Here is a 144,179-nt window from a genome sequence, read left to right as displayed (position 1 = left end):
ATGGCATCACTGCAAGTGATAAACTTCAAATTCCTTACGTAAGTAACTTTCTTACCCATGTTGATTCTGTTTTCATTTTTTCCTTCTCTAAATCCACATACTTATGCTTTTGTTTTTGTTTGATTTTCTTTTGTTCTGCTGTGCCACGTGGTATTTAATGCTTTAATTGATGATCTTAACACCACGTGGCTTTTTTTTTAAGGACTCTCCTTAAAAAAAGGACCCCTTGTCCAAAGGGGTGATTTAGCATATATGAAGCTGATTTGTAGCAATCAACATAATAGAGTGTAATAATGTATGCATCTTATCCAGGAACTGGATTCAGGATATCACAGAGATTGTTAGAGTGCTTGTTTTATGCCTGTATGCTGGTGAATACGGCAGGGGATGCTGGAAGACTGGCTGAGACTCCAGCATATCATCTCTGCAGATACTAACACTGTTTTATGCATGAAAGAGTAGTAAGCGAAGCTGGACAGCTGTGTCATGGTTTCTTGACTCTTGTCAAATGCACAGTATGGATTGCTTAGAAAAACTAGATTGTAAATGATTGCTGAATACTTAGAAAAGTTCTCATATGAGATGAAGAGGAAGACAGTTGCTGAAGAGTTTTAGGGGGACATGTTGATATATCTTGTTGAGAAATAGGAAGTGCTGTCCAGGTTCCAGGAATGAGGAAGTACCTGGAAAAGGGAGCTATGCATGTGGATTGCACTGATATGTTTTTACCAATCGATTTCCTCTCGTATGCTTTTTCTTTTAAATAACTCCAGTTTAAAAGTCAGTTTGCTTTCCTGAATGCCATTGTCATGGCAGCTAAAACCACAGATGCTGAAGGTAAGTTAGGCTGCTTAGGCTGTCTGACGTAAAGAGAAAGGAGCGCACACTTTGCCTCCAGATCAAGGGAACAGACATAGGATCACAGAATCATGTACCATAGAATCATAGAATGGCTTGGGGTGAAAGGAACCTTAAAGATCATCTAGTTCCAACCACCCTGCTGTGTGCACGCAGATAAGTTGTGCACGCCACATTCCAGGAGACATTCAAGGTGAGGTTCGATGTGGCCAACCACTCAAAGCCACATCGAACTTCACCTTGAATGTCTCCTGGAATGTGGCGTGCACAACTTATCTGTGCAACTTGTGCCAGTGCCTCACCACCCTCTGAGTAAAGAATTTCCTCCTTTTGCTTTAAAATCATTCCCCTTTCTCCTATCACTATCTGCTGGTGTAAGAAGTTGGTCTCCCTCCTGTTTATCAGCTCCTTTTAAGTACTGGAAGGCTGCACTGAGGTTTACCCAGAGTTTTCTCCAGGCTGAACGAGCGCAGCTCCCTTAACCTTTCTTCGCCGGAAAAATGCTCCAGTCTTCTGATCATCCAAGGACCTGGACAGGCTTGACAGGTGGGCCCGTGCCAACCTCATGAAGTTCAACAAGGCCAAGCACAAGGTCCTGCACTTGGTCAGTGCAGTCCCAAGCACAGATAAAGGGTGGGCAGAGAATGGCTTGAGAGAAGCTCTGAGGAGGATTTGGGGGTGTTGGTTGATGAAAGATTCAGCACGAGCCAGCAGTGTGCGCTTGCAGCTCAGAAGGCCAATCGTGTCCCAGACTGCATCAAGAGAAGTGTGACCAGCAGATTGAGGCAGGTGATTCTGCCCCTCTACTCTGCTCTTGTGAGACCCCACCTAGAGAACTGTGTCCAGTTCTCCCCAGCATTGTTTGCACACTCTGCCAGCTTCCCTCATACAGCTCATAACGCAGCACGCAATCCTCCTCATCCTTCGCAGCCATGAGCCTGGCACCATGGCTGTGCTGTAGCCCTAATGCAAGGCAGGAACACTCAGGCCTTGACAGCACCCTGGGGATGACAGGCTCATCCCATGACACAGTAATGAGGCCAGCAGGTCTCCATCAGTGCACTTTGTGCCTCCTCGTAGTGGATGATCTAACAGTGAATTTTTTAACCTCAAAGTTTATCAAACATTCAGTAAGCTTAAAGGTTTTACCACAATAAAACCCTCAGATCATCAAGATCAAGCTGATACAAGCTAGTGATCTGTCACGTATGAATCAACAAAACAATTTCGTTGGTAACCCAGCATTTTGTGTTTCACTGGCTGGAAGCAAGTCCCCCTTGATTGAGAGGCACAAGACAGTGAAGCTGTATATGTCAGTCAATCATCCAACAAAATCCTCTGCAAAATATGAGTTCTGATGGCCTGTTACATGCAGTTTCCATCTTCCAACGCATCAGTGCTATGAGTGGTCACGAGAAGCCTCCCACAATGAAGACAGCCTGGCTCAGAGCAATGCGTCAACAATACCTCAGCCCATGGAAATTTAAGAGAGAAAGAGTGATTTTAAAAGTACACATTTCGAGATTTTTTTTTCCCTTGCACAAAGGTTCTGATATATTTTAATCAGACAGGCATGAACCCTTTTCTCTACAAAAAACTTTGAGAGATGTGGTAAGGCTGTAGGCAATTTTATTTCTAGATATGTGCAACTAATGATAAGGAACTCATTTGTAAACAGCATGCAGTCCACTTTGACTGCAACATGAGAGAACATAGTATCTGCTATCTTCCAAGTCCACATCATGTGGTCCAGTTCTAGAGAGTCAGTTACTTTTTGGTATCTCCTATGGTATGCTCCCAGCAAATTAAATTCTTATAACTCAAATGTGATAATATCAGACCTAAAAAAGGCATCAACCTAAACCAACGACAATTGGAGTCAATGGCTGCTTTCCCAAATATTGCTCTTTTCTTTTTTTATCAGCAGTTTATGTTCATCATAGTGACATGGCATAAAAATCTTTTTGGGGGGAAGTTAAATGATAAATCATTTAGTAGTGAGTTGTGCAGACGCCAGTGATGAATATAATTAAAAAAGTCAGTAACTGATCATATCCATTTAGTGTTAGTATTGCACTGCATCCACTACGTTCCAGTTCCAGAAATTCTGTCTGTTTCTTTTAGTTTGGACAATTGGATTTTGCAGGACATTTTCCATTTTATTACTATCTATTTACATCAAGCAACACCATGCTCTCTCCCTGCGATACAATTGATATAGTGCCATATATGTTTCTCTAATTTCAATTTCATATATCTCTAAAGATGTCAATCTCACTTCAATGCTTGGTAAAATTATGGAGAAAATTATGCTGGGAGTTACTGAAAAACACAAATGGACAATGGGGTCATTGGTCATAACCAACACAGGGCCATGAGGGGAAGGTGCTGTTTGACTAAGTTAATCTCTTTCTATGACAAGGTCACCCATCTACTCAAACAAGGGAAGCCACGTGAAAATATTGGATTTCAGTAAAGCTTTTGATACTGTTTCTTACAGTGTATTTCTGGACAAAATGTCCAGCACACAGCTAGACAAAAACATGTGATGGATGAGCGATTGGCTGATGGGTCGAGCCCAAAAAGTTATAGTGAATGGGATTACATCAGGCTGGCAGTCAGTCACTAGTGGGTTTCCCCAGAGCTCTATTTTAGGGCCAGTCCTCTTTAAAGTTTTCATAAATAGCTTGGATGTAGGACTAGAAGGTGCATTCAGCAAGATTGCTGACGACACTAAATTGGGAGGAGCTGTTGACTCCATCAGTGGTGGAGAGGCTTTGCAAACAGATCTAGACAAATCAGCTCTTCTGGGCTGCATCAAGCACAGCACTGCCAGCTGGTCGAGGGAAATGATTGTCCCAGTCTACACTGCCCTGGTGCAGCCTCACGTTGAGTACTGTGTGCAGTTCTGGGTGCCACAGTACAAAAAGGACATAGAACTATTAGATAGTGTCCAAAAGAGGGCTACAAACATGGTGAAATGTCTAGCAGGAAAGGCTTTTTGAGAAGCAGCTGATGTCCCTTGCTTTGCTCAATCCGGAGAAGAGGAGACTGAGGGGAGGCCTCATGGTGGCCTACAGGCCTCATGAGTTGAGCAGAAGGGCAGGCGCTGATCTGCCCTCTTTGGCAACCAGTAATAGAATCTGAGGGAATGGCATGGAGCTGTGACAGAGGAAGTTCAGGCCAGATATCAGGAAAAGTTTCTTTATCGGAGGGAGACTGGATAATGGAACAGGCTTCTCAGGGAAATGGGAACAGCAGTGACCTTGCTGAAGTTCAAGAAGTGTCTGGACAATGCTTTCAGTCAGATGTTCTGATTTTTGGGTGGTCCTGTGTGGAGCCAGGAGCAGGACTTGATGATCCTTATGGGTCCCTTCCAGCTCAGTATATTCTTTGATTCTATGATGCTAAGGTTGCTGATCTCATTCAAGCGCAGTAACATCCCTGATGCGAAATATCATTGAAAGAATCTTTTCCATCTGTGAGGCATTCGTATAGACGAGCTGTTGCAACCAATTAAAACATTAAGGAACCTAGAGATGAATAAATAACAGTGAAAATGTAAGAACTGAATGGTAGTTTTCAACCAGTTTTGCAGAAAGTCAATACGTATTCCAGAGGTTCGATTACAGGAAATGGTTTTGCAGTATGAAGTAAAACTATAAGAAATAAAGAAGTAAATGAGAATGTTATACACACCTAGCATGCTTTTGGACCTGGCATAAAGAATTAATTAGGGAGAATCAGCATAAAGTAATAAAGATGAAATTCTGCCACGAGTTGTACCTCCTTATAATATCTGGCATAATTTCTAAGACTTCACAGAAATCACACTGGGTATAAAAGCAAGAAGCACAGAGGACTCTCACCCTTAGAAGCCAAAATTTATCATCTCTGTTGGTCTAAGTTTCTCCTCACCTACCCTATTTAGTGCAGGTCAGGGTCCAGTTCAGAAGCCAATGCCCCAAATTCACAGGCAGCAGCCAGAGAAAGAGCAGCATTTTATTCCCATTCAGTGTTTGAGCAATGAGCCAGCTTCTTTCTTTAGCTGCATTTCAAAGAGTAAGAAAGAGGCCTGCTGTTCCTAAACTCTCCTAAATTCATTTTGGGCCATATCATCTCCCTGGTTTATACTTCTGCACTTTCCCCTGTTTACTTGCAACGTGCCAGGAAGCTCTGCCTGTAACATGCATGGGACTGCAGTGTCACCCCGCTCCTCCACCCACTGCTTCCCTTACCAGCACCTGTAAGCACTGTTTACTGTTTAGTTTGTGCTGAGTTGCACACCTCCGGTGCTGCTGAGTGTGCTTGGTAAAACCTACAGAACCATTAATTTAAATACTTGTTAAATAGGAAACTGCTGGTGGAAAGTTGAGCATTGTTTCCTATTTTAAAAGCTAGAAGGAACAGGCACGAATGTCATTTTGTGACGTAGTGGAAAATCTGAAAGACTTGCATATCCCACAGGTATCCCCTTGAAAACAAACCTGAAGGGATGTTAAGGACCCTGTAAGCTGATGAGGCTTTTGCATCGGTAACAGCAGTGAGAGGGTTAAGGCAAGCAGTTTTTTCACTGCAGATGTAGGCGTTGAAAAAGCAGTGAATGCAATGGGGCAGGAGCGGTGTTTCCCTTGTGATTGAAAGCAAGTAGTTAAGGTCAGCCATGCTTATTTTTGGCCAATGTGGAGCCCCTTTCAGCCTGAACACTCCTAAGGAGTGTACTTAAGGTCAAGAAAGTTGCATATTTTGCGAGTGAACTAAACAAGGGAAGCACTGTTGGTGTCTCAAGTACCTCCTTTATACTGGCTGCAAAGTGCTAAGGCTGAAGGTTTTGATTTACCCTCTGCCTCCCGCAGAGCTGGTCACTGCCACCACAAGGGCTGCCAGCAAGGGCAGCCACAGCTGCAGCATCTCCGGGTGTGAGGCACCAGCGGGATGCCAGGCCCAGGGCTGTGGGAGGTTCACAGGCAGCTGGAGGGCTGGTGGGTGGCAGAAACCACTGAAGCAACTGCTGCAGCAGCTCTCCTTAAATGGGGTGAGAGAAAGCAGAACAGCTGTGTAGCTTGCCACACTGCTAGCAAAGGGGTAAGTGGTAATGCTGGCATCAGAGAGCTGAACGTCTTTGCAATGCGTGGTGCTGCCTTTAGTAGCACTCCTGCAGCTATCCCAGAGCACAGTGCACATGGGCAAAATAGGCACAGTAGGTTAGCAGCTGATGGCGTCAGCCAAACTTCACGTGGGCAGGAAGCTCTCCTCAGGATGCATCTGGAGATGTGCACTAGGCTGTCATGGAGACAACCTGAGTGAAAGTGGGAGAGAGCTTTGTGTTTTCCCCAAGTGACCAGCATGTGTAGCAGCTCCAGCCATCTTCCCAGATAGTCCCGGATATTTTTTATCTCTCTTCACGCTCCATTCTATGTAATCTCCCTATTTGCCCCTCTAGCATCACACTGGCAATTGCTATATAAATTGTCTTACTATTAAGAGAAAATAATGTATGTCTTTGTATTTTTATATTGTATGCGTTATATAGTTTATACATTATACAATCTACGTGTTTTGCATTTAAACTTCTATTTAGAATTTAAGCTCAAAGAAAACACTTTTGTTTCTTACCAGTTCTAATCGTCCCATGACTTTTTCAAATCATTTTCTTTCTATGCTCAGGCATGCATTGGCATTACAATATTTTGGAAATATGTTCTTTTTCTTCAGTCTTAAAAGTATCCATCTGACATTTAATGTATTCCTTCTTGTCTGCTGGCATATATTTCTGAGTTATTTCCTCTGTCGGTGCTTTAGAGCACAAGAAATATTTTTCCAATCTTGAATATCTGACTGGAGAAGGGTGCAAAATGACTCCCCATGGAGTGGGTCAGATGTTGCAGAAGCCCACTGGTGGCCAGGTAGCTTCTGCAGCTGCTGGTGGCATTTTTCCACCTGGCAGCCAGAGCCGGTGCTTCTCCCCTCCCTTCCTCCCATGGAGCCCACCCTGATTCCATGGCAGTCAGGTAAGGGAAGGCAGCTGCACTTCATGACTGTGACCTGCAAGCGTTGTTTGGTTTGGGGTTTTTTTGTTGTTGTTGTTTTTTTTAAAAAGGTTTTGCCAAAACACAAAGTCAGAACTAGTGCATACAAAACACATCTAAACAATGGAACACATAAAAATTAGGGTACCCACCCACAATGCTTAATACATAACCAGTGAGTCATGCCCCTGAGCCCAGTGTGAGAAATCTGTGTAGGTGGGTTTTATTTAGTTTTCTTTTTTTATTGCAGTTATGTTTCTCTCCAGCTAATAATTATTGCACTCTGAACTAATAAACATAAGGATCTGAGCTTTCCAGCATGTTCAAGTGGTAAATATTTCATTTGTGAGACTTAAGATCTGGCCCAAATGGAAATGCAAATAAATTATCTTAGGACCCTAGACAGACAAAATAAAGTTGCACCGACATAAGATCTCCTCACACCATGCATATCCACCTGGATGCATATCCTTGCTGAGCATCTGAGTTCAGGGATTAGAAGTGAGATGCTAAACCAGGAGGATGAACTCAGTTCAAGGCAGACTGAAACACCTGCTGTTAGTAGTTTTTCAGTAACCCATGTAAAATGTGAACTGAAATAAATGGCGATGGTCTCCTATGTATGAAAGTACCATTAAAAACATCACCAGCCACACTGCCTTCCTTCTCATTAGATCCAGCAAAGATGCCAAAGGTTTCAGAGGTGTGGAGCCTGCACTGCCTTCCCACGCCCAGCAATGGTCCCTGCAGGTCAGGGCTGGGGCTGGCAGGGCAGTGGGAAGCATCTCAAGGCCTCTCCCTCCTCTCATCAGCCTCTGGTAAACAGGGAGAGGCCTGGTCTGCAGAGACACACGTTTGGCTGTGAACAGAAACTGGAATAATGAAAGAACACATAGAAACCTGAACTGTTTGCAAGTCTGATTTGACTTTGTAGCTGTTTCATTTGAATTATTCTGAAAAAAACAAATTTTTCTAAGCTCTGCAGTAATGTAATTTTTTTTTCTTTTTTTTCTTTTTTTTTTTTTTTCATTATTTAAAACAAGCGAGTCTTCTCACCAGGCTCTGATGGCCTCAAAAATTCCCTGTGCTGCAATTGCCACGGCGTGTCCTAAAGCCACAGATACATTACATTTTCCAGAACATCTAAGTGGACTCTCAGTATAATTTAGTAGCCACAAGTATTGCTTGACATCATTGTTCCAGGAGAAGTTGTAAGAAAGCAATGTAATTCTGAGATGAGAAGTTTTTAAAGTGCTCATTGCTAGCCTAACTCTGCCATCTTTCCTTATTCTTGTTGCCAGCATGAATGGGAAAGTAATTACAATTTGGGGGACAGTGAGACACTTGAAAATCTTGTCCTTAATTTACTCTGCTTCTGCAGTGCTTCTACTTTTTCTTTCCCTTTCTTCTTTACTTCTGATGTTTTCATATCCATTCACTCCATCTCTGCTCTGAGATCTTCCTTGCCTTTAATATTGCAGTCTTTTAGTGTCTCTGGTCCTGTTCTCCCAGGACTATTCTCCTGTTGCATTTGTTATTGTCGATAGACATTAATGTGACTAATTGTGACCCAGCATCACACTGTGATAAGCCACAAAACCAAATACTTCCCCCCTCACTTTGAGTCTCCTTCTCTTCATGTTTTTACGTAAGCATACATTTCTAATCTTACTTAATTGTTCATGTATCTATTACCACAGTCAGAAAAAAAAATCAATGCATGGCAGATGAATGTTAGAGTAATTTGAAAAGGATAGTTGCTTTCTCAAACAGCACGGATTCCAGGGAACTTCAGTGAATGGACAGACTTGCTCATGTCTACAGCTGCAGCATTCAATATTTAATGAGTTCAGGCTATATTCAGTGTTTTCTGACCTATGGAAATGCTTGTGCAACACACACAGTCAGTCTTTAGGACCCCTGCAGTTCACGTTTAAGGTCTCTGTGAGAACAGCATAGCTTATCTGCTGGTATGGCAAATGCTGAATGGTATGAGTCACTCAGTCCCGGACTGCAAAAATACACATTAGAGGGAAACCTTTATTCACTCTCTTGGATTTGTGTAGCTTTCCTTTATTCCATCCTGAATAGGAACACAGCCAGGGCTGACTAGTGTTTCCGTGCAGAGTCTCCTTAAGTCATGGTCTAGACTCAGTAGTTTTGGAACGGAATGTAAAATATTTTTTACTATCCAGCCCAAAGAAGGCACCACAGAAAGGAACTGGAAGTTTTAATTCCAGTTGAAATTTTGGTATTTCAAAAGGACTAAAATTCTTCCAGAGCAGATGTCTTGCATAGCTCTGTACATCCTCAAAATCTTTTCAGAGCATATATATTCAGTGGAAATAACCCATTGCAAGCCATGGAAGCTCTCTCTTGGTTTACACACCTCTCATGACCAGTCTAAAACACTTCTTTCAATTAACAAATGCTTCCCCCCTTCCATTCTAACCAGTGTATGCTTGTCAGTCTCTTCTTGGAGTAGAAGCATCACTTGAAAGAAGATTAATGCTCAGCAGCTTTCTCTCAGCCCTGCTGTGGGCTCATGCAGCTTATTTACTTGTGACCTGTTGCACTCCATGCGCTCAGACCTCTGTCTGCTGCAAAAGCAGGAAAATAACATCTCTATTGTACTGAAAAAATCTGTTTTTTTAATAATTACTATTTGCTTGGAGAGGAGAATATGCTAGTGCTGCCTGGAAATCAGAAAGGTGTAGAGCAAAAAACTGCACATGCCAGATGTGGTGCAAGTAGCTCCACTATTATTATTGGTTGTCCTCTCAGTAACCTCTCCCTCCTGTGCACCGAGTGCACACAGCACCTGCCTCTCTGAGAACAGCAGGTAATTCAGCCTCCACGGTAGAGTACAGCCACTATGAGGGGACTTACAGTCCTAGAAGTCAGTGGCATCTGGAGTGCAGTCTCCTTAAAATAAGTGTAACATGCTGTGTATTAGACAGTAGAGAAGAAAAAAGCTTTTTCCCACATCAGATGTTTTCCAACTGACCACAGGAGCAAATGCAAGCAACAGGTCCCAATGAGATTATGAAGTGCTACCAAATTGTTCCAATGAAGTGTTTTCCAGATGTGCTGAATGAGACTTTCATTACCACGGGCTGATTATGCAAAGTTCAGCAGGTTGGTAAGGTTCTGATGCTGCAAATACAAAAGTTATTGGCAGTTCTGCTGTTGATATGCAGGAAAACAGAATAGGTCCCATTTTTTCCAAACCACATTTTGCTTTCAATCTGCTCGGCAATATTACTGGGGTCTGGAAGTAGTGCATCACCTGAGTAATTCTCTGTCTGAATCCAGTTAACAGGGATGGAATACCTCCAATTCACATTTAAGAAGAAAAAAGTAGAAGTTCAGAATAGGAACCACAAGGGGAGGGCTAGTGATTGCTACTGCATTGGCAATGTTGTAAGAAGAGGCAGGCAAAGGAGAATGAGCACATGTGTAAATGTGGGTGCCTGTATCATACAACAGCTGATAGCAGGAGTGATGGTAGATAGATGCGGTTCTGGAGCAAGGCACTGCACAATCAGAAAAGAGGAAGGGCTATAAAGGTGTTTGCCAGTGTAACATCACATATGTGAACACTAGTGAGGTACAGAGCCCCGATCTCAGCAGTGCTGAAAAGGATTTTTGCTCTGGGTCTCACTGAAGTGACACTGCTTCTCAAAAAGGCAGCCAACTAAAAGGAAATACATGCACCAAGTACATGTCTGGATTGCTATTATTTGAAAATGAGATGTGCAGAAAAGGAGCCATGGCTTTAGTAATGTCACTAGGCATATGTGGTTTAACCCTCCTCTGTGAACAGCTGCAGTTGGACCATTTATACACAGTTTCAGTCTGTCCTCTCCAAAACCATCCTCTCATCTCTTGCACTCTGCTAGCCTGTCCTGCAGACTGCTCTCCACTCTTGTCCTCTGCTGCTTTAATTTCCCAAATCCTGCATAAAGCCAGTGGTTTTCACTATGAAAGCCACTAGGAGGGAACAACACAGCTCTCACCCTCTCATCACTGATGCCCTTCTGGCTGGCAGGTGTGTCTGTAGACTTTGCTAAGGCTGTGGGACCAGCAAATATTTCCCACACCAGTTCACAGACTACAAAACAAATGCCACTCAAGTGATTCAAGTATTTTAATATTTTGCTAGAGGAAACCCTGTACTCTGCCCCTCTGTTGTGTCGGTTTCTGTGACAGCCTGAAATCGCTTTTATTTATGAGTGTGACATATATTATTTGATAGAGACATAAACAGTCCAGGAACTATGGCCAGCAGGGCGAGGGAGGTGATTGACCCTCTCTACTCTGCCCTTATGAGGTCTTACCTGGAGTATTGCGTCCAGGGCTGCCCAACACAGGAAAGACGCTGGGCTTTTGGAAAGGGTCCAGAGGAGGGCCATGAAGATGATCAGAGGGCTGGAGCACTTCTCCTATGAAGGAAGGCTTAAGGAGCTCAGCTTGTTCACTCTGGAGAAGAGAAAGCTACAGGGAAACCTCATTACAGCCTTCCAGTATTTCAAGGAAGATTATAAGCACGAGGGAAACCAACTTTTTACACGTGTAGATAGTGATAGAATAAGGTTTTAAAACAAAGGAGGGAAGATTTAGACCAGATGTCAGAGGGAAGTTTTTCACTGAGGAGGTGGTGAGGTACTGGAACTTGCTGCCCAGAGAGCTTGTGTATGCCATGTCCCTGGACATGTGGAGGCCAGGTTGGATGGGACCCTGGACAACCTGATCAAGTGCTTGATCTAGTGGTTGACAACCCTGTATGTGGCAGTGGGTTGGAACCTGATAAACCTTGAGGTCTCTTCCAACTCAAGCCATTCTATGACTCTGATTCTACAGTATTACTCTACTGTTTGTCCCTTTTCAACAGTTAGGCCTTTTGGGTAGTGCAGTAAGTAGTAACCAGCCTGGTAGGGTCATTCAGTACCTCTATGAAGCTGCCTTTAGAGGGAACTGAACAAAAGGATCAGCCCTAATCACAGGATTGAGGCTGTCATCTATCCATGTCCATCGTGTTCAAGATCAGCATCTGAGCTGGATGGCTGGCAAAATATCCTGCAAGAAAAAAAATCATAGGTTCCATAAAATATCAATAAATTAAGATGATGCTGGTTGCGATGATCCCTGCTAGGGAAAGGTTGTTATCTCCTTCTGTGTCTTCTCACCATCTTCCAGAAGATATTTTTCAAAAATTACGGAAATCGCTAATATTCTGTCAGTATCAAGAAATGATCTCAATGGCTCAAAAGTTAGAAATTCTGTATGGGATATGGAAAGAGTTGGAATGAGGGACAATCTGATTGTACCTGCACGAATTCTATCCAGGGCCATTGGGACAGCTAGACTTCACAGCAGGGAAGGATTTACACCACACATCTGTAGATCAGGAATGGGAATAGGTAAGGAAAAGACACAAATTTATGTAGGATCACTCAGTGAGAACACATGGTGTCCATGGTTAGTCAAGTGAAAACTGAGAATGTAAAACCATCAACTTTCTTATCCCAAATGCCTTTAGTATTATACCTCAGAGATTTTAGTAAACACAGTATCTTCTAGGTATTCTACAGAAAATACTTTTTTTTTTCTTCTGTTGCAAATGAACTGCACTTCCTACTGTCTCTTCTACCACCTCAGTTAAAATACGAAGCAAGTCACAGACACTTCCTGGAAATTTTAGTTCATATTTTCCTCTGAGTTGTGCTGTATCCTCCACTGGCTACTTCAGTGTCATTTCTACTATACCATGGTGGTGGTGAAACATCTCAGATAAAATGCTAAAAATAATTTAAATAAAAAATATAAAAAATAAAAAATAAAAAAATAATTTCTTTTGAATCCATTTTATTTTACTTCATGGCTGCTGCTCTCCAATTGTTCTAAAATGATGGGGAGAAAACAAAACTTGAGTAACCACTGAGGGCTGCAAACTTCTTTCTTGGACAGAGTTCCTGTTCTTCATGTTCAGAGGAGCTTTGTTTAATCATGAGATACAGGTTCAAGCCTGCAAAGGAATGTGTGCCTATTGCAAATATGGACTCAGCTGTGCAGTTAGGGCAAAGCTCATGTTGGCCTGAGATGAATTCTACATACAGAAAAGCACTACACACCACTGCACTGTATTCACATCCAGCTTGGTCTCCATAAATGTTCAGCAGGCATCAGTGAGTGTCAATGGGTGCCATTTTTTCCCTCATGGAAGAGTTTCATGACACACCTTTGTTTCACCTGCACTCCCATGTCAGATACCATTTTATCAACCTGCCCCTCTGCTTCCATGCTGACATTTAATGGAATATTAGTGGGAAGGTTCAGCCTCTGCTGCCATATCACCAACGCCCTTCTCTGATATCATGGGCCAACGTAATAAAATAAGAGACATTACCTCTGGAACAGCCCTCATAAAATAGCCTTTTTTCCTCCCATTTAATTAAAATTGTCACAGAGGTATTAGTTCTTTTTATCTACCAGTCTCCTCCGTAGAGATCAAATTTCTAAATTTTCTTCCATTGAAATGCTTTTAACTACTCCAGATAGACCTCGAATATTTTACTGATCCTAAAAAAAAAAGTATCTAAAAAATGTTTTGGTTATAAGAACTAAAATTAGATAAAGCAGCACAATACAGAAACAGTTGCTAAATAAAAAAGAATGGGTGGTGCCCTGTTTGGCATCCATGCAGCAAGTGATGTGTGGTTTATTATTAGCAAAGTACAAGAGGAGATCATCCCAAGTAGTCTCTGGCTAAGGGCTTCGTCATGAGTTTTACTTGGTGCTGCTCCCATGCTTTGGAGGAGTGTGCAGCCCAAAGTTCTGGAGGCATTTTTCTTGCACCACGATGAGGTGACAGAAATGCCCCAGGAATGTGGAGCAGAGAGCTTCTTCCTGCCACAGCTCTGCTCAGATTGTTTTTCTCTCAAAAACCAGTAATCAGCAGTTCATGTTAGCATGACTGCAACAAGGAACATGGAAGTGGGCTTTCTGTGCTGTATTATTTCTTTCTGTGCACTCTATAGAAAAATGCAATCCATTCGCACATTAGATAAAGCGAGCTTATTAAAATTAAGCTAACATTCATGGTAAACTTTCTACTCCTTTTATGGGATGTGGATCAAGTATGTGAGGCACAAGGATCTGGAAGTAGCAGAAACATGACCAGACATTTTTTTGTGTGTTCCTGTACATGCACATAGATTTGAGGCAGCAGAGAAGAATTTTAGTGGTAGCGAATTTAGCTCAGTCTTTACTAGCCAATGAAATACAGGATTCCCATGGCAATGAGTGTCACTGAAAGCTCTAAGACAAGGCTAAACTACACTGCTTCCTGTTTTCACTATGAGCTTTAACCTGCCACCAAAAAAACCCAAAACATTTGGGTACATCCTTCGGTGATGGACGCAAAGGAGTGGACAACTGGCAGTTTGTACCAAATAAGATGGTATATTTCCAGTAAAATGATTGATCTTGTTTTCTGCTCACTGCAAAGCAAACTTCCAAATTTGAGGTATCGTCACAGAAGGATGCACTGAACCTCAAAGCTGTCAATAACAGCTTATTTGTCTAGAAAAGTCTTGCTCTGGCTCATCCTTCAATTTTCTGCTCTGATTGGGATTTTCTTTTAATTTTTTTTAACATTTTCACTCATCAGCTTTATTCTGAATCCCTGATCCAGACAGATATTTTGTAGGCCATGAGTCAGAAGTCCTGAAAAATTCTCCCTTAAAGTATTAAAGTACAGGATTGATAATGAGCCTATTAGTAATTTCTTGGGAATCAGTAAATCAGTTAAAGAAGTCTTGGCCATGATTCAGCAATATATCCCTTTCAGCAGAACATTTAACCATCTACTTGAATTATGTGGACTTTAATGATATATAAGTTTATTAACTAAGACGTTTAGATAAGTTTACCCTTCTTTTCATAGCAGGAAGGACTGGCACAGCCTTTTAGCAGTTCAAGATGGAAAAAGCTATATGGTTATCCCCCACATGGGCAGAGATTAAACTGAAAAGTGACACAACACTAGCATCTCGAGAGGCCTCACCTTTATTCCACTGTGCTCCAGGAGCAGGAATGTGAAGCATCCGAAGTCTTCAAGTCACCTCTTCATCACCCAAACACTCCATTTATCAGAAGGCTTCATGTGTCTCCTAAGACCTTGATATAAGCAGAGTTTTATTGTCAAAGCCATTTAAAGTTGGAGAGAAGACATTTCTCACTTTTTCAATAAATAGATGTACTCTTTACGTGAATAAAAGTGAAAACTATTTTCCCTAGGTACTTCTGAAGCTTCCAGAAATAATCCTAATGCTTGGCCAAGGTTTCTGTTGCTTAGCTTCCCCAGGAGAGAAACAGTGCATGATACTGCTGTGTGAAATACTCTCACTGCCAGTTAAACTGGGGAGAAATCACATTTTGGTGGTTTTGTAATAAAACAAAATATTTTGTGGCCTAGCCTCTAATTCTTCCCTTATTTCTAAGAAACAAGAGGCTGTTTCTATCACTACAAAAATAGGGAAGCATTTCTGTAAAAATCACGCTGCAGTCTCAAATTGAGAGATTTCACCATTTCCCATAGTTAAGCAGGGATTTGACCTGTAAATAGAGTACCTTGTTCAGTTTGCAGTGAAGCTTTTTGCTCTTTGAAAGACATACCTTCTTCTTGATCAGCTGAGATGTGCAGGAAGGCAGTTTTCTTGTCAGTTACTGCAGAAGCACACTGTGTCAGAGCCCATTCCTTCAGGCTGTGGAGTGCTGTTGGCTGCCAGCAGTGATAGGGAGAGGTCACACAGAACCCAATCTTTTTCATTTCTTCATTTTATTATTATTCTTTTTATACTTGAACAGATAGATTTTTGAAGTTGCTTCTGCATTTCTGAATAATCCCATAGGGTACCCACATAAATTAAAATCTGTCAGATGGATCATTTATTTTTGACACACCAGTAACTGAGAATACAAGAGCCCCTCTGACAATAAGTAAGGATCAAGGGGGACTAGCAGTAACACCTACTTATTATTTTCTGTAATGGAAAGACAAGCAATCCTTAATGATGAGTATTATAACATGGAAAAATATGAAATAGATCAATATAGTAAAGGAGAAGGAGAGTTGGGGGCACTAGTGTCACTACCATCAATTTCTCTTGAGTGATGTAACTTTTAATAGTAGGTAGTCATTGGTTAAACCACCTGTGTGGGGCTTCATGATGAAATGTCGTAGTGATCCATTCTTAAAGTACAACTTTATGAATACATGCTTGTGTATGAATACATAACTGTTTATTAAACAGGAATCTGTTAAGCAATTAACAGAGTGTTTGGAAATATGTATTTCACGTAATACTAATATGAGTTTCTGTGAATGTGTAAGCAGCACATCAATTTATCAATTGTAGCACTCTCATTAAGTTTCAGAGCTCTGCAAAGAACAGCAGTGATTCCTTTTTATAGAGAATTTATGATTATTTTCTCACAGACATGGTCACATAGGTACAGGGCAGACCAAGATCTGAATACTTCCCGAGTCTTTTCAACATGCAGTCTCAGATGATGAAAACCATCCCCTTCAAAATATCCAAACATCTTATAGGACAACTTCACATTTCAATTCTGTTCCATTACAAATAGTATTTTGTCACAGCTGCATTCTGGTAGCTAGGTGCCACTGCATGCTTTGGTGTGCAACTGCCACTGAGCTGCACTTGTCACCGAAGAAAAGCTAGTTTTAGGGAGTAGAAATCTCCATTATTTCTGTTCATTTCTACCCTGTACAATAACTTGAGAATTGTTTTTAACTCTACTGCTACTTCATATTCATGGCTTTCTTTCAGTAATACGCATCAATGCATTTTCTATTAACACTGTGGATGGTAAAATCCAGTAATGTAGCTGGGGTCACTTACACAATTCACTTACTTCCAGCATACAGATGCTGGAGTGCTCAGCCATTTCTTGTGCCCAAGAGAAAGCTTGGCGTTATTACTGGACTTTACGTTAACTAGCTTAAGTTCTTTGTTTCCACAGGCTAGGTTTGGAACAAGCACTCAGTGCTTGTCTCCTGTGTCCCCTTGACTTGATACAGACATTCTTCACGGAAGCACAGTAATTAGATTTGCTCTTCAGTACTTTGTAAGGTAAAACAAAGGTTTCACTTAGGCAGATATGTCAAGCCTGCAATTACAGTGAGCCCACAGATCAAGTGCTGACTGCAGACTTACTCTGATCTCCTTTGGCTATTGCAGGCTTGTTTATAGAACTCAGAGAAACGAGGCACACCTATACTAAATTCTGCAATTAGATGATAAAAGAGAAAGCCAGTCCATCCCTCAGATCACTGTTCACCAAATTCTCAAGAAAAAAACAATATGACCTTAGCAGCACACCTGGCAGTTCTGTGCAGTGGCCTGCTAAGGCTGGGCAGCTCTTGCAATGTGTGCACTGTGGCAGCTTCTGCTGCCAGTCGAGCTCCAGACGCCTCTGCCAATGGCTTCCTAGCGGTGCTTTGAGGAGAAATCCCAAATCCACAGTTGTAAAGCTGAGCACCCTGAGTCCCAGAGGCAGCCAGCACAGCTTGTAGACTGCTGGCATCACATGCTGCCAGCCTAAAGTCCCATTAATTTGTGACTGTTGCATTACGGGCTCACTTCAGGATCTAAATGATCTCAAGAGCAAAGCATATTGCAGGAGCCTAATCTTGAGGTGACAAGACAGTAAAGAAGCATAGCAAGTTCTGTTTTGCAGGATTTTTTAAATTACTCCTGGCGGGTCATAAATTGCAGGATGGAAATAAAAATATGCACATACCTTTTGATCCTCAGCATGTATAATGGGTGAAACAAGTAGTCTTTAGTTTCTCTACAACCACACAACTTAAATCTGACTGCACATATCTAGTTTCTTCCTTCTTCTCTTTGATCCTGCGTCAAAAGCATTCTCGTTCATCCTCAGGACGGTTCATGAATGCACTGTTTCATCTTTCCTATCTGCAAGATAGACACACAAGATTTTGTTTGTGTTCCATTAGCAGATTGCTACTAATGGTTCAGCCACTTAGAACAGACATTCAGAAAAGGTCTACTCTTAACAGACTTGTGTGTTTCTCACAGCATTAGGTGAACTGTGTGTCAAAATGTGCATCTTTTGTTACACAAAGCTTTTTTGGAAAATAATATTCCACTAATGTTGTTTTTTCTCCCCTATTCACCAAAGGCCACTGACTTTTACAAGATAAGTAGGGGCCTAAATTGGAGAAAGCAATTTGTTGTGTTGCATCAAAATTAATTAAAATCTTGTTCCTACAACGCTGATAGAGGGATGGAAAAATACTTAGCTCTGGGACTAATTAATAAACCAAGGGACCTGAATGCATAGGGTACAACTGAGCTGCAGATTAATATGGCCTACCTTATACAAATGAAGTATGCATACCTTATGTAATGAAGGATATTCAACTCCCTTATAATACAATGCTGCAGGACTCCTACACATTCAGTACGTAGTTGCACCAGTTTCCAGCTGCTCAGACTTGAGCCTTTTGCAGAGATCTTGGCACAAGTGTGGTGCATCAATTTATCTTTGTATTGAATTTTGCCTGTGGTTTTATTTTCCACTACAATAATAAACTTTATGGCCAGAATCTTCTGTCCTTTCTAACGGTGAGCAGTATCTTGCCTCTTTGCTTTCAACAGAGCATTACATACAGATATGATCTCAAGACTGCACTGATGATAGAGTCTAGTCCTTTAAACAGAAACTGCAGTTAACCATAACATAAACGTTTTTAAAAATATCTGCAAAATGCAAAATCATTGCCAGTACTCTTTGCCTTGTCAGAAGTAAGACAGTAGCATAGTAACATGCTTGTTTGCTCTAAAGGCCTGCCTGCAATGGCACCACATCCTATGTAGGTTGAAAGAGCAGGAGAGGCAGGAACAGAAGCAAAAAAGGCAAGAGGTAGTTTTCACAAAAGCAAAAGATGATGCTAAGAGTGAAGAACAGTACTACAAGCTATGCTCTGCAGTATTGTTGTTGCAAGGCCTTACATAAGATCCTCTGATTACGTGTGTAATAATAAACTATGGGCCAAGGCATACTGTGAGGTTCCTTGTGGCACATTTTGACCTGGGCCAAATAACATTCTCCCAAACAATTCACAGACATGTTTTGGATATAAACAAAGACTGGGAACCATTCCCAATAACTGATTTGAAAGTGTCCAGCCTGTTTTGTCTGAAGTCTCTCAGCATCTGTAAGGATACAAGCTAAGCTGTGCCAGTCATGCTAGAGTAAGAAATGGACAGTGGACAAGTTTATTATTACTTTCTCTAAGAAAATTATTGTATGTTATTCAGTTAGTATAGGTGTAGAATAATAAGTGTAAAAATAGCCTCAAACCTCCTTCTGTCTCATTTCATTCATTCTGTGATGAAAGGATAATAATGTTGCCTACCTAATAATGATGATGCAAAAATTTTTACTCCAAACTACGGAGAGGCAAGGGGAGGACACACACAATAGGTAGGTACAACATGAAGTAGAAATTATTACTTTTCATTTAACTCTGGCACTGCTTAGAACAGCAGATTTCCATACCTAATGTCCCACTCTGTTCCCTGGTTTACGTTACCCAGCTGGAAGACAGTGACTACGGCACATTTTATTGACACAGACCAGATGCACCAAAACAATTTATTAGATATATTCTGAGCAAGCTGTTACACGTGAGCTTTGTGTTCTTGCAAACACGTATTCTATGCAAACAACATATTAGAATATGACTAATCAGTATTCCATAGGGGGGAGAGAAGAGGTAAATTAGGGTACGTAGGGGTATATGAGCTTTGTTGTCAGCACAGACATTGCATGATGGGGTCTTCAGGTGGGGGGGGGGAGGGGCAGGGAAGCTTACAAGCTGGAGTGTCTCAGTCTGGCTGAGGGGAGTTCCAAAAGCTGTCCTGATTTATACCGCTTTTACGCATGGTTTGCCATGATAAGCAAGGGTGGGAGAAAGGGAGTAGGGAAGGATATCAAACTGTTACAAGGTATGTAAACTAAGATACTGGAAGAGGTATGGAAAAAAACATGACTTTGCAGAATAGCAGATAAACATGCATTAGTTCCTTAAGGCCTTGTTTTCAGATCCCAAAAATGTGAAGAATTGTTTCTATGCTAATCATCACACATTTGTATGGGCTCTATGCCTTTGCCAAAAGCTACACTTTCTCTTTTCCTTGACAACTTCCAGCCATAGCTCAAATCTTTGATGTGAGAACTAGGCTGCATGTTGTTAGGAATAGATAAGGCTAGGGGAGTGACAGAGACATAGCCATGTCCTTATCTGGCCTGCATGGCTAGGAGCAGCTCTTGTTACTGACAAGAGGGCAGCTACCAGACCGACACTCCATCTCGTTCTCTGGTCACGCATGACCTCTCTCCTTCAGCAGGCTATGCTTGGGCAATGCTCATCCAGCACCCAGTAAATTTTGCTTTTTGATACTATGTCGTAGTAATTGGACAGATCAATACAATGAGAAAGGCGTTAGAACAAAGGTGTGATGACAAAAGAACGGGCACAATAGAAAGATGCTAATGAAAGAAGGAAAAAAGACTGCTCGACTGTATCAGAAGATTCTAAGTTTACAGGGGGAAGCTTCACCAAGGAGTAATCTTCAGGAAGAAACCCTTCCCTAGTGGCAGTCAGCCCTTAAATGAGGTCTAAGAGAGGTGCAGTCAGGCTCCACCCCTTTGGGTTGCACAGGTGAATTGCCTTCACCTGTGCTCTCAGGGCTACCCATGTCCTTTCCCCAGGTGGTCCAGGCCATGACTCAACAGTTCCCATACATATGTGAAGGGGAAAAGCTTTAAAGTTATTAGGCCCTAGTTATTAGGCCCTCTCAATGAGAGGCAATCCATTTAAGAATTAACATTTTCACTCCACTTCACAACTCCTACAGAACTGACTGTCCCAAAGTAAGGATTGGATGTAGTGGATCTGCTTCATAAAGGCTCTACCTAAGATGTAGGCCATTGGTAGAGAGAGATATTTACATACTCCAATACAGAGAAGACCTGCCCATGGAAAGGTTTAGCTAAACAAAATAACAAGTTGGCTATCAGTAGTCCCTGGAGTCTATATTCTCCAGGACCTCATGAAGTCAAGTTGGCAGGATGTGAAAGGTACACTGTTGTTCCCACATGTCTCATGCAAAACTTCAGGAAATTGCATTTATGTTTTTTACACCAACACTCACAAATGAGATTCACTTTTTCAGTGTAAGGACACTCAGAAATATATGTGAAAGGGCTGCCATCCTCATATCCTCTGAAATTTCACATTATGAAGCAGAGTCTTGAACAGTGAAACTAGGATACTGGAAAAACACCAGGAATAAGAGGAAGAGAGGAGAGTAATTTGTCTGCTGAAGATGAGAGAAAAAGAAGAGGAGTGAGGCAAGAGCTCAGGCGCTCCATGGGGACTGTACAGACAACCCCAGGAGAAAAGACCTGACATTAACTTTTGCTAGAGAAGACTAGGACCTCTCCAGGAAAAGGAAGGCAGGAAAAAGAAGGCTCTAATACGTGAACATGTTTTGTGTGGAAGTGGTGGGAGAGCTAAAATAGGAGACAACAACATTCTACAAAAGGCATCTGAATTTCCAGTGTCATAGGAGTGCCTGGATTTGCTGCAGGGTGTTTACAATAGTGTTTGGGATATTTTCCTCTTTACAACATCTTATATCTACATCTACTTGGGCTGGAAGGAAGAGCAAGTTGAACATTTCCCTTTCCCAACCCCCACAGTTATCACAGTGCAAAGAAAAGTCACTTGGGTGGATGAGGTTATGCAGAATAGAAGAGGTATGCAGCCCATTTTGTGTCCCTTCGTGTGGGAATTATTGCTTTCATTAACTCAGTAATTATTGCTTATCTAATCACCTAATGCTGATGCTATCTTACCTATGTTTTAATCTAATCTCTCCAGGTAATTTTAATGGTTCAGTAGGTGAGTCATGCGTACATCACTGGAAAATATATCTGGAAATTATTAATGATATTGTTCAGCTGTGGTGCTCTTTTGTGCTGAAGCAAATACGGAGCCCTCATATTGTCAGTATTGATACTCAGATGAGGAGCAGTAAACATGGAAAACAAGAGGAGAGGTGAACTTAAACTGCACCAGCTCAGTTGGCAGTGCACATACACCATAGGAAAAGGGTTGTCTTTGCCATGTGAAGGCAAGTTACCTTATGGTTAGCATATACCCAATGGAAACCACTGTCCCAGCTCAAGGATTGCTTACGCACAGAAGCTTATGTCTGGAACAGTCTTCCAAAACTGAGGTAGGGACAGCTGGCAAGGAGCACTGGTACTGGTGCATGGAGATCTCTACACGCTAGAAACTGGACATAAAGTCCTGACAATAAATGAATATTCAACTTAAGTTGAATAAACGCAACACAAAGCAGGAGAAATCTGAGATGAGATGATGGTTGTTCCATTTATACTTCAAAGATCTATGAGCTGTAAATTTTTTCAGTTGCTAGAAATGCTCTAGGGGATTGATTTGCCATGCACATGAAGTAACATGCATCTCCCATTGCTGAGAGTACTTAGAGTACTCTTAGTACTTGAGAGTAACATGTATCTCCCATTATGAGTACTCAGCTCAGTCAGTTGCTTATGCCCAATCTCCTTGGCCAGAGCATGGGAGCTGGGACAGTCATGCTCATGGTCTATTTTTTTAGGAATGCTAATTTTAAAAATAAAGATAAAAACCTTACTGATTCAGAGGCTGGGTTTCCAGTGTCAGGCAGGCACCTAGGGAAAAAAAAAACTAACAAAACTGATTTATAGCTGTCATTTGCTGATGGGAAAGCTATGAAACAAAATGATAGTATTGGGTGTTCAGCCAACTGCTAACTACAGCCATGCTAAAGAGAGGCTGAACCACAAGAGTCAGGCCCACTGAAGGTGGCAATAGAGTATGGCCTGAGGGAAAATCAAGAAAACAAAATGCTATGACATGGGTGTCCAACCTTTCGGCTTGTCTGGGCCACTGTGAGTAGAGTTGTCTTGGGCTGCATATACAGAAGTTGCTTTGAAAGTAATACTTCCTATTTATTTCCATGGAAACTACAACAAAGAGCACAGTAACGCTATTTGATAGAGAAAAATTCTCACCTACAGAATACTATTTTTCAACACAGTCACCACCATTAGCTGTGCATTTTCTCCAGCCATGAACAAGAGCTTGCATGCGGTGCTCATAAACATCTGCACCAGTGGTGATGATCTATTGTCACCACTGCTAAAACTCACCACCCACTGCCTCACTGCGCTCACGTCCTATTCTCAAATTCCTTTATCAAAAGGGAAAGCACGGCTGCGTATGCTTCGCTGTTCAGAGCCTGTGTTTAGCCAAAGTATCAAAATGCATACAGCTATTTGCTGTCACTTCAGTTAGCACTGTGCTCCTCTGCCCCATATAGCACTGTGTATTGGAATCAGCTGTCCTATTAGGAGTCTATGCTTTTTCTCCAGTGTTGCAAAGACACTGTGTAATCATCACATAACAATCCATGCTCTGAGCCTTGGTGCTTCTTACTCATAATAGAAACAAAAGGGACCAATCAGGGCTAATTATCTCTGCAAGGAAATAAAAGATTCATGACCAAAGGCCTCTGAATGCATAGCTCAAACATAATTTAAAACAAAAATTTGAAGGAAAAAAACAACCTAGTCCAATAAGCAGAACGATCACATATTTATTCTATACTTTCAGGTAGACAAAATCCTTCCAGAGGATGCTTAAAATAACAACTCTACACCTCTAGTTATAAATACTCCATAGGGAAGGAGAAAGGAATCTGTCTGCTTGTATATATATGTGTTAAAAACACAGTTAAATATCACTGGAAGTCATCTGTGTGGCTTCAGACTGTGCCTTCTCAGGGTTGGATTGCCTTTCAACTGAGCAGATCTTAATCACCGCAGCAAGACATAGGTCAACAGGCAATGCCACACATTTGCCCAGTATTATTTTCAGTTTTTCATGCTGAAGTGGTCATGAACTGTGTTGGCTAGCAACAATCAGAGTGGCAGCTAGTTAGCATAGCTTTCCGAGCTGTGCCGCATTGCTGATTCACAGCCAGAGGTGCTGCACGCTGCCATCCAGCCACGCTACCGTGGTCTGCAAAGGCAGCTCAGCACACAGCGCATTATGGCAATCACGACTTCACAGCACTACTAGATTTGAATCCATGTGATATAAATCTGGAATTAAGGCATATCTTCCAAAATGTTTAAGTTGAAAAAAGTGCTATCGGAATATATATGAAATTTCTTGCCATATTTAGTTGGTAGGTAGATTAAATGAGACGAAAAATACTGTCTCAAATGCTGGAAATCTCCTTGAGTCAAATCACTTATGAGAGGAATGAAGCCATCATATAGATGACATTAGACTTTCTTGTCTTTAATCCATTTCCCAGATTCGTCTGGTTGAACTCAGCTGCTTGGAACGTAAAGAGAGAAATGGATGCGCTCCAGCCTGGCTAACTGATGCAATCCAGTTATCAATATCTCAGAGTGGCAAAACAAACCACCTAAAAGATCTACTGTTAACTTAATCAAAAATTGTCGGTCAAAGTTATCCCAACGATTAGCTCTTCTGTGCTACAGCTTGGTCTGAAAACAAAGCCCACAAAAATAATGACAAAATCTCTACTTCTCAAATCATATACCTTCTGGCACTTTATTGCAAATGAAAGAAATAGTACCTGCAAACCCGGCTATGATTTCTATAGTAAAAAAAAAAGGCATACTTCAAATAATCTGATACTGTGTCCTCTCTGAAGGAAGCAAGGTTTGATAGATTTTAAATTTCCAAAATATTCTCTGAACATTGCAGAGACTTTCTAAAAGTTCCTAACTGTGATCTTCAATGTGCATGTTTGCACTGTTGGGACATTTGTCTCCCATGACTAACATTTCAGTAATTACGGTGGGTTTACTGCAATGTTGTGAATACATCTCCTTGAAAAAGAAAGCGTCCCTACCTTGGACAACCCTGGGGTTGGAACGAGGTGATCTTAAAGGTCCATTCCAACCCAAACCATTCTATGATTCAATGATTTGCATAGGTGATCTCCTTGTCTGATGAATCCAATTTCTGATCTATCTCATCTGCCTATAATAATGCTTCTTTCAGAATGCACCTTCTCAAATCACTTTCAGCACTTCCATAGACTAACTCTAGACACTTCTGTAGTCATTTCAGATACTCTTCATAAAACTTAAACTGTCATCATGATGATAAGAGTTTTTTGTGAGTGATGTGCTCATTGGAGCTTTCTTTCTTCAACTGAAAAAGAAACAACCCTTAATAAAATGGTGTTTAAAAAACACCAGGGACTTTCCTCATGTGAATATTGTTGCTTCTCTCACAAAGTTGTTTCAGCAACCACATAGAAAACTATTAAAAGATAAAAAGGAAACAGCACATTTAAAGCAAGCTGAAAATAAGCGTGATTAATCTGAACTTCTCTTTTCTTCATTCAAAAGTTTATCTTTCCCATATTGTTCAGGAAAATGTGCCTGTGTGCAAAAACATATGATGCATAATTGTTTCTCAAAGAGGAGTACATCTGTAAATACTTCGCTGGGAGAAGACAATGACAAATCTCTCCCGTTACTCATCAGGATAGATTTCTTGCTGATTGTTGTTGGTGCATCACAGTTCTGTTGGTTAAAGCCATGTTTCCAGTGTACAGGTAGCTGACTGTTTGTGTACTTAACATAGTACAGAATATTTATAGCACATGGATGAGTAAAGTCTGAGTGTGCATTTTCTTCTGCTTGCATTTATGCTAAACAAAAAAGGTAGGGGGATGGAAGAAGAGAAGGGAAACCATAAACTTTTAATATTTAAAAGCACTATTTTAAAATCAAAATTAGGAAAATGCAGTAGATGAAAATAACCAGGGAAGCATAACATTTAAAATGAACTGAAGAATGCAGGTTTTTTTTTCAAAGATTATGGAAAGTCAATTCAGTTGCAGTGTGTATGTCAGCATTCCTTTTTTGGGATAATTTTTGTTCTAAAAGATTTTATTATAGCTCAGTCTCTCTCATTTTCCCCAGTATGTAGAACAGTCTGGGTAGAGTGAGGGAGCTAGCAAAGGAGGACGGACCCAAAAAGTATTAAGTTCAACTCAAGCAAAAGTTGTTGATACAAGCTCTGGTCCACCTAAAGATAGCTCTTGCATTCAAACTCTTTCTCTCAAATCTTTAATTAGTGACATAACTCATGGGTGATACCAGTACAAGAGGGTTGGTTTCTTTCTATATTTGCAGTTGGAAATGTTCCATTTCATATAAATTATTAACTACCACTGGACCAGAAATGAAAGCAGAGGTTTGAGAGCAAGGAGAGAGAAGATGCCCTAACTCTCCAGCCATTAGTTAGGAAATATAGTTGAGGTCAGAGTTCAAATACCTTCTTAAATAAGTACTTAATTATTAAGTAGAACACACCTCACAAGAGAGGATGAAAGATTTATCCCATATTAGCAAATAGCCTACTCATCCAGGCAGCCACCTAGACTACAAGACCTATTCAACACCCTACTGCAATCAAATATATGAAACTGTGTGGTTGAGATGGTTCGCATTCAGCTGACTGCAAGTCCCAAATCTAGGAGGCTAAGTTAGGCTGTGAGGGCTTTAAGTTAGGACTAAATTAGAATTTCCCAGGTTAGCAGACACCCTTGGCAAGTTTTCCTTTCGGCCAATTTTAAGGTGAGTCTTGGTGTTTTACAAGATCCTTAACAACCGAGTAAAAAGTTACTTGGTCAAATACTTTATGCAGTACTGGAAACCCGCTTTTAAAAACACATTCCTCGTGAAACACATGTAACATCAATATGCAACTGACATCTATTAATGCAGTTCTGGGCATTCCCCTGGCATGAGGATGTTACTGTCATCTTGCTACTAAGGATATATTCATCATACTGGGTGACCACAAGCAATGAGTAAAAGGTACCATTTGGGTACCTACATGAGAAATCTTTGTCTGGAAAAACAGCTGGATTTGTATATATATATATATATATATATACACACACATACAAATAAGTATATATACCTTTTTCCATTTATTACAGAACAAAAACTTGCTGAAGCACTTCTAAGACATTGTACTTAACATATGCTTACAGATTAGAGCCTGTGAATATTTATTAGGAAAGTCTGTTCACTTGCTAATCTCTGTTTCTTCCAAATGCTGTTAAAATACTTATTTTATAATGTAAAAGTAGGGGATGTAATGAACTTCTGTTGAATTCTAGTACTGAAACAAATGATAGCTACAAAAACCTCTTATCTTTTTCCTCAATATGTTTGAAATTTAAGGTTAATGTAAAGAATCAGTTTGCTATTGGAAGGAGACAAGATATACATGTTTCAGTTGATCTACACTTGCACATAAGAAGAAAGATGAGCCAATGATAGGGAAGGGAATGAAGCTATTACTGGATTGTCAACGGAAAGGAAGTGCTGGAGATGAGGCTTTGAAATCAGGAGACTGACAAACATAAGTTCTGGTCAGAAAATTTGGAAAAGGAATTTCCCACAGAAAAACTGTCATCTTTAATCAGAGGAATGGTGACTCCACAACTGCGATCTATAAATGTGACTGCAATATCTCATTAAAGGTCAGAATCACCATCTGCCTGAGCAAGTGTCCCTGTCAGACCACTCCTCCCATTTACTGGATGGCTGTCATGCAATGAGCAAAGCACAGTGGGAGCTGAAGCCTGGATGGGAAACTTGCTCGTGGAAGAGAACTGGGAAACTCAATTTTCCCTTGAAAACAGACTTGACAAATATCAACCAACAATCAGGTCTAAAAATTATATTTGGTTCTATGAAGCACTTCTCTCTTCCAAATAATGTCTGAAATTTTAGTTATATAGTTAGTAGGAGCTGAATCAGTGACACTTCTTAACTTTGTACAAAGCAGCAATCTTCATAATGACTCCTTAAGGTTAGTCAGTGAAACCAACTTTCTCTCTGATGATCTTTCTTTCTGCCTGGCAGTGAGAGAGAGAGCACAACCTGAGCGTGGCTTTTCAAATTCTTGGGACATTGTGTGCTTAACCCTCAGGCACCACTAATTTCTTTAGAGCGATTTTGAAAAAAATGGCAAAGAAAATACAAACCTACTTTTGTTTCATTAACTGAAGCACTTGTGTATATGTCCTCTAGATGCTTAATATTGCAAACTTGCCATTGGATCATTTATTCTGATACTTGTTTTTCATTGGTTTGAAGCTTTGAAAGTCTCAGTAAGAAAAACTATTATCACAGAAGTAAGCCTTACCACTGAATTAGTACATGCATCATGGTATGTTTTGCAAAAATGTGGCTAATGTGGGGGTGGCAGGAAGGGGAAGCAAGGCTGATATTTGCTTTCTTAATTTCTAACACTGCTGCATCATAAAAGCTATCTCGCTCTAAAGTTTACCCAGTGTTAATCTCCTAATAAGTTGGTTTCCTTCCTTTCACCCCACTGATTCATTGGTCCAATCTTCCTTCAGATTTGTGCACAGAAAAAAAAATGTTTTCTCATCTGCAATAGAAATTCCTAAGTTGCTTCTCTGCCCTCTACTATCAGAGGCCTTTGGGTTAATACTTGATAAAATAGAAGAGGTAGGTATTTGTCTCTTGCCTGTAGAGAAATTCTTTGCCTCTTTGCCAGGGAAAACATCTGATTCTGTGGCAATGATTTTTCTTTTAATTGGAATGCAAAGATCTTATCTTTTTATTACTCCTTTATTGTTGATAACTACTCCACTCACTCACTCTCCACAAATGTCCAGTTTATATATACAACTGGGGAAGCAGTTCATTTTTTCTCCTTTTTAGCTTTAATCATTTGCCTAACAACTGAATTGTGTCGGAGTGGTTCATATATCCCTTCCCATGCTGCAGTCTCTTTCTCAAATGCCTGCTCTGTGTCTGTCTCTCTCTAATTTCCAGGCGCAGATCAGTCTGGTGACTGCCTCTTTCTCTAATAACTGCCTGAGGTGTGGGAGACCACTTTATGGGAATTCAGTCACATAGCCCCATGCAAAAATAACAGTAAATGAGAAATTTGCAGTGAAAGGGAAACATTGCATGTAAGTCATACACCCACTACTCTCTGAATTTAGTTTCTTTGTGGCTTTGCATCACCATACGTTCTGTAATGTCAGATTATTGCGTGGGGAAGCAATGTCTGTATGGATAGAGCTGAGGCACAGAAAAACTGGGTTTTATTCTTGGCCCTGCCTGGCTCCCACAGATACACAGCTCAGCGTTGCTGATTCTCCACATTGATGCTGCAGCAGACGGGAGCTCCAGGACAGGGGCCTCCAGAGCCCTGATGTTAAAGCATTATCTTCCCTGGATGCTGAACAGAGGCACTGGGGTCTTCTTGTAACCAAGATGGCCACAGAAGGCTTAACCATGCCTCTTTCTGTGTGAGATAGCCTCCCCCCTTCTTACATCCATTTTCTGTCCATTCTGACTTGTGTGAGCATGTGCTTGTTCCACAGGCAATACCACTTGATCACTTGCTCTTTAATGATTGTCTCTTTTTGAGAACCCTCCACACTGCTGCTGGTCTTCAGTCAGTATCTAAAGTCTCCATTTCCTCAAGGTTTTCTGCCCTCCACCTTTCTCTTTCTTTTCCTTTCCATTTTCCTCTTCCCTTCGCTCATTTTCAATTCTACTTCCCCTCACATCCTCAGCCCCTAGTTGCCACTGCCAAAGGAAAGCACTGGGAGAAATGCACTGTGAAATACATCCATGTGGATGAAAAGGCAATATCATGCCTGCTATAGCACCCTCCTCTTCCAAGAGGAACAGCTCACCTTCAACTCAAGTCATTAAAGCATTAGAGCAGGCATGTCCAACCCTTCTCAGCTGAAAAGAGGACAAGGGAAGGGTACACTGCAGTGCTAACTCAACTTACAACAGATAATTTCATGTATTTTGATATATCGGCTAAACACAGTCATGTGAAAAACAAAAAACATACAGCTGTGCTTTCCCTTTTGATAAAAGAATTTGAGAATATGTTTCAAGATTGCCGACTTTTTTTTTTTTTTGTATATTTGCTACTCCATTTTCAGTTGACATTACCTGCAAATTTTCAAATTTTATGTATACAATTGAAGTCAGATATTCAACTCAAAATCAGTAACTCTGACCACGTCTTTACCAGACTTTTATAAGCTCTGTCTTACCAGAGAAAAATATATTTTGCTTCAGAATCATGCCTTATTCATGTTGTCACTTTTTGGCAGCATGCACCATTGTGATCAACAGTTTTCAAAGATGAAGTACAGGAAGAGTAAAATTTCACCAAAAATCTCTGACACACACCTTGAGAACTCACTAAGCATGGCAACCACTTCTATCAAACTAGCCTGACGCATTAGTTTCACAAAACCAAAGGCAGACATCCCTCTAGTTGCAGTGTTTGCCTTCTTTCTCACTGCCTGCACCCTTCTGACCTGGGGGCCCAGTCATCTGTCCTGTGCTGCTGGTAGCGGTGCTGCAGCCCCCACCTGCACCACCAATCTGCACTCTTTTTTATTGAAAACTGTGCAGAGGAAGAATAACCGCTTGCATCACGTGCTTGCAGCACACGAAGCCTGGTGGGATCTCCATCCTAATGGTGATTTACAAGGAGGCTGCCCCACCCCCTCCTGCCCTCCACTCCCACACTCAGCACCCTACAAATCTTTACCATCCCGCAGTAGTGGATTCGTGCTGTGGGTCACACGTTGCAGGACAGCTCCCTGTATCCCTGCTCATTCGCTGCCTGCAGCCAGCCCTGCCGTTTGCTCCTGGGAATATAAAGCATTACCATTTCCACGTGCCACAAATTTTTCACAAAATTTACATCTTTACAGGCTGTGTGACATTTGGGGCCTATCTGGTTGTAAAACTGCAGTGTCTCTGTTTTGAAAAACGGCAGCTTAAAACATATGACAGTATTAGCAGTCCCACCAAAGGTTTCTTTCAGTAACCACTATGCCATTAAAAGAGATAGAGAGAAAGGAATGCCATGTGGGGAAAAAAAAGAAAAAGAAAAATATATCTTCCTTATGGATACAAATAAGATTTACATGAAGTTTCCCTGTAGAGAAAAATACCAGATTTCAGAAATTTTACTGATAAGTAAACTTCACCTGATAACTTTGTGGTTTTGTTGCCCTCTTTTTTAAATTAGGGAAAAAAAAAAAAAAAAAAAAAAAAAGCTTTTTAACTTAACTACACTAGCTATATTATATGCATTATATATGTATTTTATATGCAGCCCAAGACAATTCCTCTTCACTTAATGCGGTCCAGTAGAGCAAAAAGATTGGACACCCATGGGGTAAAGTGCAAGACTGACAGTGTTAAAAGTAGCACTTCTCTCTCAGATATAGGTAAGCTTGCTAGGTATTACTAGCTGCAGAGAATGAATTTTTCCTCCATTAAGTCTTCCAGTGTACACTCCCACTACAACAGGCTGGTACCAGAGACAGCAAGATTATATTAGTCATCCAAGAAACTGTTTGAAACTTATAGCTGCCCATTATAGGGAAGGGGAAAAATCAGAAGTAAGTGCTACCCTGCTGCATTTATGTGGAGCTATTATTGCACCTCAAACAGCACTGCTGAACTGTGTGCTTTGTTTATCCTTCAGTGGGCTACTGGGACCACTTAACACATGTACATAAGCTTCAAAAAAGCAGCAGCACTGACAGATAGCTGCTATTTGAAGAATCCTTTGACATCAAAACAAAATCTCAAACTGTATTCCTCCAACAACAGTCTGAACAAATAAGATAGCATTGTCCACACCGCTGGTAGTGTCTTCTGGAGATGGTGCTCAACAGAATCCCGAGCTGAAAATGTCTTCACCTGCCTGCATTCAAACTGAGATCCAAACACACCTCATCCCTCAGCCAGCAGGATGGCAGACCAAAGACAAAAACACGGGGCTGACAGTCTTTAGCATTAAAAATCGCAAGTTGGATACTCAGCATTCAAAGCTTTGCCCTAAAGATGATGGATTTAAAAATTAAATGTGTCTTCATGTTTTTTAAGCCAGTGAATTCATATTCTCAACACTTCCGTTAAGCTATGAAATATTTTTTGTGACATACATCTTATAAAATCTGAGAAATTATGGAAGATGTCAATGTGGGCATTCAGACTCTTGGAGCTCATCTGCATAATCTTTTTCGTACAGATTTATCTGTGCAATTGGTGCAATTCACTATTTATTTATCACTAAAAAGCTGAGTATGTGGGTGTGCTTCAGCAGTAGTTCAAAGCAGAATACTTTGCTTAAAACCTTCATTGCCCTTGGCATTAATATAGTCCCAGTGATATCTTTCCACACTGCATCCTGACAAAAGCATCACAGGGAATGTTATGCCATCAACATTTTGCTGTGATTGCCACACCAGCAAACAGCATCTGCGCTGGCAGGTCAGTTTAATTACCAGCCCAGCAGCAAGGCTGTGCCTGAGAGTTCCTTCCAGCCCTGCTGTCACAAACCAGGTGTGGCTGAAGCAGATGGGCCTGGACTCCTACTGCCTCCCAGTGTCCATGCCACAAGCTTGGGGCACCAATTCCCATTAAATGCTGGGTTGTTTTTTTTTTCAGCTATGTTTTCAAATCAATCAAAGGCCCTGGTTTGCCTTGCAAAAAGAAAATAGAGCTGTATAGCTAGGGTCAGAGGAGGAAGGCTGGACAGATCTGGCAACCACTTGCAGCTTTGGGACTGCACCGGCAGTGAGTGCGCACTAGCATGGCAAGCCAAAGAGACAATTTTTGAACTCTAGCTCCCTGAATTCAGAGGCCATTTGGAATACATCATTTTTTCAATATAAATTTTATACTGAAAAGTAAGTGTATCTCTCTCTCTCTCTCTCTCTCTATGTACACACATATATACATCAGCATAGAAAGAAAGCTGCGGTGCATTTCTGAAATGTGTTTGTGGCAACATCTTAGCTCAGCAGTAGCATTGCTTTCTTATTGGCTCTGTGTTTTCATAATTCAGTTCGATTTCACAGGAAGTTACTGCATCTTTGTTTTCAAAATGGAAAAAAAGCACTACTGTTTTCAATTTTCAGCCTAACTATGCTGTCACACGCACACGGCATGTACATACACGCTGTCAGCAGGCGCTAAAAATCAAAATCTTGCACTGCCATCCTGTGGTGAAAGTCGGGAGAGTGAGTTTGTTCCGCTGGCGGATGGCAGGTTGTTCTCTGTGAAATCTGGAGGCTGTGCGGCACAGCTGGCAGCATCTCAGAATACCAGCTCAGCAGTGACAGCATTCAGCACCTCACTCTCTAGAAGAGGCAGGACGAAATGCTGGGAAGATGGCATACTTCGCCTGTTCCTGTGTTGCTCACAAGCAGCGCCTCATGGGCCTTGCCACCTTTGCTGTAATTACAGCCTTCCTGAGCTAAGAGAGATTGCTGTGAGCAGCTTCTGAATACTGCAGCCCTCTAAGGGCTCCCTCTGCTTGCTGCTAAGCCAGACAGAGTTTGGTGGTGTCCCAGAGTTCAGCTCTTTTGCATGCAGTGTCTCCTTGAGACCTTTCAGAAGACATGTTGTCCAACCCTGAGAATATGGGTTCTTTAGCCAAAGAAAGAGAAAATCGTATAGGTGAATAATACCACCTGTGGCACGGCAGACCAGGCAAGGTAAGTGCAGATGGCATGGAGCTGAGCCCTTGGGAATCACTGGGAACTGACAGTCAGCTGAAAGGTAGTCTGGGGACTGCTCCTGAGGCTGGTTTGGGCCTACTAAGAGTATGGTGAAGTTCACTTGTAAATAGGTCATAAATTCCTGCTCACTGGCTAAATGGATTTTTTTCCAGTGAATCACCACCAAGCTTAAAAAGACAAAAAAAAAAAAAGGACAAGCCAAAAGGGCATGAAGTCAGCCAACGAGGGAAACACTTCATGCAAATAGCGTGCAAAATATGCAGCTTAAAACTAAAATGTTTACCAGAAAGTCTCAATTGTAATTGAACTCTATGTGAGGATGGTTCTGGCATGTGCATTCACATTCGAGGCTTGTTTTTCTAATAAGTCGTGATTTTGATACTAAAAAAAAAGCAAATTTAGTATACTGAACATCATTTTCCCTCTGCAGCAGACAGATATCCTATTCATTTGCATCTCTAAGACAGAGGTCTTTTTGTCAGACTGAAATGCATATAATACACACATCTGTCCAAAAACTAAGTGACGGAATAGCCCAGGATACTGTGGCTTCTTCATTCTCAGGAGATTTTCTTCAGGACATTTCTCATTAAGAGAACAGAATATAAAAATCTTTTTCCTGTAAGATATTTCTGAAATAATGAAAAAGGAAAATCTCAGCACCATACAGGTTTTCAGATAAAGCAAAGCTGGAAGAAGGATTTAATCCTCATTTTGTGCAGGCACCCAAGTTGTTTCTGGATTTCTTTTTAATGTGCATGGAACTCCACTTTCACCAGCTCAGATACCTACACCTAATATTACTGCCCTAATGTATGGTTTGTATGATCAACCACGCTTCTCTTTTATGCTAACACAGTATGTGGCATGTCTTCTTTGATGGCTGCACCATCTTCCCCCGTCTGTTTTGGATGTACTTCATCTCTGCTTTGAAAAGAAATGGTGCTTTCCTCACCTCATTCTCACCTGCTTGAGGCTGTACTGTCACGGGGCACATCCTTTCTCAGCAAGATCCAAATCAAATTATTTTTGGTATCACTTCTATCAGCAGCTCTGATCTTGATCACTTTTGATTGGTTCATCTCTTTTGCAGTGCTATGATTTTTCTTTTTGATTAAAGATCACTGCACACAGCTTCTTCCTCTTCGCCCTTCACTTTCACTTTTTCTGAACTTTGCTTGATCCATAGTGAGCACAAATATATTACCTTCGGTTCTCTTTTGAACTGATGCTGATTTTATCTATTAAATTTTACCTACTCCTTGTGATGAAACAGTATACTTCTAATTTCCCAGCTCAGTAGATTCTTCCCTGTTGCTGTAAGTAAGGTTACTTTCCCCACCCTCCCACCCTCTGTAATAACCAAGAGACATTATTCTTAGTATATACAACTCTCTTAAGGAGCACCGCATCACTGGGCTCGAAGGCACCTACAGATGAGACGATGGAGTAGCGATCCTAACAACAGCCCTGCCGTGCCACCTCGCGGGGACGGAGCTCAGCGCTGACCCTATCGGTCGCACTGCTGCCACCTGCCTGTCTACAAGGGTGTCCAACACAGGTTTTTTGTTCGGTACAGGCGAATGGCAGTGGTTTGAAAGGAAACAGAAGGGTAAAAAGCCACATAAACGTATCACAGAATCACAGAATCACAGAATGGCTCGGGTTGGAAGAGACTTCAAGGATCATGAAGCTCCAACCCCCTGCCACATGCAGGACCACCAACCTCCCCATTTCATACCAGACCAGGCTGCCCAGGGCCCCATCCAACCTGGCCTTGAACACCTCCAGGGATGAACGGGGCATCCATAAACTCTCTGGGCAGCTGTTCCAGCACCTCACCACTCTCTCTGTAAAGAACTTCCCCCTGACATCCAACCTAAATCTTCCCTCCCTCAGCTTAAAACCATTTCCCCTTGTCCTGCTGTTTTCTACCCTTTCAAAGACTTGACTCCCCTGTGAAGAAGAGCACGCTTTTCTTCATGGCAGGGCTTTTCAATTGCTCACTGTTTAACATCTCTAAACATTTTCCAGTGGAGGTGGGGGGCCTAAAACATTCACACCTACTGGGCAGCAAAGTGCCTTTTCTAATAGCCTGTTGGGTCCTGGGAGCCTACAGGCACAGGCTGGAAATAGCTGTTCTGAGGCTGTGTAGTCACACAGAGCTTCAGCTTTCTGACAAATTTTCTGGCCTTTCTGGTTGGTGACCTGCTCAAGAGCTTGAATTAACTTCTGTTGCAATGGCACAGGAATCCCTGCCATTAACTACTGTTCATTTTTCTCCCAAATGAATCAATGAGAAAATGCCTAGGCGTATTTTCCTTCTGCAAAAGAGGGAAGGGATGTGCAGCTGTACATATCCCTAGTCAGGACAGGGAGAAGTGCTAGTTCACACTTCAAAGTTATACATTTCAAAAATCTGTGAGCTTCAAGATGTGAAACCTGCCTGCCAATGAACCATGGGAGCAGGCCCAACAAAATAAATAATGATTTACATTATGAGTATAGACAACTACCTGAAGGGATTTCAAGAATATGACCAAAAGGATGCATCTATGCTGAGGCTTCATGAGTAGCCACACTCATGTAGGTGCCTATGTGTCAATCTCTTATATGGATGAGCTGTTTTGAGCCTGTTTGTACACTGACACATAAAAATACCCATGCAAAAATATATACACTTCTGAAAATGTAAATCTGAACATCCATCAGTGCAAAACTAACTCCTCTTGTAAAGAAGGAGCAGTGAGGAAAAAGTAACTTTCACAGACTATTTCTTTTTTATATCCTTTTCTTTCAGTTTGCCCAAGAAAAACAAAAATTGAGAAGCTAAATTAGTCTCTGCTATATTTCCACTGAAGTGCATAGAGTTTTGCCAAAGATATTTGCCAGGAATCTCAGAGAGTGAAGATTGCATTTTCAAATGCAAAGAACCAGGTGATGTAAAAGTTGGTGAAAGCGCACATTTAAGCTGCCTGCTAATTGATTACTGTGATGCTAAGAATTTGAATCGTCTCTTTTTGAAGGCAATTAACAATATTTGCAATTGTTTGGTGAGAGTGAGATCAAGTACCAGATGTGTATTTTATTGTATTCTCTGTGTTAAATTCATTCCCTTAGTTGCATCTGCAAAAGCCAGCAGAAAATCTGGCAGAAGGTCCTTGGCTGAGCAGTCAAGAATCTAGAAACAGGAAAGGATTGCCACAATGGAAACTACCCAAACCTCTACTAGACAGGGTGCTTACACATAGCAAAAAATGCTCTGGCTTGTGATGCTTAGTCTTACAGGCTTCTGAGGAGGTTAAAGCTTCACTTCCTACTGGAAAACCTCAAAAATAAGATAAGATTATTTCACTTTTCCAACTGACTGGTTATCACAATGGCTGCAGTGAGGTATGTGAGAGTGTACAACACAGAAGAGCTGCAAAAGCTTTTAAATGTCTCCAAATTTTTTTGAAATATCTAAAGCTAATACCATCTCAGACTTCTTGCACCTAGAAACGACACGTACATTACTATAAAACCCTTGCTATAGGGACTGGCTGATCTGTAACTCTGTAACAACTTCTGTGCAGCTCCTGAATAGTCCAAATGCAGCTCTCACTATAAGATTACATCATGTAATTGGCAATGGGGTTGTCAAGCACCAGGGTAGCTTGCTGCTGCAAATCCCCAGCTGTTAGGGATTAATGAGAGTGAGTGACTTTGCTCAGACAACCTGCATAACAGCTGCACACCCAACCTTTGGACAGGAGGGACATTGCTGGATCACTAGTGAGCTGCTGCCACATCCTACCAACCATCCCACAGCTTTCTTGGGAGCACAGAGATATATGCTGCCTGTTCTGTGGCTCCTTTCCATTTGCAGACTTCAGCAAGCTGCTTGAAGACTTCAGGACTTTGTCTACCTTACACTCTACAGCCCCCTAGAATTACTGTGGAACAGATATTAATATTGTTTAAATATGCTGAGACAGGCTTACAGCATTACAATCATCAGTCTGAATATGAAAATACTCAGCCAAGTCATCTTTAAGAAGCATTCTGAATATTCATTAAAGCCAGAACATTCATGGTAGGGTAACATATTTTAAGAGATCTTTACCTAAGCATATTTATAACGAAAGTAAACGAACTGCAGAATTTTTCCTTTACCTTCCTAAAAGTTAGCATATATTTTCAAAATTCTTCATCTACCACTTTTAAGAAACACTTCCCCACAAAACTATATTTAGCACCCCAGTGCTTTCACTCAAACAGTTATATGAAGTTGATATCCAGAGCATTTACTTTTGCTCATGCTATATATTCAAATACAGAGGCCTGCTTAAATTCTGATGACCTTTTTGAAGAGAAGACTGGGAAAAACATCTGCGTCTTGATGGAAGCCATCTGGTATTACCAGACATGAAGTCAAGCATTTTAACATTGTGTATTCCTTAGCATTATACTTACTTAAGAGAATTGCAAGTTCTTCCCTTAATGTTCTCATTACCCATCATCCCAGATTTTAACTTGCACCTATCTAGGATTGATGAGTGCACTTGTAAAGTGTTGTCTCCATGCATTGAAAGTAAGCAGGAACAATACTTATTACGTAGATTTCATTTGTTATTCTCCCAGCTGAGATTTTTTCCTGCACAATTACAGGTGCAAAGAAAATAACAAAATAGTTTCCATGAAACAAGAGACTGCAAAAGCTTTCTGAGATTGCCATTAACATATAAGATGCAGGACACACACACTTTGTTCAAGAGATGAGAGTTAGCAGTATCAGAGCTGGCAAGATGAGGCAAGTTCTTCTTACTTCGCTCCTTGCCTGTAATGCCACCATTGTAGCCCTGTGTAGCCATGCATTGTAAGACTTAGAAGTCACTAAATTCTTACATGCATCAAGCCTGTCAGCGAAGGATCAAATATTTTCTATCCTTGTCCATCCAAGGAGGATGGATTGGATAAATATTATGTCAAAATATAATAAAAGTGTGGTAGGCCAGCTTTCAAAAAATGACAGGTATTCAGAAAGCTGTATGACCTTAAGTGTGTATTAGGTGTGGGAGATTAGCCAGCAAAAGGAAAGCAAAGTAATCAAAGGACTGAAATATTTGCAGAGCTAACAAAGCCATATCATTTTTATGATTTGGTTTTGCTCCACTGCTAAGATTCTCATATACAGTAAGAGGTCATTCAGTACCAGTAAACATAGTTTGTTTAACAGAGGTCATCGTCAAATATGGGACAAGATTATGCTCAGGGAATCTGGAGATAATTTACAGTGCTTTCTGGTTTCCTTAGAGAGGTTATTTCTTATGGCAGGAAAAGAAAAAAGCATTGCATGAATATGAATCTAGTCCCTAATACTTCATGTTAAGCTATGAGAGTCCTGTCAGTAGTTACCCATTCACTGGTAATTTGCTCAGGGGCTGATACCGTGGCAAATACTGTTGATCTTGATGATGGGACAGGGCATGCATTCAGCAGTTCTGCAGATGATAGAATGCTGGGAGGAGCGGGTGGGAAGCCAGATAGCTGAACACTGAGTGGCAGTCCATGGGATTTTGACAAACTAAAAAAAATCAGCAGGCAGGAACTTCATTACATTCAAGATAAGGAAGTTCAAGAAAAGGAAATGCCAAGTCCTGACCCAAGACAGGAACTGGGACAGGCAGCTCTTTAAAGCTCTTTAAAAAAGTTCTGCAGTAAAGGCACTGGTGACCTGGTAGACACCAAGCTGACCATGTACCAGCAAATGTGCTTTTGCAGCAAAAAAGGCAACAGCATCTTGGGCTGCATTAGGAAGACCACTGCCAACAGATTGAGGGAGGTAAACATCCTCCTATGCCCCATAGATGGAGTGTGCTGGTACAAGAGTACGTCCACAGACATAGACATACTGGAGCACTTGCAGCAAAGTGCCATAAACAGTATTTATTAAAAGATTTGGAGCATCTGTCACATCAGAAGGGGGTGAGAGAGCTGAGACTGCTCAATGTGCAGAAGATTCCAGAGGGATCATCAAGGTTGTGTTTATGGGTGAAGAGTGAGATTGGTAAACAAAGGCAGATTCACGTCAGTGGTGCCCTCTGCCAAGACAAGAGGCAATGAACACAGAGAGATGTACAGCTTTTTTCACTGCGAGGGTGACTGAACGTTGGAAAAAGTATTCCAGAGTGTCGGTGGAGTCTCCATCCTCAGAGATTCTCAAAATCCATCTGGACGTGCCCCTGAGCAACCTGCTAGTCTTCCTGCTTTGAGCTAGAGGAGCAGGATTAATGATCTCCAAAGACCCTTTCCCACCTCAACTACTGTTTCAGTCTTCTCCTGACCATCATGGCTAACACACTTGGCATTATAGGGATTTTCGAGACTTAGAGGTCTACAAACGTTTTAGCAAAAGGGAAGTTCCTCATCAATTTTCCTGCTCTTCAAGGATGTCTCCTTTCCTTTGCACTCCTTAATGGGAGTGCTGCTGTGAGGCTGTCACAGAATCACAGAATTGTAGTGGTTGGAAGGGACCTCTAGAGATCATCAAGACCAACCCCCCTGCCAAAGCAGGTTCCCTACACCAGGTCGCACAGGTAGGCGTCCAGGCGAGACTTGAATATCTCCAGAGAAGGAGACTCCACAACCTCCCTGGGCAGCCTGTTCCAGTGCTCCGTCACCTCACCGTGAAGAAGTTCTTACGCACATTCGTGCAAAACTTCCTGTGCTGCAGTTTATGTCCGTTTCCCCTCGTCCTGTCTCCACGTACCACTGAAAAGAGACTGGCCTCACCACTATGGCCGCCACACCTCAGATATTTATAAACCTGGATCAGGTCCCCTCTCAGTTGTCTTTTCTCAAGGCTAAACAGACCCAGTTCACTTAGCCTTTCTTCATAGGGGAGATGCTCCAGGCCCTTCACCATCTTTGTGGCCCTCCGCTGGACTCTTTCCAAGAGATCCCTGTCTTTTTTGTACTGGGGAGCCCAGAACTGGACACAGTACTCCAGATGAGGCCTTACCAGGGCAGAGTAGAGGGGGAGGATCACATCCCTCAACCTGCTGGACACGCTCTTTTTAATGCACCCCAGAATGCCATTGGCCTTTTTGGCCACGAGGGCACACTGCTGGCTCATGGCCAATCTGTCGTCCACCAGGACGCCCAGGTCCCTCTCTGCAGAGCTCCTCTCCAGCAGCTCATCCCCCAGCCTGTATTGGTGCATGCAATTATTCCTCCCTAGGTGTAAGACCCTACATTTGCTTTTGTTGAACCTCATCCGGTTTCTTACTGCCCAGCTCTCCAGCCTGTCCAGGTCTCGCTGAATGGCAGCACAGCCTTCAGGCGTGTCAGCCAATCCTCCCAACTTCATATCATCAGCAAACTTGCTGAGGGTGGCCACTATCCCCTCATCAAGGTCATTAATGAAGATGTCGAACAAGACCGGACCCAGCACAGACCACCGGGGGACACCACTGGTTACAGGTCTCCAGCCAGACTCTGCACCACCAACGACGACCCTCTGCGCTCTGCCAGTCAGCCAGTTCTCAACCCACCTCACTGTCCACTCGTCTATCCCACACTTCCTCAGCTTTGTTATAAGGATGTCGTGGGGGACAGTATCAAATGCCTTTCTAAAATCAAGGAAGACTACATCTACTGCTCTTCCCCCATCCACCCAGCATGTGACAGCATCATAGAAGGCCACCAGGTTGGTCAAGCACGACCTCCCCTTGGTGAACCCATGCTGACTACTCCTGATAACCTCCTTTTCTCCCAGTTGTCTGGAGATGGTATCCAGCACAAGCTGTTCCATCACCTTTCCAGGGACGGAGGTGAGGCTGACAGACCTATAATTACCTGGATCTTCCTTCTTGCTCTTTTTGAAGACTGGAGTGACATTGGCTATCCTCCAGTCTTCAGGGACCTCCCCTGTTATCCAAGACCTCTCAAAAATGATGGAGAGCGGTTCGGCAATGACCTCCGCCAGCTCCCTCAGCACCCGTGGATGCACCCCATCAGGTCCCATGGACTTGTGGACCTTAGTACTGCCTAGGCGCTCACGCACGTCCTCTTTCCTGACTAAAGGGAAGTCTCCCATTCCCCAGACCCTCTCCCTAACCTCCAGGGTGTGGGATTCCTGCGGGAGAGCCTTTTCACTGAAGACGGAAGTAAAGAAGGCATTCAGTATCTCTGCCTTCTCAGCATCCCCCGTTACCAGAACCCCCCCCTCACTTAGTAAGGGGCCCACGTTCTCTCTAGTTTTCCTTTTGCTGTTAACATACTTGAAGAAGCCTTTTTTATTATCCTTTATCACTTTAGCCAGATTCAATTCCAGGCGGGCTTTAGCCTTCCTCCTTGCATCCCCGCAGGCCCTGACTACATTCCTATATTCTTCCCAAGTGGTCAGACCCTTTTTCCACATTTCATGGACCTTCTTCTTTCCTTTGAGCTTGCGCATGAGCTCCTTGCTCATCCACACAGGTCTCCTGCCACTTTTTCCCGATTTCTTACTCACAGGGACGCACAGATCCTGAGCTTGGAAGAAGAGCTGTTTAAATGCTGACCAGCTCTCAGAGGCCCCCTTACCTTCTAACACCCGAGCCCACGGGATAGCTCCAAGTAGGTCCCGGAAGAGATCGAAGTTGTCTCTCCTAAAGTCCAGGGTAGCAATCCTACTTATTGCTTTGCTTCTTCCACTCAGGATCTTGAACTCCACCATCTCATGATCACTACAACCCAAACTGCCCCCAACCTTTACTTCCTTAAGTCCATCCCTGTTGGTGAGAATAAGGTCTAGTAACACCCCTCCCCACATCGGTTCCTCCACCGCCTGCATCAGAAAGCTGTCTTCAACGCACTGCAAGAACCATCTGGACCGTGCGTGCCTGGCCATGTTGGTCGTCCAGCAAATATCTGGATAATTGAAGTCCCCCATAAGCACCAGTGCCTGGGAACGTGACGCTACATCCAGTTGCTTTTGGAAGGCCTCATCAGCCTCCTCATCCTGATCAGGGGGCCTGTAGTACACACTCACAACAGTGTCACCCTTACCAGCCTGCCCCTTGATTCTCACCCATAAGCTCTCCACTGCTACATCACTCTCCCCCAAGTGAAATTCAATACATTCTAGCTGCTCTCTCACATAAAGAGCAACTCTACCACCCCGCCTAGCCAGCCGATCTTTCCTAAAAAGAACATAGCCCTCCATGACAACATTCCAGTCATGCGAGCTGTCCCACCACGTCTCCGTGATCGCAATGAGATCATGACCTCGCGACCGCACGCAGAACTCCAGCTCTTCCTGTTTATTCCCCATGCTACGCACATTAGTATACAGGCACTTAAGAGAAGCAGCATCCCCCCACCCCTCTTCAAGCCTTTGAGCTCCACTGTCTCCACCTATCAATTCTGTTTGGAGCCTCGAACTGCCCCCTCAGTCCCAGCGGTCGTCATTTTGTCCCCTTCCTCCTTCATACCTAGTTTAAACACCTGTCAATAAGTCCTGCCAGTTCCTTGGCTAGAACCCTCTTTCCCCATGGAGACAGGCTGCTTCCATTTGCAGCCATCATGCCAGGTGCCGAGTAAATTGCCCCGTGATCAAAAAAAACAAAACTCCTGCGTTTGCACCAACTCCTAAGCCATTTGTTCAAGAGATGGGTTTTTAGGCTCATCCCAGTATCGTTTCCTTCCACTGAAGGTACAGATGTAATAACCATCTGCACACCTGTTCCTTCAATTACCCGCCCCAGTCTCCTGAAGTCATCTTTGATAGCCTTCAGGCTTTTCTCACCAACTTCTTCACTGCCAGCCTGTACTATCAATAGTGGATAGTAGTCAGAAGGGTAGATCAGTCTGGGAAGTCTCCTAGCAATGTCTCTGACCAGTGCCCCAGGGAGGCAGCACACCTGTCTGCAGGTAGGGTCGGGCCGGCATATAGGGCCTTTGGTTCCTTGCAGCAGGGAGTCGCCTATGACAACCACCCTTCTATCCTCCGGGTGGAGGAAGTCTTGAGGCGTGGGGGTGACCGCTTCCCCCAAGGCACCTTCACGGGTGGGCCTCCCTCCACACCTGCACACACCTCTCCCTCGGGTTCCAGGGCCTCAAATCTATTCTGCAGAGGCACCTGGGGAGCCGAGCATGGTCTGGGGGGGGGGGACGCCCACAACGCCGAGTCGATATCTGTTTCCACCCGTCCTTCTCTCTCAAATAGCTTTGCTCTGCTTGGCAACAACAGGGCAGAGGCTCCGCCACTGAGCAGTGGATATCACCTTGCCCTTTTGGGAGAGAGTTACAGTAGTTTTGACCCAGTCCCACACCCCTTAGTTCTTCATAAGTATTGTGAGGGGAAGGAGCAGACCGAGGGCTCACTGTATCAGGCACAGGCTGTCTGCCAATTCCTCTCTGTCACCTGTTTGCAAGGTGACTGGGGGCCACATGCTCCATAGGGAGCCTCAGTTGCATGCCGGGACCTCGGGGCCGATAGGGCCTGGCACCACCAGTCAATTTCCTTTTCACAGTCCTTGATGGTCCTCAGCCTCTCCACCTCTTCCCTCAGGCAGGCCACCAGACTGAGAAGGTCATCTACCTGGTCGCACCTTACACAGGCGCTGCCTCCATCGCCTGGCACTTCAAGGGCCAGACTCTGGCACTCATTGCAGCCAGCAACCTGAACGCTAGAGTGCTGTTTTGGGACCTCAGTCTGGGTCTCCACACTCTTCTTGGCTACAGCCTTCCTCTTACGTGTGCAGGGGACCTCTGTCTGGGTCTCCACATGTTTCCTGGCAGTAGCCTTCCGCTGGGATGCAGCCATGGCAAACCAGCAGACCCACTAGCACTAGCACAATCAGAGTAGCCTTACCAAGTGTGACTAACAGCTCCACCCCATTACTGATAGTGCTGGATCTGCCCTCTCTCTTTTACCAGGTCATTGATGGGTGCAACCACACTTATCACCCTTGGCCTGCTTACCCTGGAGCAGAACATTAATAATCCACCCCAAAAGGAAGAAGCCTGGATTCAAGCTAAAAGCATTGGCCAGACAAGAAGTGAGAGGAAATACTGCAAGCCAGAACTTGCTTGCTTGGTGAGCTACATCAAGTCTACTGGCCTCAGTACCATCCCCTAGTGATGTAAAATTCAGTTTTTATGTACAACATGTACACATGTATGATGTGGACATGTTTCTTCAGTGCTGATAATTTTTGTTTTATATTTGGAAGAAACAACATTGATTATACAGTGATGCTACCAGTCATCCTAGTTAGAATTGTCTAGTGTTGTAAAGGAAGGAACAGTAAGGCAAAAGGAAAACAGCTCACCTCTTATGACGCAACTTTACAGCATACACGTCAACATTAAAAATTATTAAGAAGTTGACCACTTAGGCATTAGTCTGAGGCTGCTATTCCCAATAAAAAGAACAGGTGGGGCACACATAACTTGTGTTCAGCATTCTGTTTTAACTCCAGTGTTCAATGTATGGCTTTATTCTCTAGTTACTTCACTGCATTCAAACCCATTATCTATTACAATAACAAATGTTCTTGTAAGTAAACCCATCCAATAAGAGCAACAAAGTATTATCATCTCCTTACACACTACAGGAAAGAGTATGTACACAAACGCTTTCTCAGATTTATTGCTGAAGAAACTTCCCTTGTTCCAAGCAAGAGCTCTGGAGCAGGAGATTAACCATCACCATTCTCCTAAGCAGTATCCAAATACCTTAACCAGGAAACTGGGCTGTACGTACTGCAATTCCTCCATCCCATTTATAAAGACCTTCCAACCTCTGTAACAAATGAGTGGAGGACAATACAGTCAGCAGCCTCTTCCATCACATCACATGCGTTCAAGGAACATTTAGATATTGAGTTGAGGGATGTGGTTTAGTGAGAACTATTGGTGATAGGTGGTCATTTGGATTCAATGATCTTGTAGGTCTTTTCCAACCTTGGTGATTCTATGATTCTGTTACCTCAAAGCATCCCAAAAAGCTGCTCCTGTCAGCTCTCCTGCACAAGAGAAGTGTAGAAAACACGTTATCACACAGTATGTTGTTATGCGTGCGTGTGAGGAGCTGATAAAAGACGCACGGGAACTTTAATTCAAGAACTTCCGACTCTCTGGAAGTAGTATCCTCACAACCCAGCCGTCTTGTGAAGTTCACAGCACCGTCCGACCCGAAAGTAGAACCGCAACCCCCAGCACGCCTCGCTCGCGCAGCCCGCCCCTCAGCCACGGCGGTGGCGCGGATAGGCAGCCAGAGCGCCAGAGGGCGCTCGCCGACCCGGAAACGTCTTTGAAGTGGGGACAGGGCGTGGCGCGGGCTCTCCCCGCCCCCTCCTCTTCCCCCGTTCTCGCTCCCGCGGAGCCGCGCGGCTGTGCCTTTAAGACCGGTCGGGCGCGCGGCGTGCCGCGCCTGCGCAGTAGGGTCGGCACCGGCGGCGGCGGCTGTTGTGGCGCCCCGTGCCCCGCAGCGGCAGGCCGCGGCCCATTGCCAGGCCGGCGGCGGCGGCGGCGCGGGTGTCGCCATAGCGACCCGGGCCGGCGGGATGGAGGGGCCGGCCGAGAGGGGCGGCGGGAGCGCGGCGGAAGGCTCCGCGGGGCCGATCGCGGAGATCCGGGCGCCGGGCCCGCGGCCGCTGCGGTTGCTGGAGTGGAAGGTGTCGGTGGGGGCGGCGGTGCAGATCGGGTCTGTGCTGGCGCTCTGCGCCCCGCTGCCGCCCGCCCCGCGTCCCGCCGCGGCCTCGCCGGGTTCTGGCGCCGGCCCCCGGCCCCAGCGCTCCGGCACCGAGCGCAAGCTGAAGGCGGAACGGCCCGGCGTCGTGCGGGAGCTGTGCGCGCGGCCCGGACAGGTCATCGCGCCCGGGTGAGTGCGCGGCGCCTCGGAGCGGGGCGGTGCCGGCGGGAGCCGCGGGCTGCAGGTGTTTGTCGGGAGCTGTGCCGCCTCGTCCGCGACGTAAAGCGGGGCTTCTTCCGCCCGGTGCTGGCGGGACGAGGCCGTTCTTCTCCAGAAGTCCTGTGCCGAGGCACCTGTGGGAGCTCGGGGCGCGCCACGTTGTTTCGAACCCGGTGTTCCGGAACGGAGCCGTGAGAGCCGCGCGTCTTCGCTGTGGGGCGCCGTGAGAGCGGCTCTGAGCTGCAAACCTACCCAGAAATAGCGTGCTTGAGTTTGGCAACTCGGTCTTAAGTCAGCATAAAGCTCTGACACCGCCGGGATTGTGTAGTGCTTGATGAGGAAGATGTGACCGGCAAACAGTGCTGCAGCAGAGTGTTGGAGTTGCTGGACACGGTGCAGATACCATCAGAAGCCTAAAGGCTGTTAACGTTATGTGTGTCTCAGTATGTAAAGCTTCACAGGTATCAACCAAATGCTGTAATTCAGACTTCAAAAGGGCGAGGGGTTAAACGAGAGAGGCTTTCTAGTTTAACTGTGGCTCTGTCTTTGTAAGATTGCGTATTGGTCAATTTTTAATTTTTTAAATGGCCAACAGCTAGATACGGCCTCTCAGATTTCTAGGTTGATCTGGGCTAAGAGCTTGCTAACCTGCACTTCAAGCAGATTTTCTTTTTTTTCTTGACAGGAAACCATCGAAACCCTCTACTTCCTCTGTTTTAGGACAGCAAGTTATTTTCTTTTATTGCAGCTCTCTTGGTTGCTGGGTGGGTGCAGCTGGGCCTAAACTTTCTTGATTGAAAAATCACCAGCACATAGGCAACATCTGTGTAAAGAGATGTTCTCAAAGATTGGGGAAAAAAACAACAATTTTATTGGTGATATAAGATAATGCAGAGGAGGTGAAGTTGTATTTTTCCTGCTACAGAAAGCATTATTCTTTGTGAGATAAGATTGTGTCTTTCCTTTATGCTATTGTGTCTTTCCTTTATGCTACATCAGCATTCAGCTGCTACATCTGGTGCAAGATGAACAATCTCCTAGTATCTAGTTTAGAGCAACATGCCACAAATGCTAGGTCAGAATAAAAACGTGTGTAAAAATAGCCCACTAAAATTTTAAAATAGTGCGAGATGAAATTTGTCTTGATAGCGCTGTGTGGTCTGAGAGGTGAAGTTTTGTGTTGTATTGTATCTTACTTTAACTAAGAACTTGAGGGGAAGAAATGAAACCCAATGTGAATTAAAAATATACTGGCTCTGTTGTAGCAGCGTTTCAGGTTCAGCTTTATGTGGTAAGAACTTTGAGACTTGAATGCACCAATTCTTAGGCAGTCCTTGTGTTGATCTGTTTAAGTTTGATTCACTTGATTATAATAAGCAAGTGCTTGCTTTGAAACAGAAAATGAATACTGTTTTTTATTACTGTTGTCCCTAGCTTCTGAAAACATTTGTCTTACATTGACAACATTTAGTTGTTAGTACTGACCTTTGCTGAACTGTTCTGGAGTTCTGAATTTTCAGCATGGTTTCTTAGACACTGTAATGGTGCTTGCTGGGTAAATGTAGAAGAAAAATTGTAGTGAAGAGGTAGAAAAAGCGTGATGTGAAGGGAGTAGAGCTGGTCAGAGTTTGAAGACATAACTGCATTTGTTCAGTAGCTTATAAGGTATTTTAGCGAGCATTTTATCTCTTGCCTGTGGCTTCCCATTTTGTGGAATGGAAGTGAAAACACTTCACCACCTATCAGCAATATTTGCACATGAAAGTGGTTGACTATGTATAGTAGTTGCACATAACAGTAGTTGACGAAAATAGTAATAGCTGAGGTAGGTAACATAGTAACATAGCTGAAACTTTTTCATCCTCTCCAGAGGGTACACTTGTCTCTTTTCCCATTCCCAGTCCAAGCCATCCAGGTTCCTAGGTGCCATTTGCTGCTGTGAGAAAAGTGGGCTTGGTCAGTTTAACCCCTAATTCTTTGTAAACTGAAGATATGTGCAAATATTTGCCAGTCACATAAACACTGTAGGCATACTAGTTCTAGTTAAAATCTTTTTACTTTAATTAGAACGTGAGAATATAAATTGCTTAAATCTTTTTTTGAGGATAAATAATGTGACTTGCTGCAAGTTCCTACGTTGTCATTTTGGCCAACTTTATTACAATAATGTTTTCTTTTAAGATATGTTTCTAATGCTTGTTCACGGTTGTTTGTATTTTTTAATCGCATATGGGCTCAGATAAAAATGTTTCAGGGTATGGAAGTAACATGCCACGTGCAGCACTCAGGTTTTTTGTAGCTTAATTTCCTACTTCTTGGCATAGGCAGTGGCTTTAGCAGTCATCCCCTTCATTCTGTATGGCCTTCCCTGAAGGCCTTGGTGTGTATTGCGCTGGCAGAGGCTGCTGAAATTACTCACCTGGATGCTACAGGAGGAAGCTGCTTCTTGATTCTTCAGCAGTACCCATCCCTTGCTCCAGCCTGCTCATTGGTGTGCAGAGGGCTGCAGGGGTGGCTGGGGTGAAGATTGCAGCCTGGGGCAAGCAGGAGTTGGATGTTGCTTATGCTGGCATATGTGGATAATCAAATACCGAGCCAGGGCTTGAGAGACTATGACCTGCTAGGACTGTAAATAGCAGGGATGACAGCAAGCAGGTAATGGAAGGTCTTTGGTGTTAACAAAGCAAAATTTTCATGGGTGGCAGGAGCGACAAATAAAATTTCATAAACTGCCGCACTGCTCTCTGTATAATTAATGCTAGTTAGTCATCAGAGTTAATTGTTTTGAAGCTGTGACTGGTGTGTTAGGATTCTGGACTGGGTCAATATTTTGTTTTTATGTGAATATTTACATTAAGTGTTTCTAGGATTAAGTTGTCCTCTTTGGGTTCTAATAATGAGATAAACTGCTGAAATTCTCTTGCATTGTTCACGCAGAATCTTCCAAAAGATTTATTACCTGTACATTTAGGTTAAATATTTTTCTGTCTTTAAATAGGTGTAGTAACTAAAACTCTAATAGAGCGTAAAATATATGGGAGTTGTAATCGAAGTCTTAATGTGTCTGGATTCCAGTCAAAGCTTATTTTCTAAGAGATGGGAGTACGTTCTCTAACACTGTAGATTATTGTGTTGTTACTTGGTTGTTTTTATCTACAATGTCACCCTTTGTTTATCTATTGTCACAAGACCTCAGGGTTCATTTACCACCCAAGATGAGGAAGACATTTAAGCTGGACCTCAGTACCTTTCATCTTGGAGTCTTCAAGAGGAATGAAGTACTGATCAGTTACAGGTTTTGAAGTGGTGACTCTTGTAATAAAATACTGAAAAAACAACTTGCTGTTTCACTTAAACAGATGTTTTCACAGTGTCCTGTCAAATATTTAATCCCTATTTACTGTATCTCTTACCTACTTCCTTTTTATATTTGGATGCATTCTGTTTTTATAATAAGTGATGGTGTCCATCTTTCCAGCTTGTTTCCTGTGCATGCTTGTTTTTTCCCTTCATATTCTGAGTGCTGAGGCTAAGAAAGCTGCTTTTAATGTATCTATTGGGTGTTTGGATTTGGGGTTCAAGCTCCAACTGATTTTCATTCCTTCATTGCTTTCTTCTTCTCTTCCTAATTCTCTGGCACCTAACAAGCACCTGTTGTGGGTAGCCCTGTGGAAGGGTTGAGTACCCTGTGAGAGGATTGAGTTCTCTTTTCTTTATGTGACCATTTATTTTCCCCAAACTTCCAGGATTCTTCATTATCGGGGGGAATGAATCTGCCTGCTCAGCAGGGTTTGGTTGGAATCAGACATCAGGTTCAGAAGTCACTGATAGGTGAGGCAGTGTAGTGTGGCTGTAGGAGCCTTGTGTGTTTCTTTCTCTTCAGTGAGGCTTCCCTAGATCTGGGTTTTGTGATTGCTTCCAAATTACAGGAGAGCTGGCTGGAAGGAATGTGCCTCCAGCTTTCACCTATCTGCGTGCTGGAAGCCATGTAACTGAAGCTGGCCTGATCTCCTGCTTTTCATCCTTCCCACCCAACTTCTGCTAACTAATCCGGACTGATCAATACCTTCATCTAGCTTGGTTGCCTCAATAGGAAGGCAGTGTGGGAAAGGGAGCACATAATTATGCTTTCAACAGTAGCTGGCATTTAGATCAGATCAAAGTGGTTGTAGTTGTTGTTGGGATTAAATTATAAGTGAAATCAAGAAATAAGAGTAATGAGGTTGCATATCTCCCATACTATGTTTTGTGTAATTGTCTTTAGTAATGAATTGCTTTTATCCTTACAGAATTTCTCCCATTCTGGTGTATTTCCTGTTGTCAGAGCTCTTGCTGTAAGCTGGTTATCTTACTTGAGCTCAAGGATTTTGCCAGCACATGTGGAATCCCATGGGCCCCAGTGAGATAGCTCAGTGGGCTGTTTTATGCTTTTCATTGTGGATATGTTCCAGCACAGTGGGAAGAGACTTATACTTTGGTACTGAAAAAACAGATTTAGGGTGTCTGGGCTGATGCTGGTTGATTTGTACAAGATGTCATTCACTGGAATTGCCCACATCCAGAAGGAGTTTTTCCACTTCATACATTACAGCATAAAACTTTGCAGTATGCTATATGGGTTACCTCTAGTGGATGAAGGGAACATAGCTTAAATGTGATCTCTGAATGGAGAAAGTGACCAGAAGTTGGAAGATAATGTAACATTCTTTATTAATAAATGCAGGGTTGGAGGGACTGTAAGAAATCTGGTATGTTGGTGTGATATCATAGAATCGTAGAATGGCCTGGGTTGAAAAGGACCACAGTGATCATCTAGTTTCAACCCCCCTGCTATGTGCAGGGTCACCAACCACCAGACCAGGCTGCCCAGTGCGCCTTTACCTAGAGGAGTGGAAAGCTTGAGAAGAAATGTACCTCAAAATATAAAGGGATCAGAGATGGGTAAGCCTGTTACTGCTTGGCTTTGCAGCAATTCACCTATGACTTAATGTTGTTGGGTAACTGACACGAAAGTCGGTCAGTCTGTGGTTCAAGAAAACTGTACTTCTCCTCCATAGTATTTTTCATGAGTTATTCAAGGACTCTGTCTGCTTCTTGGCAGATATTTTTGAGTGTTTAAAAAAAAAAAAATCTCATGGTTAAATATCTAAGGAATTAATCCTTCACGGCGATCCTTCACCTTCAAGGTGATTAGGGCTTTGAAAAATTCATGCTATGAAACTAGAGTCCCATATAACAGAAGCTGTGGTTGGTTGTTACAGTAAATTGGGCTTTCGGGCCCTTTGGGGTGGTTCTAAATGCTGCAGGCACACACCACAAAGTGGTGCTCTGGTGTAAGTTAAAAACTCACTTTTGCAAAAATGGTGGGTAAATTAACCTGCAGAAGCAGGCTTTAAGTTGAATGAGATTTTGCTTGTTTGCCATTCTTGTCAAATGACAGCTAAAATACTGTGCGCAAACTGTGGTGTAGATCGGTTGGATGATTCAGTAGTGCTGGGTGTTAATCATGAACCTAGCATATTTTCATTTTTACCTGTTGACAATTACTTGATGATAATCTCTTGAGCATGCTGCAAAACTGGTAGGGGCAGAGGCTTTTAGTTTGTAGGAACCTTATTTTGCTGTAGTAGTGCAACTTTGCATCTTCTGATGTTCATTGTTAAGTCATCTGCTGTCAAATTGAAGTCAGCAGCTTTAAGTGACAACTGTGACAACTCGGGGGTTTATGACTGTTGTGGTATTTTTTTTTTTATCCCAAACTGATCTGAGGAAATGCACAATTTTTTTGCTTTTCATTTATCTAAGTGACATGCAAGCAGGAGGCAGTAATTTTATGCCATAAAGCAGTCAGTACATCTGACAAATCACACTATAATACTATGGTATTGCTTGATTCCTTTAAAAAGACTATCAAGACAAAGCCATGACTTGATTTCCCTGGCATGGAGGTGTTCAGCTAGCACTGAACAAATAGGGAATATAAATGCTAGTAGCAGTGACTTCTCTACTGTAAGGAAGCTGTTCTGTGGGGTGAGTTGTTGATGCTGCCTCCATCCTCCATGGGTATTAGCCATTTTTTATAAACACTTGCAGCACTGGCATCTTGTCCCCTCACTGACCTTGCTGCCTTTGTTTTTCATTGCTGGAAATGTGTGATTGTGCTGGAAAGACTGATAGAAAAAAACAAAAACCTCTAGGAGGGTGCTTTTTGTTTATAGTGGCCTTGCTTCAGTGAACTGTTGCAACTGAAAAGAGGCAAATTGGATCACAGATGAGACAACCTTATATGCTGACTTTCCCATTGAAATTAACTTACCTCATGGTTGCATTCATTACAGACTTGGCATGTTTTTGAGTTAACACTGACCACCAGGCCTTAGGATTACTAATGGCATTGACTTCCTCTGGTAATGAAAGCAAAATGCTGATATCGAATTTCATGAAAGCTTTCCTTCTGCCACGCTTTCTCAATCAGCAGCATGAGAAGACAGGTACTTTTAAAAGGCTTATTTTAGAAATAGACAAGATATGTAAGTTTGGAAGTGCTGTGAGAGCAGTGATGGCCTTAGGGCTATCCATTGCATCGTGATGCCATTAGTAAATGTTTGTCCCTGACCACGATTATTGCAACAAAAATTTTGTTGCTGCTGCACATTTAGTGTCTCTGTTTTTGATTTACAAACACACCTGGGAGGAATATGAGTAAGATCCTAGAGTGAGTTTCCTTATTTCACAGAATCACTTCAGTCGTGTGTGTGGTGTGTGTTTAATAGTGTGGACAGTCCATATTGTTGCCTTGTTGCAATCCTTCAGTTATCTGGGTGATACTGAAGTGACCTAACCCCTTTCACCCTGTCACACATAAAACATGTGCCATTTGCAGTCCAGTTGCAATTCCTCAATGCCTGGCTTGCTTGCTAACTGTCTCAACCCTGCAAATCTGGAAAAAGGTTCTTTGGAAGGGGACTGTATCTTCTCTGACAGTTTTCCTTTGAGTATTACTGCTTATTTAGCTCGTGGTTTCTGCTTATCACCATGTGGCTCCTGAAGAAGTTCTCTGAGAAAAAGTAAGGTGCTGTTAGTACTGTCAGCAATAGGATGTATATATTCATTCTTTGAATTTAGAGGGGATTAATTTCTCCTGCAGAAGTGGAGCAGGGAGAAGCTCTTTTCTTTTAGCAGGTTTCTGACATGAGCTGGAAGATAAAAGAAGCAGAAACCCAAAGCTCTCTTTGGTGTGTGCAGCCATTTAAGACAGATATGCAACCTTCTGTTCAGAGCGCTTACGTCTGATAATCGACTTGGATCCTGGCTATTATATTTTGAGAATCGTCAGCTAAACAGTAAAGGGAGTGTTTCCAGATCTGAAATTCACAAAAGCCACTTTATTTGAGTTCCACAGTATGCTTGTAGCAAATCTATTTTTAGTGTACGTTTATTACATGCACTAAAACGTAAGTGGGTGAAGTATTTAAATATGCTTGAATAGAGTTCAGGTCTTCTTTCAGCAGTAAGTAGTATATGTTATTAGTTTGTGTTTGTTTTCCTCTGGGAGAAGTCTGCTTAAGATCCTGGCAGCTGTGCTTGGAAGTTTGCTCAGCTCAGCTGTACAGTGCTGACAAGTTCACTGGTGCTCCAGAGTTCTTCCTCTGTCCTTTGGCTTAGATTGCTATCAGGTGCTTTTGAACTCTAGTGAGCATCAGAAAATTAGATGTTCTAGTTGTGTTTGAATTGTGCAAGAACAAAACTGGTAATTTGTGGTGTCGTTGAGTATGTGACAAGATAGGGAGGTGATGCTTAGAAAAAGTATCAATGAGTAATTTAGAAGTCTCAATTTTTTTTTAATAAGAATCCCTAGTCTGAGATCATAAGTTTGACAAGAACAGAAACTTTTGCATGTCCTAATTTATATCACACCTTAGCTCAGGATTATACCAGCCCCTTGGCTGCATGTCTGCAGGATGATGTTAGGTCAGATGCAAGGTAGAGAATGCCTGAAGATGCTTCTGCTTTCCAAGGTGGCGTGAAGTGGACGGAGCTATTGAAAAGAATTAAATGGGATACTCAGTTACAATTATAGGCGGTCATTGTAAACTTTCATGCACGTTTCTGAGTCTTTAGTTGATTTTGGAGTGTTTTCTTGGACTGTTCCAGTGTCTGTGTAACCTCCGGTTCATCCACTGAATACGGGATAAAGATGAGCAGTTCTGGCTTGCTCCTTAGTGTGAGCCGGGAGCCTGAGTAAGGCAGATGAATAAGGAACTTAGAGATGAACCAAGGTAAAGGAGAGCAAGGCAAACATGTTTGTAAAAGTGAGGAGAAGGGAGGATGAGTCAAATGAAGTAGAGTGTATTGGGGAGATGAGAGGAGAACAAAGTAAACAATAAAAAAAGTTGCCTATCACTCTTCTGTCTTCTTGTGAAGACCCACTGACTGCTTGTGTTCTATGAAATATATACACTAGTTGGAAAATGGAGGTCTGAAATGGTTGCAGAGGAAGAGAAGAAATAATTGCCAAGCAGATGATGGGCCCCCGTGTGGAAGGATCTGATCTGCCCTTATGTAAATGAAAACACTAGCAGCAGGATGGCATAGGAAGGCTTTTATTGAAATACACCTGATCTGAATCTAGTTTCCACAGATGGGGGAAAAAATCCCAGTATGTGCAACAACTGCAGTTTGGTTAGCAGTTGTCAGTCTCCTGGTCACCAGGAAACTTGCAGCGTAGTGGAAGCAAGCCATTGCATGTGTTGTTGGAAGGGAGAATTCTTGGAATTTTCAAATGCACAGTACTCAAATTTATGAGTGAGGGATTTGAACAAAGATGAAAGTTCTTTTGTGGTGCTGCAATGCACATTTGAAACCAAAGAGAAGACACTATAACCAACTTCTGAATGAAAGAACTTGCTTTTTTTTTTTTTTTTTTTTTTTCCCCTGTTCTGCCCTTTTGAAAAATTAGGGGGATGCAACAGCAGTGGTCATGCAGTTGGGGCACCTTTGTGGTATCTGAACTAAATATGACTGTTACACTTAATCCTTTAGGCTTTTTTTAAACTCTGTTGAAGAAAATGGGAAGAGTGTCTTGTAATGACTGTTGAAGTACTCAAGAGAGTAACAGAAGCACAGCAAAACACTTCTGTGAAAAGACTGAAATAATTCTTGTTCCTTCCATGGCACAAGAAGATCATAAACCAAGATGAAATCAGTACAGAAACGTTTACATATTTGATTTTCAGTAGCATGTAAATGGACAGTTACATCTAGCTGAATGTAACCTGTTTCTGTACAAAGAAGGCTCTGTCCTTTTTTTCCTCCACTGAGGCCAAAAGCACGTACCTGGCTTTCAGTCTTCAATCAGTAATCTAAGTATCTGAAATCAACATGCAATAAATTGGATACCTGTATCTCTTTTCCAGGGGTATCTTGGTGAGACTGGAAGGATGTAGCCATCCGGTGGTTATGAAAGGTTTGTGTGCAGAATGTGGCCAGGACTTGACTCAGTAAGTATTACAGATCTTTTTTCTTTTGAGCTTATCCTTGCTTGTGATTAGGAATTTAGACTCTTCCTTCTGTCATTTACTTTGCTTCTATGTTCTGATCCTTAGTAGTTGTGAATCATACCTGTAAGTACACCTGTGAAGATGTAGTAGTTACTAGTAGGGAGAGAGGACAGTATTCATACTGCCTAGTATAAACAGGGCAACTTAATTTTCAAATTTTAGCGTAAAGCACTCTTTTTAAAAAGAAAAAAAAAAGTCTGTTTTGACTATCTAGTGAAATTCTTGCTTTAAATGGAGTGACCTGAGTATGTTGCTTCACAATCACATCATCAGTAGTGTAATTATATTAAGAGTATTTCTTAAGTGAGAAATTGATATTTATAGGCAAAAATTGGTGTTACTTGTGGATAAAGTCAGTATTCAAAGAAATTGGCAAGGGCTGTGCCATTGTTGCAAGCTGCTGTAATTTACTGTTTATACAAGGCACTTGTTTTGTTAACCTGAAGCAGATTTTCAAATATGTGACCTATTTCTACATTGCTGTGGTCACAGATGCATTGTTTGGAACTGTATTTACTTTTAAGTGTTACAGAGATCCATAACTCAGAATGCAAGCGAATAAGATGCCGTGTGGTACTTGAGGCACAGCTGTAGTGCACATTTACAGTTCTGTAACTGCGTATTCTCTCTCTTTTGGTGAAGATGAATATAGGGAAGTTTACTACCTTAGGGAGAAAATGTAAAGAATGTAAATGTAAAGGTGTAAATTGTCCTTGTTGTGTGTCCTTTGCCTTTTGTATGTCTGTAACGGGGGAGTTGAGAGGCAGAAGTTGTGTTGACCATGACATCAACATGAGAATTTCATATGTGCAGGTGGAAATAACTGTGGGAAAGGATCAATATAATTCATGTGATCTTTCCTCATCTGCAGTGTGTCTGAATGGGAGCTAGCTTATCTTCAGTGCTTTTTATTTAAGGCTTTAGAATTGTTTTCAATTTTTTATGAAATACTCTGCTGTGGAACTAAGGGAATTTAAGCCTTAGGCCAAAAAAGCAAATTCAAAACTTGATTTTCTTCTCCCTTGTTCTCTCATTGCTTGTACAGTTGGTAAAGAGAATATTTCTTATGCTTATCAAATTACTTAATTCAGCATCTGTTTTCAAAAATAAACTGAATGGTAGACTGGATTTTATAAATGAACATTGAGTGCTCATTCCCTTCGGAAGGAAATACTGGGGTTTCTTTTTAATTCATTGTCATTTCTAGGGGTTATTTTTGAACAGTATACCATAAACCAGAATAAACGCACTGAATATTGGAAATCTTAGAGATTACATAGCCCAGTTAGTAGTAGAATATAACTGTAAGTGAAAACTTGATTGTTAATATTTTATAGACAAGTATTTGACAAAAGAGCAAACCTAACATGAAGTTAGGATAATAGCAAATAGGACTTTTCCTGCCCTGAAGGAAAATTTGAATTGAGGCTGAAATATAGTAATGTCTAAATGTTGCTATTATTTCATAAAAATCTGTACAAATCTGGATTTTTTTGGTGTATTCAGTTTTCTCAATAAAGTCTGCATCAGAGAACATCTTTATTTTACACAGTTTCTTACACATTTGGAATGAGACATTAGATGGGCTGAGCCTACATCAGAAGGCAGTTTAAAAGCATCAGTGCTTTTTTTTGCTTGAAGAGAAGCCAATACAGACAGTTCACTAGCAGCCTGTTAGGTGTGAACCAGCAGAGCATCCTTTCCATTACACAATTTCTTTGCTTGTTCAAGTAGACCAAGTGATATCTCTCTCTTTCCTGGATTTAGGTAGTGCTTCCAAATGCTGCGGTACTGTAGAAACATGTCTGTATGTGACTGTTTCTTTGTCACTGCTTAAAGGCCCCAGCACAGATGAAGAATACTCTTTTTATTGGGAACTTGTGTGTAAATTACTTGGTGCTGTGTTCTCATGAAATGAAAACTGGATGAGTTTTAACTTTGGCTGTAGATGCAAAACTATGTCCTTGATTGGAGAGGGGTACATAAAAGAATCAAAAGATGTGTGTGTCACATCTTTTGTACAGTAATGTTTGTAATGTTGCTGAGTCAGAAATAAAGTCTTAAAAACTGGTTGTTCACAACAAATTTGTTTGCTGGAAGCTAGGAATGCTGAAACAATGTGGAGTTGGTTGGTCTGTTTTAAGGAACTTCGTACTTGTACATGCTTGTGTGTAAATGTACTTATTACACGTAGACATGATTTTGAGTGCACGTGTATGATATGTGCATACATAAATATAGGCACCAACGCAGGGTAGTCTGTGGTTCTGTAGTACCCCATTGCCAAAGGGAAATGTATGTATGTTGGGTGGGTTTTTTGGCTACTTCTTTTGAAGCACCAATCAGGTATAAGTTGCTCTGCTACGCGCTGAGTAACTTCGCATATGATTTGCATAGATTTATTTCATGGTCCAGCTTGGAAGAGTAGGTAATTGTGTGCTAAGCGTTTGCAAAAAAGGAAAATAAGTTCTAACTCTGAATGGTTTGGTAGCTAACAATTTATAACTCATCACACTGATCAATGTGTAGACACTTTATTCACCTAGCTGTGTTTATATGTGGCTGTACAGATGCAACTAATTAAATTGAATTCTTCTGCAAGGTTTACCTGGAGAGCTTCTTTGATATATATATATACACTTTGTTCAATAGCTTGCCTCGTCCATAACTTCAAGTTAATTTTTAATGCAGAACAGCTCTTAATCATACAGTGTTCTGAACACAACTGCTTCAGTACTGCTGGCTTTACTGTTCAAATTTTAATTCACTTAACTTTTGCCCTCTTTTGATGCCTCTTTTCTCTTTGTGGTTAGGATACGAAGCAAGAATGGAAAACAGAATGTACCATTATCCACAGCAACTGTGTCTATGGTTCATAGTGTCCCAGAACTGAAAGTGAGCTCTGAGGTAAGTATGATTGTGCTGTCCGTGTTCATAACCTTTACTGTAGATTGACAGCTGAAAAGTTTAATTATAGCTTATTAATTATATAATTCATTATATTCTTCAACGTTGTATATACTTACATAAAGTGTAACGGGACATTTGATGCTGAACATCAGTAGCCTAGAGTTTTTGTGTTTATGCTTATGCAGATTGTATCAGGTGTTAAAGTATTTTTTTAGGCCTGTGTGCTGAGAATATGATGCTTCTGTGATAGTACATAGGAAATACACTTCTTAAGTATTTGTGTGTCAAAGAACTGACAGTTTGTCAGAAGTTCAATTCTTACTATCTTGTGTTTAAAGTTTGCAGTGTCTGTGAAACCTAGCTTCACCATGGTTAGTCAGGAGCCCCGAAATTGGTCCTAAGAGATGTAGTCAAGACACATTCTTTACATCTTACCTCCATCTTAAATTTACTTCATTACCTTTTCAAAGGTTGCACTTAGATGAGTTATCAAAATGTGCACGTTGAACATTCAGATTATTTAGAGAAAAAGGCATGATTATTTTTAAAATAAATATCCTATTAATCTTTCTTAGCAAATTGATGGTTTACTTTTCTTTACTTTGTTGATGCTTGCTGGGTTGTGGTTTTTTTTTTTTTGTTTTTTTTTTTTGTAACTCCTCAGAACATGCCAGTGAGAAGAAATGTGGAGATGAAAGCAGATAGAAACCATCCTCATTACAGAGGAGTGTGTTTTGAAGAGCAGTTTGTGTTTGTTTGCTTCTTCAGAATATTCCACTTTACTTGCAGGCTACTGCCTGTGGTACTGCAGCTTACCATTATAAGTGCCTAATGTGAGCACAATGCTTTGGTTACGAATACACAGAAAAGAAGCAAACTTCAGCTCAAATTACAGGAACATGAAGGTTTTGCATAGTACTCATAATAAAGCTGCATAGAGCTAAATAATCCAGATATGTCTGATGATTTGTTCTTTAGGCTAAATTGAGTTGTGATGGCTTCTGTCATTAGCAGCTTTAATTTAATGTTCAACAATGTTGTCAACTGTATTATATTTAATTGATAGGAAATTGCCAAACATAGTAGTCAGATTTTGAGAACTATTGATGAACTTCTTGTGTTCCTCAGAACTCAGTTTTGGTCTTAAAATGATTTGGTGGATATTTGTTATATGTAGATGAATGTTGTTTTGAGTTCATCAGTTATAAGTTGTTCCTGTTGCATAGATGAGCATAGACATTAGGGATATATATTTTTCTATAGGGAAAGTTGCTGACATGGTGCCATCTGGACAATGTTACCAAGTGTTAATGCCTTTGCAGCTAGTTTATAGCAGTTCTTCTCAGGTTCACAATTTACAGAGGCCAATAACCCTAGTTCATTTATTGTAAATTAAGCTTACTCTATGAATGCTTTGTTACAGCAAGCTGAACAGCTGGGAAGAGAAGATCAACAACGACTACACAGAAATCGGAAACTAGTGCTTATGGTAGATTTGGATCAGACGTTGATCCACACTACAGAACAGCACTGCCAACAGATGTCTAATAAAGTACGTATTTGGTGTTAACTTTCAAACCAGAGTAATGACAGAAATATTTCTAAGAATATTTAAATGATGGCTCTTCTGAAACAAACAAAAAAACAAGAGCAATAATAATAAAAACACTGTATGGTTAGATAGATAAAACTAACTGAAGAATAACAAAAAATGTGAGGAACACATTCTGTAAAATACTCCTTTTTTTTCTCCCGTCTCTATTTAAATTGATAGCTTTCTTTCTCTCAATTGTTTCTTTTCATTTTTACGTTCCAGTTATTTTGGGCAAAAAAAAAATTCAGGTAGTTATTTTTAATGTGAGCCTTTCTTCCTCTACAGCTCATAGACTGAATATATGGTCAGGAGATGTTCTTTTTCCTCCACATAATCTTTGTAGCAAAAAACTTGTTTTAGCCTACTTGTACGAATTAAAATAGTGGCAGTGATGGAAAAGGGTACTTTTTGAATGCTGGCATTATTGTTTGGCAGTTTGATAACTTAAAACGTGCTTTTTCTTCTAGGGCATATTTCATTTTCAGTTAGGTCGAGGTGAGCCTATGCTGCATACTCGTTTGCGTCCTCACTGTAAGGAATTCCTGGAAAAAATTGCCAAGCTGTATGAGTTGCATGTTTTTACATTTGGCAGCAGACTTTATGCACATACAATTGCAGGTGAGTAGTATATTATGTTTAGCAATGGCTCAGTAATCTGTCTTTATACTCACATGATTTATTTTCTTTTGTTGATTGTTTTCAACTATTTGTTCTTTAGTTTTGCACAAAATAATTCTTGTATGCTCCTGTAAGCAGATTTAGGTGCTGCATGTGTATGGCCTGTAATTTTAGCAACAGTCCCTTTTTTCTCATATCTGATGAGTGGTGGTGTTGGTTTTTTTTTTGTTGTTTGTTTTTTTTTTTTTTTTTTTGCTTCCCTGAAAAGTTAAAGGATCAGATTGTGGCACGGTAACTGTTGCCTTCCTACTTAAGAAATCACGCAGATGGGCTCTAACAGTGATCTGCAACATCTAAAAGATCTAGATAAATAGGTAGGTAGACAGATAGCTCTAGATAGTTAAGATCTAAAGCAGCAGTTCCATGAAAATCCACAGTGTGGATCTCCTGTGGAGGAAAAGAAATTTACTGTTTCCCTTCACCTGAGGAAGTTTATTTGCTATATAAACTAAGAGCAATTCTGTGTTGTGGTACTGATATCTACTTTCTAGAGAGAAAAGCACAGATCTGACAGTATTTTAATGCATTATTCTCAAAAACTTGTAAATGTTTTCTCCTTGTAACTGTAAAATCAGCACTGAAATTCTAAAGCTTTTAGCAATAGTAGGCTGTGGTGTGGGTCATTGTGTGAAATGTGTATTGTTCCTACATGTTAAAAGTTAACCCACGTGATTCCATAACATGTTAAGGTAATGAATGGTAGGGGTGTGATCATGTTTAAACTATTCTTTTTAATTGGAAATGAAAAAGCTTTTACTCCATCCCTGAGTGTTCCTTGACAGAACAGCATTCAGCATTTTTACCTCAGATTTCCCTTTATTAATAGTCTGTGTCATACAGTGTCATTAAGAATGTTTTAGGCTGTCTCCACATGTCAAGCTGTGTTTGCTGCTCTTCCATGTTACCTAGCTTACCCCACCCACCCTCGCTGTCTTTCACATGTTTTGTCATGTTGCTGTGATTGTGTTGAGAAATGGTATCAATGAAAAACTATTTCTTATCAAGAAGGGAAGATTTCAAAGTAGAACTAACTATTCCAGTTATCTGTCATAGTTCTCATAAGGAATTGTATAAACTGAGAGCTATATGCGTGTTTAGTATGCCATAGGAAATACCTACAATGACAAGATATTTTTGTTATTAAAAATGATAGCTATTTGTTTTCTCCTCAAAACAAATTCCAGGAGAAATGTGTCCAAATATCCACATTATTCAATATTGACAGAACTGTTTGAAGTTCTTCCTAAAGGTTTGTCAGTCTCACTATAGGAATATATATTCTGTACTGCTAATGTGCAGTGCTTTTTTGTTGTTGTTTTTGTTGTTTTACCCTACTCTCCTCCTTAGAGTGTGGTTATTTCCTTTAGCAAAACAGGGCTTCTTGTATACTGTATACTTGCATACTACATCTGGATACCTGACGTAAGGGAACTGGGTGGCCTACCTTCTTGAGTTGGATTTTGTGCCAAAACTTCTCCTTGGCCTGAACTCCGAAGATGAATACCAAATAAAGTCAGAAATTATATAGCAAATACCCTTCTGGGCAAGGGAGGAGGAGGAGCTGAAGAGGTAGTTAATAATGGTGATTGCTCTTACCTGAATGTGGTTCTGTTTTTGCTCATTTTCACCTCTAAGCTAAAATTTGGATCACCCTACAGTCCCCGTGATGTCACAGACTGATGCTTACAGTGTGGCAAACATCTCTGTGGTTGTCGTACTTGAGCTGCTCCATCTGTTCCATAGAGAAGGTAGCCACAAAATGAGCAAATTAATGTATTGCTGCTTTCAGACATTCCCAGACTTCTGTACATTACCTGCGTCTGTCTAATCTCATCGAAAGCATTCAAAGCAGGAGAGGATTTTTGCAGTGATGATGGTAGTTTCTGCTGAAACATGTTGGTACGGAGAGAGGTAGAAGAATGTTGATAGGACCTTACGCCCGTGCTCACCTCCTACGTAACCAAGGTGCTGTAGCAATGTGTGGTAATACATAGACAGACCACCTGGGGGCAGTATTGGTTAAGCCATTTCTCACAGGAAGCAATAGATGTGTTTATTTTACCATGTAACCCATGTTACATAAGGAAAGGACTTCTAATAAAATGCCAGGAATCTTTTTGTAAGATCCCTCTATGCTTTCTCAGCTTTTCCATAAACATCCTATATTATTTTCTTTGTATGAAATCCATGAACTTTGAGCTGCTGCTTCCACGTCCTGGAGTGCTTTTCCCTCAGTTGGAAAGTAATGATGTATTATGAGGCCATTTCTGCTGTCCTGACTGTCACCTGCTAGCTGGACTTAGCTGATACTTGCAAATATGGTTTATATCTGCTCAAGTCTTAATTTGGCACATTTGCAAAGGGGTCTCTTGTATGTTCATGAAATAGTTTTGGATATTCTGATCTAAATCTGATTTTGTAGTATTTATTACTTTGACCAGTTGCTACCTAATCTTTTTTCCCCCTTCTGCATAAGAGACATTAAGTATTTCTTAAGAAAGAAGTCAGCTTATATGTTGGTTGTAAAACTTAACGCAGTTGAATTTTGGAGGCCACTAGCCAGAAGAGATGCTATGTAAAATCGCTCTTAAGATTTATTTAGAACTTGAAATAAATTGAGGGATTTTGTGTGTGTGTGTGTGTGTGTGTGTGTGTGTGTGTGTGCGTGCGCGTGCGCTTATGCTTGTGCTTTGTTATTCACTTCTGTGAATTGTTTGTTGAACTGCATACCTCCTATGTGTATGTAATTTCCAGTGCTGAAAGTGCTCAAATGCTGTTGAAAGAGTGGGTCAACAGCTCTACTGTTAATACTAGGAATTGATATTCAGCTCAGTCTGTCTTTTAAGATTGGAGACTTTGCAAGTATGAACAACTTACTTCTGAACATTGTCTTGTGGTGATCTTTCTTTGTTTTGTGTTATTTGTAAAGTCCCATCTATACTACTGTGTGAGACATGGAGCAGAGGGCCACATTTACAGATGAGTTTATATAAGTTCAGCCAGGATTTAAGATCTCTCACTGAGCAAATGATCCAGACTTATAGCGAGAATTAAACAGTGAGTTGGGCGATTGCACAGAGATTTTATTCCAGTGTTGGAAAAAAGATTCTTTACTTTTGCCGTTATAAGCATTTAGGGAAACGATGAAAATCCTAAATTTGTTATAACTGTATTGTTACAGACTCTGGTTTGCATAGCAAAAAAAAAGGCTTGCTATACAAATGCCCAGTTGCCTGCAAGTCTAAGGGTTGTGAAGAATTGTGACTTCATTTATGTAAACCAGTAGGAAACTCAAAGCATGAACAAAAGTCAAAACAGTAACTACTCTGAAATCTCTGTTCTGTTTTAACAAAAAGGAATCGGACCACTACTTTCACAATTATACTAAAAAATGGAGTGCATCAATAGTCTTCAGTGAGGTTTTCATGTTTCTCTGTGGTACTTCACCCCCTGACTTGGAAGTCTGCAATGGGGAGCAGAATAACTCCCTCCCCCCCAATTCAGACGGAGACAGTAAGAGACCTACTCCATCTAGACTACTCACTCCGTCATTGACTAGTCACAAGTCAATGAGGCCGGATGGGATTTACCTAAGGGTCCTGGGAGAGCTGGCAGAGGTGGCCAAGCCACTTTCCACTGTCAGTGTTACTGACCAACTGGAGAAGACCCAGGTGATTGGAGGCATGCCAACATTGCTCCCAGCTACAAGAAGGGTCCTAAGGAGGATATATGTGCCTGTCAGCACGACCTTGGTGCTAGGGAAGGTTATGGAAGAGATCATCTTGGGTGAGATCACAGAGCATGTGTGGGACAACCAGGGAACCAGGCCCAGCCAGCATGAGTTTATGAAAGGCAGGTCCTTACTTGACCAACATCATCTCCTTCTATGATTAAGTGACCAGCCTGGTGGATGATGGAAAGGCTGTGGATGTTGTCTACCTAGACTTTAGCAAAGCCTTTCACAGTCTCCCATAGTGTTCTCCTGGGCAAACTGTCAGCCCTTGGCCTGGACAGCTGTGCTTTTACTGGGCAAAGAAGTGGCTGGAGGGCTGGGCCCAGAGAGCGGTGGTGAATGGAGTTATAACCAGCTGGCAACCAGTTGCAGATGGTGTTTCCCAGGGATTGGTATTGGTGCCTGTCTTCTTTAGTATCTTTAGTGTTGATCTATATGAGGGGGAGGTTGTGGCAAGGTGGGGAGGGGTTCAGCCTCTTCTCCCATGTAACTCGTGATAGAACTAGAGGGAGTGGCCTCAAGTTGCACCAGGGAAGATTAGGTTGGATATTAGGAAAAACTTCTCCAAAAAAGTGGTCGGGCACTGGAACAAGCTGCCCTAGATGGTGGAGGAGTCACCATCCCTAGAGGTTTTCAAGAAACATGTTAATGTGCTGCTAAAGAATGTGGTTCAGTGGGCAGCATTGGTGGTAGGTGGATGATTGGACTAGATTTAGATTAGCTTTTCTGACCTCAAATGATTTATGAATTTGTGATTTTTCCCTGAAACCTAACAACATTGTTTAAATTTATTACATTGAATTTATTCGGTAAGCAACATCAAACAAATAATGAATCATGTAAAGAAGTTCTTAACAAGGCCAGTACTGTTTTATCTTACTGCTATTCAGATGCATTAGTTCTGAAAGGCCCAACTCTGGAGCATCACTGGTTAACAATATTCTCTGTACTGTCAGTGAATTATAAGGGGAGGAAAAAAAAAAAGAAGTTACAGAATTTTCATTAAAGCTCTCTGGAATAGCTCTGGAACACCACTTCATGGGTAATCCCTAACAGTCAGGGCTTACGTGTTTGGGCTGTTTTAATTTAATTTACTCTTTTCTTAACAGTTCTAGCTAGACACAGTGCAACTAAATGCCTCATTTGTGTTTTGCCATTTAAGCAGTACAGTCCAATGTACTGTAGAGTCCCTCTGTGTTCAGATAATTAGTAGAAGAGACACTGGTTTGGAAAAAGAGCAACTTGTGTGACAGCTTATGTAGTTTGTCAAAATATCTGTGTGTACAGCAATAAATTTTTGTAGCTAATTCTCTCAATTCATTATGCCTAGGTACTGCAAGGGTCTCACTACAGGGGATGATTCTACGATTTGCAGCAATTCTTAAGCATAGCCGGGTGAGTTAAGGTTGAACCTCTGTCCTTAACTCGGAATTTTCTTGCTTTTATGGGTTTTAAGTTATTCCAATTACACAGTAATACATACACATCAACACTGCAGAAGTGACTACTGATGTTTTTGTTATTTTTTTTTTTTTTGTACCCTCTGTTTTAGAAGACCCAATTTAATATATGCCTGGGAGCTTGACTTTTTTTTCCCCCATTATTTAAAAAAAAAAAAAAAAAAAAAAGAACATTCCTTCTGTAAAAATCTGAGCTCCTTGAAAGAAAACTAGTGTGGGTCTCTAGAGTCAGTAGTCATTTTGAACTCTTCTTCTGTCTAGAAGATGGCCACAACTTAAATAGAATGAAGTCTTAATAAAAAACAAAACAACTAAGTATTTAGTGCCTTGTATTATTCATAAGAATAGTGAGAAGTTGAGCAAATTTGATGAGATTACAGATTCAGGTTAGAATGCAATTATGTAGCTGTGACATCTGTTCATGAAGACCAACTTCATTACTGAGGATAGGTTCAGAAGCATGTGCATGTGTGTTTGTACACCAAAGTCACTATTTTCCTAAATAATGGTATTTTATCTTGCTTTAAAGTCAGCTAGCACAGCTTCTACTATTTCTTTTTTCCCTTTTTTTTTTTTTTTTTTTCCCCTATAAGAGTGCAGTCAGACTTGCAACTGCAACTGAGCATAAATATTTCAGTGAATCATAGGATCTACTCGTTCTGTGTGAAAGTATTGAAGTAGTGTTAGAGGTAAAACTTAAAACCTACAAATGCAAGAGCTCCGGCTGAAATGGTCCCTTAACTTGCCTGTTGTGCTAAAGTATTGCAGCACATTGCCGACTCTTGTGAGACTTCTTTGCAGTCCCTAGGCATAATGAGCTGAGGAAAGCATTTAGCTTTAAAGAATCACCTGTAGAGGTATAAATGTAAGTTGCAAGAATGTGCATCTATCACCACTGTATTTTTCAGCCTAATCTGTTTGGATGTCACAAATCTAGTTATTTTAATATCAGATTTGTTGCTATGTTGAAGGAAAGTGAGATGGATTTTTTTTTTAAATGAATCCCACTGCGTTTCTTACAAATACTTGATTTGTTGTACGTGCCCTTAACTCCATTTAGTGTCTCTTATCTTAAAATTGCCTCTTTGTTAAACTGCTGTTGCACAGATTAAAATAGCTGAACTATATGGAACATCTAAAAGGACCAAATGTCTCAAGTGTTAATCTTGTACTCTCTTCTTTTAAAAGGATTTTTGGATCCTGAAAAGAAGCTTTTTTCCCATCGAATATTATCAAGGGATGAATGTATTGATCCATTTTCTAAAACTGGGAATCTTAGGTATGTATGTGAGTCTTCTGCATTAAACAAAACAGGACAAAGAAACAATACAGTCAGTTTAATAAAATTTACTTTCTCTGTAGTTAACATGTTCTTAATCCTTATCTGCCTCTTAAATATCAACACTGCCTCAGTAAAACTGAGATGTTAGATATCGCACCATTTCATCTGTTTCTGTTCTGTGGTGATGGAAAAGCAAGGATGTGAACCAGTGATGTTATTTTTCTCTTACACTTTTTATTCTTGCAATAACTTTATCTCAGTTTTTTCTAATTGTGGCCTTGTGTAATGACTTGCAATTGAAGAATAGTAGAATACCTCAGTATTCTTAGTTCAGTTATGTACACTTAATATTCAGGCTATCAAAAGTGCTGTAAAAGCTTCTGTTGTGCAGTGATGTAGGGTTTTCTTTCTTTTTTTTTTTTTTTGAAATTCATATTCTTTGAATTCATCCTCTAATCTAACCTCAGATTTTATGCCAATATTCTTTATAATATGATAAGGACCTTTTTTTTTTTTCCAGAGAAATGGATTTTTGGTTTTTCATAAAGCTATATTATAAATAACTGCACTCCTCATCAGAGCATAGCAGATGAGAAGCTTCTCTCTTTTCATGGTGTTTTCATATGCATGTGTCTTGATTACTGCACTGACTCTTCCTGGTTGATATAAATACTAGTGCTGCTTTCTTTGTCTTGGCTTGAATAAGTCTATTTTCTTTAAAAGTGTATTTATGTCTCTTTCTTATTTATAATCCAGGCAGTTGGTTTTGGTTGTTTTTTTTATCATTGTAAAATGTGAAAACTAGACAAATGTTGTGATGTTTCGTTCTTGCTGAAACTTGGTAGTTCTTGCTTCTGGCCTATGGAATAAGGATTTCAGAACAGGCCTTCCCTTTTTAATTAACTTTAGTTTAAATACTATATTCTAAATTTTGTAATTTTAATATAGCTTGTAAATTTTTTGTAAATTCATCCACATCTTGTAGACATACCTATAATAAACAAAAAGTTCAGCACTAGTATCAATTTCCAAACGGAATTCATTTTAACTATTTCAACTCTTTTGTTTCTTAGAGATCTCTTCCCATGTGGGGATTCCATGGTTTGTATCATTGATGACAGGGAGGATGTCTGGAAGTTTGCACCCAATTTGATAACCGTGAAGAAATACGTATACTTTCAGGGGATTGGTGATATTAATGCACCACCTGGATCAAGAGAAATTCAAATGAAGAAGAAAAGTAATTATTCATAATTCTTGTGTGTTTTTTTTTTTTTATTTTTCAAATGGATTGATTGTGTCGATTATCACTGTAGCACTCAGGTGAGTGATCTTAGGCTATTGTAGTTGGCACAGTGCTCTTGGAGCATGCATGGAAGTAGCTCTGTAAAACTGGACTGTTTCTTAGTAGGTTCCCTTTTGGTGAGACATGGAACAGAAGCAGAGCTTTAGTGGTAGCATTTTGGTTGATATGGCTGAAGAGCTGTTGTGTTATTCTTGGGGGGGGAAATGTATTTGAAAGGCAGTACATAAGAAATGGTGTTGTTTTTTTTCTAGCTCAGCCAAGGGATTTTTTGTTTTGTTTTTGTATGTGTGTTTATTATTATTATTATTTAATACGATACATTTTTTTTTCCCCCTTATTGAACTTGAAATATCCAACGTGGAAACAGTTATGTTATTCGAGCTGAATCAGGACATGGGGTCTTTCTTTGACTGGTCTCACTAGGTACAGGGACGTGCATACAAAAGTGGGACAAATTAGGATGATTTATGATTTCATCCTAGTCATTCATTCCTATTCATTCCTGATCAATATCTGAGCGCGACTGTTTGAATGCCTACAGTTTCCTTATCTCCTTTTGTCTACAGATATCTTATGAAGACACATCCTAAAGCTTTTTCTGTTTTGAGAAACACTTGCGTTCCAGCAACATCTCAAATGAATCTTGATCAGTATGTCTAGCTAAAACATGCATCTCTTTTGAACTCTAAAAATGCAGACATTTTGCTTATGAAAATTAGGAAATATATAAAAGTGGTGGAAATTTATAGAGGGAATTCTTGTTAAGGTTCTGGGTTGGGGCCTTGTGAAGTATATTGTTTTTTTTCCTCAGTAGCTTAATTTCTTCTGAGATGTAGTATGAAAGTCATGCTACCACCTACAACATACGTCCTTTTATGCTTGCAAATTTGATAAATTACTTTTTAATTGTACTGATCATAAGTCATAATAATCTTACACAGCTTCTTTAGAAAAGTGAAGTGTATTAATTCTAGTAGCAGTTGACTCCTGAAATATCTTAGCAGCCTTGAAAAGTTTAGTTATCCTTACTAAGAAAACACGTATATGTTGTTTCTTTCTTTTGTGTGTTTTAGTAAACCACTCTGCTAAGCCAGAGGCACAGGATTCAGCAGTGACATTAGCAAAGGACGCCGATGAAGTGAAGAATGTTACCTGTATAGAAGAACAAAACAACGGTCTCAAGAAAGCTACAAAGGACATGTGCACTGCAAATGGAAACACTTCTGTAAGCAGTGAAACACCTGCATGTGATTTGAGCTCTCATAGTAAAGTTAATACTCAGGACTCTTTAAATGACAGCACTGATGACAAAACAGACAGTGAGGTCACTAACAATTTGTCAAGTACTAAAGAATCTCAGATTTCTTCTGAACAAGTTGATAGGATGGTGTTAGAGAAACAGCAAACTCAAGAGAAGACAAGCGATTTGGACTTTGAACTGTCTAGTGACAGTGAGAGTGAAGGTGGATTGGATACCAGAAAGTCATCTACTTCTGTATCAGATAGTGAGAATGAGGAAAAGAGAAGCTGGAAGAAATCCAAACAACCTCCGCAGGATGAAAATCCACAGCAAGGGAGTTGTACTGATGTGAGTGAGAAAAAAGATGGTCAGGTGAATCATTCTGAGGGGACACAATCTCTTCCAAGTGAAAATATTCTTGACAAAACTGATACTGATGCTCAAGAAGAAAGTGAACAGGAGAGCGTTTGTGATTTAGGAAATGGGTGTGCAGACAAGAAAGAAGCTGAAACTGAGTCTCAGAATAGTGAACAGTCTGGAATTACAATGGGTGAGTCCTTAGACCAGAGTATGGAGGAAGAGGAGGATGAGGATGACACAGATGATGATGACCATTTAATGCATCTCGAAGAGATCCTTGTGCGGGTTCACACTGATTATTACACCAAGTATGATAAATACTTGAAAAAGGAGATAGAGGAAATTCCAGACATCAGAAAAATAGTACCAGAACTGAAAAGTAAAGTTTTGGCAGATGTAACCATAATCTTTAGTGGACTCTACCCAACAAACTTCCCCATTGAAAAAACACGGGAACACTATCATGCTACAGCGCTTGGAGCAAAAATTGTTAAGAATCTGGTACTGAGTGCTGATGATCCTGACAAAGCAACACATCTCATTGCAGCAAGGACAGGTAGGTTAAAAAAAAAAAAGTCAAGTTTTCTTTCAGCTTTCTTCTCTGTGACAACTCATTCTTTTTTGTGTGCTATTTTTGTATAAGCTACAGACTTTAATGCAACAGGGATTAGGATTTAAATGAAAGAATTGATCTTAAATTATGAGTTGGGTTAGACATTCTTTAATGTCTTTTCTCACTGCTTTTCTATTGTGATTTGTTGAAAGGGATACCCTCTAAATTACCTCTTACATAGCATTTCATGTCTTCTTGGTTAAGAGCTGATGATTCCAGGTTTTTGACTCGTGTACTGAGTAAAAGCTTTATGAAATTTTCTCTGTTGCAAATATTAGTGATCTTGCTCTAATGCTGTAGTGATGACTTCCTTCTCTATTTCTCGGATTTAACCTGAAATGGCTATGTTTCATTTAGTATGGAATAAAAGTTATCTTAAAAGGCTGGAATCTGATGATATCCTGTCAGTCCTGTAATCTGTATGTTTTTGTCATTAACATATATGGGAGTTTTACGTTAATATTTCTGCATTGTTAATTATTTTACAAAGCCAACTATTTTTACATTGTTTTAATAGATAAGAAAGTGCCAGTGGTGAGCTTCACTGCAGGAACTAAGCGGCCATGACTTGCTTCCAGAATAAATTTGTGTCCTTTCACCGGAGGACACAAAAGTATCCCTTACTGCTCACCTTAGAAGTTGCATGGGATCTAAGCATCTAGTGATCAAAAATATGGAATCTGAAAGTAGAACTGCAGAGATGATCATCAGTATAATGTGATATGCTAATAAGCTATTTTTGATATATTAGTCTAAACAACAAAGTGTCTTTGCAAGGTTTGTGTAAACCTACTTCATATTGGTTATCTCAATGTGGAGCTCTTGTGACAAAATGTTCAGATAGCTTTATTTATTTAGGAGGGCTATATCAAAACTTTATTTAGCAGAACTGCAGCAAAAAGAGACTGTAGTGTTGATTTAGTGAAGTAATACCAGGATAAAAACTACCAAAGTATGGAAGTAACAAATCTGTAATAATTGTCCTGAAGTAAGTAGTCAAAACAACTTAAATTCAGAAAGTAGAACTAGTTCTACAGGGCTTAGTGGGATTCTGACTCATGAAGCTGTGATAGTTGAAATATCAAAAGAGTGGTAAAATAAGTGGATGCATCAGTTGTGGGCTCTGGTTTTATTGTGGCTGCTAACAGCTCTCTTAAAACTGTAGTAGTGGCAGCACTCTTTATCAGCAAAGAATATGAAGCAGTGAAGCTTGTCGTACTTCATTGGAAATGTGATAATTGTTGAAACAATTTTCAAGTTTTTCAATTTGAAAACAAATTATTTAATTTCAGGGTTACTCTGTGTGACTTGCACTAGGTGGTTCCTGAATGCAATTGTGCATTGCATGCAACAACATGATGTATCAGACTGTTAGAATAAATGTACATGAATCCACCACCATCCCCTGTTGCCCACATCTCTGGAGGAAAAGCTGTTACTTGAGATTAGGTTAAGATGCACAGCAAGAGAAATTGAGAAGTAGTTGAAATTATTTTTTGTCTTTGAAGCATCCAACAGGTTGGGGGTGGGGAGCAGTATTACATATAGAGAGACATTTTGTGTTCTGTTTTGGGGGAGAGGGGGCTTAAGCAAATTCTTCGCTGCCTGCACATTCTTAGTGATTCTACACTGATGTAGATCTTAGTATAAACTATTTTATCTTTAGATTTTGATTGTGTTATTTTAGAGTATTTGATTCAAAGTTATTACTGCTTTTCACTGAGCAGTTCATATTTTCTGACTTTATGCCAAGACACGGACTCTCTTATAGGATATTCTTGTGTTGTAGCTGTTGCTCTTGATATTTAAAACTGGAAAATACATTCAAGTATCGCAAGTGAATTAAAGCTAGAAATAGCTGGAGTAGTGCCACTCATGAATTGTTGGGCTGGAAAACATTTACTGTCAGGATTTGGAAGCTGACCTGCGTGTTTACTAAGGAAAAGTAATTGCATCAATTCAAAGCAAGTAACTTGGCAGTCTTTTCTGCCTGACAGGCAAGGCTACTGTCATCTCTCATCAGCACTCTGTAATTATTTCTGTAACAATGGCTGCGAGATAGGGATATTTAGAGTGACAGAACTATATTCTCCAATTTCTTGTAAGATTCTCATGGATTGCGTGTGGCTTTGTTTTTGTGTGGGAGAGAGGTTCGTTCCTCTCTTTCAACTGAAGACCCCTCACATTTGTTTAGATTGGAGTTTTTTTGCTGTATCCTAATTTCATGAGGGAATCTCTGAAATTTAATCAGATTAAGGATATAGATTGTGTCCTCTCACAGTTGAAATTGTGATAATTCAACTGTCAACATAATTTTCATACTGATTCTTGTGTGGTTAGAAGGCAAATCAGGCAAGTCTTTATTTGCTGCAGGTAAGCCGTGCAAATAGAAACATCTGAAACTCTGCTTCCTATCTAATTGCTTGTGAAATGGTGGAGGGGAGCGTGTGCCTTCTGTAGTGTTGTTTGCAAGCCTGTTTCTTCAGTGCTGAAAGTAGACAAGTTGTACCTCTCCACCAGCACCACCCCGTACCTGGTTATGGAAGGTGGTGTTGAAGCATAGCTATTAGCATGGTGTTTCTGCATGATGCCGCTAAGAATGGCAGACTGAGCACTCAGAGCAAGAAAGTTAACCTACGTGATGACTGTTCTTTAGTTGAGCGTGTAAAATGGCATGTTCAGCACTTGGGGAGGTAAGTAAGCAGTGCTAGCTTTAGAGTGATGAAGAGAGGAAGGATTGATCAAAGAAAATAGGAAGGGGAAATCAGTGTGAAACAGTGCACTCCCAAGACTCAGAGGGCTGAGGGAAGGCTTCCCCACCTGTGAACACAGCATAATTAATTACTCCATATGCAAAGCAAATAGTTGCTATTTAGGGGTTGTATGTACAGTGTCCTTGCAACCTGCTGCAGTAAATAGTTTAAATTTGAGTATGTATGTGCGGGTCTGTTTCTCTGCAAATAGGCAGTTTGTTTCTTTCCAGTACAGATACTCCAAACTCTAAAAATAAATAAATCCTTGTTCTTAACTAAAAAACAGAATCTTAATTTTCTCTTAGGGAGGAAAATACTATCTGCCTGGATTACTGGCCATCTAATCAGCTTTCCTAAATCTGAGTGACTGAGAAAAGGCTACCATGTAGTTCTTCCCACTCTACTTATATGCCACGTAAATCTTATTTCATTTTTGTAAAGCATCTGTTCTTTGATCTAAGCAACGGTGAACAGCACTGCATAATTAGGTATAGCCATACACACACTTGGCTGAACATTTGCTGTAATGTTTCATAAATCTTGTGATGAAGGCTGCTCCGGATGTAAAGCCTCCTGTTTATTATGTTGGCCTACAACATCAGAGGCAGATGTTGGTGCGATGGCAGTAGGGATTGAACCTTCCTGACAATATTCCATTGCACGTTGTTGCTGTGTGACAGATGGCAGCAGAGGAGCACTGTGACAAAATGCCATCTGACATGGAAGTGTGTATGAAGCAAAAGTGTGTCCCTGAATTCCTCAGTGTGGGGAAAAAATAGCACCCACTGGCATTCATCAACACCTGTTGAACATTTATGGGGATCAAACAGTGGGTGTGTGAGCACGGTGAGGCAGTAGTTGGTGCGAGTCAGTAGTGGCAACAGCGGGTCACCTGCACTGGTGCAGATTTTTGTGAACACAGCGTGCAGACTGTTGTTCACTGCTGGCAAAAGCAAATAGCTATGCTGGTGACTGTGTTGAAAAAATAGTGTTTTGTGTGTGAGAATTTGCTCTCATGTTATTCCAGTCTTTGTATCTGTTGTAGTTTCCATGGAAGAAGATAGGAGGCATTACTTTCAGAGTGACCTATGTATGTTCCTTCCTGAACAAATGGAAAATACTGTAGTTGATTTTTATGCTAAGTTTTCGTTGTTGAAGAAGATAAAAGCTATTCAGGTCATTTGAAAATCACTGTTACGTAGAAATGGGTATAATTCACTCTAGGCCCTCAACTTTTCTTTTTTTAAATTACATTTCATTTTCTGCCTCTTCCCATGTTTTAAAAGCTATTTGGAAATCAATTCATTATTCTTGGTGGCTTAGCATATGTCAAGGTCGTTTAAAATGTCCTTTCATTCGTCCTCATCTATCTTCTTAATGCTTATGGGTGAGACTAGCTTGGAGATGCTGAGAGAAAAGAGCTGCCAACTGATCACCTGGTTATAAGCTGCCTCAGGGTACACTGACTTCCTAATGTTAGAATTCGAGGGGTCTTTTGAGAGTGAATCCTTAGTGTACTTTGGCTAACCGTGGAGCAGTCTCGAGCTTGCATGCTCGATTACTTTAGGATGAAATTGAATTGGAAAGTGCAACTGAATGAACAGTCAAAGATATTTGGTCTCTGGGATCAAGCAGAGCTAAGCCAAAGCAAAACTCCATGAAAGCTGATGAAGTGCACATCAGTCCTCCAGCATCTGTTCTGCTCTGCTGGGCTGTGCTGTTTGGTAATGAGAACATGGCCAAGTATGCCATATTACATTCCTTAGTCTTCATAAACATACAGCCAAAGTCTTATTTGTCTTCTGTGCTTAAGTGCCTTTATACTTTGGATAAGCCCAAGTAAAGTGCTGTAATAAAACTGTCTTTTGAAGAATGTCTGTAGAAGTTCATTGCAGCGTTGTGGGTGTTGATCAATTAATAATAAATTTAGGAGGTGGTTGGTGGGGTTTTTGCGTTCTTTTATTGTTGCTTCGTTGTGTTTTTTGTTTGATTTTTAACCTTTTGTTTGCAAGTTCAGTAATAGAATTGGTTAGTCCCTTCTCCAGGATTGAAAATTATTTTTCAATAAAAGAAAATATTGTTTCCCAATATTAAGTGCTTGCAGCTGTATCCATAGGGGGTAGATGTGATAAATTTAAACCCTAGTTGCTTTGTGTGGAAAGTCACTTATGCCTTCTTGACATTTTTTGGAACAATTTTAGATTGGAATTTGAAGTAAAGAAAGATGAATAAAGGAAAATAATGCAAAAGATTGTCCAGGAAACAAAAATTCTCTGATTTTTAGCCAGCTGGATGATTCAGATATTATAGATGCATCAGAATTACTGTTATTTACATTAAAATCCTTTCTTCTGTTTCTCCTTGATAAGTATGCTTCCAAAATGAAAAGTTACACTGGTGAGAGAGGGAAGACAGGGCCAGGATATTAAATATTGCAGTACTATTTCTTCTATCAGTTAAATTTGGTGTTCCATCAAATCTTGCTCAAAGAGCCTTATATGTATGAAATCTTCATTTTTCAAGATGTCATCTAGAAGTAGAAGACAGCCTGTGAGATGACAGTTGTGTTACTTCATGCTATTTCTAGTATGCTGCAATAGGCAGCTGCACTTCAAAAATAGGGAGGAAGCAGAAAAACTGCAAATTACAGTGCTGAGGAAGGTAAGACTTCTGGTGCAGGGATTTGGGTTTGGTCACACAGTGCTATTTGCGTCATGAGAATTTGATGCAGAACCTCAGTAGCTATGTCCAATACGAAATGATTCAATATGCACAAATGTGAAATGCGTATGTGTATGCAAGGGGCAAAGAGATGAAATAGCTGGCAACACAGAAAGTTCAGTTTTAGGAATATCTTGAGGAAGCTGTCTTCTCATATACACCTTCATCTCATTTTATCTATTAAGTGTTTAGTGGCTATGTTTTGGTTCCTCCTCATGCAGTTTAAAAGGAGCAGCAGTATCTTGAGTTGGAGAAGTAGACGTGCAACAGAAGCAGAAAAGCTTTTATTCAGATGTTCCAAGCATGATCCATGTTCACCACAACTCTGGTTAACTAGTCTGTATGCTTACTAGCGAAATCGCACTCATGTTGCTGTTCTGCAAGGGTTGCTCTGAAGATAATGCCTCCTATTTATTATGTCCAATAGAAACTGTTAGGTCATGGCCTGAACCAGTGATTGAGTACCTTATGAAGGGGTGTAGCTGGTCGTGGGAGCACAGGTGGAAGCAATTCACCTCTGTGACTGGAAAGGATGGACCTTGGGCCTGTGCCCTCATTAAAGGGCACAAGAGAAGCATCTCTATTCAGAGATTGCCTTCTTTAGTGTGTTAGGCAAGCCCTGATTCTTGGAAAGGGGTAAGCAATTCCTTCTTTATTACCAGATTGTGACCTCTGCCTTTCTTGGGTGATCAGAAACTGATTTAAAGCAGCTATATCTGCTACCTCCTATCCTTACAACATCAGAAATGGATGTTGGTTGTATGGCAGTAGAGGTTGGATCTTTTCACCATTGTGTTTTGTGGCCGTGTGACAGATGGCAGCGGAGGAACAGTCTGACAAAGTGGCATATCTGAGATGGAGGTGCATATGAAGCAGAGGTTAATTTAATTCCTCCAGGCAGAAGAAAATCATGGATGTTTGCTGAATGTTTCTGGAGACCAAACAAGTGGATGTGAGCACAGCGAGCAGTGGGTGGTGTGTTGTGTTTCATGTCACTATCACCATTGTTGAAACACAAGTTACGGTTCAGGACATGCGGGTTCTTGTTTGTGGCTGATGAAAATGCATAGCTATTGGTGGTCACTATGTTGAATAATAGTATTTTGTAGCTGACAATTTGCTCACTCAGGTAGTGTTATTCCACTTTTTTTAATCTGTTGTAGTTTCTATGGAAATAAATAAGAAGCATTACTTTTGGAGTGGCCTATGTACACTGTGTTCTGTCAGCCCCAGAGTTGTTATATGAAGAACAGCATGGCTAGTCATGTCTAATATTTGATTCAGTACTGAAACCAGGCACAAACACCTAAACTTCCTACAAGTGTCTTGGTTTTGTTGTTTTTCTTGAAATTTTTATGTTTATGAACCTGATTTCAGTACAATTTCTGTAATAGCTCTTGTCTTGCATCTTTGTTCATCTTATATAGGTCTCTCTGAAATTCTAAAGAAGAAATTCTCAATTATAATACTCTCCGTAGTGTAAAGGTGCTACAGTTGAGGCACACGGCAGTTCAGAATCATGGTTGTTTTTCTTTTTTCTATATAACTTATATATTTAACAACTTCTTAGCAAGTTTTATAACTTTATCTCCAAATATTAAGTCCTTCTGTAGACTTCTCATAAATATGAAACAAATACCACTGTTTGTTCATTTATTTGTTTATCTGTCTTCCACCTAGTCAAATGTAAGGAAGAAATGCATTCTTGATATGTTTGGACAGCCAGACTTCAGGGTCAATTTCACCTTTTATTTTATTGGCTTGTTTTTCTCACTGGTTCAGAAGCTTCTTGGCAAAGATCTGTTGCAACATCAGAGTTTCTTTTATGGTGGCTTGTCTGGAGGATGGAATTTGTGATCAGTTGGTTGCTTACATGCTGCACTGTGAATAGTTTCATGTGGACTTTCTGCTAGCTAACAAACATCATGTTTGTTGTTCCCCGCTGGCACTAAACCAACCTGTCTGCTTTGACCATGCTTCTGTAAAATAGATGAAGTAGGTGCATGGCTGCTAAATGGCTGTGTGTTGTGCTGTACAAAGGTAGGTGTGGGGGACTTTGCATAAGAAAGTTAGTCTGGTAAGTGATTCCTAGTCTTTAGCAGTGTTGAAGAGCCGTTGCTGCTTGGATTCTGACAAATACAAGTGAAGGAAATGTAATGCAAAACGTTAGGTTGTCTATTTAGTTAACAACATAGAAATGTAGAAACTTTCTGTACAGATTAATTTTAGAATACTTCCACAGTTCCCCATGCAGATTGAGTTGGACTGTATCACATGTGATGTAGAGTCTCACTTATTAGAATTGTTTTCTTGGAGTTCTTGTTTTTTATTTACTTATTTTAAGGATTAGTGGCAAGAAATGTTTTTCATAAACCAGTTTGTACTTAAAACTGTCTTGTGTATATACCTAGGAATATTGTAATGTTACATTTAACTTCATAATAGGCACAGAAAAAGTACGACAAGCTCAGGACTGCAAAGATCTCCATGTTGTAAACCCTGACTGGTTGTGGAGCTGCCTGGAGCGCTGGGACAAGGTTGAGGAACAGCTGTTTCCCTTGAAGGATGACTACATCAAAACACACAGGTAAACGCAAGTTTGAGGGAGCAGAGTATGAAAACATTATTCAGTCCAGTTTCTGACAAGCCCAGTATACTGTAAAATGCTTACAAGCTTATGAAAACTGTTTTTGTCTATTTCTATGATGCTTAAACTGAAAATTACTAATGAGAGGCAGTCCAGTGACTAGCAGCATTAGGAGAAATCAGTTGTGCTGTTAGTTTCTTTGACAGTTCTTGTTAGCTACTTCAGCTGGAGCAGTTGACCTTGTTAGCTCACTCATGTAACATAGGGAATGCCACCAAGGTTTGGGAGCATTCATGCTGACAAATCAAGAAATAAAATCTATTGTACACTCCCATAACATGAGAAAATGGTAAAGTGTTGCATTTTTTCTTGACACTTAGTAATGAAGAAAAGGAGAGAGACAAGGTGAGGGTGGGAGAAAAAAACATAAAGGGGAAATAAGTGAAGATAGCAAAAACTGGAAGAAAGGTAGTAGTTCGAGAACAAGAAGTTTGGAGATAATGTGGTGTGTTGAAGGAGAAGGGGTTAAAAATTACGCGTGCATTTGAATGCCACCAAATTGAAGGAACAGTGAAAAACTATACTAGTGCAGAGGAAGCCGATGGGCAGACCTAGTGAGGAAAGTGACAGGGCTAAAATAACTTGCAGCATGTACCGTAGAGCTAGCTTCTGCTTCTCCATTTGGTCTGTTTAGATAAACTTGCACTAATAGCAGCTTGCAACCTATCAAAGGACCTTCCCTTTAAGTGTGATTGAATGACTTGAGCAAGTTAGAGATATCCTTTATGAGGGCAAAATGTGCCTGTGTGACCACCTTCTATATACCAAAGACAGCAAAAGCAGAAACACTGAGCATAAGGTCATTTATCAGATGGGAGATTAACTGCAAATTGTGGCTTGACTAGAACATTTGTTTTTAAAAAGTACTATGAACTTATTTAATCAAATTCAGAGATGATTTCTACTAGACAACTAGTAGTAACTGCCAGTAATCTGGACAGCAACTTGTTTGCATAGTTTTTTTTGTCTAGGTAGGTGAATCTAGGACTTTCTACCCATTTTAGCCAACAGCATCCCGGGCTGCATCAAAAAAGGAGCGGCCAGCAGGGAGAGATGATTGTCCCCGCCTGCTTTGTCCTTATAAGCTCTGTCTGGAGTAATATGTCCAAGCCTGGGGGGCTGAGTAGAGGAAAAAGGTAGAGCTGCTGGAGTGAGTTGGAAGGAGGGCCACAAAGGTATCAAAGAGCTGGAGTGCCTTTTGTATGAAGAAAGATTGAGAGAGTTGGGCTTGTTTAGGTTGGAAAAAAGAAGGCTCTGGGGAGATCTCATTGTGGCCTTTCAGTTCTTGAATGGAGCTTACAAACAGGAGGGGGGACTGACCTTTTCATGCAGTTTGATACTGAAAGGACAAGGGGGAATGGCTCTAAGCTAAAAGAGAGTAGATTTAGGTTTAGATGTTAGGTAAGTTTCTTTTATTGATGGTTTTGGGGTTTTTTTTGTTTTTTTTCCTACTCAGAAGGTAATGAGTTACAGGAACAGGTTGCCCAGAGAAGGTTGTGGATGCCCCATTCCAGGAGGCATTCAAGGCAAGGTTGGATGGGATTCTGGGAAGCCTGATCTAGTGGTTGGCAACCCTGCTGGTTGGAACTAGATGATCGTTAAGATCTCCTAACTAAGCCTCTCTGACTTTTCTGATTTTATTTTTATATTTCTTGGAAACATGATGATGATTTTTCCCACTTTGTTTCAAATAAAATATATCTTAACTTTGTATATTTTCCCCTAAAACTTCAGTGAGTTGCACGTTTATCTAAATGAAATTGCTAGATAAAAATACTTTATTAGCCACACTTCTGCAACTTCTTTGGAAATAGTGTAATTGTTTTGGGTTTTTTTGTAGCATTAGTTTCCTAGTGTTCTGCATGCTATTTTATCTGATGTTGTTTATTCTTAATGAGTCGATTTGCTTCCTTTTCTTTGTGGTACTTAATCTTACTTGGATAGTTTGCTGTAATTTATTCCTGCAGGCTAATCTGCATATTTCTGTTAATACTGTTAAAATGTTATAAAATGCAGCAGAGAAATCAGATATGGTTTAGTATTTTAACAAATGAATTTGGGGAATTTGCAAATTAGTGCTACGTGTTTATTTTGTCTCAGAGCCATGTTGAAGTGCAAATGCTAAGATACGACATAGTATGCTTTTTTTCTTTGTTACTTATGTGCAGATTATTATTCTGATAGTGTAGCTGTTTCCACGTGGAAGCTATTTCAGTAACTTTAAGACAACATTTCGAGCATGTAATATTTTTTTTTTAATAACATAAGTATGAAATTGTCTTGCTTTTTTGTTTTTTAAATTCAGTGAGACTTTAATAGGGTGGGGAGGCGGGGAAGGGAACGTTTCCTCAGAAGTCTTCCCAGGCATTGGTGGTTGTTTTTTTTTTTTTTTTTTTTTTTTTCCCCCTTATACAGGAAAAAAGAAGTGCCCATTTTTATATTCTGCTTAGGAGGTAGTCCATTTAAACTTAAAGCTTTTTTTTTTTTTGTATTTCATCCAACAGAGAAAATAGCCCTGCCACGTTTCCTGATACACACAGCACATTTCAGACAGCTCTGTTTCACCCAACACCCATTCATCCCAAGTCTCAACCTGGTCCTGAAGTTCGGCTTTATGATCCTAACACTGGAAAACTAATCAGGAAAGGCTCTCAAACATCTGGCCAGTCTATGTACATCCAGTCTCCAGCTCCTCCCATCACCTTACCCGTCCATGGTGAACACTCATCCTTCAGGTACATAAAGCATAGCTATGAGTCACTTAACTGTATTTTCAGATGTTGTAGGGAATTTAACTGATTATTTTTGCTTTTGATCACATGGTTATCTTTGCTTCAGTTTTCTGCTTTCTAAAAAGGATGGACTGTATAAACAATTAGCTGAAGGAAATGAAAGAAAGAATAGTCAGCTGAAGTGAAATCAGGATCCTAGAATTGTAGGTGCTTTTTGTGCTTCATACAGGTATGTAGAAACTATAAGAAATAAATTCAGTGTGTAGCTTGTGTGCTCTGTGTTTGGGGGAGGGCTGGGGGGAGGTTGTTTTTTTTTTTTCTGTGAAATATATCTCATGGGATTTGGCTTTTGTTGGTAAAAATTTTCTTCCTTGTCTAATAATCCTTTCAGATGTCATAGGTATCTGTTTTGAAGAATGTTAGTAGTAGAAGAAGATTGTAGTTATTTGAGTATTATTTAGTATAGCCATACACTAAGTACTAGTTAGTAATTCTAGCAGTACTAAATCAAGTCACTGGAAGCAGGAGGAGGCCTGCTTCTTGAAGTGTAAGGCTAGCTTCTAGACTTCGTCAAAACATGTGGGTTTGGTTAAGCAACAAAAGCAACATTTCTTTCTTATGGATGCATAAAATATTTGAAATGTATTCCTGAGTACCTGTGTAAGGCACCTTATTTTCTGGAATGCTAACAGTTTAGCAGGTCTTCTTGACACCAGTGGTAAAGAAGTATCTGGCTGTAGGCCAAGCACTTTGCAGAATGTGATGAAAATTCCTTTTTACGATGCGATCAGAGTAGAACAATTATTATAAAGCAATTCAGTTAATCAACTACAAAAGTACAGTCATTAATGCAAAGTTCTCTACCCCATGCCCTATGGAGTGTATCATTTCTAAAGATTTTGTACAGTAGAATAGCTTTTTTTTCTTTCAATACCTGTAGCTGAATTACTTTGGCCTTTTTGGTTGGTGCTTTGTTTTTTTTACGTTTTTATAAACATGTTTTTATATTGTTTCTGGGAACACAAGGGGCTTTTTCAGTCTGCTGTTTGTGGACACACATCACGTTTTCAGCTCTTTTCCAACTGTCTTTGAAGTCTATATTTTATTTCACTATGGTATGTTAAATGAACAGGAAGAAATGTAAAGAATCATAGAATCACTAAGATTGGAAAAGACCTCCTGTAGATGATCCAGTCTGGCCACCCAACTATCACCAGTATTTCCCACTGAACCATGTTCCTCAATACAACATATAAACATCTCTTGAATGTCACTAGGGTTGGTGACTCCACCACCTCCCAGGTCAGTCTGTTCCTGCACCTCACCGCTCTTTTGGAGAAGTTATTCCTAATGTCCAACCTGAATCTCCCCTTGTGCAACTTAAGGCCATTCCTTCTACTTCTACCACTAGTTATGTAGGAAGAGAGGCCAGCTCCCACCTCACCGCAACTTCCCTTCAGGTAGTTCTAGAGAGCAGTAATGTCTCTCCTAAGCCTCCTCTTCTCCAGACTGAACAATCCCAGCTCCCTTAGCCACTCTTTATCAGACTTGTGCTCCAGACCCCTCAACAGCTTTGTTGCCTTCCTCTGGGCATGCTGTAGCAAGGGCCCCAAAACTGAGCACAGTACTCAGTGTGCAGCGTCACCAGAGCTGAGTACAGAGGGATGATCATTTTCATGCTCCTGCTGGCTACACTGCTTTTGGTACAAGCCAGGTTGACGTTGAGGTTCTTGACCACCTGGGCACACTGCTGGATCATGTTTAGCCAAGCAGTGGCCAATGCTCTCAGGTACATTTCCTCCACAGTCTAGCAGCTGCTCTGTCCCAAGTTTGTAGCATTGCGTGGGGTTGTTGTGGCCAAAGTGCAGGAGAAAAGGTAGTAAGTCTTGTTGAACTTCATCCCATTGGGCTCAGCCCAGCAGTCCAACCTTTCCAGATCCCTCTGTAGGGCCTTCCTTTCCCCAGGCAGATCAGCACTTCCTGCCAGTTTCGTGTCATCTGCAAAGGACACCAAGAATGTAAACATACTGAGTATGTATCCAGAAAAGCTTCTGTTTTTTGTTTGCCAATTCTTGTGGAAAGGAGGTTGTCTAGAAATACTGTCAATAAGGTTGTATGTGTTTATAGTTGTCATGATGCTTCTGAGATGGCTTACATTGATATTAATAATCGCTTTATAAAGTAAAGGTCTTGGTGCTCATTCTATGTTTGTCAACAACTTAAAGAAAAGTTATGTCCATGCATATTCCTTTTTTCTTTAACACAGAGGTTTTTCACTTAATCCTTTTATGGGAAAAGAGAAAAACAGAATCAAATTCTGAGATATCTTGAGTTTGAAAGAACCTTAAAAATCAACTTATGTTAGTTCAATTTCTCAGAACCCCAAATACTTTGAGGATGCAGTGAGATAAGCATCTCTTTCCCACTTCCTTATTTTATTTCATTTCAGCAGTTTTGACTGTCAGTGCACAGGGCTGAGATGGTTTAATTTAAGAAAGTGAATTGTGGAATCATAGAATGACTTGGGTTGGGAGGAACCTTTATGATCATCTAGTTCCAGCCCCCTGCTATAGGAGGGACATCTCTGTCTAGATCAGGTTGCTCAAAGCCACATCCAGCCTGGCCTTGAAAACCAGGGGGCATCCACAACCTTGCTGGGCAACCTGTTCCAGTGTCTTCTCACCCGCACAGTAAAGAATTTCCTTCTAATATCTAGTCTAAATCTACCCTCTTCCAGGTTAAAAGTCATTTCCCCTTGTCCTGTCACTATGTGCCCTCATAAAAAGTTCTTCCCCAGATTTCCTGTAGGCCCCCTTCGGGTACTGGAAAGCTGCTAGAAGGTTCCTCCTTCTCTTGTCCAGGCTGAAGAGCCCCAACTCTTTCAGTCTGTACCCAGAGGGCAGGTGCTTCAGCCCTCTGATCATCTTCATGGCCGTCTTACGCTGGCAAATAATCAGTATTTTCATTGTCATTGCCTGATAATTTGGTTCCAGTGGTAAAACTTCTCAGTTGCCAGCAGTGATGCCTGAATTGGAGTATGTCTGTATTTGTCAGACAACTCATCTGTCTATAGTTAAAAGAAATATCTCGATAAAGGTTGCGGAGATCAGTCACCAAATACTATTTGAAGTAATTTTAATGGATAGAACATATAGTATAGACAGAACACCAAGGCTGTAAACAAGTAACAAAAAGCTGAGTATGAAGTGTTGCTCTCTTCTGAGCAACAGCTAAAGCACAATTACTGCCATCGTGTCCTTTCTTTCTGAAGTATTTATGATAGCTTAAATTGCTTATGGAGCTTTAAAAAAAAAAAAACAACTTAGTGTAATACTTCAGAGAGGTGATGTTAGAGCAGTTACTTTTACATAGAGGGCAATGCATCTTGTATCTTCACAGACTTCACATACTATTTCTTTCTAATGCTGCAGATACGGGTTTTTGAGTTAATACTTTCAGTTGCTTCTGTCAAGAGTGTGCAGTTAAAGCCTGCAGTAGTGTTCTGTCAACTTCTAAAAATTTCAGTGGATTCTCAATTTCAGCCAACAGGCAACAACAGTTCTTCTGGCATGCAATGAAACCATTGTAGAAATAAATAGTAGTCACGTATAACAGTAATATTTTGTCTTTTACTCTAAGAATAGAGTTTTGGAAATAATTAGTTGCAAGACTGCTTACTAAGAAGTGCTCTGAATTATCTGAATAGAGTTTCCTAACTGTTTCAGTTCTCGTTTTTTAATTTTGGATTCAACATTCTTACTTGACTTGAATTCCACAAAGAAATAAATTTAAAATGGGGTACAACTGGTTAAAATATCTACAGACTTTATAGTGAAATCAACACCTACACTACATGTGATTCTTTTAAGTGATTCTTTTAACTTACTTGATGTCTTGTGTGCTAGATGTAGATTTGGACACTGCTCAGTTCTGTGAGATGTAAATGCCTGCTTTTTGTCATGGCTGTTGCAGGCAAAGTAGAAGGACAGCAAAGAATTTGTGGCTGTACTGGATGGATGGCAATTGATCTCTTTTTCCTGTTGGAGAGCAGCAAGGGTGCTTTTTTTTTTTTTTTTGTGATAACCTGTGTAAGAGCTTTATCAATGCATATGTATCTCAGTTTGCACTTTCATAATATGAAGAGTATTCTGTCAGAAGTATGGGAAGTACTGAAATGGTGACAACTTGTGAGGTGTGTAATTTAGTGTTATCCATGAGAAGAAATGCAAGTGGCTTCTTGGACTAGATTAAAGTGAAAAAATTACAAGTTATGAAATTTCATGTCTAAGTATTACAGTTTTTCTTAACTAATGTTATCGATATTGACAATGAAAACACAAAGTACCAAATTGAATGAATGAGATGTCAATATTTTTTTTAACCTTTTCACAACAATGCTGGCCCTCAGTCCTCTATCAATGGGAATATTAAGATTCTTATTATTTACACAAATGTTGAACTCTTCTCGTACACTTCTCATACATATGTATATAGCTCTACCTGTGAAACTAGCAGGTACCAACTAACTGATATAGGCTTAAAGATATGCATATTTACTTCTGAAAAAGTGCTCATAAATCTAATCTGGTAAGAAATGTAAATTCCTGCATTTGTATGTTCTTTAATTACAATCTACGTAACAAATGAAAAAGCAAATCTTGATAAATGTCTTTGATAAAATATAAATGCTTGTCACAAACCTCAAAGAAGTCATTGTTTTGTATTGCCTTTTGAAGTACTTTATGTAGAATTTCTTACCTAGTAGCTGTTGGAAAATAATGGAAAAATTGACAAGCATTGAGAAGGTGCTAGTACCGTTATTTACAGCTAATCCATGTGTGTATAATGGATTCTTGACTATTTTAACCAGTGGTGGAGTCTTCCAGGACTAACCTGGGACTTGTGTTATTGCTGCATATTACTGCTTTGCATAGATCTTGGAATGCAGTATCTCCTGAATTAAACTGTCAATAGTGTTGAGTTTTGCATCATCTGTAGCACGCAATGCAGTTCACGGCAAAAAAGCAATTGACTTAAGTCATTGTGTTGTCCTCACCCCAATTTAAAATATGAATTCATGTGTCCTCTACCTTTCCATGGGCATTGGCAGGAAGGAGGCATACTATTTGGGAAATACGAATCCTCAAAACGAGCTCTATCAACAGCTTCAGGCTTCATGAAATACTGACGTAGAAAGAAATCTTCATATTTATATGGCATTCTCATGAAGCTGTTAAATTCATGATAGGATAAATGATTTTTCTAGAACCTCATGTATCTCAATTTACATAATTTTAAGGCATATTGGGTTGTGAGATGGAATTTTTTTTTTTTTTTGCATAGAACTGTTGTTCAAGAAGCAGCTTTAGAGCATGAAAACGCAAGCTTGATAATGAGCAGCCATGCTGCATTGAAACCTGTCAGCAGGTACTGTGCTATATCCTTTCTGAATTGCCATCTCTGTCATGCACAGCTTGATACTGGTGTCTCACCTGGTGGCTACAGCTCAAAACAGCTTGAGATTTCAGATATACAGCTGCTTTTAAACTTCGTGCTAATTGTTTTCCACACGTACGATCTTTTAGCTTGTGTAAAGAATTTGTGACACAGGAGCTCTTTCTGACTGAGATCTTTTTAAATGTGGCCCGGGGTGTGCTGAGCTGCTGCGATGTGTTTCTGGAGGTTAGTGTGGTGATAAACTCTATCCGTAGGTAAAAGTTCTGCATAGCAGTTAGAGCTTCTGCAAGTCTTAATTAGCTAGGAAGTAATGGCGGAGAAAAGTTAGCTCAGAAAGATGGATGTCTGCTGCTGTTCTAATTATTGTCAAGCATTTTATTACCATTATATAGCAGTTCCCATGAAGTTGTTTTATCCATTCTGTCACTTTTCTACCTGTTTATATGGTTAAATACAGTAACTAAGGAGATAATACTATTCAGGTTGAAAGTACTGATTTATCTAAATACACAAACCCAAACGAAATACAGTCTGTTTTGCATTTTATATAGTTTTAGTGTCTGAGAAGTATTTGAAGATTGAGGCCACAGAAACGAGGTTTCTACCTGCAGATTTCTTGTCTGAGAGGTTGAGAACTAGGAAAGTATAATTTAAGACTAAAGAATACAAACACAACATAGCATCAGGAGAAATATAAGAAAAGAATGTAAGAGTTTCATAAATGATAAACGTGTCAAACGAAGGACAAATTTTGAGTACCAACCTTGAAGTACTTTTGAGGGCAACACATCTCCAGCTAATAAAGCTAAATTTCAGGAAAGGTTTGATGTTTACGAAAACAATGGGAAGATGAGAGTAAATATCGTGTCAAAATAAGATCTTAAGCTATAGGACTGAAAATAAAAGCAGCGTTATTGAAAGACTTGATCTTTCTTTCTGTCAAGTTGATGAACATCAAAACCTTTTAAATGAAGTCATACATATTCAGTCATAAACTGTATATAGGATTTTATTGCTAGACAAGTTATAAATCAAGTCTTATGTGATACCCCTGAAATTTTTCAGAGTTGTTCAACCACACCAGCAGCAGATTTTTGAAGAAGACCTACCAGTGACTGAAAATGAAGAGCAACCTGGTCCATCTAAGCGAAAACGCCAGCCAAGTATGTCTGAGACAATGCCCCTATACACCCTATGTAAAGAGGATTTAGAGAGTATGGATAAAGAGGTGAGCTTAACTAACTGTGACATTTCTAACAATGATTATTAGTTGTGCATAACTTCTTCGTTTCTGTTAAGTTATACATGTATGTGAACTGACCTTGTATGCCTCTACAGTAACCTGAAATAAAAGCTGTAGCAGACTGAGGTACAGTTTAGTTTAAAATGGGAATTATGTTCTGCAAGGCAAAATCCAGTTCAGGGAATGAGTTTCATGCATGTAAGCAGGCCATGAAAGCAGATCTTTGTTTTAGTACAGCTTTGTCACAAGAAACATCGTACTTGCTGTGTGTTAAGCTTTGTTAGGTGTCACTTTAAAATAAGTCTTCAAATAATTTGGACCAAATTGGGGCTGGATGGGAGAAGACAGGTCTGTGGCTATAAAGAGCACAGGCTGTAGAGAATGCCAAAGCACTAAGGGAGAGGATGGGGCCCCATTCATCCATAGATGTGTAATTTCAACACTGTTAAAAAGTTTTTGTCGTTCTGGAGATGATGGGAGCTTTCTGTTAAAGAAATAACTGTACTACTTTCAAGCCAAAATACATTGTTTGCAATTCATTGTAGGCCTCTACTAGCTGCTTATTTTGCAGTAATCCTTGTACTTGTTTCAAATGAACCACCTTCTTCTATTACTAAATGATACTGAGCAGGGGGAGAACGGTATCGTTGTATGCTATGTTTTCATGAATTCATTACACTGTACATAGTTTTATAGTAAATTCAATCTTGAATGTTCCTCTCTGAGCCCAGCTCAGTCACAAGGTGTGGATGCAAGCATGTGTAAGTTACCAACTTCTGGCAGTAAGTTGTTTATGAGATTCCAGCCGTAGTAGGCCTTGAGTGGTACTTTCAGAAAATAAAAGTATGAGGAGGAAACCGCATTTTGTCAAGGAAAAAAAAGTTTCTTTACTGCATATCATAACTTCGAGTTGTGCTGTTCTTAGATTCTAGATTCAAGCTGAAGTTCAAGCTCATGTCCAGTGACTTTCTTCCACTGTGATCTGCTCTGAATTTCATATCAGTGCAAGCTTTTAACTCTATGTAGTAACTCTTGAAGTTAACAGCTTCTCATTTCTCATGGTTTTTGTTCTGAAGTATGTTGCTCATTAGACCTAAGGCTTTCATAAGAAACAGTATATTGTTTTGTCATGGTACCCAGACTCTAAACCTATCTGTTTTCTTATGTGTTTTCGCTGATACTTACAGCAATTCGTTGTTTCTGGGTAGTCTTTGAATAGTCTGGTGTGGCTTTTGGAAGGTACTTGTGAACTGCTGCTGTATGCAGTGTATTAACTGATCCAAAAGGAAATGTACGTGTTTCTCATAATTAGTTCAGTATTTATTTTGCTTTTAAAGATAGTTCTCAGGGATCTTGGTAGAATATTCTGGCGCTGTTCTAGATTGATTATGCTTCTGTTGCTACAGAAAGGAATTGCCAAATAAATTAGTGTTTTTTGTAAGTATTCTGCATCTTAAATTATGATGATTTATTTCTTTGAATTATGCTTTTACTTGAACTGCGTATTTGGAAAACTAGACTGGATGAAATTCAGAAAAAAGAAACCTCATTTTCAGTAGATTGTTTTCATAGCTGACTTAGCTTTGGTTCAGAAATATGACTTGAGATTACAGATGCTGCCAAAAGATTTCTCTTTCACCAGTTTATGTTCCCACTCTTTCTTTACTGAAACATTTACAATTCTCTGATTCTCAAGCAGCTGAATCAGAAGAAACTTTTCATTTGTCTTTGGTGGTACGTCTTGGGTTTCTTTGATGGGGAGAATGTGTTCCTGTTGTGTTTGCTCCCCTGTGTGTTTTGACCAGGAATCAAGTATCAGCATTGACATGGAAGGAGGGCACAGATCATGACAAAGTTAAACTGAACATGGTAGTTCTGCAGGTTATCTCCTGGAAGCTGAATAGAGAGGTCCGGGGAGACTAACGTAGCCTTGAGATCATTACCTTCATCCTGCTAAAGATAATGTAATCATAAAGAAGAAAGGTAATTTAAGTAATAAAAGGTATTTCCTTGGTGTCATGGCAGTACCCCTTCTGCAAAAGAGAAGTATGTGTGTGTGGTCTGTAAAATCCAAAAACTTAATGGAACAAACAAGAGATTCTGCCCTCAAGAAATCATCAGCTGAAGTGAAAATAAGCTTAATAGGAATTTCCTATTAGTGTTCAGTTCACTCTGATAATGCCGTAACTAATTTATTTTCCACAGATGGCTCTATCGACATCCAGTCTTTATCAAAATTTGTTAAATGAGAATTTTTTGGCAATAACGTCACTGAAGTGTGATATTTCTGCTCCCTGCCATAAAGATGCTTTAGTACCATTTTTGGCTGTAGCAGTGATGTAAAAAACCGTGTAATGTAACTGCTTGGAGTTTGATTTCTTACAGAAATCTTGCTTTTTAGTTTGAAAAAATCTCCAAAAAAGCCACATAGGTCCAAGCAATACAGAATTTGCATGTAGTTAAACAAGAAATATTTATTCAGGTATTTCAAGATGGAAGCCAATAAATAGCGTTGAATTATAATTATTTCTAAATTAAATCACTTTCTGTCCTTAACCTATTGAAACAGTATTACAGAAGGAAGAATTTCCCAGGCAGACATCTATCACAAAAAATTTGGTTTTATGTGTTTTTTTTGTTCTTTTAGTGTTTTTGTGCAGGTTGTACTCTGGATACCAAATAAGTCAAAGGGAATAAGTAGCATTCCAGCTGTTGGGCAGCAGTTCTAGAATCACTCAGTCTTTTGCATCTTTCTCGGTGTCAAAGATCTGGAAGACCATATCCAGCAGTAGCTTCTTTTGCCACTGGCATGGGAGGCTGATTGAGTATTAGAGAAGTGCAAGAACAAGACAGTTAAATGTGCTAGGATTGCTATGCAAAGGGATCATATCCAATCATGGAGCATACTGAGAGAGTCTACGCTTGAGAAATAAAGAGTGTGTTAATGTCGACACATCCATTGAAAAAAAATTTTCCCTCTTTTCTTGTGCTAGCTATGCACAAATGCTTTATCTCTCACTGCTGTTGCCTCTGTGCTATGGAATAACTTAGTTTACTTATATATAAGTTGTTCAAAAAGTAATGTCTCCTATTTATTTCCATGGAAACTACAACAGATATGAAGAGTGAAATAACACTATTTGATGGAGTAAATTCTCACATACAAAACACTATTTTTCAACATAGTCATCACCATTAACTATGCATTGCTGCCAGGGATGAACGAAAGCCTGCGTGCTGCATTCACAAATCCGCACCAGTGCAGGTGACCTGCTGTCAGCACTGCTGAAGTGCACCAACTACTACCTCACCGTGCTCCCATCCACTGTTTGGTCTCCATAAATGTTCTGCAAAAGTTGGAAAAATACCAGTCCACACTGAGGAATTCAGCCCCTCTGCTGCCATCACAGCAACAAAATGTGATGGAATATTGGCAAGGAGGTTCAGCCTCTACTGCCATCCCACCAAACTCTGATGTCATGGAGCAACATAACAAAATAGGGGGCATTACTTTCAGAGTGGGCCTCATAATTATTTAAGTCTGGAGAAAATTTTATTTCTGAATAAGTAGCTATGTGATATGTAATTTGCAAACAATTGCTTTGTAAAAAATGGTATTTATATTGGTCTGTACTTGGTATGCTGATGCACTGCAGTTTCACTAAAGGACAAGAATTCAAGACTGTGTTTAAAGAGGCTTACAAATGATTAACTGCAATCTATAGTAAATAGCTAGAAGTATCTCTTGCCTGTAATACCTGTTCCTGTGTGTTGTTTTTTTCCTTAAAACCAATGTTGCCATTTCTGATGAAGATATCCACTATTCTGTGGAGTTGTAATCTTTCTTCTAGGATAGGTGAAAGTTTCTGACTTAGAGTCACCATCTCTGCAGTACACTGTCACAGTCACTCTCTGTAAGTCACTGCAGTGCTCCTGCCTGCTGATGACAAATCTATGGTAGACTGGAGATGACAGCAAAAAACAGCCAACTGTGAATGTTTAATCTGTCACTGCCAACACTTGCAGGTCAGAAGAGGAACATCTTAGGTAGATATCCAAAATGGGTGTCACTGGTGGAAAGTTCAGTAAGGAAAGCTTCATGGTAGAACTATTTCTAATTGCATTTTGCAGGAACTTTTCATCCAGTATGGCCTGGGATCACTGATGTCCTAGAACTTCTGCGCACATGCAATCTACTAGTTGTATGGTCATTATGCTTTTATATTTATTACCCTTTTTTTGTCCATGTTTGAAAGCAGCATCTGTGTCTTGTCAAGTGTCACTGTCTGCCTTGCAAGGTAAAATATTTTGCTGGTTTAAAACCCTCTCTGGGACTTGGGAGAAGGGAAGAGAGAAAATCAATTTGATACCAGTCAGACCTCCAGCTTTCTCATCTCTCACTTAGAGCTGTACTGATTCCTACCATCTGTCAGGATATGTATTCAGCAGCTGCAAAGTGACCACATTGCAAAGGTATGTTCTGTGAATCAGTGGATCTAAGTAGGCAGTTGATTTTTCTTGAGTGGGATTTACCGAACTTCTTTTGCCTCAGTATGATTCTGTTGATTTGAGGTGCATTTGAAAGGCTAGGAGGTGGTATAATCTGCTCTACTTTATTCTAAGTGTTGTTGTAGGTACAGCTGTATTGCCGAATATCAATTTTGTATTCTGAGTGACTACATTATGCAATACGTTAAGAGGCAGTGTTTTTCTTGCTCTGTTTAGTAATAGTTATTATCAGTGTAAGTGGTAGCCTCTTGATTAGTTTAAAAATACTAATGTGATACAATGGATGTGTCCCCTAGTGCAAAATAGAAGCTGTGTGGGGCTGGCTTGGGCACTGCATTGTACATTAACACTTGCTTGAATTTCCACAGTTATATTTCTCAAACAGAATTTCATAAGATACTACATTTTAAAATATCATAAATCACAGAGATAATAATAAATTTGGATAGCAGTCTCTTCCTAAATACATAGCATTTTTGGGGATTAAAAGCATATGACTGTGTATACTTACTGTTGTCAGTGATTGTCCTACAGCATCCTGGCCGTTTATTTAAGGTATGCTTTAAAAGATGTGGACTACTTGCACTTCAGGAAGGAAAAAAGTAAAACTATAAAGAAACTATAGGTGAAAATATACATATGAAAAAGTAACAAGATAAATATGCTATTCTTTATAAAAAAAAAAAAAATTTACAAGGCAGTAGTAGCCAGTAGGGAAGCAATGTCCCAAAGCATTTTGAGCAATAAACAGAGGTAAGGTAGTAAGATAATGCTGGTATATAACCTTTGTAGGCCTTGTTATTTCCTAGTCCTTTGCTTTTCTTTGTTTGCTGGCCTTTTATCACCTTTCCTTTGTGTCCTTCACTCTCATCCATCCCAGCTGTGGTGCTCTGACCAGCTTCTCATGCAAAGTAGCATGGAAGCTGGAGAATCTCTCGTTTTCCCATCCAATCAACTTTTCAGTGTGAAGCACTTTAATTACAATTGGTTTAGACCAGTAAGACTTAACTTATAACATAATTTTCTTCACTCTGTGGTTAGTTTTCTGTAGAGAAATAGTAAGGCTGTGATGCTAGGAATCTGTGACCTGCTACTGTTTATGTTCACAAGCACTTGCTATTGAGAGGTGGCTGACAGATACACCAAGAAACATGAATTTGTATTGTAATGAACAGAGCCTAAAGCTGTTGTAAAATATGGAAGGTATTCTTACTGCTTTCCCCTGCATAAGGTTTTGACATTCACTTGTTTCTAATATTAAATAACATTTAAGCAATTTATTCAGCCGTGTTTTACCTGATTAGCAGCAAAAACTGATTAAAGTTGCCTGGTACTACTTTTAACAGCTCAGCAGCAAGAATCATAAGTGTGGAATTGAAAGAGTTTACTGTGCTGGAAGAGAAAGTCAAACATTTGGAGGAAGCTGGACGTCAGTAATTTGTTTCTATGTTTTGTTTTGTTTTAAGTAACTTATTTTCCACTGAAAGTGGAAGCAGTTCCAATAAGATCGTGATTTTTTTCTTCATTTGCGGAAGACGTTATATTTATTCTTAAAAAAAAATTGGTATTGGTCATGGTCAGGTAGGAGGTACATCATCCTGATCAGAAGCATTGAGACTGACTGTCTGGTAATTAAAATAACACTGAAAATGCAGTGTAGAAAAAGCTAGTGAAATTTAAATTGAGTACCAGCATGTGAAGCATTTGTCTGCAGAGCCTTTGTTTTCCCACTAATTGCATTAAACTAGTTGTCTGATAGTTTTTATGTTTATTAAGAGAACATAGTGGCACAAATTTGCCCGAAATGTGGCAGCTTCAAGTAAGGGGATGGATTTTTTTTTTTTGGTCTTTTGATGTTATATTTTACTTAATCCTCCTTCCTATTTTGGTGATAAGTTATTACCTGTTTTATTATTGCCTCAAGCAGATAACCACTTTTTTTTAACCTCATTTGCTTCTCAAGTTGCCTAGAAAAACATTATTTAAGCTCAGTTTCATTGTTTCTTGTGTACTTGCACATCTTATTTTCATTTTGATTTTTTTTATTTACCATGGGGGGGAAAAACAAACACTTGAACCTGTTGTAACATTCAGATGACAGACTATTGATGACATTTGTTTTGTAGCTAAAAAATTGTAACTACCTATATGTGAGGAAAAGCTAGATGATACTTATGGAGAAGTTGACTGTTACACACAGTCTTGTGCAAAATGAATAGGATTACTCAGATTAATTTATCTGAACTAAAAACTAGATCTATAAATTCTCCACCTCTACAATGTATTTACAGGGTGTTAAAAAGAAAAAAGTGATTTGAATATTGTATACAGAAGAAAGCATTTCTATATGCTGTTTTGATTTTTCTGGGCAATACTGATAGTATGTTAGATATCTGCAACTTTCTGTGTTTAGCCTTAATGAAGAAAACCATAAGCCATTTTCAGCTCTGCTTGTTCACTGAAAATGGGGCAAAATGTTTCTAAATGCAGCTCAACAAGCTCATTTTGACATATGCATCTACCTCCATGTTCTAAATCAAATACATCTAGGCTGTCAACACTAATTTGACATAGTTAAAAATGAGTTGTCTGAGCCATGTAAAACAATTTTCAAGCTGCTCCCTAACATAATTCTGAGCTTTCTGTATATACAGCCTTACAGCCTCATCACGCATCTTAGCATGTTTTTACACTTGAATTCTAGCTTCTGTTCTCTGTGAATGATATTTTAAACTTGCCTGCACAAGTCTTGATCTAATCCTGAGCTACTCTTTCCTACCTGTTTTTGTTTTATCAAGATACTCTAATATTTGTATTTCAACAGAAAAGAAAAAAAAAAAGCAGTATAGCATAATATATGCTGAGTGCTTTGAAAAATCTTTAGAAACGTGCACAGTGCTGGTCTGCTGTAATTAGCTAGAGTTGTAATTAGCTTGGAATTCTAGGGTTATAAAAATGCAAGTCTTCTTTGGTGACATAAAGACTGGGTTATTTCTGAATACAGCATTGAGCAGCAGTTTGTACCATTAGTGTTTAGTCCGCAGTTCTCAGCAGATTGTCGTAAGATGACCTACTTTTAAATTGAAAATATGCATAATTTAAGTTGCTCATTTCTATTACATCTTTGAGGCAAAATAGCTCTCTTTTACTTTGGTAGAGTCTAAACTCTTGTCTGCTGCCATCTTCAGAGAGGAGTGAGTACAGCCACTCAGCTCTGTCTATGACGGTCTAGCACCTGCAAGTATGGAGCTACTGGGTCAGCATTACCAGGAATATTTTTACTCTGAGTACAACTTTAACATAATTGCAAAAGCTGAGGAACTGGAGCCCCCCAACTGATGCAGCAGAAAAATCCCTGCTGTGATGCACTCACAAAATGAATAATTACCAAAATAGCCATGCTGCTAAAACTGTCTACTATAGCAGTATTACATTTTTATTTTGAGAGAATGTAATCGTTGATCTCTGTTTTTCTGTTTTTTTTGTATGTGAGCTTACACACTTTTTCTCTGCCAGGGCTTGGGCTGTAGGCAATATTATCTCTCACTCCTCATAGAAAGCATGACGATATGGCTTTCTGTGATGAGCACAGACAGCTGCCTGTCTCGGATATTTTAGTGCTCCACCATCAAACTTGCTTCATCACAGAGGTATGGAGGGCTGGATACAGCTGGCATACAGCAACACAGCTATAATCTCAAACCCCACCTGATAATCATTGGCTTCATATTGAACTGGCCTCTTGTGAAACTAACCACTTTTTAGTGCCTGGGATTATCTTCTGTTGTGCTTTGTATTGTTGCTTGGGTTTGTTTTTTTTTTTTATGTAATTTTTTATAACTCATGAAATGAGTGGTCTGGCTATGCAGGGCACTTGTACAGTACTTGTGTTGCTTACTACTTTGTTTAAAAGCCTCACACTTCAATCATACAGACTCTTGTTTGCAGTCACATTGCCTAGTTCAGCAGAAACCATTTCAGAACTGTCTTGGCTTTGCCATCTTCTCTAAGTTTCCAGTAAAGCCAGTTGAGAAATAGTTTTCCCAAATGTTTGTTACTACCAGCTGATGTCTGATAATGCTTATGCTAAACGTAAGTTAAAATTATTGACCTCTGTGTCAAGGAACATGATATCCACTGGAGAGATTGCACTTGATCCTAGTCTTTGTTATCTAGGAAACCCGTTGCTTTTTAAATTCGGGCACTGTCCTCTACAGAATGCTTGTGGTTATAAACTCTGTAAGAGAGATGTGATAATTGTCTGTGGATGTTTTTGTTTGTTTTCTGTTTCTTGGTGGAATTTCACAATAATAAGTGCTGTCAAGAAGGGACTTGAACATATTTTGAGGACCAGAGAGCTCATACAAAATGAAGCTTCTGTGCAGAGAAAGCTGGCTTTGAGCAAGCAAATGATGGAAGCAAGAGAGTAGGCAGAATGGTGGTTTTACACTTTTTTAACACTTCTTTACATTTATTCACAGATGTCCATTCTTTTTTATAACATAATAAAACCAAGATCGGAGCTCAGAAGCAGTATAGAATCATAGAATCCTTAGAGTTGGAAGAGACCTTTACAGGTGATGTAGTCCAACTACCCTGTAATGACAGGACATCTACAGCTAGATCAGGTTGCTCAGAGCCTGATCCAGCCTGACTGTGTGTGAATGTCCTCAAGGATGCGGCACCTAACACGTCCCTAGGCAACCTGTTCCAGTGCCTCATCATCCTTATTGTAAAAAAACTTCTTCCTTATGTGCAGTGTTTTAGCTGGAAATCACTTCCCACTGTCCTGTTACTAAAGACCCTGCTAAAGAGTGTGTCGTCTTTCTTGTAGCCCCCTACAGATACTGAAAGGCTGCTATCAGGTTGCCATGGAGCCTTCCCTTCTCTAGGCTGAACAGCCCCAGCTCTTTCAACCTGTCCTGCAGGGAGGTGTTCCATCCCTTGGATCATTTTTGTGGCCCACCGCTGGATGCCCTCCAGCAGGTCCATGTCTTTTCTGCACTGAGTATTCCACATCTGGATGCAACACTCTAGATGAGGCCTCACCAGCATAAAGATTGACAGGATCACCTGCCTTGGCTAGCTGGCCACACTTCTCTTGATTTATCCCATGATACAGTTGGCTTTCTGGGCTGTGAGGGCACATTTCTGGCTCATGTCTAGCTTACCATCCACCAGTACCCCCCAAATCTTTTTTTGGCAGAGGTGATTCATTGATAATGTTACTGTGCTGCCCTCAGCTCTTCATTAGCATCTTGCTGCTGGCTACCACCTTTGGCAGTGAAATACATCAAAAAAGATAACTCAGAGTTTAGGCACTGTGCCCTCTCAAACTGCAAGGTGTTGTTTTAATAATATGGTAAGATTTCTAACTTCATGTCATTTTTTAATTGTATTTAAAATCCTTTTACAAGTATTCTTTTGTTAGTAAATTAGATCATTTTTATTAATAAAAGTCATGATCGCTAGTCTAGTTTTGCATGTCTCTCGGTTAAGTACTTAGGAATAAGAGAAGTATTATGGCTTCTGGCAGAACTATGCCCTAGCTAATAGCTAGAGTGGTGGAAGAGACTTGCAGAACTGTAAAATGAAACTTTTTTATTGCATTATTGGCAGATTATGTGCAGATGTGATACGACTTTTTCCCCAGTTACTTACAAAGGTTTACCAGGTGGGTGCTGTACTAGTGCCTGTTTGCAGCAGGCTGAGATCCCTAAGTATCCACCTCTGCTACTTCTAACAGCTGTAGTCAGTTCTAATTTTTACCAGTTCTTTCTGTTGCTTGGGATAAGAGTATATTGGTGTTGCTCCATTCCCTACCCTTCTGGCATCAACAGATATTTCTCTAGATTTTCTCATCTCTTCATATTTAGGTAATGCTTCTTTATACACAAAGAAAATGTGGAATTTTTGGCAAAGACTGTATTACTTGTATTACCAGCTCTCTCCTTTAAGGTTTTGCCTAAGGTTTAAGTCAGGAAGGTTACTGAAGCATGGTTCTTAAGAGCATGCAGCTCAGGCTTTTGTTCCACTGCAGGATTTTTGTTTTAAGATTAACAATCATGGAAAAAATTGGAAGATTACTCAGGGACACAAATTGAACTATGTTTAATGCAATCTACTGATAATACCAGTAAGATACAATATGAGCAGGTGGTTTGATCCTTCAGTTAAATGAAATTGGTCACGAGCATATGATAACACTCCTATCCATAGGTTTCCAAGTCGTTGATCTGCAGGTTTCCACTATTGAAGTTGTGGCTGTACATTTAATAGAGATGCTTATCTAAATTCTATGTCTAGTCTCATATACGTTCTGGCATGGGTGCCTGTGTAGACATAAAGTGAGAAGAGACAAGGAATTGGTGTAGCTAGGCAGTAACCCACATTAAAAAGATACTCAAAGGTAAATAAATAAGCTCTTAATATCACTGAGATTACCTGTTCACCAGATAATCAGATATTCCAGTCTAGCTGCAGGATGCTGAAACTGATTGTCATGCTTGCTTCTGAAGGTCTTCTTGCAAGACCAGGAGATATGTACCTAAATTTAAACTTTATACCTACTTGTTAAATGTGTAATTTCAGCTTGATCCTCATTGATGCTATAGAGGGGAGCAGAAAAATCTTGGGATAAAGGAAAGGAAAGACCTTCTCCTTTTCGGTGTCCAGTTTTCATCCAGTAATTTCTATGTTTTTATTTGGATTTCTAAGAAAAAGCAAGTACGGTTTTTGAAATTGTGAAGGTGAAGTGAAGCTTCAGCACCCTGCTTCCTTCTAAAAATGGTGTATATTCATAATCTTGATAATTTTATTTGAAATGACATTCAAGTATCAGATCAGTGAAAGTTTTATTAAGTTTAATGGTTGATACTGTGCTAGTAGAAGAAAGCTTGCAGTATTAAAGGTTAGAGCCAATTAAGATTCAAACTAGAGTTTGTACAGAAATGTACACAGTCTCAGTAAAGAAAAAATCAATTAAAATAGTTCTAGAATGACCTTTGGTGATATTTAAAAAGATAAAGGGGAGAAGAACTTTGCTTTATAGAACGATATAAAGCTGGAATTAAGATTGTAAAAAAAAAAAAAAAAAAAAAAAAAATTGAGAGCAGGTGTTTATTCTGAATAGATCAAGTGAATGTGTGGTCTGAGTTAGTTTGGTGTGTGTGTTAGTTAGTTAGTTAATTGTGAGAATTATCAAGGGAACTTTTACTGGAACTGCTTTAGAAAGTTTTATGTCCCTAAGCCTCTGAGCAAACTGAACTCCTATTAGACTTCTTAAGTGTGCTTGGAGAGTCATCAGTAAAATGTTTCCCTTTTGGGAAGCTAATGCAGTAGTCTCTTGCTTTCTATCTGAGAGTTTGAAAAACAGCTCAAATATGACATCAAACACTGAAAATTGCATTTGTGGTATAGATACTTCGACAAGTTCTGATCGTTACTTTCAAATGCTTTTATTTTCTGTAAATCCTCTGAGAATATGTGCTAAAGCAAAAGCTAAAGTATTTTCTCCTATTTTGCTCCTTCTTCTTGTGCACTGATTCCAGTGTAGTCAGAGTTCAGAGAATCCATTATGTGAGAAACTTTCTCCTTTTTCTTGCTGAAAACATTTGGAGGAAAGGAATTACAAAGATGGTACAAATAGGGGTAGTGTTTTAAGGAAAGAAAAAGATTTGGACAGAAAAAAGAGATCTGATGGTGATTTCTATTAAATCATAAGGCAATGTTATGAGAGAAGTAGTGGGAACTGGGCATACATAATGCTAGAATACCAGAAAATTCATTTTGGGAAAGAGTTCTAGACTGTTAAGAACATGAAGCAATTATATTTGTTCTGTCTCTTGAGTTTTACAATTAAAACCAGAAGAAATGCGGTCTATGACAGGAACACTCCTCCTTTTTCTACGTAACTACTGAGCAGTTAGTTTCTGCCCACATCTTAAACAGGCCTAACACTTAAACGGGGAGGGAATGGAGAGAAAAGTGTAGAAAGGTAAAAGAGAAGGCTGCATTGTGAAGTATGATCATATGTTAGTAATTCAAGGAATAACTGCTTTAAGTTTTTCATAGCTAAGAATGCCATGGTATCAGTTACCATTTTTACTGGTTTGTATGTAAGTCCTAGGCTGAAGAACAGAGGTGGTGGTTATCTTTCCTTGCTGCAAGGTACTGCTGACCCTACTGTAGTTTGTTGTCACATGGGCCTTTTGAGTAGAGCTGCTACCCAGCTGTATTCAGCTCTGTTCAGTAGCAGTGGGATCGGTTCCATGTGCTGCAAGAGAGTTCAGTATCTATATTTAGAAAGAAAATTCTGATCACTTTGTTTTCTGCTCGCTCTGTGCCTGTACTACCTCCCTTAAACAACTGCCTATTCTATCTGTTCTCAAAGCATATCTTAGGGGGAGCTTAGGGGTGTTAAAAATAAAAATAATAATAATAATAAAATACTAGAAGCAGCCTATTCAGAGTTGTTTGAATAGAAGTTACATGATATTCTCAGGTTCTGTGGTAGTTCTAGTAGTCTTCAGATTGTTTTAAATTGTCAGCATAAACACTTGCTTTGGATGCAATTAGAGAAAAAAATCTGCAAACTTAAAGAAGCAGAATAGCAACTTCATTTTATATAAATGAAATTCTGTAAGAAGTAACTATGTATGACAACTGGACGATGGAGCGTGGGCTTGAGGTCTTTCTCCTAGAATAACCAGCTGTACAGAGAGTTTGCATCCTTTATTATTAATTGTACTAAGAGAAGAAAAAACCTTTTCTTTGGGGAGCAGGGGAAAGATTTAGAGTGTGTTCAAAGTAAAGCACTTAAGTATATTACAGTTCAGCAGAGAGCAGTATGCTTATGGGTTCTATAGATGGTTTGTATTGCTGCTCATATAATCTAATTTCTGTGAGAATGCTATGATGTCTACAGAAGGAAATTGTTCTTGGAGATTGAATTAGTGTCTCTTGCCATTTATTTTTGTTCCATCTGTCAGGCTGTGTTGTTCAAGGCAAAAGCTTCCTGGTGGTTGCACTTAATAGCATTTAAATATCACTTGTACACTGTCGGAGTGTCTTAATAATACTGATTTTATTAATAATGAGAATTCTGGGTGACAGTCAAAGAAAATTCATTTTTTAGTCTGAGTTTTTTCAGATAAACCATTTATGCTTAAAACAAAATAAAACTTTTCTGATCGTGTGGTTCTTCTACTTTGCAGACCACCGGTTTGCTTTTTAAAGTATCTGTAGCATTGCAAGACAAATATTAGAAATTTGAATGCAAGAATATTTGATACTTTTGTGTTATACAGTAGATGACAGCTGGTAATTAAATAAAAAGCATATTAACCTGAAAGAAAGGGGAACATGAGTTTAAGATCACCTAAACTTCTTGACAAGTGTCTCTGAAGCAAAGGTGTATAAATTACAGCTGATAGAGCACAGTGACATTATTTGATAGAGCAAATTCTCAGCTACAAGCAGTTTTTCAACAGTCACCACCATTTTCACCAGCAGTGAACAAGAGTGTGCTCATAAAAATGTGCATGGCTGTCCAGAAAGTGGCCTGTCCTTTATGTCACTGTCACCAATGCTGAAATGCATTGCCCACTGCCTCACTGTGGCAGCGTTCACTGGTCTCAATAAATGTTCAACAAGCATTAACGGATGTCAGTGGGTGCATTTTTCCTGCATGGATGAATTCAGTGGCACACCTTTGCTTCATATACACTTCCAAGCTATCTGCTATTTTGTCAGACTGCCCCTCTGCTACCATCCGTCATAGAATCATAAAATCATGGAGTCCTTACAGTTGGAAGGGACCTTAAAAGATCATCTAGTCCAACTCCCCTGAAATGAACAGGGACATACACAGCTTCATCAAGTTGCTCAGGGCCTGATCCAGCCTCACCATTGAAGTCTCCAAAGAGGGGACAACACAGAAACAAAATGTTATGGAATATTGGTGGGAAGATCCAACCTCTACTGCTATACCACCAACATCTGCCTCTGTTGTTATAGGCCAGCATAATAAAATCGGTTACTTTTGGAGCTGCCCTTTTTGATTATAGTAGAGCTGCCAGGTATGATATTCAAACATGAAGCATTCCAACATACTTTATTAAAAACAGGTTAATACTAAAATTTTCATTATGCAGGGAAGATTTAAATAGAAACGTCAAATCACATATGAAGTTAGTAAGCAAGACTGCTTTTTCATTGTTTGTTATTTTACTGATTCACCACCTTCTGAATGAGCCCAACGTTAATTGTGACAGAAGAGAAAATCTGTACACAAAGAGACAAAGGAGCATTGAAGCCAATGCATGTGTGTAGTATGTGACTCCAGAAATCAAGTCAGAAATTTGAAATGAGAAAATACTGTGATGCCAAAGAAAGAACTTGCTGCTGTTTCATATATTTTCTATGACTACCCAGAAGAAATGAGACTGACATGCAGTGCACGTTATCCCTTAAATCTCACGTACTGAGGAGTGACGTAGTGTCCAGCAAGTTTGTCCTTCTAATGATGTTTTTACAGAACAAAGAATTTTCTTTCAAAGTGTTAAGTCCAGATCTCTTAATACACACTCTCATTGTATTGTAGGAAAGTGTAATTATGCACATGCATCATGTCATAATATCTTTTCTAACAGCATCTTAGAAGTCTTACTAGATGTTCTGGAAGATACGAAAGGTAATGTCCTGATTCTCAAGTAATTGTTCATAAATAATAAATAAGTATTGATAAGAATATACATAAGAAGCTATTCCATTAGATGAGACAAAAGTTACAAAATAAAAAGTTTTTTATATACAGAAAAAAAATAACTAATGTTAGCTAACATACTTGTAATAAAATTTGTGGTGATAATCTTTTTTGTGTTTAACATCTTGCTGCTAAATCATACAAGTGCTGTAGAGTATGTCAAAATAGCTCAGTCACGAGGTCTTCGTCTCTTCTAGAAAGTTTTATGTGATCTTCTAAGTAAACTTGCAGAGAAGGGAGGGATCTTATTTGACCATATCTTACTACATTTGTATTTTGTTCAATGACCGGATAAGGTGATAATGGATGAAAAATGAATGTGATGTTGCAAAAGTAAGCTGTACAGTGGAGAACAATCTTACAGAACTGAAAAGCTGTTTACTAATAAGAAGGAAGTGTTCCTTCAGTGTGTTAAGTGAGAAATGATTTCTTTCAGGAGACTCAAATTCGATAATAGCAGCTGTTCTCAGTGAAGAGCCAAGGCTTAAAGCTTTTTTCCTCACGGTTGCTTTTTTCATACTGTCTGGTAGACTTTACTAGAGGCTGCTGATTTTTGTGTTTGCAGATCAGTAACACTGGATAAGCAGAATTCCACATCACAGCAGGAAACACTCATTACAAAGATACTTCTGTTCTAGTGTAAAGGTCTGACTTTTTATGCAAGTCAGAAATCTGTTTGCTCCCTACACCAGAAGAGCTGTCTGTGGACAGAGAAAAAAGGCAACACCTCGCTCACAGAAATATCATGGAATCATGCAATATCTGAAGCTGGAAGGGACCCATAAGGATCACTGAGTCCAACTCCTCTCCAAACGTGCCACAGGATATTTAGGAAAGATATATTTTTATGTAACACATTTTGAGAAAGAGGATTACTTTTCAAGTATTTCTGCTGCTGAAGAACAAAGCAGTAATGGTGGGGTCTTGATTATTGTTAATGCTGTTGTATTAGAAAGGCACAGTAAAATGTTTTATTCTCATTTGCTAGCGAAGAAGCTGGTTTTGGGGGTGTTTTATGTTGTGGACTTTATTTGTTTTGCAGACAAGTATAACGTCTGAATCTCAGCTTACAAAGGTGGTCTTAATGAATTATTGAAAGAAATAAAACTATTCGTTTTATACACTATACCTACTTTTGGTTCTTATAATAATTATAATTTATATCAAGAAAACAATATAAATAAAACACAGTTCCATTTTTAAAATAACTTTGTGTAGAAAGCCAGACTATCAACGCAGATATTTTTTTATAGCTATTCACTTTGAAAATCAACAGTTTTTGAGCTAGTATTTTTTTTGGCTTCTCATGTACTGTCCTTGCATGCTTATTTTCAAGAATTCTGCTGTATACACTTCTCCTTTCTTTTTTCTTCCAGTACTTTATGCAAGTGCTATTTCTGGTAGGCAATTTCTGATTGGTGCTGGCTTTCTAGGTTTTCTGTCTGGAGGACTAATCTTAGTTTTAGCACCCAAAGCCTGTCATCACTATTTTTTTTTTCTTCCCTCTCCTAATCCCTTCCTTGATAAAGTGATTATTTCATATGAGGTATTGTTTGATCCAGTGCTCAATTTATTAGGCTAAAATTATAAATAAACCTTTTTTTCTGGTTTTTATGTTTACCACATTTTATTTTTTTTTTACTTGTACTATTCATTCATCCAAACTCTAAGTAGTGAAATTCCACCTTCCTCCCAGCTCTCTGCAAAAGACATAAGGATCAAGTTATGTGTGGGGAAAAAAAAAAAACAAATATTTTATGGAGATATTTATATACAGGATATAATATTTTTATTATCTCTGTATATGCATCTATATAATATATGTAGATATTATATATGGAAATGTTGTATGTGTGGATTATAATATATATTCATGTATTTATAAATTTGTATAAGACTAGAGAATTTTATACACTTTTATCTCTGGTATTGCAGTACTTTTCCAGTTCCTTTTTCAGAAGGTACAGATTTTATGCTGTAGAAATTGTAGTGACGGCAGTCAGTCATGTCTTGTAATTATTTTCCTCTGCATCTAGTCATTTTACTTGTCTACAGATATTGTAACTTCTTTTTCTTCAATTTTTTTCTCCTATTTTCTGATGAACTAGTCCTTTTTTTTTTTTTTTCCCCCCCCCCAATTTTCCACTGTAATTTGATATTTACACTTTGGATGTTTTTCTGTTTGGTCTTTGGCAACTGATCCATTTCTTGCTGTGAATCACCTTGCAGATTTGTTCTGAAACAACTGCCTTAACTCCATAACCAGTTAAACTGTGGTAGAAAGTATTTCTTTTTGTTTTTAACTGTACAAACTTACATTCTTTTACTACTCATCAAATCTAACTTCATTGTAGAGTTGTTCTTTGATTGTTAAAAAGTTTTACTGAGTAGTACGTGAGTCCTCCAGGCACATTTGTTGTCTTCTCAGGTTTTGTTTTCCTTTGTTTTTGCTGAGTTTTATGGAGATGCAGTTTTGCAAGGAAGTCATAGAACATTCAAAGCTTGTGATTACTGTCCTGCTATTTGTAGCTTCCACAGTTGTATAGCCTACAAAACCAGTCTTTCTGATACCTCTGATGTGTCTCATGGATTTTTGAAACTACCCATCCTGCTGGGTTTGGATCTTCCTAGAATATTACTATATTGAGGGCAGAGATAAAATAGTTCTGCCTCGCTTTGGTTTTCTTACTTCATAACTAATTGGTTGCTCTGAAAGCTTATCATAAATACCCTAAGGATTCTGCTTCAGATTTTTTTGCTGTGTGAATAGAAGTGTTTGCCTATAGCCATAAAAATAACTGCAGCCAGCTTCTGATATTTTTTCTTTTTCTATAAGAGCTTTCTTTGCCTTTGGAATTTCAGTAGAGTTCTGTCTTTATACTTCCTTTACATTTTCTTTACCTTTTAGTGTTGATATGCTTCTATTTTGCTACTGTCTTCGCTAGAAATTAAAAAAGATTGTAGATACATTGAAAGAGACGTTGTTGAACTCAGCCTCTTTTATCAAGTGTAAAATGCAACAAATTGATGTGTATGTAAAAAGTGTATTTAAAAGTAAAAATTAGATTAATAATGAATTCTAGTAGAAGGCATCTCAACATGAAAATGGGGAGTCATCGTAGACAATTTGTTCTGAAAGAAGTTATTTAACCAGCACCTATCTTGCTCAAGTTTTAACTATTAGTATTTAGAAGTTTTATTTTCATAGCTCTGTGCTACCAGAGTAAGAAGTTCAACTCACAACTGCTAGAAGGTGGAACTGTTGTTCTGTCTGGTTTGATTTGCAGCCCACTACTATCATTTACCATTAATCTCATAGATGCAGAAGTGCGCTTTTCAATTTGCAGTTATCTGGTGTCACTTTTCCCCCATCTCATTTCTTTTGCTTCTCACTTCTACTGCTTCTCACTTCTACTACTGTGTTAAAGTTCCTAATAGGCTCCTGATTTCTATTGCATTTCATGTGAAATAGGAACTAAAACTTTACTGTCCTGCTAAAAGAACATAGTTTGGGATAAAGCAGAATGGAATCTTGGAAGTAAAGGGAGGGTTGGGAAGATAATGGGATCAAATTAAGAATTATGGGGGCTTATGAAAGCAAGCCATCTGTCCTCTAGGGAGACTTCTCATATTCCAGAGGGCATGCCAAACTGTTCCACGTAATTCACTGTTTCTCCAGTGGAAGAACGTCTTTTGGCAGTATTGCCTCTGTGCTCTGAAGAAAAACATAAGTGCTAATATAAGTGCTCGTTCTGGCAAAACTAAGATGATCAGCAGCATTTTGAAGATCATGTGTGTCAGGGCTAGCTTTGTGTTGCAAATGTGGCTTCAGATGCTTTAGAAATAAACGATGATAGAATTAAAAAGCACTATCTTCTGCATTTTCTGTCTGTTATGCATATTTGCTTGAAAATTTATGAACCACCTACAGTATAGTTAGTACACTGTGCAGTTTGTGTCCTGTAGTTCAGAAGTGACGTGTGAGTGCAAACAGCTAATTATTTCCATTTTGTAACAAATAATTCATCTTCATGTGAATCACTCAGATGTTAGGGAGATATCAATCCCAATACATGTTTTGGATTTAAAAGAAAAAAAGGCCAAATCAGCCTGAATTGGTTTGATTCTTAGGGACAGTTCTGAGTACACTGGAGTTGCAGGATGCTAGCAATATAACTCAAGATATGCAAAAACTAATAATAAAAGACATAAACATCATGTACATTTTATAACTTCTTTTTAACACTTCTGTCCTATCATATCTCAAGTAACCTTACATGTACGGTTTGAGATATTCTAAAAGAAATCATTTCTGGTCATGTTTGAATTGTAAACATACCAGCCTGACCAGAAACACTGAGACTCTGTTATTCAGCTAATGAAGAACAGTAGTACTGAAGAACAGTAAAATAAATGCAGTGCAGCAGAAGCTAGGTATGTGTCGCTTAAATATTAATGTTTGGGTTTTTTTAACCTATCAATTTCTTTGAATGAAGGGCTTAAATCTCTTTGTGTAAAGAAAAACAGTATATTTTTGATTGCTTAAGAATTCTGAAAGATGAAAATGATTGTCCTGGTATTTTTCAGCACAGTTGGCTTTTTTGTTGAATACTTAAGTAGAAGTGTGCAGCCCCCCATCCTAATTTAAGTGGCTTCTAAGGATCATCCCTTATTGATTATTTTCATAAGCAGTCATCTTATGTACTTATGTAGCTCACGCATGCATTTTTAAATACTTTTCAGTGAAATACGACATGAAAGTTAGTATAACTTACTGGTTCTACAGATTAAGTGACGTTCTTGACTTGCAAGAAATGTCATCCTTGTGAAGTGTGAAATTAAAAAAAAAAAAAAAAAAGATATAGAAATAGCTGGAGTGCTTGTCTGGCAAAATCATTTGTACAAAGTATTTTAAATAAATATACAATTTCAGTTTGTGAAACATCTGTGACAAACATCTTCCTGGAAAAACATTGCTTTAGTAACGAAGGTCTGCAGTTTCAAACACTGGTCTTGCTGGAAAGTAGTTTGTTCAGAGCTGTCCATATCTGCTGTCCTCTCACTGTCAGTTGCTGGATGTTAGTACACTGATTACCTTCTTAGTAAAGGTGTGTTCCTCTAATCTCATCCCAGAAACTGTTATACCAATGAAAAATCAACTTAAACTGTTGATCTAAGAATCTGATTACTTTTTGTTTGAAAATCATTTTATCCAAGCCGCCTTATTTTCTTTTTTGCTATCTTATTTCTTAGCCTTTATTTACCTTCTAGAATTATCCATTACAAACCAATGTAAAATCTTTCCGAGTATGTTCATATATGGAGTTTTTTGTCTTGATAAAGCAGGTGTGGCATTAGTGAGAACTGAGAGATATTTCAACTTAGGCTGAGAGAGAAACTGCTTTCTGGAAAATAATAATATCCATAGATAAATACACTCAGCTTCTTTCCATGTTCTCCTGTGGGATCTTCACTTATGTTTTCATCTTTTTCTGAAGTCAGTATTCATGCTGACTAAAAGAGAAGCTCATCAGAATTGATCATGAGCATGATTTGATTTTAATGTTAATTTCAGTAGTTCTGGACATGATGGAGCTCATTAATGTGATTTGGAGAGAGTATGAAATTTTGTGCCGAGTTTTCAGAAAAGAAAACAATTGCTTAGTGAAGTTAAATGTTTTCATAGACTTGCCTTTATTAATTAGCATGAGCAGACAAACAGGTTACAGCAGGATTCTTTGCATTTAATTCCATTCATAGTGAGATATTTAGAAATGCACTTTTTTGCAGTTACTTCCAGATATTCCTAAATAGGTAAGTATACACATAGCTGTTAGCCAGAGTCTTAAAGAAGCACTTGTGTTAGACATATAAATACATGCTGTAACAGTACAAAATACTATCCATTTTATGGATAAAAGACAACATTTTTTTCCATATTATACTTCTTATTTATTAAGTGTATGTGACTGAATTCTGCATGTGAAAATATATGTATCTGTCAAGTTAAACAGACTAAATATACTTGACTTGAATAGAATGCTACTGGAGCTGTTTCAGAAGTTGCCTTTAAGGTACTTGTGTGCTTGTGTTTAATTTGAATTTTCAAGGACAAAGTCAAGACAACTGGAAGCATACTCTTAATGATTACTTAACTGTCTAATAACTATGTAATATTGACTATTAAAGCCTGTTAGAGGACACTGACTCTTCACTCTTTGGCAGGTTGATGATATCTTAGGAGAAGGCAGTGATGAAAGTGACAGTGAAAAAAAAAAGCCAGAAGAGAAAGGTGAAAAACCTCAGATTAGTGCAACAGAGGCTACAGGAGTGAAAACGGATCAGAGACCTCGGTCATCGTCGTCATCATTATCATCATCATCAAGTGAAAAAAGCTTAAAAGGCAGTGTACCCAGGTATGAGTTCGTCGAATGTAAAGAGAAGTGTTAATGATGTTTCATTGTTTCAGCATTATTCAGTATGTTCTTTGACCTCCTAGTCTTTGTTTCCAACCTTAGTTTGTAGCTAACTTTTTTTTGTATGTGAAATCGTCATGCTTGCTTCTGCATTGTTTTGGGATTGTTTAAAAGAAATGGTCATAATAACTATCTGTTGAAAACCAGAGTCTCATCTGTTTTGAAAGAACTGAAGATCACTAAGCTGTGCCAATTTTTAAAGTAGTTATAATCTCAAATCAGATATCAGACAGTGTAATCTACAGTGTTATTTGAGTGAGGGTTTTTTTCCCCAACAGTTTTGGGAAACTGTATTTTTTTTTAGTTCTGCATTATGGAGAGTTTTTCAGTGGGAAATTGATAAAAAATAAGGTTAAGGTGTTTTTTTGCTTTAGTCCCTTAAAAACTAAGTTAAACATACTAGTCTCTTTTGCAAGAATGATTTGAATATCTCACTGTAGATTGTTGACTAATGACTATCAACCAATTTGCAGGTGAACTGGAACTTGGTAATTGTCTATTTTAACTACATTGTTTAATGGTTCTCAGTCTGCAGTCTCTCAAGTTTTTAAGCCTAAGAACACAGAGGAGAACAATGCAGAGAGGACAATATAAGATGGAGGTCATACTAGATGACAACTGCAGGGGTTGTCATCCTGTACCACCAAGCCCTAAAAATGCAAATGTGACTTAGACATGCACTGTTTTTCTGCTCACTTACAACTGTTTCCAGTTGTAAGAATTGAAGCTGAATAGTTGACATAAACTAATAGCTTTCCTTACTGGTGGGTAAAGTAGGTAGGACGTAAGTGATTTATATTGTTTTGACTTTTGTAATCCAGTGATAAATCAGAGGCATTGGCTTACAGATCAAAGCACACATCACAATCCAAGTAAAAGTTATTGGATTCCACACAGTAAGAGCTAGTCATGAGTTTCAGTTACGTTCTACCACACAAATGCAAGAGAAATAGAAAAATACCACATAATTTGTTACTGCAATACTCATCAGAAAATTTTGGTTGTAATGCATCAGGGGTTTTTGGAAAATGAGCTACGTAGGGAATTTTGCACAAACCATTTAGTTTATCATTGATATTTCTAATAATGAACATTATTTAAAAAAAAAAAGTTAATCTGTTAGGCATAAGAGAGGTATAAAACTTCAGTCTATAACTATTTCATATAGTTAAATTGGAATTGTGAAAAATTGCCTCCTGAGTGGAGTTTGGAAGAAAACAAACCAACGACGAATATTTTTAGAACTCCATTTGAAATAGCAAGACTTGGTGGCATATCTCTGTTAACATATCTGGGAAAAAAAAAAAAAGAACATGCTAAGAATTATTTTCTAATACTTTTCCTCATGTTTGGTTTACAAAGAGCAAGTACATTTGTAATTAATTTCTGCTGTACTAAAGACAACTTGTGAGCGTGGATATGCTTCTGCACTCAAAACAGTGTGAGGCCATGTGTGTATCAAGTAGTGTTGCTGCTAGAATAAAGTCTTTGAGAGACTTTCTATGTAAGTTTTCTATTTTTGAGCTTTCTGCCTTTTAAGTAGACCGCTGTCATTTTTGTTAAGGTGCACCCAAGATTGAACCTGAATGCAGTGCTAGCAAACGTATACACAAAATGCAAGTTCAGATGCTGAATCAGTGTCTACTAGTCAGGAACCAATGCATGATTCTGCATCCTAGTTATATTTTTAGTTTTAAGTTTTACATTGATGTCTTCATGGTCAATTGGTGTTATATGTACTAATGATATACTGTGCAAGAGGGATAATGTAAAAGCAGTTGTTATACAATAGGATTAAAACCTCTAAGAGCTTAGTCCACTACACAGAAATAATATCTCTTGGCTAAAAACAAAGCACCATAGAAGTTCTGGCAAGTTTAAAACTTCTGAAAATTGGTGTCCTTGGGGTGCTAGGCTGAAATTTTCAATTTTTTCTGCTCAGTTACATAGCCTGGAATTGCAACTTATTTGTTGCTGTGAACACCATTACCTCTTGCCATGTTAAGTAAACAAAGGATTCATGTTGTAGAGGCCAGTTCGAACTATTCCCAACTATTTAAAGGCCTTGGACTGGCCTTTTATTTCACAGCTTCCTGTGATCATTCTTGTGTTCATATTTTAGCTATTACTGTCTCCAGAATATATAAAATAAAAATTATTTTTTTTTTAATGAAGAAAAATGTTTTCCATGATCCAATACTTCCATATTGTAGCTCATCTTGTTTCTATAAGAGATATAGCCTGCAGAGACTGTAGATTTCTTGCAAGTAATGCTCCACTCAAACCTCGTCAGTAGTTAGTGACATGGAGACTATAGCATTTTAGTATAGAAATCTATCATTTCTATTATTATTGTTAGACTGGTATTACCTAGGCTTTGCTCTGGAAATCTAGAGAATATCATTACTGTTTCCCTGATTCATATGACATGTCAAAAGTTCTCATGAATGGAGAAAAAATAATTTTTGAGAAATCTAATTGCTATTTTTGAGAAAAAACTTACAGTGTCTTTTCTGTATCCTCTTATTGTTGTGAATTTTGGAAGATATCATACAGTTAGGTTGGAATTTGGTGGCATATGGGGTGATTTTTGTTTTCTTTTAGTCCCAGCTTCTTATATAAGTCAATAAAATGCTTGCATTTATCTCATAAATTTCACGTTAAAGGGATACTGCATAGACCAGGCAGTCGTATTGTCTGATTTAAAAATAACATAGTTCATATCAATCGTGTTTGATCTGCCTCTTGCAATTATGAACTGCATAGCAATAAAATACATCTGCAAGTTACTTTTATTTAGAAAATCTAAGTGAGGTAAATGAGTTTTTATTCTTAAATCTTCTTGATCTTTATGTGGTTTGTGTTATTCTAAGCTGTTGCTTGTAGAAGGAATAGAAGCATTGTTAGAGCTTTGATCCATTGTTTGTTGAAGCAGACAGATGCCTGACTTCAGCAAACAATGTCAGAAGAATATATTTGGTAGAAGAATGGACAGGAGTGTGAACCAGTCTTGTTAAGAAAACTTGCCAAGTGAAACATATATGGTGAGATTTTTGCCTGGTTTAGTTTCTAGATTCTGGAAATCTCCAGTGAAAAGTGATGCCCTGAACAGCAAATACAATTGTTGCCATGTGCTTGCCTTCCTACTAATGCAGAATAGATTTTGGAAGTAGGTGATGGAGAGCTTCAATAAAGCAGCTAACCTTATTTAGACTCAGCATACATCAGACATTTCGTAATATGCTCACTGAGGTGGTACCAAGAGCTGTGGTTTAGTGATGAGACTCAGGAGATCAGGTTAATGGTTGGACTTGATAATCTGAAGGTCTCTTCAAGCCTAGGTTGATTCTGTGATTTCTCAGTTCATCATCAGAAGCTTTGTACAGTGTGTGTTTTAAAAACTTACTTCTGATTGTTGTCAAATCACAATACCACATCCTACGTTTTTACAGTGTTTCCTTCAAGTAATTTCAGGTTCTGTAAAACATCTGTGAAGTCTAATTGTTCTGCTGACTCAGTTTTGGAATAGAAAATTAACTACTTTGTGTGTTTGGAACGTGTTTTGTTTTTTGGGTTTTTTTTTTGCTTAAGAGGGAAGCATGATAACTAAATAGAAGAAATGTAATAACCAGAAGTAATATCTAATTCATTAGCAAAATTGTTTTCTTGCAAAAATTAAGCTTCCTTTATAGAAGCAAACATCAGTGAAATGTTTCCTTTAGCAAAATTTCCTGCTGGTAATTTTTGCATCAGTCCAGAGTAGTTGATATTCCTGACTGATAGTGGAAACATATTTCTAAGAACAAGTATCTGAAAAGGTACTTTGAGCTTTGGCAGTAGTTTATTTTCTGAAATGCTTTCTTCTATTTTGCATATAGATTGTGAGTTTCTGTACTTATGCTACAATTCAGAAAAAAAGTGCAAGGGCTGTCTTGAAAGTAATGTCTCCTATTTTATTATTTTGACCCACGAGATCCAGAGGTGAATGTTAGCAGTGTGGCAGCAGAGGTTGAACCTGTCTATAAGTATTCTGTTACATTTTGTGGCCATGCAGCAGATGGCAGCAGAGGGACAGTCTGACAAAAATGGCATCTGACATGTAAGAAGCAAAGCCGTGTCCCTGAATTCCTCCATGCAGGAAAAAATGGCACCGATTGACATTCATCAACACTTGCTGAATGTTTATGGAGACCAAATGATGGATGTGAGCACAGGGAGGTGGTGGGTGGTGTGTTTCTGCAGTGCTGACAGCAACTGTGGGTCACCTCTGCTGGTGCAGAATTTTACAAATGCACCATGCTCAAGAATGGCAAAAATGCATAGATAATGATGGTGACTATGCTTTTGTAGCTTAGAATTTGCTCTCTCAAATAGTGTTATTGTACTCTTTTGTATCTGCTGTAGTTTCCATGACAATAAATAGGAAGCATTAATTTTGGAGTGATGAATGTATTTTAAGTTTCTTGCTAGCATGGTAGTCATCTGAAGTATTTCCAAGAGAGTCTAGATTTTGAAAAGGAAAGGGTTTTTTTGCACTTCCTTCAGAATGTCTTTGTTTATTTTAAGTGCTTTCTTTTTTTCAAATATAAAAGCAGTTTCTTTTAATAGCCACTATGCTAGAAGATGGAAATGGCGCTTCTGCTTTCTTTCTTGCTGCCAAAAAAAATCTCCTGCAAACTCCTCTAAAAAATCTTGTTTGACACGTCTCATGCTAATTGAGCCAGTGTATTTGCTGCTGTTCCTATAACTTTCTTTCAGCTCCCACTCTGGAGACATTCTGCTTTTATAGTCTTGGGTCTTAAGTTTCCGCATTATCAGTGCTTCTCAGACAGTAATCCTTACATTAGTAATTCATACTGATCTGATTTATTTTTTTTTAATGCTCTATTTCTATTCACATAGTTTATAGGACTGTTATTAGTACATGGTGTAGGTCTTGTAGAGAATTAAGGTATTTTCAACAGCACATCTCAAATGTAGTTGAAAAATTGTGGGTTTTTAAACATTTTGCCAAGGAATGTGGGTCTTGGGTTTCATCATCTGTGTAACTCACTGAATTGAGTGAAGTCTTAGTGTTACTACACTGTATAGTCTTCCAGAATCCTTCTCTAAATGATGCATATAGTGTTGGTTTAATCTTTATGATATGGAAAAGATATGAATTTTTAAATATTTGTGCCTTAAGTTCCTCTTTTCGTGCCTCCTGTATCATTTGCTGCATCAGCATAGCTCACTTAATCATCAGGCAGTTTGATAAAGAGTGTGTGGGTTGTGCTGAACAACAATTTTTTCTTGCAGAATTGAGTTTAGTCACACACAATATGTAAGTCCTTTTGTAAGTTTTGCATTCAGATTTCCCACTTTGGGAACTGCAATTAAGTATTGGAGTTGGACCAATCAGTGAATTTTTAAAACTACACTTTTTTTGGCTGTTAGCCTTTCATGGCAATGGCTGTGGGATTATGGAGGAAAATGTTTCAGCTTAAAAAATGTGTGCCCAGAAAGCTGTTACATCTGTCTTTGCATTGCAGAAGCAATATTTCAGTTAGACACTTGTGAATTAGACTGAGTATTGAAGCTTATTTCAATGCCTTGAAATCTCTGCATGGAATTAAAGGAGCTGAAAAGCTTCAGGAAGCAAATATAGCCCATTTGTTGATATTGCCAGTGAGATCATGCATGCACAATCAAGCAAACTATTCATTACTACTGTTCCTTGCTGTAGTTTGGTAAATAAATGCTGTTTTCGTACTTGAATACTATAAGGCACACTGATCATTAATCCATTTTAAGAAGATTCCTCACCAAACCCACCATTGAAAGCAATGTGTAGTCATTCAGTAGGGAAAGAAAAAAACAAAAACAAACAAACAAACAAACAAAAAAAAAAAAAAAAAAAAACCAAATGCAGTCCTAAGCTGTACAGGATTAAAGATCCCTGATAAGCAAGCACCTCCTCTCATTATCAGAAGAGTTGATTCACTTGGAAAATTTGCACCGTTAGACAGCGCTTGTCATTTTGGACGTATTTTCCTGGGAATTCCTATTCTTAAGGTAGGGCAAGTAGAGGAAGCATGTCCTTCTATATGCTAAGGCTCCAATTTTATAGGTAGTTATATTTCTAAAGTTTAAAGTTTTTGGGAAAGCTTTTCATTTTACATAGAACAGCCCAGGTTTGTGTATGTAGTTATTAGCATGATTAGTCTAATTTTCCGAAGACTTCAAAAACTAGGAGAAGAAAATATGTTTCAGATAATGAGAAAACAATTAATACTTTTTATGTAATGAAAAACGTTGCTCAAAAGTTTTTCAAGCTTATCACGGGTACTTTATTTTCTGGCTTCAAACTTAACTAGTGCTGGTAATGCAACGTATGAGCTTGTGTGTTTTGAATCAGTGGAGTGCTTCTGTTAAGAGTAGAAATTCAAAAGGATATTTTCAGTTATCAAGAATTGAAACTTCTACCACCTTCTTCTTCGACAAAAGTGTGTATTGCATTGTGTGTGTGCCAACCTGGAAGATAATGCATGGTTCCTTGTGGCACAAATTAATCCTAATATAACAGTTGTTCTCATCATTCAGACAAGCGAAGAGGACATTTACAGGAATGAATGCCTTTGCATTTTTAACAATTATGAAGTAAACATTCTTTGTATGTAGTGGATACAGGCAATTAAAAAGTTACTGCAGCTTCATGTAGTCTTTTTTCTAGAAAATGCAATGAAACATTCCAGACTGAAATCCAGGATCAGCTTCTAAAACAAGTGCTCTCATTGGCAGCGTATCTTATTCTTTTCACATAAGCAGGATGTTCTGCAGAATTTTCATGTCACTTCTGTTTGGAAGTGATTGTGAAGACTGAGAAGGAAGAGGCCTCTCTGGGCATGCAAAACATGATTTGTTTCTGCACTTAGTGTTCAGGGAGCTATCAGTATTGAATGAATATGCACTGTAAACATTGCTTCCATTTGAGAACATTTTTACTTGAAAGCTCTTATGTTATTCAAAATTTCTACATGACAAAATCAGTGCTGTGCTAGAAAGTGTTTTCTAGGGTGAGTACGGTATCACTGTCCTCACCCCAGCTATTCACACTATTTTCAAGTACTGTTCTCGGAATAATAGTCTTAATTATCCTTAATTAGGCTTGTAATAAAATACAGCTATAAAACTGTCAAAATATTTCTTGGTCTGCATGCAATTATGTCTTGTTATATTGAATTTGAGTAGTGTGAGGAGGTAGGTGGTGGAGAGTTGCTGCATAATTATTTAACTTCAGCCTGTTACAATATTTTTTTTCGTTTGAGACAAAGATCTAAAATATCTGTCCAAACTTCTTGCAGTTGTACCAACTAGAGATCGTGATACAGTCATACTTACTAGCATGTTAGATTTCTGGTCCTTCTAGACTTACCTTAAAAGATTTAAAAAGCAAACTTGGACTGAAGGGAGACTTTGGACTTTGATTGAAGACATTTTTCTTTTCAGAAATGGTCTTCAGATAAACATTTTCAGTTAGAATCAGTGACACTAAATTGCCCAATGCTTCTTTCTTACATAACTCCACTCCAGTGGCTTCTGTGTTTGACAGACATAAACTGCTTGAGCTGAAACACTTTCAGATTTGCTCCACACCTCACACTTCTTTGCTTCTGGAAGAGTTCAGTAAGAATGGTTCCCCCACTTAAGCTGAGGGGAAGATGTTCTATTAAAAAAAAAGGGAGGGGGAAGTGGGTCAGAGGATGGGGTATCATTATTTGAAAAGAATTATTTGGTTACCCTTTATTTTAGGGTACTGGATCTCAGGAAATGAGTGGCTGTGGCCTATGAATCAAAGATGTGTGTTTTTCATTCCTTCTATTCTATGGAAAGTAGAATTGATTGGAGTGAAATACTGTCCAAACCTGTAAGTGATTTTAATTAGAGATCTTTATGATAAAGCTCCAGTATATACTGGTGGGTTACTTTAAGTGTGTATTTACTCACTTATTTGGAAAATATACATATATATATATATTTTTTTTTTAAGCAGGAGGGTTTCAGCAATTTTGGAAAGTAATTAAAAATGTCTAGAAAATCACTGTCAAAATCAGTTATACTGGATTCATTTTATGATTGTGAGTGCAGAATTCTTTTTTAAATGGAAGAAAGAATCAAACTGGAAATCCTAGTCTTAAAATTTCCTCCTAGCAGCATGCTTCTGTTCTCTACCCCACTCACTCTCTCCAAACTATATACTTTTTTCTTCCTTTTAAGGATGCCATTTGACCACAAATATACTTAGGAAAACTTATTCTGTGTTCTTACCAACAAATGTACAGAGTTGTTCATGTTTCAATTGCAACTGTAAGTAGTGTTGCAGTTTGCTAATCCAGATCAGTTTGAAGGATTGTTCTCTGGATTTACCTCATTTAAAGCTTGGTTTTACTTGTCATTGGTTTCTTACATCTGATCTTTCTGTGTATGCTTAATTCTTTACTACCACAGCAGTGTAACAGGAATGATTGAGGAGTTTTGTCTCCTCAGTAATGAGGTAAAGCACTTCTCTCTTTTGTTACAGAATGTTGTTATGCCGTAACTGATTGTGGGGAGACCTTATTGTGGCCTTCCAGTACTTGAAGGGAGTGTAGAAACAGGAGGGAGAACGGCTGTTTACGAGGGTGGATAGTGATAGGACAAGGGGGAATGGTTTTAAACTGAGACAGGGGAGGTTTAGGTTGGATATTTGGAGGAAGTTTTTCACCCAGAGGGTGGAGAGGCACTGGAACAGGTTGCCCAAGGAGGCTGTGGATGCCCCATCCCTGGAGGCATTCAAGGCCAGGCTGGATGTGGCTCTGGGCAGCCTGGTCTGGTGGTTGGTGACCCTGCACACAGCAGGGGGTTGGAACTAGGTGAGCATTGTGGTCCTTTTCAACCCGGGCCATTCTATGATTCTAGGATTCTGTGGTTTAAGGTTTTTTAATCTGTCTTCTTAATCTGTCCCTTCTAATTACTGGAGAAAAATGGGAGATCTAGTGTGAATTTTACACTGAAGAGTGTCAGCTGCAGGCAGTGTGTGAATCTGGGTATTTCTCAGAGGAGAAGGGTGGGACAGAAGTGAATTCAAAATAACCCTTGGGTGTATTTTTCACCATGGTGTTAGATCATACTGTTAGACTCATTGCTTCTGTAGCAACAAGAAGAAATATAAGCATTTTTTACTACTCCTGGCTTGGAAGACAAGTTACTATCTTGACCACTCACTGCTCTTGTAGTCTCATAACAGAAAATATACACTGTGTTCTAGAAAAGCCTTAGTAAGGGCAAGTAATTTAGTTAAGGAAGGTAAAGGAGTGCGTCCTTTGGGAGCAGATCACAGAAATTTCTTTGCCAGCCTAATTTTCCTCCGTTTTTCTACTAGGAAATATCTGTCGTCTAAAAAAGATCTTGACCAGAGTTATCTAAAATTTTTACTCTGAATAGGTTTATTGGGCTCAATGAAGGGAGTTAATGGCATAGAAGATCCCCCTAACTCGCTGCATCCCGGTGCTATCCTTCCCACCTGGTCAGGCAGTAATCAGCCTTTGGCTATTTTTAGAGCTCTGTTCGTTTCTGTTTAAAGTGTGGTTTTGTTCTGCACCTTTTTTCCTTATCTGGGCAGAAAAACTGTTTTGCTTTTTCTTGTTTGTTTTGGTATTTGTTTGTTTGTTTTTTAAGGAGTATGAAGAACTCAAATTTGGTGAAAGTCAGTGATGTATTCTGTCTTCAGATCGAAATTTCAGGTGACTTAGTGAGGTAAACGCATATTTTCACGCCCGATTTATAGAATTCCCCCCCGCGCCTGGAAATGCTGAATGATCTTCCTACTTAATATTCCCTTTATTTTCTCTTTCTAAAATGTATGTACTGAGGCAGTTTGCCCAAACTGGCTACACTTTCAAATTTTCTGAAGATATCCAAAATTGATGCATACAGAAATTAGTTTGAAAACAGTCTTTGTTAAAGGCTTAAGGTTTTAATGCTCTGTGCTATTTCAGAGCTACTACACTGATTGTAAATCCTATGAAAAAATAATTTAAAAATCTTTTTGTCCTTTTGAGATTGAATCATGTAGCTCTTTTACACACTAATATTTGGAATAACACGATATTTGTAAAACAGTAACTATATTCTGCTTGGTAGTCATGCCTGGACTATGTCTTATACTTAACTCATTCATTTCTCCTTTCTTTGTTAGACACACAAAAAGATTTGTAATGCTTCATAAATCTCTTTACAAAGAATTCAAAACTGATTTATGAGAAAAGATTATACCAAATTAGCTGTGCTGTGTTGTTCGTAATCTTCCTAGAAGCTTTTGGTAACAGAAAGGCTGTAGTCTCTGGAAGTCTTCTTGTGACAAATATTTGATTTTTCTGCTTTTTTTTCAATATTAAATCAGATTTCCAATCTGCTATAATGAGTGCCTTAAAAACGTAGAGGAATTTTTCTCTTCAAGAAGTCACGGAATCACTTTGGTTGGAGAAGACTTCAAAGATAATTTAGTTTTAAGCACCCCTGCCATGGGCACAGTTACCATCCACTAGATCAGGCTGTCCAGGACCCCATCCAGCCTGGCTTTGAACACCTCCAAGGTTGGGGAATCCACAGCTTGCCTGGGCAGCCTGTTCCAGTGCCACACCACCCTCTGAGTAAAGAATTTCTTCCTAACATCTAACCTAATTCTCCCCTCTTTTAATTGAAAACGATTTTCTCTTGTTCTATCACTATCAAAACACGTAGGAAGTCAGTCTCTGTCTTGCTTATAAGTTCCTTTCATGTACTGGAAGGGCCACATTGAGAACTCCCAGAGCCTTGTTTTCTCCAGGATGAACAAGCCCAGCTCCCACAACCCTTCTTTGTAGGAGAGGTGCTCCAGCCCTCTGATCATCTTTGTGGCCCTCCTCTGGTCCTGCTCCAACAGCTTCATACCTTTCTTGTGCCGGGGGCCCCAGGTGTAGGCACAGAACTTCAGATGGGGCTTCATGAAGACAGAGCAGAGGAGGACAATCACCTCTCTCACACTGCTGGCCATCCTTCTTTTGGTTCAGCCCAGGATCTGGTCTTCCAGGCTGACGGCATGTTCTTGGCTCATGCCAAGCTTTTCATTCGCTAGAACTCTCAAGTCCTTCTCCACAGGGCTGCTTCTCTCAGTTTGTATACATATCTGGGATTGTACCAACCCAAAGGCAACATCCTGCACTTGGCCTTGTTGAATCTCATTAGGTTCTCAGGGGCCTACTTTTCAAGCCTGTCCAGGTCCCTTCCTTGTGCTCTTAGACATCTTCATGAGTGACACTGACACTGGGATCAAGTGCACTCTCAGCAAGTTTGTGGATAACATCAAGCTGTGTGGTGTGGTTGACATGCCCAAGAGATGGGATGCCATTCAGAGAGACCTAGACAGGCTTGTGTAGAGGGCTCAGGTAAACCTCATGAGGTTCAGTAAATCCATGTGAAAGATCTTGCATCTGGATTGTGACAACCCTTCCTATTAGTACAAGCTGGGGGATCTAAGGATGGAGTACAGTTCTGCAGAAAAAGACTTGGTGGATGACAAGCTGGACATGAGCCAGTGGTGTGCCCTCACAGTCCAGAGAACCAACCGTATCCTGGACTGCATCAGAAAAAGTGTGGCCAGCAGGTCAAGGGAGGTGATCCTGCCCCTCTAGTCGGTACTGGTGTAACCTCACCTGAATGTGGAGCTATTAGAGCATGTGCAGAGGAGAGCCACAGAAATGATCCAAAGGATGGAACACACCTCCCCTGCGAGGACAGGTTGAAAGAGCTGGGATTGTTCAGCCTGGAGAAGGCTCCATGGCATCCTGATAGCAGCCTTTCAGTATCTGTAGGGGGCTATAAGAAAGAAGACACTCTCTTTAGCAGGGTCTTTGGTAATAGGACAGTGGGAAGCGATTTCCAGCTAAAAGGAGCGATTTACATTGCACATAAGGAAGAAGTGTTTTTTACAGTAGGGATGGTGAGGCACTGGAATAGGTTGCCTACGGAGGTGTTGGGTGCCCTGTCCTTGGAGGCATTCAAGGTCAGGCTGGACCAGACTCTGAGCAACCTGTCAAGTTGTAGATGTCCCTGTTCATTGCAGGAGAGTTGGATTCTAGATGACATTTAAAGGCCCCTTCTAACTCAAAAGAGTCTGATTCATTCTGTTCAATCAGCTGCACCACTCAGCATCAACAGCACGCTTGTTGAGAGTGCACTAAATCCCACTGTCTATGTCGTTGGTAAAGATGTTGAAGAGCTCTGATCCCAAGACAGATTATTTGGGACATTGGGAACATTCATTACTGTTCCCCACCTGGACACAGATCCATTGACTATAACCCTCTAGCTGCAACCACCCAACCAATTCCTGTGAGTTATCAATTCTTTAAATCCATACCTCTGCAATTTAGAAATAAGAATGTGGTATGGGACTATATCAAAGTCTTTGCAGAAACTAGGGTAGACAACATCAGTTGTTTTTCCTTTGTGCACTGATGCTGTCACTCCATCATAGAAGACTACTAGATTGGTCAGGCACAACCTGCCCTTGGTGAAGCCATGCTAGCTCTCTCACATCAACTCCTTCTGTCATATGTGCCTTAACATAACATCCAGGAGGGATCTGTTCCATGATTTTCGTAGGCACAGAGGTGAAGCTCACCAGCCTGTAGTTTCCTGGGTCTTCCTTTCTACCTTTCTTTAAAATGGGAGTAATGTTTCCCTTTTTCCATTCACCAAAAAGGGCTAGGAAGTATAGCTATGGTATGTCACATCTGAGGGGTTATCTAGATCTTCTGAAAATGCTGGTTTGAGAAATAGGTATGTAATACTTTTTGAGAAGTTAGAGCATTGTTTTTTGTCAGTAGTAAGTAAAGGTACAGAGGATGGGTTTTCAACACCTTCGTAAACCTGCAGGTGGATGACAAGATACTGAAAGTAGAGAGGTAGACACTGTCTAAGGTACGTAAATGTGCGGTGATATTTTTTGTATCTTGTTTTATTTGAAATTAAAGCTTTTTGTCAATAAAAAGTCAGGCATGCCTGACTAAACTGATTGCTGAAGGAGCATTAAGTTGTGTTTTAAAACAAAAATAAAAAAATTAAAATAATTAATCAAAACAAATAGAAGTCTGCATGACTTACCATAAAAAAGACAGTAGTTTTGTAAAAGGATGTTGAAACTAAGCATTTTTTTTTTCAGTAAGTCTGAGTAGATAACACTAATTTAAAAAAAAAAAAAAAAAAAACTCAAAGTTCTCACTGAAAAATATTTTTCCTCTTCATTTGCTATTATATGCTATCTAATTGAGCAAACTGTTCCACAGGGGGATTTCTGAGATACGAGCTATCCTAATCTGTTTGGTTTTTAGAGAGAAGTTATCTTTCTATTAATATCTCAAACCTTCAGAGCAGATCTGTGCATCCTCCAGTTTTAGCTCTTTATGTTTAATTTTTTCTCTGCTGCTATGGTAAAGAAGTTTTCTATTGTATTCCTCGTTTGAAGTAATTAAGTTTTATGACGTCATATAGGAAAAACTCTTGTGGACAAGTCTAGAAATCAAATTCATAGCTTAAAATTCTCCAACTGTCATTTATCTCCAAAAAGGAAAAGTTTTGTTGCTGCTCCTTCATTTGTTACCACTTGTACTGTGAACTCATGTTTTGTAGCTGAGAATTTGCTCTATCAAGTAATGTTACTGTGCTCTTTGTCATTTCCATGGAAATAAATAGAAGCAACCTACGTAAGATAGCCTTCTTCTTGTGAGGGACTGAATGAAATATAGGTTCTTTTATCTGTGGAGCTCTTAGACATCTTTCGTTTTATGCTTGGATGACCTCAGACCTCTGGTCACACTTCCGAAGCCGGTGTAAGGCACTGCAAGGATTAACAAGGATAGTGTACAGGACTGTGATGGAGTAAACCAGTAATACTAGAGTTGTGTAGATACACAATTTCTATCAAATTTCTTCAAAAACATTACAGAAGAAACCAGCACACATGATGGTAAATGTTTGAATGAGTCAAAGCAGCCATGTCTGTGTATATTTAGGAGGAGGAAGCAGTAGTGCGCTCTGCTACTTAAGGGTTCTGCCTACATTGCTGTTAAGCTCAGATCAGTAGTGTGTTTTTGGAGCTGCTCTTGAGGTTGTCAGTGCTTGCTGTGCTTTGGTGCACGTCCCAGGGAGGCCATAAAGTACATGAATCAGTTCTTTTACGTGAATGTAGGCTGGGATTTAGCTGCAAGAACTTCCTCTTTCTTGCTCTGTTCAAGCTGCTAATGAACGTTCAAGCCACACGATGAGATCAGAGCTAGTCCAGAATAAAATGCTATTTCTGCCTTAAACAGTCATAAGGCTCGTATGCATCAATGCTGAATGAATTTCTTCAGTACATACAGTGTCAATAGGGCAATTGTTAAGTCAGTCAACTCAGATATTCCACTTAAGCTTTGCTGTGTGTTCAGTGTTTTACCCAATTTTATCATTTCTGGTAGTCTCTTATATCATAGACCGTGGCGTTGTTTTTCTTTTTGGTCATTTAAATGTTGATATGTTGCAGTACACTGCTTTATTTTAAAATTTCATGTGGGAAATTACTTAAATTGTAAGAGTGTCACTGGTGAATGGTAAAATCAGCTAGATAGTGAAATGTATGCATCAGTTAGTTTTTTACATGAGCACTCAATTAAGTAGATGAGACATTCATATCTTCAAGCTTGTTAATCAATTTAATGACCTAAATTTTCAAGCTGTTACTAAAAATCTACCTACTACAAATTTAGTTATGTTGCACATTAAATTACAGTTGTGTTTCCATCTGCTCACTAATCACGTTGGAACACAATGTGCATTTGGATATTAAGAAAATTGTGAGTGATATTTGAGAAAGTGAATCTGAATAATCAGTAAGTTGAGGTTAGAAGGGGTTACAGCTGGCCTCATAGCTTTTTTTTCTGTGACATTACAGTTGGCTTTACCCCTGCCATATATTGTTTGTAAGAATTTGTTGTATCAAAAACATCAACGTCAGATATACCCGAAATCTTTGTACTTGAAAATATGCCATAGCATACCCTCTTTAACCTTGTATCTGACTGAAGTTAAATGCTATGCAGTTCTGAAATAAAACTTGCCTACTATATTTTCTTTATGGGATCCTAAAGCAATGAAAAGTACAAACTGTAAAATATTTAGATGGAGAGGCAGACAGTATTTTTCTAAATGAAATGTTTTTCAAGCGTGTAATCATGTTATTTCTGTTTATTTTTTTAAATTTTGATTTAGCATAGATAAAATAATACTTGTAGCATAAATAAAATATGCTCTGTATTCAGAAAATGATAGCATTATTAGCCATAAAGCATCCAGTTACATGGAATAAATTACACTGACATTAGAAAACTTTGCTGTCTATATGAATCACATTTGCAGTCTTCAGAAAGACTTAAAGGTGACCCAGTCCCCAACTTTTCAGAAAAGCTGCCATGTTTTATAGAGAATTCATTTTTAAATAAGTCCTTGTTTACCTGGGAAAACAAGCAGCCTAGCAGAAGTTTGATGTACAAAACATGGTTTTATTTTTAATTACAATTTTAGACAAGCTATTTGTAATCTTTATAAACATTCACTTATTCTGCAGTATTGTTTGAGTAAAATGTTGTCTTCATTATTTCATACGTATTAGGCTTGAGTATGATGTAATCTTAAAAACTTATTTGACTTTGTCAAAGGTGCATTTGACTTCTAGCCCCAAATCAAATGGGATCTAGAATTTGGATCTTTACTAAAAAGTTAGGTTTGGGTTTTAGACAGACAGTACTTCTTGCTTGTGACATTTACAGTGAGGTTTATTGTTTTTTTTCTGACTGTATGCCTCTCTGGTGACTCTCAGAGTGGCTTAAGATTTCATGAAAGACAAGAACAAGGACCAAGGGCCAGGCAATTCATATTATCTTCAGTTTTAGATCCGTGAGTAATTTTTTAAATGCTGCAGTACTGAAAAAGTCAGATGAAAATGTATTGATCAATTTATTCAGTTCTGTCACTGCATTGTTGTAGTCCTGCTTGGTGTTTTCAGTGATATAGTACTGTGCGCTCCTGTTTGAAAATCTGTTTTATCTACATACAAAAATGTAGGTATAAAACTAGAGGTATGCTAAAGAAGCCCAGAGGAGCAAAGGGGATGCTTCACTTGGAAAGAAAGCTGGTGGAAGTTTGTATTCCATAATTTCTGTAGGACTTTGTTCCAGAAGCTTTCATGAGCCTCTGAAAAAACTTTCTCACTTCCAGAATTTTGCAGGTAGCCCTCCTTCAGCTTGACTTCCCAAATTCCAATTGAAGACAGACTTCTAAAACTACTCTGGAGGACATGTAGTCCGTTACCCCCTGCCCAAGCAGGGCTACCTACGCAAGCGATCCAGGACCATGTCCAGATAGCTTTGAGTTTCTCCAGGTATGGGAGACTCTGCCACCTCTCTGGGCAACCTGTGTGTCAGTACTCAGTCACACAATACAGAAGTGCTTCCTGGTGTTCAGACGAAGCCTCGTGTGCTCTAGTTTGATTCTTTCTTGTCTTGTTATTGGGCACCACTGAGAAGAGCCTGGCTCCATCCTCATTGCACCTTCCTTTCAGAGATGTATGTACTAGACAAAATCATCCCCGAGACTTCTTATAGATTCAGCTGTCCCAGCCCTTCAGCACAGGAGAGATACTGTAGTGCTTTTGCTGTCTGTGTGGCCCATTGTTGGACTCTCCAGTATGTCTGCATCTCTATTGAACTGGGGGCCCTGAAACTGGACACAGTACTGCTGGTGTGGCTTTACCAGTGCTGAGCAAAGGGGAAGGATCACTTCCCTCAATCTGCTGGTAATATTCTGCTTAACACAGCCCAGGATACCCTTGCAGCTGCAAGGGTACAATGGTGACTCATGTTCAACTTGCTGTCCACCAAGCCACTTTTTCATCATCTAGTTTTAATTCCTCTGAAGTATATCAGGTTTCTCCAACCAGTTTTCAAGGAAGAAATATAATGCTTTTAAAAGGAGATGGCAAGCTACAACTTATCCAGAGGTAAATGCTGCTTATACTCATATATTTCTTTTCTCCTTTGCACAAAGCATACTATTAATAGTGTGGAAAGCAGACAACTCTTTAAATGTAGATACTTACTTAAGAAGTAAGATAGCATTAAAACAATGCAAATTATGTATATGTATGACTAGCCCTCTGAAATGTCACTGTGCTGTGATGCTTCTATGACATGTGGCACTCAACTTTTTTGAATCTTAACATTCAACAAAAATGCATTTGAATGATAATTCTGTGACACAAAAAAGTCATTGCATATGAGTAAAGCTTTTCAAATAAGAAATAATTCAGCAATTTCAGAAATTCTAGTTACTGCACTTGTTACTAACCATGTCAAAATGGAGAAACCTTTTATATATGTGTGTTTATCTCCTAACTGTATTTTTTGCTGACGTTCTACAAGTCCTTTTCTTTTCTTCTGTTCTTATCCTGATTTGTTTCCTTCATAAAGTAGTTCCATGTAGAAATTACTGATTCTCAGATTAAAGATAATACTGAAAGATTATTGAGAAATGTAGATACCCCTAGTTACATGTTTAGAGACACAGACAGTAGAGAAACAAACGTGTACTTATTCAACTGTTTAAGCTAAAAGTCTTTGTTCTAAGACTGCTAGCACACTTTGCTGATAAGTTAGCTCAAGAGATAGAAAGTCTGCCTTGGGAAATCACAGAAGGACATGCTGCTTACAGATTCTGAAATACTCTGAGCTGCTAACTGATGAGTTATTTCAAAAGCCCAGCACAATATCTTTATTAATTAAAGTTAATTAAAGAGGAACATGCATTTTGGAAAGCATCAGATCATTAACTGGATAAGAAAAAGTTTCAGAACAGTAAGAGTATAAACTTCCACACATTTATACTATTACATTTAGACTATTAACTCGAGCTAAAATTAACCAAGGTGCTGCTTCACATTTAGATCAAGAGACTGAAATGGGTCTCTTGCTTCTCTGCTTCCTAAATGCACAGCTTATGCATGTTTGCTAAAAGTGTCAGGCTGCTGAGTTTCCGTAGAGGTTCTTTTCACCACTGAAATAGAGATGTTCGTTCTCCTTAAGGCCCTTAGAAAACCAGCTATATGATCTAAAAGTTCTCCAGGCAAACCTTAGTGCAGAATTAATGCATAGAACAAGTAGTTCGATTATACTGTGGAACTACCCTACAGCTTTGGTTGTATAAAAGCACAGTGTTTGTAAAGATGGGTAATTCCAGAAACTGTAAAATGCTGTAGTTACATGTGTAAGTTACATGTGATGTAATTTACACACGGCATCCACAGCACCTGACCTAAGACAGCTGGCTGTGCTGCTTAGCATGCAGCATTAATGCTTCCTAAGCCTTCACGGGTGCTTATGGCCTGGTAATAATTGCAACAGGAGAATGAAATTAACATGGGAATGTGCTGTTAATTGTTATTCTGTGGTCAGTGATGATGTTATAAAGTTCAGTATTATCACTAGTGCTTTTTTTTTCCCCCAGAAATCTTACATGGCTGGTACCATAGCTGAAGTTTAAGGAGACTGGCTGTATGTCACTCAGTTTTGGTGGCTTCTCCCAGGGTAGTTCTTCTTGGAGAGAACATCTGAACTACTATTCGTACATAGTATTCCTAAACAATTGAATTTATGTTGTTTCTCATTAACATTATAACATAAATAACATAAGTAACATAATATTAAAATAGTTGGTTTTTTTTTGTCTTTTTTTCAAATCAAACCTATCCAATTTAAATAGCAGTAGGATTTTTCTTAAAGCTTTTCTTATTTTTCTGGGAATTTTTTTTTTTTTTCCGAAGTAGTTATCTCTCCATATGGTTATGATGTTATTTTTACCAAGTTTCTTTAGCATTTGGTGATATAATAAGCAAGGTTTTCGCCACTTAACGATGACATAAATTCAAAATCTACTTAATTTTGCATTAAGAACAATGTAAGTTATTACAGTTCTCCAAACATTTTTCAACTATTCAGTAAGAAGCTGAAGAGTAGTGATTTGAACTTGTATGAAGTATTTTAACGTGATTCTGTGGTATCTTCACATTTCTATCCTCAATGCAAAGAATTCAAATCACTGTGAATTGCTAAAGAATATTGTAAACCATACAGCAGTACTTTTCATACAGGTATTTGAAATCACTGCTTTGTCTGTGTGTTGGACTAGGTCAGGTGGGAATTTCCAAAATGTTTTGAAATACAGACTGATTAGAATGACCATGTGCCTCTGACTTCTTTTACTCTCTGTGCCTGGACAGATGATTAGAAGTCTTCTATATATTACAAAAATTAGGGAAGTGTTGTCACAAAAGATCTTTATTTTCTTGACTACTTTAACACTAAGTAGGCTTCACTTATACATACTATAAGAAGTGTGCTGGTGTTTGCAAAATGCACTGAGAATCTAACATAGTCTTTTTTCTCTAGTTTGCAGCAGCAGAAGCTTGGAACTGTAATGTAGGTCATCAAGCATAAGAGTACTTACCTTGTTTTACTTGTCTCGTCATGTGTTCTAATGTGTATATAGGAATCTCATTCTTAAACATTCCTTTTTCTGACTTCCCATCTGTACTGATTTGGTGTATGTCTGTATAATTTAGGAGTCACGTGTGAAGTAATTAAATTGATTTGTCATTAATTCTTCAATGCATTTGAAGTAGAAGTCTTTCTGCAGTCACTCCCTTCCATCACTACAGGGCCATTAACTAATAGCTTTCATCCTGGGACAATGGAGTATCTAGAACCTGAGGAGAAATAATTTTATATCAAATGAACACTAGTCTGCAACAGCTGGAATTTTTAGAAGGCAACTATAGAAATCAAGTATTTGTTACTGTCCTTTTAGAAACAGTGAGGCCTGAAAAGTGATGAGAGATTCACAAAATCAGAGAGAAAGGACAGAGTAAAAAGATGTGCCTTTTAGCAGAGGATTCTTTTCTGACTGTGCGGCCAGCTGAAGAAGAACTGAAAGCAGTGTTTCAGTCTGGAGAAGAGCTCTTCTGCAGTGGGGGATTGATCCCAGCTCACTCAGAGGACATCAAGATTGAGCTTAGATGCATTCTAGACTAATGAGAGGAAAAAAAATTAAATGAACTTTTTATCTAACTCTGTTTTTCTTATGCTTCCGGGGTAAAGATGAGTTTGTCTCAAAATCAGGAGCAAATGTTTGTTTACTTTATAGTGTATCACTATTAAGTCAACTGTAAAATGAGCATTGCTGAGATCAGAGTTGAAAGAAAGGAAAGTGTTGGTTACCTGGGAGGCAACAGAGCCAGGGCAACATCTTCAATATCTACAAAAGTGGTGAAAGAAAGAGGAGTCAGGCCTGTGCTGATGAGATCCCAGCATAGCCTCAACCCAGGGAAACAGGAGCTGGATGTTGGCACAGTCTGAGCTCCCAGACAGGGGGAGTTCTTGATACGTAATGCTGCTTCTTAAGATTCTTGTCTGTTGGATTGTTCAGAGTAATCTCATGGGATAACTGGCTCTGTAGCCCAGCTGGGAGATGTGCTTCTGATATCTTATGTGGATCAAAAATATTCCAAAAGCACAAAATATTCTGGAAATTATTATTTCCAGAAATTAGGGCTGCAAGTAACTAAGAAATGAGTGAGGAATTCCCAGCCTTAGCTGCTTAAGGATGTGCTTTAGGGATGTGTACTGTTCTGCCACCTTGTATTATTTGCAGCTCCAACTCAGCTTTGCTGGAACAATTTAAACATGCTGCTTGGTGAACAGCTAAAGGCAGCTGATCAGGCATGCTGGGGAGGAGGACAAGGGCTATGCTCAAGAAATGTCACCTTTTCTTCTGAAGCAAAGTGTTTTTTCTGGCCAGACCTTAAAACCCATTCTGAGTTCTTATAAGGGGAACAGTAGGAAAACCATTTCACTCTATCTTGTAATTCAGAGCACTTGTGCTACAAGCAGGGAGCAGTTCCAATTCTTTTCTTTGGCAGGATTTAATTCAAGTAAAAAGCTCTAGGTATCAAATTGTTTTGGAGTTGGAGTTGTTCTGCTTCTCCACGGGAGCAGTCAGCTCTACCAAGCCCTAATACCCTGTTCCCATTCATCAGTGAAACAGCTTCCCCAGTACTGGGTGAATATTTAAGCACTTATTATTACCACCACCCCCATTTCAGCCATATATAGATATTAGTATTCTTTTGCAACTGTGACTTGAAAGGAGTGGTGAGGGATAAAGAAGTTCAGGGTGAGGAAAGCTGGTAACGTGCTGCTTCAGTTTACACACCAGTGAGAAAGCTGACATGAAGTCTCTGATGGATTGCCTAGTATATGGCCATGAAGTAATTTAATCAATTTTTCCCTTTAGTGAATCTTCACTACAGTTCATAAGCTATTAAACAGTTGAAGTTTTCCCTTGGTAAAATATATGGGTATTTAAATATCTCTTGAGAATAAGGAAACCAAGAAGTACATTAACAACTATTAGCAAAGATTTTTAGTCTTTCATTCTAAACTGCTACCTATTAAGGCAAAAAAAAAAAAAAAAAAAAGTGTTTTTCACACAACAACTAATGCATATAAATCTTGCCGTGTATATCAACAATTAAAATGGTGCTTGAAGCCTGTGCTGAAAATGTTGATGGAGGAAAGGCAGTGCTGCTTCTTAATGCAGGGGATAAAGAACAAATAAAAATGGTTAGGTCACTGCACGTGTGAGCACTTCATTGATCATTTGAACTCCTAGTAGGTTTTTCCATTTGGAAAAGATCAAATTTTGTATAAAATGTGAGTGTATTTGATAAGTACATTCTGTCAAGCTGATTGTGGGAAATTGTCCGTGCATTTTTATCAGCTCAGCATGTGAAAAGCACAGTATGGATGTTTTAAGTACCCTTCACAGAAGATGACCCAGTGGCAAAAGTATCTTTTGGCATGTGTCTTGTGCATATTGCCGCCACATTGTACAGAAGGATTTCCTCTTCGTTTTCAGAGTCAGAATTTCACATCTCCCTTTCAAAAACTTATTTTGCCACTTCTCAGACTTGCTGGTGTGGCTTGAGTCTGCCTTCAGCTATCCTAGGAAATACCTGTATAGAAAGAGAATTTAATACAGTTTCAAATAGCCCAGCAGATAAACCAGATCTAGTTGAATGCTCCTAAAAACATGTTTGTGTTTGTGTTAGGCACACAAGCTGTAGAGCCTGCATACGTGGTCGACAGAAATTGAAAGACACATGTATCTACTGATACTTTAGTTCACATCAGGCATCTGTGTCTTTGCCTTGAAATGATAACATCTGAAAGTCTGATAAGAAGATTTTTAGGGCTCCAGGTGTTAACCAAGAGAGGAAAAACTGAGCTGAAGGAACCAGAACTGCTTGCAAAACCTTATTGCATGGCCCAAGCTCCTCTGCCACTGCTGGGCAGGTAGAGTGACTAGAAGAGATGAGCAGTAGCACAAAGTACTGAACCCCTGCTTCAGACAGTTCAGCTATGTACTGCTCACCATTTAGAGAGGGTCTGCAAAGCCACTTTATTCCCATAGTCACATAGAGGCAAATATCCGGTCTCCTCTCCAGTCAAGCCCTGTTTGGTTAGCATGCCAGACCTTTTTCTACTCTGTTCCAGTGCTATTGTCTCGTTTTAGGGGAGCACTAGAAAGAGGACAATTTGTTACAGTCCTAACTTTTGTTAACTTATTTTTGAAGCACTAGGCTCTCTCAGTAGAATTAGTAGGGCTTGGAGTGCAGAGAAATAACTTTCCACATATTCCTCTTGCATGTATCTGTATATCCATGTGACTTGCTAATCATATTCCTGTGGCTGGTACCACTGCACTCCTAAGGCGAAGCTCAGCAGAAATTTCTTGCTCTGGATTGATAATACAAGGGCTGCTCTGAAAGTAATGCTTCTTATTATGTTGGCCCATGATGGCAGTAGAGTTGGAGCTTCCCATCAGTGTTCCATTACATGCTTTTGTCATGTGACAGATGGCAGCAGAGTGGCATTCTGACAAAATGGCCTCTGACGTGGAAATGCAGATGAAACAAAGGTATGTCATTAAATTCCTCCATGCAGAAAAAATGGCATCCAGTGGTATTCATGTGTGCTTATTGAACATTTATGGAGACCAAACAATGCATGTGAGCACAGTGAGGCAGTGGGTGTTGCATTTCAACAGAGGCAACAGTGACAGTGGGTCACCTCTGCTGGTGCAGAATTTTACAAGCATGGCATGCAGGCTTGTGTTTATGGCTGGCGAAAATGCATAACTAATGGTGGTGACTGTGGAAAACTAGTGTCTTGTAGCTGAGAAATTGTTCTCGCAAATAGTGTTATTGTGCTCTTTGTATCTGTTGTAGTTTCCATGGAAGTAGATAGGAGGCATTACTTTCAGAGTGACCTATGTAAACACGAAGCATTTTCTACTTCTGACATCTTTACTAGAATCATGGGCAGGCTGCAAATGAACAGTACAGTGGATCTGAGTTTCTGGACAGCACAATACATGTACATGTATTGTCGATCTTCATTTCATGAAACAGAATACTTACATGGTGAGAGCATGCATACATTCCTCCCTATTCCCTATTCCTTCCTTGGACCGAGTGCAACATTTTAAAGGAGCTTTTAAGTCTTTTCTGTGCACCCATTGAGATAGCTCTGTTATCCATACAGAGTGGTAGTGTGCTTTGTTATCTTTAGTTGATGTCCTTGAGTCATCATTTATTGAATGAACATCCTAAAAGAATGCTATTTTTAGCTATTTGCAATTTAAACTTAGTAATTTCTTTAAAATAATGACAGAGTGATAGTAAAAATTAGAGTTAAAAACTTTGACAAAATCATCTTAGCATTCTCTGTAAACTACTTTAGCCCATAACATATGCATAGTAACATACATGTTAAAGTAATTTATGAATATCTAATTTAAAAAGCAGCTAAGTAAGTGAGAGAAGGAATGCAAACTTAAATTTAGCAATTGCAAGCAACAAAAATTTAGCTCAGTCAAGCAGGTAAGCTGCCATTGTATTTCCTGTTTGTCCATCTCTATTTTTTAAGTAGAACTTAACATGTCAGACACAGAGGAAAATGTTGTCATTCCTCTTAGGGATTGCCTGCAGGAATAAACAATCACTTCATGTACATGTACATTTGAAGACAGTGTTTTCTTCGTCTTTTTCACATTTTTCTTCTGTGCAGAGATTTCTTCTACAGAGAGATATTTCCTGTACATGGTAGCTGTTAAAACAGTTTTAGAAGTTTTCAGAATAGTTTTTTTTTATTTTGGAATTGCTACAATAGCAATGAATTAGATCACAGTTTACTGTTGGTAAGTTCAAAGTCATCCAGCTGTTGGTGGGAATTGGTGGGCTTCTTCTAACTGTGAATAGCACTGACAGAGTAGTGTTCGGTGAGATCCAACTCCATGATTCCTTTTTGCATCCTGGCATTATGCGATAAACGAATTCTATGCTTTTTTCTCTCTGTTAGATTTCTGGTTCATCCTGTAGTTCTGCAGAGAATGCTGGATGAGTTCATGAAACATTTTTCCTGTGATGCTAAGTGTTGTCTCTGTTGTGATAGCATTTGGGTGAGGTACAAACATACACTCCAGTCTGTGAAAATGGAGCTAACGCTGCTCGCTGTGCTCAGCCATGTGCTTGGCAGCCTGCTGTGCCAGGACAGTTCAGTTTTCTTGCACAAGTGCACGAGATAAATTGCCCCAGGTGTATACCTGAGCCTTATGTTTTATAGGTCTGCTGTAGGCAATTGCTTACTACTGTACCAACCATGCATAAAAGATGATGTATCTCATGTCAAGAAATATCTATTTCAAGCAAAACTTGGAACATCTGAATGGAAGTGTAATCAACCTGCCCTATGTAATATATTAATGCCCACAGCATTGATTTTCAGTTAACATGTTCTCAGCTCTCGCATCCTTTCATCTTGTTAGGCACGCACTGGACTGGCATCCTCAAAATTGGTTAAAGAGCAGTTTTGCTGAGATGAGTTCTAGTTCATGACACCTGTTATCTAAATAAATTTCCCCAAGTGGAAGTCCTATGAAAGGCAGTCAGACTCCCATCTCTTTTCAGAACTTGGCATCACCCTTCTTGGTGTTACAGGAGTTTGCAGAACACTGTGAACCATGTGTGTACAGAAACCAGGACAGACCTTTCACACTGGATCTCAGAAGCATGCCTGGGCAGCGTAGTTAGTCTTGTAGCAATACTGCCTGGGCTGTAGTTGCATGCTCAATGATTTAGAAGTTTACTGCTTAGCAAAGTAGGAGTGAAGGATGTGGGCATTTGGAGTTTGAGTGTAAGTGATGATTTATTTAAATACTAGCTGCAGATTTGTGGTTGGTCCCTTCCAACCCAAGTCATTCTATGATTACATGATATGATTTCTTTTACAGTTGTTTGAAACAAGGTACAGAAAAAAGATTCTCTTTGGTTTTATTGAAAATTACAGGGTTACATTACTCTTCCATTTGTTTTGCTTGTTAGACGTTTCTATTTTCATACTGCATTGTATTTCTTAAAAGGATGCCACTGCGATGCAAAACAGACCTGATAAAATCTGCTTTTCATTAATAAAGAAAAAAATCCAGCATTATTCCTTTTCAGCTACAAATTACAAACAACGGACATAGAGTGGAAGAAGCAACTGATACTAGATTTCTTTTACTGCTTTGTTCCCTATGGCTCTTTCAGAGAACTAAATTTGATAATTAAATGATAAAAGTGGAATTTTTGTTTGACCCGTAGTTGTATTTTGCAATCGTATTTTAGTGATCATTTTCATAGATCGAGTGAACAAATGTTTATTTTGAAGAGTTTTTCCTGGTTTATTTTTCACATACATGTACCATGCTCTATTTCAACTTAGTTTTGTCTTCTGCTCCTGTCTCTACACTTAGAATATCACCAAGTACATTTCTCATTAGCATTCTGTAGATTTTTTTCTGTAGGTAACAACTGCAATTGCTTTTTGTTTTAATATCATCACAAATTACATTCAAATTTTATTTCAATATGTTGATAATTCGTTTAAATACTTTTCTACAAATACAGTTCTTTTTTTTAAATGATTTCCCCATCCCAGATATGAAAAAGATAAAAAGTCTCAGATGAAAAAAAAAAAGCTTCTTTTGATATGGTTTAAAAAGTGAGGAGGCTTTAGAATAATGACTTAAAAGACTTTGAGATGAACTTGACTGCGAGAAGGAGAGCTGTAGTGTAGGATAACATAAGCTGATGGAGTTCCTAGGACTGGTTATTACAACAGATAAATATGTAATGCATTGGAAATATGAATGGTACAAATCTGTCACAGAGCTGTCAGATATTTAAAGCTTTAAGTCTTTTGGAAAGTTTGTTTGTCGATGAAGTTAATGACACTCAGTTATTTTGTTTGCTGTTTAATATCAGGCAAGCAAAATTACTTTTAAAAATGCAAATGAGGCTGATGGAAGCCTGTAACATATTGCTGAATCATTCTCCCTACATATGGATTCTTTATGTGCATAACTTTTCCATTCAGGATTGTTATGCAGTATGTCTCAGAAACTAGAAATACCAAGGAGTGGGCATAAAATTTGAATACACATTTGAAATTTTTATTCTGTTAACAAATATGGGAAAATATTGCTTTTCTCTTAAGACAGCAACGATTAATCTGTTATCACTCTTTTTGAATTCCCAAGTAAAAAATGCAGCATTATTTTATTGATGTCCTTCTTCCACATTTCTACCTGAGTTAGCTTTGCACGTGTTTTCAAAATACGCATATAAAATATGCATATAAATACTTTTGGGTGCACAAGGATGCAATTTACAGTACACAAAGAGCAAAAGGTTTTTATATCTTAATAAAAGCAGCATTCAGATTGTTCCTTTTTTATAGCAGAGGATTAACATGTACCTGTGTATTTTTTGTTTTTTTTAATGTTTTTCTTCAATTAAGCAAAGAAGTCTAGAACAGAATAGAGCTGTTCTGTTTCAAAAGAACAAGAACTGACAAAACAGATGGCATTTGGCTTTTTCTATTTCAAAAGGTACTGCTTAATACAGCTGGGTGAGAGATGGAAACACAACAGGACTTTCCCTTAACGTTCTCTGGAAAGACTTTTGTAGATGGGTACTCCGTTCTTGAATTAACAAGTGACACTGAGCATTTCAGGTAGCTACGTTTTGTTGATTGTCCTCACTGAAATGTATTTGCTCTGGAGTAAATTTAAGTGAAAAGGTTGTTGCTGCATTTCCTGCTGGCTTCTGACTTGGTTACTGAGTAAATAAATAGTTCCTCACTTCTAGGAATAATGAACTAGCAATGAGTTACTGGATTTTGGTCTTTTGGTATCGGGTTGGCTACCAGTAATCTTGCAGTATGTGCTGTCAGACTGTGAATTCTACTTTTAAGTTGGTTCAATCAGTTTTTCCATAGCTGAAGTGTTATAAACATGATTGTTTTCTACTGTGAACGTTGTTGTATAGATTCCTCCTGTGTTTTTATTTATCTTATTGCTCGGTTAGCACCAAGCATATATTTCTAATTCACTACTTGTTCAACAGTAATATTTTCTGATTTTGCTGAGTAAGACTCAGCTTTCTTTATTCAGCAATTAGCTTTTCTCCAGCTAGTAGTGTAATTAATGACTAAAACTGAACTGTGTGGTATCTCTCAAGGCTGAAATCATGAAGTAAAGAAGTAAAACACAGACTCCGTACGTTTGCATAACATCTAATGGAAATAAGATTTCTTCCAACTGGCATTTTTACTCTGGCTGCTTCTTCATCTGAGCTGTGCACTAATGTAGGGCACTAATGTAGGATGCATAGAAATAACTAATATGCCTGAGAGCTGCTTTTCCCTGTGTATTAAGCTGCACTCAGTGCCCTATAACTCCCTTGGCACATTTTAGTTTAGATAGCAAAATATGCAGGAAGTCCTTTCACCTCAACCCATTTTTCCTTAAGAATTTAGACACCAGATTAAAAACCAGGGCTTCAGCCTCACCTCACAGGATTATTCGTCACAAAATCACAGAATTACAGATTGAATGAAGTCGGAAGGGCTCTCTAGAAGTCCATGCTCCAAGCAGGACCATCTACAGCAAGCTACCCAGAATCATGTCCAGACAGCTTCTGAAAGTCTCTAAGGAGGGCGGTGGTCTGTGCCAGTGCCACGAGACCCCCCCAGCTGCTTTCCTGCCAAACTGCTTTCCAGCTGCCCCTCCCGCAGCACGTCCTGATGCCTGGGGCTGTTCCTCCCCAGGCGTAGGATTCTGCACCTTTTCTTGTAACTCCAGGAGGTTCGTGTCAGCCCAGTTCTTCAGCCTGAGTCCCTCTGGGTGGTATCGTGACTCTTGGTATCTCAGCTGCTCCTCAAGTTTTGTGTCATCTGCAAACTTACTCCTACCACCCTGTACAGAAGGAAAAATAAATCTAACATCATTGTGAGGAAGCAACCAGCAAAGCAGCAGCAATGTATCTTTTGGGCCCGGTGGAAACCATAATGGAACAGAGCAACACAGTGCTGTTCTCCTACCGTTTTGATTCAGACCCACTCCTGCCATCACACCCAGATTCGTCAGTTGAAATGAGGAAGGTCAGATGTCACTGAGCCAGCCAACAAGTAGCAATAAAATTTGATTTATGCCTGGTCTTCTGAGAATTAGTGGCTCTGGAAGAATGACAATAAGAATCTCTTCGGGTGCATAGAAATTGCTTTGTATTTCAATTTTGCTCAGAAGCTCATGAGTTTGACTTTAATCTTTTTATCTATTTATTTTGGGTATATGTATTTCAAGTCAGTATTTATCAGAGGTCTTTCTTGCTATGTGGTACTTGTACTCTTAGAAGTAAAGTGGCCCTTGCTAAATCATTACTCTTTTTTGCTGAAGATACTTCGTTAATTTTTCATTCTTGCAAGTGGATGCATTCTCCTCTTAATGAAATCTTACCTAACATTGAAAAGGACACTTTAGAGAGACCCACTTTGAGCATATTTCTCTGAAATTTGATCAAATGATCAAGGAGTAATTTTTGGAGGTATTTCTACAGCTCATTTTGAATTCTGTACAAGATTTCAACTTTATTTTTGCCAGAAGTGTATGTCTGATCTAAAATTCTGTTTTGGCAAAGAAAAGAGATTTTAGGGTTCCACAAATCCAAATTCTTCTGCTTATGGCTTTGTCCCAGTTGAAGTGTTAGATTTTCCTTGGAGATCTTTCACAACCAGGAATGTGATTCTTCTGGCAGAGTATGGTGCACATCAGCTTCCTGTTTAACGTGGCTCATTCTCTGGAGGCATGAAGAAATGTGTTGTTCAGACCAGCAGTGCTACTTCAAAGAGACGTAGCAGGGAAGAATGAAGCACACAAGTTGAGCAGCTATGCAGTGGGAGTGGTTGAGCAATTAAGGTTTAATTTTTACAACTAGGAGGTACTTAGATATTTCATAATCATATGGTAAAATATAGTGAATTCTGGTAATTTCTCATTCTCATGGCAGACTTGCATTTTCTTTTGTTACGTGAGAAGAAGTTAAATTAATTTTTTTTTTTCCAAACTGCTTTAAACTTTGTTTTCATTCCTTGTTCAGAGGAATGGGAGGAATGAAATTAACAGCACTTGAACAGCTGAAAAGAAACAACAATTAAAAATCAATGGTGGGTAGTAGTTAGTCCATCTGAAAGTAAGTGCTTTTCTTTTTTGTCTAGAGCTGAAAAAATACGAATCCTTAGGCCTAGTTTTTTTCTCTTTGACAAAGAATAGTGGTCTGTGTTACTAAGCAGTCGTATACCTTGATTCTTGATTCACAAACTTTGTCTCTGTGTCCTCCCAGGGGCCATAAGCGCAAACTGGATGAAGACGCTGCCAGTGAATCCAGTAAAGACTCTAGCAATGAAGATGAGGAAGGAAGCAGTTCTGAAGCAGATGAAATGGCAGCAGCACTTGAAGCTGAACTGAATGACTTCATGTGACATTCATGCAGAAGATGGAATTTCTAATTATATTTTACTTCTCATAAGCAGATCAGACTTCAGATGAGTCCCTTATGTCAGTGCTCAATGTTTTTCCAAAATGTGTGTGTATATTTTGCAAAGCAACACAAGAGGTGACACATTATTTTACAAAATCAGAAATAGATGTTTTTAAGGTGTTTTACTAAAGGAAAATATACTTTTTTAAACAAAAAAAAAGTATTAAATGGGACTTGGTGTGCTATGCCAAAGACATGTTATGAGCTCTGCAGAACCTTCAGATACAGGACGGTAATACAAAGATTTGTGTTTCAGCATACAGCAACTTTTCAACATATTGCAGTCTGTGGTTTATTGGTAACAATCTTAAAAAAACAGGATGAGGTAAACTAAATGGAATTGCTTGAGTAGTACAGCAGGAACCTGATGAACTGATCATCCTTTTCCACAAATAAATGCTATCAAATATAAAAGGATTTTTAAAATTAAAAAAAACAGTCTATATTTGTATAGAAACTGAGAACATCATATGCAAGCTTTGTGAACTCTGCAATTGACTCACTTGTCATTTGCTTCTGAGATGATGATCAAAAGTCATGTTTTTAAGTTGCTTTGTGGAGTAGTTGGATTCGTTAGGGACACCGTTTAGATTTTTAACTTTTCTTCTCTGTAACCAGAAATTTAGCACAGCATACTGTGTGATCCTGTACTGCCATAAGAAGCATATTCATCCATTTGTGTTGTTCTTGGAAAGAACGAGTGCTACTTCAGTCTAGATAGGATTTAATTTCCTTGAAAAGAGATCTGATGTAAAGTTTTTGTATATTCTATTTCATATTTGACCCACAAAACAGATTTTCTTTCATTTAATAAAAATTCATTTTGTAGATTTTGTTTCCCTTTGCTGTATCATGGAAGTCTGCAACAACTGTTTGTTTCCTTCTGTCAAACATATGGCATCTTTCCATCTTGTTTTTCCTTTTCTCTGCATGAAAACAATGAAAAAGCTTTGAAAACAACTGCGAAGTTAGAGATTCAGGCAGTTAACTGTGCAAGAGAAGAGAAACACTGAACTGTGAAGTGTGTGAACTGTTTCATTCTGACATTTTCTCTTCTCTCTTTAACTGACCTATGAAGATACTGTAAGAGTTACTGCTGCAGTATTGAATTTCTGAGGCTAGAACTAAGATTTATTCTCAGTTGCTAGCAACTGGAGACTGAGATTCTTCTAAAACACATTAATGAAAGAAACACATTAATTCAGATGTTGTGGTTAAAATTACTTTCTAGTGCAGGAATATTTAGGTTTGCCACCTAACAGTAAAATTAGGAGAATATTTTACTATTCAGGTACTATACAAAGAACAGGCTAGTTTTTAAAGCTTCATAGTGGCAGTAAAAGGAAGAGTGAGAAAACAGGAGAATCATCTCCGGTTATTACTGCTTTTCCATTCAGAATGCAATGCCATCATCTGTGAGATAATGTTCTCTGTAAGAAAAAATATTGACCTTACAGGACATTTATACAGATTCCACATAACTGAATTCTGCAGTGATCTGCTTTCTAGAGCTGTCTGTGAAAACAAGCAGCACTTGTCCAAGAGACTGAACTGCATAACAAAATAAATTTTAAAAAACACCAAAGAAAAGTCTGCAACAAGGGAAGTCAAAATACAGTGCAACCTCCTCATGTAGTAGAGGATGAGTATCCTTGCAATGAAGCAGTAAAATGTCAGTGTTTGTGGGTCCTTTCAGTATTTTCTCAAGTTAAGTACAGTTGAAATAATATGAAATAATGCCAGTTTTTCAGGTCTGTGTGATGCTGCAAATGATTTCCCAGTATGAATTTCAGCAGGGAATTATTCTGGCTGATGATCTCTGTCAGTCACACAACTCTGACTGTAAATAGCCAGCAAACAAAAATGGGTAGATTGTTATGGCTTGAACAATGTTCTGTATTGGCTTAAGCTGCTTGCTGGATGTTCCTTTCAGAGACAGCTGTCTCTTAGTACTGAGTGGAGTGATTCCATACACGCAAAGTTTGAAAAGCTTTTTGGTGTGAAAGGCTATATCCTGTTCCTGGCTTTATTTAGTGCCTTCCACTTTTGATTTAACTCATATCAGATGTGTCTGGGCAAGAGTCCTGAAAGCAATCAGCCCTCTGCTAAATCCAGTATCATGTGGCCTTGTGTGTAAACACCGCATGAGGGCTCTCCTCCAAACTTTGAGCATCCATCCAGGGGTCTGCTACCCAAAAAGACCCCTCTGCTGCTTGGGCTTAGCAAAAGCCTGCAGTGAGCACTGCACGCACTGGCCTCAGAGAGCAGATAACATGCTGCTGGGATTGCAGCCAGGCAGTTCCTGCCACGTACGTCACAGACAATTTGACATTAATTATTCACGTAGCTCTAAAAACCCATGTTTTCTGATACTCAGGGTGTTGGGGGACCTTGTGTGGGGACTTGTGGGAGGCACTGCAAAAGGTGTTCAGCCTGCTTTTTGTTTGAAAGTAGAATTGTGCTCATTTGGATGTCTGGTACACCAGTCACTAGACCCTATCTCTGCACAGGTAGAGGAGAGAAATGGAAACCGAAAATTGAGTAGATGTAAGTTGAATGCTGTGGCTAACCTCACAGCAAGAAGTCTTGGTTTCACAGAATCACAGAATCACAGAATTGTAGGGGTTGGAAGGGACCTCTAGAGATCATCGAGACCAACCCCCTGCCAAAGCAGGTTCCCTACACCAGGTCGCACAGGTAGGCGTCCAGGCGAGACTTGAATATCTCCAGAGAAGGAGACTCCACAACCTCCCTGGGCAGCCTGTTCCAGTGCTCCGTCACCTCACCGTGAAGAAGTTCTTACGCACATTCGTGCGAAACTTCCTATGCTGCAGCTGATGTCCGTTTCCCCTCGTCCTGTCTCCACGTACCACTGAAAAGAGACTGGCCTCACTACTATGGCCGCCACACCTCAGATATTTATAAACCTGGATCAGGTCCCCTCTCAGTCGTCTTTTCTCAAGGCTAAACAGACCCAGTTCACTTAGCCTTTCTTCATAGGGGAGATGCTCCAGGCCCTTCACCATCTTTGTGGCCCTCCGCTGGACTCTTTCCAAGAGATCCCTGTCTTTTTTGTACTGGGGAGCCCAGAACTGGACACAGTACTCCAGATGAGGCCTTACCAGGGCAGAGTAGAGGGGGAGGATCACCTCCCTCGACCTGCTGGACACGCTCTTCTTAATGCACTCCAGAATGCCATTGGCCTTTTTGGCCAGGAGGGCACACTGCTGGCTCATGGCCAACCTGTCGTCCACCAGGACGCCCAGGTCCCTTCTGCAGAGCTCCTCTCCAGCAGCTCATCCCCCAGCCTGTATTGGTGCATGCAATTATTCCTCCCTAGGTGTAAGACCCTACACTTGCTTTTGTTGAACCTCATCCGGTTTCTTACTGCCCAGCTCTCCAGCCTGTCCAGGTCTCGCTGAATGGC

At 39.4% G+C, this 144,179-nt stretch overlaps 1 protein-coding gene across 2 annotated transcripts; it reads left to right on the top strand.

The window, feature by feature from the left end:
- Positions 1-46,043: 46,043 nt before the first annotated feature.
- On the top strand, positions 46,044-141,580 carry CTDP1 (CTD phosphatase subunit 1). Of its 2 annotated transcripts, XM_085220081.1 has the most exons (14): positions 46,044-46,556; positions 56,003-56,086; positions 58,960-59,053; positions 60,480-60,608; positions 61,118-61,268; positions 67,710-67,800; positions 68,877-69,043; positions 70,183-71,265; positions 79,242-79,383; positions 81,948-82,178; positions 87,519-87,602; positions 88,698-88,860; positions 110,375-110,565; positions 140,555-141,580. In XM_085220081.1, exons 1-14 carry the CDS (start codon positions 46,240-46,242, stop codon positions 140,691-140,693), a joined length of 3,066 nt encoding a protein of 1,021 aa, XP_085076207.1. In that variant the 5' UTR covers positions 46,044-46,239; the 3' UTR covers positions 140,694-141,580. The 2 variants fall into 2 exon arrangements, with proteins under 2 accessions (XP_085076207.1, XP_085076208.1); XM_085220082.1 differs by lacking the exon at positions 87,519-87,602 and having other exon boundaries at positions 46,046-46,556.
- The last annotated feature ends 2,599 nt before the right edge of the window (positions 141,581-144,179 follow it).

This window comes from Meleagris gallopavo, chromosome 3 (genome assembly GCF_905368555.1).
Source record: "Meleagris gallopavo chromosome 3, MGAL_WU_HG_1.1, whole genome shotgun sequence".
In the NCBI taxonomy this organism is placed as follows: Eukaryota; Metazoa; Chordata; class Aves; order Galliformes; family Phasianidae; genus Meleagris; species Meleagris gallopavo.
This window is presented reverse-complemented; position numbering and strand designations above follow the sequence as displayed.

Coding starts and splice junctions, on each gene's coding strand:
- CTDP1 (XM_085220081.1), top strand. CDS start 46,240: ATGGAGGGGCCGGCCGAGAGGGGCGGCGGGAGCGCGGCGGAAGGCTCC. Junction 60,609..61,117: donor GCCAACAGATGTCTAATAAA/GTACGTATTTGG, acceptor TTTTTCTTCTAG/GGCATATTTCATTTTCAGTT. Junction 67,801..68,876: donor TCTAAAACTGGGAATCTTAG/GTATGTATGTGA, acceptor TTTGTTTCTTAG/AGATCTCTTCCCATGTGGGG.